Raw genomic sequence first — 121896 nt, forward strand, 5'->3', positions numbered from 1 at the left:
TTTAGGGCAGTCCTCCATAGTGATTACGCGCTTCGGTGGAAGGCCATGAATAGAACAATTTTCAAATTCAATAATAATTGGTGAGGGTTTTGTTACAGGTTTTATACATATCTGTCTTAAACGAAATTTAAAACAAAAGATCTAATGACATCGCATCATGTGGATTAAAGAAGCTGGTTATGGTCTAGGCGGGGTGATTTGTTGTTAATTCTAACATCACTTCCTCAAATAAAATTAAACAAGCAAGCAAAAAAATATAATCACTATTCAATGAAAGCTAGCCTTGGGGCCGTGCCTTTTTCTCTTAATTCTTCTCAGGATCATCTTCAAATGGAGTTTGATAAGGAGGAAGACTGAAGATTACAACACCAAGAAATAGAGGTTGAAATGTCTCTGTGAGTTTTCCTAGTCCCCGGAATGGATGGATAACCGTGACTTGCCACCAGTTGTCCCCATTTTTAAAGAAAAAGAAATAGAGGGAGAATGCATGCAAGCCCCATTTAATTAAATCTGAAGGAAAATTCAAAATTAAGAACAAAACATACAAGGCCAAACCATACTCTCATATTATAGCTGCCAATTACATAGCTTAATTATACAGTCTAATCCATAATCATCCTCATATTTATATTCAGCAATTAAATTTAAATAAAAAACAAATTCTCATTCTAATTATGCATTCAATTAATTAGGTTTTGTGGACGCGTTACTGGGCCAAAATTGTACCACGTATTTCGGCCCTAGTATCCCTAGTATCCCTAGGGTATGCCGAAATTTGTAAGGTTAGGATCCAAGTCCAACTTGGTTGGTGTCCATCTTAGCTCCCACTACTCAAAGAGAATTTACAACAATTAAAATTTTTAATTCGGCTAGGAAATAATATTTTAAATAGGATTTATAACTTTTAGTGTCATATCTTGGTCCATACCCCCACCACATCCCATGCTTGAATCCATCGTAGCACGATATTGTTCGTTTTAGATTCCGACCACGCTTTCACAGTTTTGTTTTTGGGAACTCACACGAGATAATGTATAAAATGTGAATAAATTAAAATCTAATAAGATTTCTAAGTACACGAGTGCGCGGTGAGCGAGTCTTAGTGGACATTCCAGGTCGGGGTATGTCATTTAGAATCTAATTTGGATATGAAAATAATTTTCCATCACAGTCCTAGTCATAATAGGATATTGATTTCCTATTACTTCTATTCAACAATTCAATAAAATTAGGAAACCTAATTCAATACGGAACTCTATTCCAAATAGAATCCCCTTTCCTATTAGATTCATAATCTAATTGAAATCATGAGAGCTGCTCCCAAAGGTCCTCATTGTGAGGACTTGGGAAGTTTTTTTTCTTATATGAACTCTCAGATTAATCTTGCCGTAGATTAAACTCTCAACTTAAATAATTTTAGTTACATGAAACAAAATATTAATTGATAAAACAAAAAAAAATAAGAAGAGAAAATAAGTAGATTAAACTCTCAACTTAAATATTTGGTTCCACCTTCAATATAATGTTCATTATTTTAAAAGTAATTATTAAGACTTCTTATCAAAATAAGGATAAAACTTAAAATTTTACCTTCTTTTAATTTAAAAAAGAGGAGTGTTGTTTGTCAAGTAAAATACAGATTAATGGTTTAGTTTTATGTAATTGGAGAAACTTGGCTTTATACCCAAGTAAACCCTACACACTGACACTGATTCTCTGTTAATTTTTTTTATTTATTGTTTCTCCCCACTTGTATATTTTATTGGATAAAGTACAAAAAACTACCTCAACTATTAGTGTCACGACACTTTCATATCTTATCTTTTAAAATTGACAATGTCATACCTCATCTTTAGAATTTGTGCCAATGTTATACCTTCCGTTAGCTTGGCCGTTTATTTCTCAGTTAAATGCTGACGTGGCTTGATCCGGACCCATTTTTTATTAAAAAATTAATAAAATAATATTAAAAACTAAAAAAAAATCATTTAATATTTTTAAATATTAAAATAATAAAGAAAAGTAAATAAAATAAAAAATAAAATAAAAACCTCAGGTGTCCCCCCCCCCTCTCTTCCCTATCTTTCTGCAACCCAAAAATAAGGAGGAAGAAGAAGAGAGAAAAAAACCCAAACCAAACCCACTTCGTCCCCCTTTCCCCCCCCCCTCCCACCACAAACCCAACCCCCTGCAACCCAGAAAGAAGGAGGCAGAAGAAGAAAAAACAAAGGAAAAAAAAAACCCCCCCAACCCAACCCAAAGGAGGAAGAAGAAGAAGAAGGAAAAAAAAGAAAAGAAAAGGGAAACCCAGTTCGTCCTCCCCCCAACCCAACCTGCAGAGGAAGAACAAGAAGAAGAAGAAGAAGAAGAAGAAGAGAGAGAAGAAAAAAAAAAAAAAACCAGTTCGTCCGTTCCTCCCCCCCCCCCGGACCCACCCTTCTTCCCTCCACACCCATTCCCCCTCCCCCCCATTTTCTTCGCCCCCAGGTTCTCAACCTTCGGAATTGGCCTGGCGAAGGTTTCCCGATTCCACCTCAGCGGGATCTGGTTTTTTTTTTTTTTTTTTTGGGGTTGCAGGTAGTGGGTGCAAGGTTAGGTGCAGAGGGTGGGTGCGAAGGTGGGGAGGTTGGGTGCGGGGAGAAGAGGGGGTGGGGAGCGGGGAAGACAAATTGGTTTTTTTTTTTTTTTTTTTTTTTTTTTTTTTCTCTTCTTTTTTTTGGGTTGCAGTTGTAGGAGGAGGGAAGAAGATGAAGATGAAGATGAAGATGGGGAGAAGAGAGAGAAGGGAAGGGGAAGGGGACGAACTAAATGTTGGTTTTTTTTTTTTTTTTTTTTTAACTTTTCTTTATTATTTTAATATTTAAAAAATATTAAATGATTTTTTTTAGTTTTTAATAATTTTTTAATAAAAAATAGATTCCGGATCAAGCCACATCAGCATTTAACTGAGAAATTCACGCCTAACTAACGTAAGGTATAACATTGACACAAATTCGTAAGATGAGGAATGACATCGTCAATTTTAAAAAATAAGGTATAAAAGTGTCGTGACACTAATAATTAAGGTAGTTTTTTGTACTTTACCCTATTTTATTTCAAACAAGAGCCACCTTACGTTTATTTGAGAGAGTTTCACAGTTTGCATTGAAACATGACGAATAAGACATCCGTCTGGCAGCAGGAGCGGGAGCAAGACCATCCCAATTGCATCTTCCTACCGCAAAACCTCAAATTCCGATCACTCACGCCTTCAAACTCGGTGCCGTTAAATCAGCGCCTGTCAATTTCAGGTACCTGAATTTCTGGCTTTGTTTTGTTTTCACCTCTTGAGTCTTGTGACTTGAGATTTCTTGTTTGCTTGATTAGTTGGCTGAATAACAAGTCGAAAATATGATTGTTGTTTTCGTAGACTGTATTAGCATGCATGTCAATCTTTTTTGTAAATTCTGAATGGTTCAAGTTAACGTCAAGATCAATAATAGATGATGTTAAGTATCCTTAAACTTTGAGAGTTTTTTTTTTTTTCCTTTCTTTCTTTCTTCTGATCAGGTTCAAGAAGAGCGTTTTGAGATTGCAAATAAGGGAAAGATGGCATGCTGTGTCTGCATCAAAAAACTCAAACCCTCCTCTGTCTGACTATGGAGATTCGATCAAAGATAAATCGGGCACGGTTGAAAAGGATGATGCTGCCCAAGGCCCTTCTCTGCCAACCATTTTGGCTGGACTTCTAAGGCTTATCGTTCTTTTTCTCGTGTTTGTTTTTGCATCAGTTCTATCTTGGTGCATTGGTTTATTGGGCACTATGCAATTTTTAGATTGGGCGTTGTCCTCGTCTCGTAAATAAATTCAGAACCTTGTCTGCTAACCATTTTGGCTGGATTTCTGAGATTTTTTCGGCCTTTTTCTCATGTTTGTTCTTATCAGTTCAGTTGTATTCTGGTACATTGGTATTTGGATTGATACTATGATGATTTTCCTCCTAAATAAATATTCCATTTCATAAGTTTAATAGAGAAGGATGCAGGGACATTTTGATGTTTCATATGATTGGAATTTGGAATTGAATTGATTTGAGTATTGCTGAGGATTGGTTTTATCATTACCAGTTTATCTGTAGAGGCCGTCTTGACTTCTATGAATTTCTTGCATCAAAGGGATACAATGAGCCGATACATTCTCTAACATACCAACCGGAATATATTTCACTTTATCTACATCTCTCAAATCATATTACACAAATCATATTACAAACAACTCGGGAGGGATAACCTATTTATTTTCATTTCTCATTCAGCTTTGGCCCGAAAAACGATCATCTGAATTTGCTTTCGTTTTTAAGCACCCGACAAAAAAGAGTAATGCTACAAGCACCAAAATAAATCCACGATTTTATGGGTTCTGTTGAATATAAGGAATATGTAGAACTGGCATCTCATCGTCGGCGTGGTGTTTACTTAAACGCTTATTAGGATGGGCTCAATACACAACAAAATCCTGCCACTGTTAACTGAAGAATCTGAAATTTAACAGGAACGACTAGACTAGAAAACAAACATGCACACCAGCTAGCTATTGATCTCTTGTGGTACTTTTCTTCTCAATGTTGAAAGGTGTCAACTGCTAACTGGAACTTCTCTCTTTTGCTTCTGGGTTATCATCTGCCACTGAAGTTGTAAAATTGCGTCGTTCATCAGCAGTGGCAGTAATAACTGGCATCCATACATCTGCAGTACCACTCAACAGTGACTTCACCTGGGGATCTGCAGCCATCGCTGAAGAAATCATCTCATCTACATCATCCAACTTTGCCGATAATTTATCCAACTCCTTGGCTATTTCCAGCTGATCAGATGGTATGCAGATATATACACCAACAGAGAAAAGACCTTAAATATTTATTTCATATGTAGAATTCATGATTGTTTTGTTTCTGAAAATGTAAAACATTGAGGAGAAATGAGGAAAACATGGAAAAGAGAATCTATTTTCAAACTACCTCGTCCAGATGCTGCGTTGACTGCGATGGAAGTTTTGTAACCTCCAATCCAAGGGCTTCGATTTTTGAACGCAATTCAACTTCTTCTTCATTGGTCAATGCTTCCACCTTCACAGTATAAGTTATAGAAAAGTTCCTTCTCAGGGGAAAATGAAAGGAAAACATTCATACAAGCATACAAAAGTAGTTCCAAAACCAGGACTACATACATCAGACCCTGAGTTGGCAAAGTGTAATTATTACTAGACAAAAGCATAGTTGTCATCCCATATATCCCACATTTACTTTCTTCTTCCAACAAATGTGAAAACCATTTTCAATTAGGTGGGATGCGAATGCTTTTAGTATTCGAGAAAAAAGATAAAAAGGTATAACGAATCACACGGCACATCAATACAAGGCTTTCATGCTACGACATTCACGTACACAAACTCAATCTCCTAACAGAGCTTTGAAAACATTCTCTGACTAAATTTTCCAGCTACTGCCCCAAAATTTGGTTACACAAGTGGTTCTTTTCAAATCCTTTATATTAACTGTAAAACTTTAAAATAGTCTCCATGACCCTCAGAGGAAGTTTGTAAGTGTCATAAAAGACCACACGAATTTATTTGCCAGTCATTCTTACTCCATCATCCTAAAGTTGGGCAGTCTTACTCTAACATATGCACCCTCTAGCAAACAAAACAGGTGTAACTGTCATAAAATAACTCAAAAGAATATGCTTACTAGTTTCAAAGGTTAACCAAGGGGATGAATCAATAATTTTCCCAAAAGAACAGATGGAAATTCATTGAAGCATTCAGTGATATTGCTACTAGTGTTAGCCATTCGTAGCAACTAGCAAGTATACGATGATTGGCATCCTCCCCTGGTATTTTACCCCATTAGATCATACTCACCTTTTGAAGATAAAGATAGGACAGTCTCTCCTACTAGGTTTTCAAATTCAAAAGAAAAGAAGAAGGATTTTGCATCATTACCAGAAAGAAAGAGGAACTGTGCCTCAATTTCAATCTCAAATGCATAATTATTTATTTATGTTTTGCAATTTTCTCTTCAGGATTTCAGTCACCTCTTTTGCAATCAGTTAAGTAGCAATACATTGTGTGTGAAAAAGATGAAGCGCTTGACATCATACAGAATCTCTTCCACCACTCACCGCTTTGATTGGACATCATGTTGAAATGAATCCTACATATGTTCATGACAAGAGTCCCTTTTTCTAAAACAAAAGAGATGTCTACCACATCACTCAAGAGACATTGTAATTTTCTTCCGGTCAATGGGGAAGGGGGAATTCGAACTCTGGCCTTAAGTGTGGGGTAAATGTTCACTGCTACTGGAACTATAAGCCCCCACATGGCGTTACGCCATCACATTACATAACATAGTGGATGGGCATGACTGTCTTCAATTTTACCTTTAGTATGACACAAAATGGTATTCGCAGGGATTGGAATCCAATTACTCAAGTATTCATGAATTATACACAACAAATGGCTAACAATGATATCTATCAAATTATCAAAGGTTCGTCAAGAGAATCCAAAAAAAGCCAAAACTAAAAGCCCCAAGTCACCTAGTAAAACACATTCTAAAAAAGAAATTTGAAATAAGAACACCTCAGAACACCATAAACTCAAACACCCAGATCATAAATTTATCAAGGCAAAAAGCGGTTTTCTGCCACACCCAGATGATTACAACCATGTTTCTATTCATAGTTTTGATAAATTAAAACCGTAAAAGAGAAGTTAGAAACAAGAAGCAAATCAAATCAGGCGAAATTGGAAGAAATAAATGTTGGATTTGCAAAGGAGAAGATAATAAAACCTGTTGGAGGAGACCAGAGAGGAGCTGAAACAGGTGGGCATCTGGCTTTCCTTCCTCTGCCATGGGAGAGATTCGTCACCCCTCACGTGTGTTCCTTCGGACAGTTTCGCTACCTGGCAAACGGGTGTGATTGTCATGGTCATGTCAGCCTAATTATATTAACCGATCGTGTTTGTGTTAAATTTGCTAGAGGATTCTCTATCCTCCTAATTTTTCTAATCTTTCATGCTTTTTTATTTAAACAATCACAGTTAAATCACGTCAATATCTTATATTGATTTTTTTATAAAAATAATAAGACAAAAAATAATATGTGAGAGGAGAGAATGAAATGAGATGTGAATAAGAAGGTAGAGAATCCCCTCCAAATTTATTATGTTAACAAATTTTATTGGTTTGACCAGATAAACGATCTAACCTGTTATACCTTTGACCTAGGACTCATTGGCAAAACTCTAGAGGCACAAGTAGGTGTGGCCGCGCTTTCGGTCAATCGACATTGAGTAAAAATCTGCCCCTTGATTCTTTGAACATGCACTAAATGTTGCTGTTGAGTTGTGCGCTGCACCCAGGCTAAAACGTCGTTTTTTATCTAAAAAAAGAGAAAGTTGAAGCAACATCATTTCGGTTTTTTAATATAATATATGTGTGTATATAATGTATACACATAATAAGGGACTACTCGTCCCCTATTACACATACAAGGCTGGAGTTTCGTGGTCCAAAGACAAACTTCAGACAAAAAGAAGGCATAAGCTTCTGCCATTGGAAGCAGCAGCCAGCAGGCCAACGCTGCCCAGCCACGCGTCGTCACCCTTCACGGCTCCACGCTGTCGTCAGCCACCAAACCCACCATTGCACAGTTAATTTTGAAGTAAATCTCTAAAATCATCTTCAAAAGAGATGTCAAAATTGTTACGTAAGCATATAACAGTAAAAAATGACAACAAACTCTCTCCAACCGAGCCTTCAATTTCTTAGGTGGCTCTAAATCATTTGAAGGCAAAGCCTTTTGTTGTCAAATTTGATAGCGAATGTCAAATTTATTAAATGATATTTTAATAGATTAATATAATATATAATAAATGTTGTTATGTTTTTTAAATATTTGATTGGTTACCTTAATTATTGGACTCCACAAAAAGATAAAAAGTTTATTAAATAACATTATTATTTAACATATCGGGTGGAGCAAAATATTGTACAAAATGTCAAATTGCCACATAAGCTATCCACTATCATTTTGATGTTTAAATTTTTGACATCTCCCTTAGAGATACTCTAATTTTTCAAATTTAAATCACTAATTAATAATTTAACATGAATTTTTTGTTTAATTGATATAATTTAATATGGTTATTGATTAATTGAATTGGTTTTTTTTTGTTAAACAAATGGGCTAATAGTCCGACAAAAGCAAAATCACAAAATAATGTTGCGGGGTGGAGAGATATCAGACAATAATAATTGTTTACAGAAGATGGAGCTTGCTCAAAATAGACTGGACCCAAAGGATGAGAGAGGATCAGGTTAACCAACTGATCAACAACAAAATTCATCTCACGATGGATATGCAAGTAACATCCTATGAGGGAGTTATTCGAATAATGATTATTCAAACTAGTTGACGAATTGGCTCACCAACAACATTGAATATGAAACGAGACAAGTTAACATATGAGTAAGACAAAGCTAGAGATGAAGTAAATGCGAAAGAAAGGGAGTTAAATAGGCAAGAAAGACGAGGAGAAGGATTGGAAGATCATGTCCCGACACCTTGACGATGAGCTCCTAATCCAAAATGTTTTTTTGGAGAATTGAAAAACAATCGCGTCATAAGATGAAGACCTACAAAAGATAAGGAAGTTTCATATACTTCAAGGGTAAAGTGAATAATACTATGATTGACTTTTTAATGTAAAATTGTGATTTTTCATTAAAATGAATAGTACTGGAAGCTCTTCGTTAAAATTCTCAAATAAATATTGTAAATAGTACTTGTCCTTTGTCTTTGTGCTTTTTAAACAAGCGTTAATTGTACAAAGGCAAGGATTTTACAAAGTAAATAGTAAAAGTAACTTGTTATTCCACTAACGGGTAACAATGCTATTAATAAATACAAAAATAATCCGTAAACGAACTCTTTCGAGTGTGAAATCGCGCCCGTGGTGTTTGGTGTGTGCTTTCGGGGCATGCAGGCAATTGCACTGCAAGTCGGTCACACATATCGCAAGTGCCTGCAAAGTTGCAATGCATAGTTCATTTGTAGTGCATACACGTGACCCACCTACCATTGGCAAACTTAATTGGACTTTCCATGTCAGATTGTCCGGTTCCCCAGATTTTCCCCCAACCCGCCAATAGTATCCGAATGAGAGGATCCTCATTAAGATCTTCCAATCACCTTACGTATCTTCATCTTACATTGTACGATTAATTTTTATTAAATACTGTTTGTATTTAATTTTAAATAAAAAATTTATAATAGATTTTGAATGCACAATGTACAAAAAAATGACATAATTGGAGAATTTTCTGAATTCTCACAAAGAGAATCAAGAGAAGATCCTCATTCATAGGAGAGATTTTTCAATGTAATCAATATACGGGATGATACATCACGTGTCATTATACAAATAATGCGATAAGTGTGTTAAAAAGTTAATAACTTAAAAAATAAAAATTTTCACCACTTCTATAAAAAGACGTGATGTACCATTCGTGTTCTAATCACAATGAAAAATTCATCCATTCATAATATCCCGCACATCGAGAAATTTTTAATTGTTACGGGAATAAGGGTGGTACACCCAGTGTTTTTATGTAAGTAGTGGAAAATTTCATTTTTTTAAGTTATTAATTTTTTGACACATATATCTCATAATTTATATAATAACATGTAATGTATCATCCCGTATGACGGTCACATTGAAAAATGTCTTCCGCACGCACATGAGAACGCAGGGAGAGGACAGAGAGAAACTAAAGTGATGACGTGGCACCCTTGACAAGTGAGATGTGGGACCCAGCCTTGACTTGGAGAGGAGAGAGATATTTTGCGTCTGCGATTATGCCAGCCTGCCTTGACTTGGAGAGGAGAGAGATATTTTGGGCATGCAATTCTGCCTTATCTTTGTAGCCCCTGTATTATTGATTATTGATTATTGGTAGCTAGCGCTTCCACTAATCAGGAAGAGTGTCAGTGTGTCTCTCAGTCTCTCAGTCTCTCTGTCAAGGGTGCATGTGTTTCCCTTAATTTTATTCTTTTTTGGAGACTGGAACGGATCTCCAGGAACTGGTAAAGCGTTTACTTGCTTTAAAAAAAATGCGCTTTTCTTTCTTCTTTCTTCGTCCTTCTTGTTCGCTATGGTCCTCTTCCTCCTGAAACTTCCCAGAAGTTACCCACTTCCTCCTCCCTCAGGACCCTCTCATCATATCATATGATCTTTTGCTTCTGTGGCTGCCCAGACAATCTCAGTTGCTTCTGAGTAGAAGTAGAAATTGGAACAAAGAACAAAGGTAAATCAAATCAAATCAAATCTTTGATTTCGCAACATACACGCACATACATATCGTTTTCTTGTTTGTTTTGGTCTAGCAAGCTTTCTTTTTTTCCCGCAAAGGCAAAGGCAAGGGCAAGGGCAAGGTGGTTCGTTTCCTTTTGTTATCTTTTGTATTTCGATTTCCCTTTGTTTTGCTGCTGCTAAAGAGTAAAAACACGACTTGGATTGCATATTTCATATTTTATTCAGCGTTTGGAGGTTTTTTATGGAAAGTTGGAAACTTTACAGAAAACAGAGAGTTACACTGTTCAATTACATTTAGACTCAACTTCATGGTTTCCATGGATGGCAATTTTTGAAATTGTTCTCTGCTTGCCTGAACCCATATTTGCTTGGCATCCCAGTTGGGATTTCAGTTCAGTCATACGGATCGTTATGCGATTAGGAAATTATGGGGCTTTCCTCTGCTCCTGATATATGCTTGTGTCATTGATATCAACATGTAGTCAGGGTCAGGTACACAAGTTAGTTTGATTGGTCTTCAGGGCTTAAAGTCTAGAGATGGCATATCGAAGAGGAGGGTTTGAAGGGCAGCCGCAGAGGCGGATTCTGCGCACCCAGACTGCTGGGAGTTTTGGAGAGCCCATGCTGGATAGTGAGGTGGTGCCTTCTTCCCTCGTTGACATTGCTCCTATTCTCCGTGTTGCAAACGAAGTTGAGTCCAGGAATCCAAGAGTTGCCTATCTATGTGAGTTGCACCTTTTTTTCTCAAGTTGTATGTTTGTATTCTATTATCCGTCTTAACAATCGTGCTTGTTTTGGCTTAGGTATCATTAATTCTGATCAATCAGAGCTCATGAAACCAGTTGGATATGTTGTAGTGTGGACTATATTCCCATAGTAACTGTCGATAATTACACACGATTCAAATGTTAGGTTTTGTCCAGCGTGAAAGGAATACATGATGAATTTGGTTGATACATGTACTACCTTGTTTTTGATTGATGAGGAATCCCTAACCCAGGCAAACCCCAGGTATGCCACCCATTTTGGGGGGTGGGGGGGGGGGGGGGGGGGCGGCATACCTCAGTTACATGGACTGTTAACTTGTTCACTAAGCCTTCTCCCTTGGAGTTTATAACCACCTCTTTTTTCTTTAACTTATTGTTTACAGTGCTCAAGGCTATTATTATTTATTGATGAAAAACTTTCAAAACAGGATCCAGTATTGTGTGATACTCAAGTGGTTTAAATGTTGTCTCACACGCCGCAATGCTGTATCCTGCTAGAGAAATTGATTCTGTGTGTCTGTGTGTGTGTGTTTAGGGTAATGTTCTCTTGCTGGATATCTGTCATATTACGTATTGTGTTGCCAAAGTGTCAATTTTAACTACACATTTAAATCACATTCCACCTAATTAGTAGTCTAAATTGACACTATTTATATACATATCTATACATATCTCTTGTTTTTCTAACTGGTGAACCCTCAGTCTGTTTTTGCTATTTCCCCCATAAATTTTGTTGATATGACGATGTTTTGATAAACCCAATGGATTTTTTATGTACTTTATTATATGTTTAGGAAACCAATCAATACTAACGTCTATGTTGGAATTAGGTCGGTTCTATGCCTTTGAGAAAGCTCACAGACTAGATCCCACATCTAGTGGACGTGGTGTTCGCCAGTTTAAAACTGCACTTCTTCAGCGTCTAGAAAGGGTAAGCTTTAATTTGCCTTGGTATTTCCAACAACTTCTTGTTTTCATACATGTGATGTGGTCTTTCAAGGGCATAAAAAACAAGTAGGGTTAAAAAAAGAAGAAGAAATATTGAATAAATCATAAATGACAGATTATCGTAAAAAAAAGAGTTTAAAACATAAGATGAGGACTGGAAAAAAAAAAAAAAGAATTTAAAACATAAGATGAGGACTGGAAGTTCAAAGTCCACATTGGACATGTTAAGGAATAAGTAGTCTTCTTCTGAAAGCAGTTATTAGTTTCTCGGAAAATATCTGTTTTCTAGTTTTTGCCAAGGATAGTTATTTGGAATTGAGCAGAGATATTACTCATGTCATTTCATTCTTTTCAGGAAAATGAAACAACACTGGCAGGAAGGGCAAAGAGTGATGCTCGGGAAATGCAGAGTTTTTATAGAGATTACTACAAAAAATACATTCAAGCTTTGCAGAATGCTGCTGATAAAGCAGATCGGTCTGTCTCTAGGAGTAAAGAATTGTTCTTTGTTTGATTGAAGAGTTGTTACTTGTTTTACTTTAGGTTCTTAAGCTTCTTTGTCCTTATATAGGGCACAACTTACAAAAGCATACCAAACTGCTGCTGTTTTATTTGAGGTTTTGAAGGCTGTCAATCAGACGGAGGCTGTTGAAGTAGCTGAGGAGGTGATACATAATCTTTTGACCTGTAACTTTTGCATAATACTAATGTTCACTTACACTTGTTTCTTTTGTTGTAAGAATATATCTGTAATTTTTGTAATGTAGATTTTGGAAGCTCATACCAAGGTTGAAGAAAAACAGCAGATATATGTACCTTACAATATTCTTCCTCTTGATCCTGATAGTCAAAATCAGGCGATCATGAGATATCCCGAGGTTTCAACCTGTTCATTTAGTGGAATTTATTTTATTTTATTCATTGGACTACAGGTGATACATTGCCTCTTGTTTTTTGTTGACAGATTCATGCTACTGTTTCTGCACTCCGTAACACCAGGGGTCTACCTTGGCCGAAGGGCCACAAAAAGAAAGTAGATGAAGACATTCTAGACTGGCTTCAGGCTATGTTTGGTTTTCAGGTGAGTGACTATTGACTAATCAAACTGAGTGTCATAAATTACTGAGTTTTTCATATTTCATCAGCATCCATGCTCTGCTCATTAATGTGCAGAAAGATAATGTGGCAAATCAAAGGGAACACTTGATTCTGCTGGTTGCTAATGTGCACATACGGCAATTACCGAAGCCTGATCAACAACCCAAGGTCTTTATCCTTCTCAGTTCTACCTTAGATTTTCACTTTCTGAACTAGTTTTCATCCCCTTCTTACCTTACTCTATATGCCAAATCTTTTTCTTTGTAGTTGGATGACCGCGCTTTAACGGATGTGATGAAGAAGCTTTTCAAAAATTACAAAAAGTGGTGTAAATACCTGGATCGGAAAAGTAGCCTTTGGTGAGGAATCCTATTTGAAAACAGAGTGATTTAGTATAACACTGATGTGTTGTTGTAAATGTTAAGTGGAATAGTGATAGTGTTCTTACAAGCAGCATTAGAATTGCTTTCTTTACTCGGTGCTTATAGTAATCCAATGCAATACTGGGATGTGCTTCTTTCCTTTTGTTTCCATTCTATTAACATACAAACATTGTTTTTAACTGGCAGGTTGCCAACTATTCAGCAGGAAGTACAGCAACGAAAATTGCTATACATGGGTTTATATCTTCTTATATGGGGAGAAGCTGCAAATTTGAGATTCATGCCAGAATGCCTTTGCTATATCTATCATCATGTACGCTTTAAGATGTCTTTGTTACCTTGCTTTATAACATACATATTCGTGCAACGCAATTTAAAAATCTTATACTTTACAACGTCTTGTAGGCTTGTAGCATTGTATTCTTACAAAGTATAACATTCTTTTCAATTGGAACGGTGATAAACCTCTAGAAGCTATGTAATCTGTATGTAGGTCATTGAATTATGCTATTTTCATGATATATGTAATTAGAGAGGAAAACTAGTAAGTTACTATAAGTTCTTACATTTTATGTTAGCTGCTTGGTTTTTCTGTTAAACAGTTTCATAAGATTCACTGGTTTGGTATTATAGATATGTCAAACCAAATGGCACCGTATGTTCTATAGACTAATGAGTTTCAAACAATATATTTTCAGATTCAAAGTTAATTTATGGGAGAAGTTTGATAATATCATGTTCTGTATTGAATTTATGGATATATTTTGTATAAGTTATATTATTCTTACCATGTAATCATTATTATTCCTGAGCCAAGCCCTAATAATTGGGATAAAGCCTATGTTATGTTTAGCAGTTGTACTTTACCCCTTGCAGATGGCATTTGAATTGTATGGAATGCTAGCTGGGAGTGTTAGTCCATTGACAGGTGAGCACATAAAACCAGCCTATGGTGGTGAAGATGAGGCCTTTTTGTTGAAAGTAGTCACTCCAATATATGATACAATAGCAAAGGTGTTGCTTCTGCTACCTTTACTTGGTTCACTAGAATTTCTGCATCATATCTTGCTAAATTTGTTGTTTGGTCCTTACAGGAGGCTAAAAGGAGCAAAGGAGGAAAATCAAAGCATTCTCAATGGAGAAATTATGACGACTTGAATGAATATTTTTGGTACATTCTTTTCTTTGTTTATGTTGCTTTGACCAATGAAATACTGTACATTACTAAAACATTTTGGTTTGAAATTGTAGGTCAGTTGATTGTTTTAAGTTAGGCTGGCCTATGCGTGCAGATGCTGATTTCTTTTGCCAGCCTATTGACGACATTCAAGGTGATAGAGATGAGGTAAGCTGTAATTGTGGATACAAAATATTCGTTTTCATTCTCTCCTCGTCGATCATCCCTGGTTTCAGTATATCACTAATCAAACCAGGAAAAACTCAGTTGTGAACTGTAGCAATTTAATCCTGGGTACCTTGTTATTAGAATACTTTGAAATTAGTCTATATAGGAAAACTCAAAAGTTAATAAATGTTTAAGTAGGAATCAGATTAACCAGGTCAAAACACTTTTCTTTTAAAATTACTAAAGCTATTTTCTTTCTCATCATACTCTTTGGTTTTAATGTTTTTCCTTTTTTTTTTTTGTAATTTATGATTTCAGAGAAAGAAACCATATACTGGGGACCGATGGATTGGCAAAGTAAACTTTGTTGAAATACGCTCATTTTGGCACATTTTCAGAAGTTTTGATAGGATGTGGAGCTTTTATATATTGAGTTTACAGGTAATTTTTATTCTACCATCACCTTCTTTCTCTCCTGTGTTTATGTCTATTTTTGTTACCAAACTATGTTTATGTCTGTTTAATCTTAGGACTTATGTGAACAATGTAATTTTCTTTAGGCAATGATCATTGTTGCTTGGAATGGGTCGGGTGACTTAGGTTCCATGTTTGAGGGTGACGTCTTTAAGAAAGTGCTGAGTATCTTCATAACTGCTGCGATATTGAAGCTTGCACAAGGTAAATAAAATCATGTGACTTTACTATTGCTATTGTTGGTTTATTATTTTTGTTTAGTTTATCAAACAATATTCATCCAAATAATTTGAAGCAATAACATAAAATAACTTTACGTGCAAAATCCAAGATGGAAAAACTATGTGACTAAGTAGAGCAGGAAAACCCACAAAAACGAAGAAAAGAAACAAATAAAACACCATACAAGACTTGATTTTAGAGTTTCATAAGACTCATTCAAGGACCTGCATTTTTTTATTAACGGTTTTTTCATCATTTCATTTTCTTTTACAGCTGTTCTTGATTTAATTTTGAGCTGGAAAGCTAGGCAAAGCATGTCAGTCTTTGTCAAGCTAAGATATGTCTTGAAGGCTGTTTCAGCTGCAGCATGGGTCATTGTTTTACCAGTGACTTACGCATTTAGTTGGAAAGATCCTACTGGATTTGCACGGACCATCAAAAGTTGGTTTGGCAATGGTCCAAGTTCAAATTCTTTGTTCATTTTGGCTGTTGTCATCTACTTATCTCCAAACATACTCTCTGGATTGTTGTTTATGTTCCCATTCATTCGCCGGTATCTTGAAAGGTCAAACTTAAGGCTTGTGATGCTCATGATGTGGTGGTCTCAGGTATGTGGATGGACCTTATAAGAAAAATTCTATATATCACTTTGTGGGGACTGAGGCAGTAACCACTTGCTTCTGGATATGATACCTCAAATAATTTATTTCCCAGCGATTTAGTTTTTGTTCTCTTATTTTTCCTCTGCATGTTGCCTCCTTATAATACATCATTTGATATCTTGCAGACCCGGCTTTATGTTGGAAGGGGAATGCATGAAAGCTCAATTTCTCTTTTCAAGTAAACATACAGATTTTGATTTGTCTGTTCTTTCTATGGGAACGGCTAATCTTTCATTGTTACTGACTGTTCTTTTTTTTCTTTTTTTTTTTTTTTAATTTTTTTTAATTTTTTAATTTTTATATAGGTATACCCTTTTTTGGGTTCTCCTGCTTGTGTCGAAATTAGCCTTCAGTTACTATGTAGAGGTATTTCTTTAGTCCATCTTCATCTTTTACAAGCATCCCCACTGCCGCTTTAAAAGAAGCATATGATATATGTTACCTTATGTCTTTGTATGTTTAACATTCACTCTGGTGAAATAACATTGACTCTTTCCAATAATTAATGACTTATTTGTTTATTTAGGTAATCGGGGGCACAAAAGTAACCTTTTCTTCATCCCTTGACCATAAATCATTGCCTCAACTTCCCACCATAAATTTTGCCTTTCCATCTTGTTTTTTATCCCATAATTTGTCGAGGAAGGATTTAAAGTCTATTTGGATATCAGAATACCAATGAACTTGAAAGACGCATAAGCATAAGAAATGAACTTAGCATATCATCGCTGATTTTATTATATGTGATCATTTGGCCAATTTGAGTTTTGTCTATGACGTTTGAATAATAGCAGCCTGTTTGAAAATGCTTCAATATTCTTGTCTTAGTCTTGGGTAAAAGATGAAGACTAGTGTCATATTGGTGGTGGGCAAGATGCAAGTGTTGGATTCTGGGAGGATTGTTGTTGGGAGAACAGCCTTTGAAGTCACTTTTCCTCTGGCTTTTTAAGGTTATCCAGGTTTCATAGTATAGTCAGTGCCAGGCTTGTATTTATTTCGTTTGCTTTGGGGAGTTAGGATTTTGGATTCAGAAGAAGTTTGAATGAAGTTGAGGTAGACCAATTATCAGCCTTGGCTGCCATTTTCCGTCTACCAGCCTTTAGTCCAGCTAGGGAGATTTAGGAAGCAAAAGGTTCCTACAACAACAGCAACAAAGCCTTTTCCCACTAAGTGGGGTCAGCTATATGAATCCTAGAACGCCATTGCGCTCGGTCCTATGTCATGTCTTCCGTTAGATCCAAGTACTAGTCTTTTCTTAGAGTCTCTTCCAAAGTCTTCCTAGGTCTTCCTCTACCCCTTCGGCCTATACCTCTGTCTTGTAGTCGCATCTTCTAACTGGAGCGTCAATAAGCCTTCGTTGCACATGTCCAAACCATCGTAACCGATTTTCTCTACTGAGGTGAAAATCTTGGGCTGGCTAGTTAGCTCACAAGTAGTGATTGTGCGATTTGGGTTAGGGTGCCCATTTGGTCTACATGGGTACCCATGAGTTGTTAGTTATGTTTTAATGTCTGAATGATGATGAGTGGTGATGAGTAGTGTTAATTGGGGTGGTGATGGTGATGATGGAGTATATCCATGGGTACCCTGCCATCCCTACTCACACTAGGGTTAATACATGTGAGTTGCTTCTAAAAAGGAGACCTAATTGTTGTCTCTCTCGTAGTTTGTGTAGCATATGAGAACATCTTTTTGTTCATTGTCCAGTAGCTCTTTGTTTGTGGTATTTATTCAGGGATGCTGAAGTGTGTTGGGTAATAATATCAAATGGGTGCCATTTTGGGTAGAGAGGAAAGAAGACGAGTTTATGGGGTTTATGCAGGATGACTATTTGTGGACGATTTGGATGGACAGGAACATGAGGAATTTTAACAATTATAAGGGGGTGGTGGTAGGGGTGGAAGAGCTTTGGGAGAGGGTGAGGTTTCTATCTTCAATTTGGGAAACCGTTTGTTCACAATTCAGGGATCATTTTCTTCCACTATTTTGCTAGATTGGAAGGCAGCTATAGGATAATTTCTTTGTTGAAACTTATGTAGATGCCTTTTCGTGTGGTCATTTTTTTTTTGGGTTCATGGTCGACTCCTTTTGAGTTTTTCTATTTTATTTTCTGTTGATAAATTTATTTCCCCTGATGAAAAATTGGTGCAAAATTGGTTGAATAATATCATTTCTTTTTCGTCGTTACAGATTAGGCCTCTTGTAAAACCAACTAAAGAGATAATGAGGTTTCACGTAAAGACCTACCAATGGCATGAGTTCTTCCCTCAAGGTAAATGCATGAGTGATATAAACTTCCTTGTACTATACAGATGGTTTATGATGACATTATTTGAACCTTTTCAGCCAAGAATAACATTGGTGTGGTGATTGCGCTATGGGCTCCCATTGTTCTTGTATGTTACTCTTCATCACATTTTCACATCAGTGTCTATCATTCCCTTGGTTGTGTTCATTTATTCTAATTTTCTCTGCAGGTCTACTTTATGGATACTCAAATTTGGTATGCCATATTTTCCACAATATTCGGAGGTATATATGGTGCATTTCGCCGTCTCGGAGAGGTTGGTGGAGAATTATATTTTATATAAATCCTATTCATTATATTAGATTACATATTGATGAAGCTCAATAAGTCCAGTGTTCTATAGCCCAACCATCTTTATCTATCACTTTAGGGGATTTCATTTGAAATGGAAAAAGAACCTGGATAGTTAGAATGACTTGCTTTCGAGTCATGGTGAATCTACAATGGACTCTCAATGCCTCCATTGGGGGTTTGTTTAAAAGTACTCCAGGTTTATGTACACTTTTTAACTTTTCCCAGTATGATTTCTTAGGATATAAATTGGAGATATATTAATTGTGTGAGGTTCTTGCCATTTGACAAGAAGAAAACTTCGCTTTCTGCAAAATAGGGAGTATGATCCGCAGTTAGTTTCAGTACCAGCATTTTCAATAGAATATCTTGTACATTGTAGTTCCATTTTCTCTTATTCTTTTTTATATTGTGGCGATAAATTAAATCTTCAGATTTTAGTTTTTTTTCTTTTTCAATTGAAGACTGGCTCTTTAATTGTTGTAGTCCCGCGTAAACCTATGCATCTGTGTTTATAGGTCTAAAGTAGATGATTCGGATTATGGAACTATTTTTTCCAAAAGAAAACTTGCGTTCCGTCCTTCTCTGGAACATGGTTAAAGCATGAAATACTTTCTTTTTCTTTAATAATTTATTTGCTAAATTGAATTTAGCATGAATTTGTCTATAAACTCTTGACTAAGAAGTACAATATGGTCATCTGCTTCATGCTTTTTTTGGGGGCGCTAATTGTAGGTTTTTGGGACTTAAAAAACCTTACCAGATGTTTCTCTTTCTTTCAGATTCGAACGCTGGGAATGTTGCGGTCTCGATTTGAATCACTGCCAGGTGCTTTTAATAATTTTTTGATTCCAGTGGAAAGGAATGAGCAGACTAAAAAGAAGGGAATACTAGCCACTTTCTCTCGCAAGTTTGATAAGGTTTGATCACTGTTCTGCATTAGAAGCCACCAATATTGATAATGATCTTCAATACAGAAATTGGTGCCTTTCTCTGTTGATCTCTGAAAGAACATTTGAGTCATTGTATCTTTTCTGGCTGCTTCAGACCACATCTAGTAAAGAAAAGGAAGCAGCAAAGTTTGCACAGATGTGGAACGAAATAATTAGCAGTTTCAGAGAAGAGGATCTGATTAGTGATAGGTAAATAATGTGCCACGTAAGGAACTGCGTTCTTTAATTTGGAATGAACGTTGAATTCCAATCTTTTACTCTTTGGATAAAACAGTTGGAGTTAGAATACTTATTTGTTTTGCAGGGAAATGAACTTGTTGCTCGTTCCATATGGGGCTGACCCAGATTTAGTAGACCTAATCCAGTGGCCTCCTTTTCTGCTTGCTAGCAAGGTCTATCTTATTATGAAATTTTTTTCCACTAGTCTTACCAAGACCAATAAATGTACTCACTTCGCAGTAATTCTATAGATCCCGATAGCACTGGACATGGCAAAAGACAGCAAAGATAAAGACCGTGAGCTGAAAAAGAGAATGAGTACTGACAATTATATGCGCTGTGCTATTCACGAATGCTATCTCTCGTTTAGAAGTATTATTAACTTTTTGGTCCTTGGAGATCGTGAAAAGAAGTGAGTAAAATATTAGTTGAATTAGAACTGAAATAGTAGAAAAGTTAACTTCATCTGCCAGATTTTGTTATCTTCCTGATGTTTCCTTTGTCCAGGGATATAAATGAGATCTTCGCCATAGTTGACGATCATATTGAAAAGGGAAACCTGACAACAGAGTTCAATATGAGTGCTCTTCCAAGTCTTCATGAACAATTTGTCAAGTTAATTGAATATCTGGTATTCTTCTTTGACAATAAACTCTCATATATCTGTTGATTAACCTAGGTAGTAGCTAGTCCCAACCATATCTTTCTGATGAATACAGATGGAAAACAAAAAGGAGGACAAGGACCAGGTTGTAATTGTCTTGCTTAACATGTTAGAGGTTGTGACAAGAGACATAATGGAGGATGAAAGTCCCAAGTAAATGAGTTCTATCCCAATATCTCGAATAATGTAAATATTTTGATATTCCCCTCAATCCTCCTTTATATTTCTTTTTCATGCAGCTTGCTAGATTCGAGTCATGGATCATATGGAAAAGATGAGGGAATGACACCCCTTGATCAACGGGATACATATTTTGGTGCACTGAGGTTCCCAGTCCCAGTGACCGCAAAAACAGGAGCTTGGAAAGAAAAGGTAATGTTTCCTTGAGAAAATTATGATTTCAGTGCTGTTTGTAGGATTAGCTGCAGACACCTTGTCGTGGCCCAGGATATTCATGCTATTTATGTATATAGGACGAGCCCTTCTAGTGCAGGCCTTTCCTATCTGGTTTCTCAGTCTGAAGTTTTTTTTGTTCATATCTTTCTTATTTTCATATCGTTTTCTCTCTCCTAATTGAGTCCATCATCTTCTGCAGATCAGAAGGCTACATCTATTACTTACAGAGAAAGAGTCTGCTATGGATGTCCCGTCCAACTTGGAAGCAAGAAGGCGCATTTCTTTCTTCTCCAACTCGTTGTTTATGGACATGCCTCCTGCACCCAAAGTTCGAAATATGCTTTCCTTCTCGTATGTTCTCTTCAATTTAGACTTTCTTTCATTATTATTTCATTTTTACTTTCACAGGTGACCAGTAGTGTCAATTATTGTCATGCCCTTGACATAGGATAATTTTTCTTTATTATTTTCTAAAGCTGAGGCTGTAATTATCAGCGAGGTGTTGACACAGGATATGAGAAGTGGATAACTTTTTGCACTAAACCAGTCCGAACAACTAAACCGTTTGCGGAAGCGTAGAAAACTCATAGATTTAGCATCTTCACTACACCATTGTGTGACTGTTCAGACAAGAATAGAAATTACCAAATTGAACTGCAATTGACTTATCTTCACAATACTTAGTTTCAAGTAAATTGTGAGGTGGAGTAACACTAAAGTTCTCCAATGACCATGTATGCACTAAGATATGCGTCATATAATGTGTATAAAATACTGTTGGCTAATCAGAATAAACACCGCTCAATCGATTTTCATCTTACACGATTGCATATAATCTTTCAAGTGCAATAATGTAATAAGTTTGGGAGATATCTTTTCTTTCAACCACTTCATAGTATTGATAAGTTGTAAAAAAATAGTATGGCAGATCACTTTATCCTTTTTGGGGAGTAAATTATTTTGGTAGCTATATATTGCCTGATGGTTTTGATTACTTCGTAGGGTTTTGACACCATACTATTCAGAAGAAGTTCTTTTCTCCAAAAAACATCTGGAATGGCAGAACGAAGATGGTGTCTCTATCCTTTTCTACTTGCAGAAGATCTTTCCAGGTTAGTTGTTTTCTGTTTATTGTTTTGCCTTTTGTCTCAATTTCTTCTTTTATATTTATCGATCCATGATTGGTTACAGATGAATGGACTAACTTTCTTGAGCGGGTCAAGTGTGAAAATGAAGAAGAACTCACAGAAAACGATGAATTGGAAGAGAAACTCCGTCTATGGGCATCCTATCGAGGCCAAACCTTGACCAAAACTGGTATAAGAAAAACGCAGATCTCTCTCCCTCTCTTTGAAACTTGATTGATGTGTTATTTTACATTTATACGATTTGAGTTGTCTTCAACTATTCTTTCAATTAAGTACGAGGTATGATGTATTACCGGAAAGCTTTGGAACTTCAGGCCTTCCTTGATATGGCAAAAGATGAAGGTAATCAACTTTAGTTTGTATTGTAAATTTGTAATTACCAATTACCATACCTCTTGTTCAGTTAAGTTTTGAAATGCTGATTTCAAAATTTCCTCATTATTAGAGCTAATGGAAGGCTATAAGGCTGCTGAATCAACTATTGAGGAACGCTCAAAAGCCGAAGGGTCACTTTTGGCACAATGTCAGGCAGTGGTTGATATGAAATTCTCATATGTTGTGTCCTGCCAACAATATGGAATTCACAAGCGATCTGGAGATGCTCGTTCCAAGGACATTTTGAAACTTATGGCAACGTATGTTCTTTAGTATCTAGTTAATTAGTTTTTTATGTCTGTGAAATGCATACTGAATTGCTAATAGTGTAGTCTAATAGATTAAGCAAACATCAAGTTTTTGTGCGAATTAGTTATATTATGCCAGGCCTTTTTACCCAAGGTCAAAGCTTTAAGTGGTTTACAAATTTAAAAAGAAGGTCCTAACTATTTTACAAGAAAAATATTATTTGAGGGTAAAATTGTTAGTGGACGCATAACTAATAGAACAAAAGAAAAAATGGAATATATTTGTATCCTGTTATTTGATAAAATTTGTTGGTTACTATGGTCGATAAAGTTTCAGCAGTTACTGTATGGTTAACGTCCTCAGGTCCTACTTTTGCTCCTCCTAATTGCTTGGAAAGAGAATGTTGTGTTTTAATTTTCAATGTGATGACATTCTAAGTTAAAACTTAAAATACACTTTTCTGTCACAAAAGCACAAGGTGGTGTTTGTAGAGTTTTGTTACTTATAGAAGCAGTCATGATTTATGTCGCTTAATTTTCCCTCTTGCAGTTATCCGTCTCTTCGAGTAGCTTACATTGATGAGGTAGAGAAAACTAGTGAAGATAAGTCCAAAAAGAATGTTTGGAAGGTCTACTATTCGGCTCTTGTAAAGGCGGCTCCTCCAACTAAGTCAGTTGATTCTTCTGATCCAGTTCAAAGGCTGGACCAGGTAAAATTTGAATAATATTCAATATTGGATAGTGGCAGTACTTAAATGAGACCTTTGTGGCAGAGCCTCATAGACCTTTAAGAGATTCATGGCGGTCTCCTTCTAGTAATTTTTGTTTTAAGCAAATTCAGCTTAGGGAACTCTAACACGGCAACACATTTTCTCTCATGAACAATGCTTTATAATGTATTACCTAATCTTCTTTTACAGGATATTTATCGGATAAAGCTTCCTGGACCTGCAATATTGGGAGGGGGAAAGCCAGAAAATCAAAACCACGCCATCATTTTCACACGTGGAGAAGGCTTGCAAACCATAGATATGAACCAGGTACACACATGCGCACACAAAAGATCATATGTACATGCTTTGTGTTGAAAATAGAGAATGAGAAGGGTTTAGTTAAACTATACTTCTCCAATATTGAGGGTAGCTGTAAAAGGGATCAGAAAATGTAAAGTACAAATTGCATCAAATCAGACTTTTCTAGAATATTATATCAATCCTGGTAACTTCCTATAATTGAGTTAATCTTGTTTAACTAAGCTAAAACTTCTTCCTCTTTTTGTGTGCGTGATAGAACGAATATACTATTTGTTAACATAAAGTAGAGTAAAAATGATGGCCTACTGGGGTCATAGAGAGGAAGGGGAAATGAAAGATGTGGATGAAATAGAGCCACAAGGTGTGGATGAATTTTGCTATTGCAGGGACTTGGACATTGTAAGTGGTTTCAAGATTCTTTTACCTGTTTCAATCCTCACGTTTATAGTAGCTAGAACTTCTTTGTGTGAAGTCACTAGGTTTTTTTCGGGAAAGAAAGTTTGATAACGAGATAGACAGTCACACTGAAATAGGGCATTGACCTTGTTTGCTGTATAGGTATGAACTCTGTCTGCTTGAACTTCTTGGAAACTCAGTGTCCTAACCTAATGACATTGTTGTATCTATCTAACAGGATAATTACTTGGAAGAAGCATTCAAAATGAGGAACTTACTGCAAGAATTTCTTGAGAAGCATGATGGTGTTAGATTTCCGACAATACTTGGACTTAGGGAGCATATTTTCACTGGCAGGTATATGCTGTGTTGTAGCTCTGGAGCAGGATTTCCAATGCAACAATAATTAAAAATCCATAGATTGTTTGATCTTTGGTGCGTGTGCGTGTGGCTTAGCATCCCTTCTGTTAATTTTGCAGTGTTTCATCTCTTGCATGGTTTATGTCAAATCAAGAGACTTGTTTTGTAACTATTGGGCAGAGATTGCTGGCTAACCCTCTGAGGTAAGAGTATTGAATTTGGATTAGTTTCTGTTTTCAAAATTTCTGGTATACTATTTGAAAATGTAAACTTTATTCCGCATCCAAATGAGATTTAGATGTCATAATGTGCTACCTGTTTGTTCGATATAAGTCTCATACCAACTGTGATTTTATGCACACTGCATGCTTTTCATATCCAACATGCATTCAAATTCTTATTAGTTAATTTGTATGAGGTCGCGGACTAGATTTGTTTACTTTTTTGGTTTAATAAGAATGGTTATATTTATTTTCAGTCAAAAGTACAACATGGATTTTTTTTCATGATTATTCCTGCTTTATTGTTTTTGTTGAATTTAGTCCACTCTCAGCAGGTTAAAATATGTGAGGGTGTGAAGAACATCCCACATCGGAAAGTTAAGAAACCTTGCATGGGTTTATAAGGAATTGGGATACTCCACCCATTGCCAATTGTTTTCGGGTGGAACCTCAACTTCCTTCTTGGTATCAATGCCAAGTTTTTTTTCGCTTGTGATGCTCAACTGCTGCATGTGCTCCATCTCACCTAATTAAATTTGATGTGTTAGGCTAGAAATTTCTCCACACATGATGGGGCATGTGAGGATGTGAAGGCCCATCGGAAAGCTAAGAAGCCTTGGGCAGCTTAGGAGTTGGCCTGCTAACCCCTCCCCACCACACACACACACACACACACACACACAAAACTGGGCCACATTACTGAATGTGTAAACCAAAGTTCACTTGTAACATTACTAGTTACCTTGTTTGAACAACCAAGTTATTAAAACATAAAGGAAACATGGAGAAACTTATGTTTAGTAATGATCAATTACTAATTCATGTTTTCTATTAAACTCATAACCTAATATTAGTTGGATTTTATTTTTTTTTTTGAGGTAAAATATTAGTTGGAATTAAGTGTACGCAAAAAATTGATATAGAGATTGATTTTGTGAACTACACAAGTTTATGATGTTAGATATTGTTTATTTTTGTTGTGCTTTTCTTGAAGTTTTTCCAGAAACACAATTCACACCTTTTCAGCTACCATATGTTTTCTTGTCTAGTTGAAGTCTGCTGACTCCATAATTGTTGTTGCTCGTTCAGAGTTAGATTCCACTATGGTCACCCAGATGTATTTGATCGACTGTTTCATCTGACTAGAGGAGGTGTCAGCAAAGCTTCCAAAGTCATCAACTTAAGCGAGGACATATTTGCAGGCATTCTTATTGCTTTGTTTAAGACTCCCCCGCCCCAAAGAATGACAGTGAACCAATTTAACATATTTGTTATCTGCAGGTTTCAATTCTACATTACGCGAAGGTAGTGTCACTCATCATGAATATATACAAGTAGGGAAAGGACGAGATGTTGGCCTCAACCAGATCTCAATTTTTGAGGCAAAAATAGCTAATGGGAATGGCGAACAGACACTGAGTCGTGACATCTATAGGCTTGGGCATCGATTTGATTTCTTTAGAATGTTATCCTGCTATGTCACCACAATTGGTTTCTATTTCAGCACTTTAGTACGTACCTGTCTACCTCTTTCTTCAATTAATAATGTAATCTCCCTTTCCCGTTATCTCAAATGTTTTATTTCTGGTTTGACAGTTGACTGTGCTTACGGTCTATGTGTTTCTCTACGGTCGCCTTTATCTTGTTGTCAGCGGACTTGAAAAACAGCTGAGTACTCAGCGAGGTATTCGAAACAATAAGCCTCTTCAAGTAGCTCTTGCTTCTCAGTCTCTTGTGCAAATTGGATTTTTGATGGCCTTGCCTATGGTTATGGAAATTGGTTTGGAAAAGGGGTTCCGCACTGCACTTAGCGATTTTGTATTGATGCAATTACAATTGGCCCCGGTGTTTTTCACATTTTCTCTTGGTACAAAGACCCACTATTATGGAAAGACTTTGCTTCATGGAGGTGCAGAATACAGAGGAACGGGTCGTAGCTTTGTAGTGTTCCATGCCAAATTTGCTGATAACTATAGACTCTACTCTAGAAGTCACTTTGTCAAGGGCATTGAGTTACTGATTCTGCTTGTTGTGTACCACCTATTTGGTCGTTCATATAAAAGTGGAGTTGTATATATCCTCATTACAATACAGATATGGTTCATGGTTGGAACATGGCTTTTTGCTCCTTTCCTCTTCAATCCATCAGGGTTTGAGTGGCAAAAGATCGTCGATGACTGGACAGATTGGAAAAAGTGGATAAACAATCATGGAGGGATCGGTGTATCACCTGAAAAAAGTTGGGAATCCTGGTGGGAAAAAGAACATGAGCATCTTCTTTACTCTGGGGTGCGTGGTATCGTTGTTGAGATATTATTAGCATTGCGCTTTTTCATTTACCAGTATGGGCTTGTTTATCACCTTAACATCACAGACAACAAAAGTTTCCTGGTATATCATTTCTTGACCTTTATATATGCATTCCCAATAACTGTTTTATTCATAATACGGGTATATTAATTTACTTTTCACTGCACGTGCAGGTATATGGTGTTTCGTGGCTTGTTATCATTCTGATTTTGTGTCTGATGAAGGTGTGTAGTAAAATTTCTGGACTCCTAACATATATCTTGAAGCGAAGCCATATTTCCTTGTTTATAGATTTATATTTATTGCAGCATTGTATGATGTCAGTCATGAGTTGTTTTAGGGGCAGAACTTACCATATAGAGAAGCTTTCTTCTTTATTGCGCTGAGAAGAAACTGAGGCTTTTTGCATTTGCTTTGGGTTTGAAAATTCAAAATCTGTCTTTTGAGAAGTTAAGGAAATATTTTCTGTCAATACCAACAGAAAAATGGTTCACATGTTTGCTTCCGTGTACTTTCAGAGAAAAAGTTCAGTTTGACTTTTTTTTGTACTTTCAAATACAGCATTAAACAACAGAACTTTTTTTAACCGAGTTCGTGGATTGGAGCATGAAGTTTTGCTGGAAAATTATTTCTTCTGCCTACCAGTGCACGTACTTTAGAGATTTTTATACGTGAAAAATTTAGACAAACGCTTATTTAAATAAAGATTCTTGGTGTTAACGTACTGTTCGTAGAAGCCAAATGCTTATACAGGGATTATGAGTGAATATAGTGGTGTACGTTATGTTAAAAATTGCATATTTGCATGAAGGAAAAATATGCTTGGGTTTTACTGACTGTTTTGTTTGGGCAGACTGATAATGAAAAGTAAATATGTTTGCCTCTTGGATTTTATTTTCAGGCTGTGTCTGCTGGAAGGCGACGATTAAGTGCAGATTATCAGCTTTTGTTTCGACTGGTTAAGGGATTTATATTTATTACATTTTTAGCTATATTCGTTACCTTAATAGTGCTCCCTCATATGACGCTTCGGGATGTCGTAGTGTGCATTCTTGCCTTCATGCCAACTGGTTGGGGATTGCTTTTGGTCAGTAAATTGTTTTCATCAGCTTCTGTCTACTCTTTTGCAAATTTATTCTTTCCTGTTTTCTTTAAATAATTCCATATTTTGTGGTTTTGTTTTTACAGATTGCGCAAGCTTGTAAGCCGGTAATTAAACGAGCAGGGTTTTGGGAATCAGTTCAAACACTTGCTCGTGGTTATGAAATAATCATGGGGTTGCTTCTTTTTACCCCGGTTGCTTTCTTGGCTTGGTTTCCGTTTGTTTCCGAATTCCAGACGCGAATGCTTTTCAACCAAGCATTCAGTAGAGGTTTACAGATCTCGCGTATTCTTGGAGGACAAAAGAAGGGCCCTCACTCCTCCAACAATAATGAATAGTCGATCCTGATTCCCAAGGGATGGCCTTATTTATCTCTCATTGTAATTAGCACCATTGCTTGCTTAAATAGATGACTTGCTCTTTATAATTTTGTTTTCTTGGAAACATTAGAATAAATACACAGGTGAATGTATAATTATTAAGGTTTGATGCTTGACAATGTTTATTTGTAATAGAAAAAGAAATCATTTAATAAAATATTTAGAGCTTTAGGTTAGGGGTTTTAGAAGGTAATGGCGATGGAACACTCGAGATGACTAGTATAGTCGCAATCTTTGCAGCAGTAGACCCAGCAGCCCTCTGGGAAAGACCCTCCACAGATATCGCAAATGTTTTGTTTGTCTTGATCATTTTCGTGATTCGGGGGCAATGAAGAATATAGGAGAGTGAGGGTGTGCTCATCATGATGATGATGATGATGATGATGATGCTGAAGGCTCAGAATTTCAGGCAACGCAGCGGACTGAAGATGGAGATCGTATTTGCAGTGGATGCAGTGGGAGGCGAAACAATTAGAGCCGAATCCAGAGCAGGCATCGCATTTGAACTCGCCATATTTTTAGGGAGGGGTGGAGATGATAATGAAAGGGTGTTGGGGGGGTGAGACTTGTGCTTTATTTGTCGGGGAAGCTTGAAGCACAAGTCGTGGAGGTAAAACTCGCACTTGGACTTGCTGCATTTGTAAGCTGAAGTACCCGAGTTCATCATCAACTCCAGGTCACACCCTGAGCAAATGATAATTTCATCATCTTCTTCTTGCACTTGAAATGCGCATGACTCATGGCAGTGGTTGAAATGCTTCACCATCACCATCTCGATCGATCTTTCTTTCGACTCTAAATTGATTTCTCCTTGTATTGGATGATCGACGTTCTAATTAAATTCTAACGGATTAATCAATAACTATAGATGAAGAAGAAGTTGGAGTAGTACGTACGAAGCTGGGTAGGTAGGTAGTTATGCTCACATCGTGCGGTCAACTAAAATATGACCATATAAAGTGGTCCGATAATACTTAGTACTGACTACTCAATGCCCATTTTATTCACCAACTTGTGTGGACCAATTATTTTAAAACACTCGTAAACAAAGTTTTTTCCAATACTTTTGCAATCTTTGTAACCAAACAGAATTTCTCCTTTTAAATCTGTAGACAAACATGGATCTTCTTCGCCACTGCATCTTCCTCCTCCACAACCTCAAGTCCGCAACCACGCTACCTCGTCAACTCTGCCATTGTCTGCATGATCCAAGTAATGGCTTTAGCAATCGCAGGATGAGACTACAGAACGATGACGTCCATCGCTGAATTTCGATAATCTGTTTATCAAGTATGCAGTAGTCAACTCACGGAATTTCCCTTGCGCTGCCTTCTTCATTCATTTATACATATCGCAGTTTAACAATATTGATTTCGGTTAGAGTAATGTATAAATAAATATGTGAGATCTTGGATCTTGCAATAATGTTTGAAAATTTCAGTATATATATACACCCGCACTAATTAAATGCAAGATTTCATTTGACTTTTGTTAGACAAATAAGGAATATGGTTGGAGTCCTTGTGTAATTGTATATAATATTATTATTGAAAGAATAAGCCGTCCTACAGCCGTCAAGCCGTCCTACAGCCGTCCTACCTTGTCCTACCTACACACTAGGACGGCTACCTTGTCCTACCTACACATTTGTATCATGTATATATATCCTTGTAATCTTGTAGAGAAAAATTAATGAGAAAAAAAGCATTCTCTTCCATATTTTCCACAAAGCATTCTCTTCCATATTTTCTACATGGTATACAGAGCAGGTTTATAACCCTAGCCCTAATTTTTTTTCGGCAGCTTTCTCTGCCGTTCCCATGGCTATTCGTGGCCCGTCCCGTCCCTCCTCTGCTCGTCCTCCCCTCCACTGCACCTACTGCAATTTTGATTATCATACCCAAGACACCTGCCATAAACTTCATGGCTATCCCGTTGGCCATCCCCTCCATGGCCAACCGTGGCGACCACCGCGCCGTGCCATTGCTTCCAGTTCTTCCCGCAGCCATGCACCTTCCAGTCCTTCCCGGCAGCCACGGTTTTCTGCTTCCCGGCCCCATAATTTCACCCAGGCCCATCACGTGCAAGACACCCAGGCCCCCGCCTCCTCTTCTACTCCAGCGACCCACCAAGTGCACGGGGCCCAGCCCACTTTGCATGACTTGTAGCTTGCCATGCCTGACCTCTCTGCCGAGCAGCACTCCCGTGTTCTAGCTGCTTTACGTGACACCACCACCCCTCCTCAGGCCAATGCCGTTCTCACTACTGATTTTGCCCAAGGTTTGTTACCTGTCACCTCTCGTCATGGTCAATGGATTCTTGACAGTGGTGCTACGGATCATATTACTTCTTCCGCTTCATGTTTGGTTAATCGTTCTCCTTCACATTTGCCGCCTGTTTCTTTGCCTAGTGGTGCTTCCTCTCCCATTACTTTTACCGGCACTCTTCCTTTAAATTCATCAGTTACTTTGAAGGATGTTTTATGTGTCCCTAATTTCCGAGTGGACCTTTTATCGGTTGGTAAACTTACAGATGGATTATCGTGTTCCATAACCTTCTTTCCTTCTTGGTATGTTTTGCAGGACTTGGTTTCGAAGGCGATGATTGGTGTGGGTAAGCGACGTGGCGATCTGTATTACCTTGTGGCCCTTACCTCTTCTCTCCCCACCCGTCAACCTCTCTGCAACATCATTACCATCCCCTCTTCCCTCTGGCATAGGAGTCTTGGTCACCCCTCCTCCACTCGTTTGCAAGCTTTAGCATCTAGCTCTCTTAATTGTACTTTTGATTCTAGTCATATTTGTGATGTTTGTCCGTTGGCAAAACAAACTCGTCAACCTTCTCTTTTGAGTTCAATTTCATCAACTTTCCCTTTTGCTTTAATTTATTGTGATATTTGGGGCCCGAATCGTCAATCTTCTCTTTCTGGTGCTCATTATTTCTTAACCATTGTGGATGATTTTTCTCGCTTTACGTGGGTCTTTCTCATGAAACATAAATCCGACACTCAACAATTAATTAAGGATTTTTTTGCTTATGTCACTACCCAATTCCGCACTACCATCCAATGCATTCGTACTGACAATGGTGTTGAATTTTTATCTCTTCGTAGTTTTTTCTCTGATCATGGGGTGCTTTTACAAACTTCTTGTGTTTATACCCCCCAACAAAATGGCATTGTTGAAAGAAAACATCGTCATCTTCTTGAAACCGCTCGCGCCCTTCGTTTTCAATCCCATCTTCCTATCAAGTTTTGGGGGGAATGTGTTCTTACCGCTACTTATCTCATCAATCGTCTCCCTACCCGTCTTCTCCATCATAAATCCCCATTTGAGGTTCTCTTTTCGAAAACCCCATCTTATGACCACTTCCGCGTCTTTGGTTGTCTGGCATATGCCACCTCTGTCACTCCCACCACCAAATTTTCCCCTCGGGCTCATCGTTGCATTTTTCTCGGTTATCCTCATGGACAAAAGGCCTATACCCTTTACGATCTCGACAATCACCGCATTTTCACTAGTCGAGACGTCATCTTTCACGAAACTACTTTCCCTTATGCCGTTTCTCACCCTCCTATCCCATCCTCTTCGCCTACCCTACCCATCCCACCCCCTCTGGACTTTACATATAACCCACCACCTTCCTCCCCTTCCACGCCTCCCACAGATTCCCTTGCTGCCCCATTACCCGTTCCTCCCCATGCCCCTGCCCTCTCGGCATCCCCTCCTTCCCCCCCCCTCCGCTACTTCCTTACCTTTCACCCTTTTACCCCCCCCCCCCCCCCGCGCTACTTCCTTACCTTTCACCCTTTTACCCACGGACATCCTACCCCCCCACTACCTACCAATCCTCCCCTTCCCCGCACCTCTTCCCGTGCCCATAAACCTCCATCCTATTTAAAAGACTACGTTTGCTCGCAGGTGATTCTGCCATCCCACCCATCTTCGACTTTGCAACCCGGTTCTACACAAGGTACGCGATATCCACTTTGTAATTTTCTCTCTTATCACCGTTACTCTCCCAGGCATTTTTCTTACATTAACTCTGTCAGTCGGACTGTGGAGCCTTCCTCCTTTGTCGAGGCTGCCACTGACCCCAATTGGCAACGTGCTATGACTGAGGAGCTTCAAGCTTTACATGCTAATGGTACTTGGACTTTAACTTCCTTGCCCCCTAGCAAAATTCCCATTGGTTGTAAGTGGGTATACAAACTCAAGCACAATTCTGACGGCTCTATTGACCGCTACAAAGCTCGTTTGGTTGCTAAAGGCTTCACTCAGGCTGAAGGTATTGATTATCATGACACTTTTTCTCCTACTGCTAAGATGATTACGGTGCGTTGTCTTCTTGCTCTTGCTGCTAGTCAGTCTTGGTCTCTTCATCAGCTTGATGTTAATAATGCTTTCTTACATGGTGACTTACATGAAGAAATCTATATGTCTCCTCCTCCTGGTCTTCGGCGACAGGGGGAGAATCTTGTGTGTCGCCTTCATAAGTCACTTTATGGTCTTAAGCAGGCTTCTCACCAATGGTTTGCCAAATTCACTAGTGCCATCATTTCTGCCGGTTTTCAACAATCCAAAGCTGACTATTCATTGTTCATTAAAAAGTCTGGTATTTCTTTCACAGCTTTGCTCATTTATGTGGATGATATTGTGATTACAGGCAATGATGCTAGTGCCATTAATTCTCTGAAGTCTTTTCTCCGTGATCATTTTCGGATAAAAGACCTTGGTGATTTAAAATATTTTTTGGGTATTGAGGTTTCTCGTTCCAAACAAGGGATTTATATTTCTCAACGCAAGTATGCATTAGAGATTCTCAAGGACTATGGTTTTTTGGGAGCACGACCCATTGCTTTTCCTATGGATGACACAAAATTATCTGATAAAGGAGAACTTCTCAAGGATCTTGAAAAGTATCGACGATTAGTAGGTCGGTTAATATATCTCACTATCACTCGGCCGGATATCACCTATTCTGTGCATGTTCTAAGCCGTTTTATGCACGAGCCAAGGATATCTCATATGGATGCTGCGCTTCGTATTGTTCGTTATTTGAAGGCTACTTCAGGTCAAGGTTTATTATTTCGTTCTGACAACCAGACCAAGTTAACTGCGTTTTGTGATTTTGATTGGGCAGGTTGCCCTATCACTCGCTGTTCGACTACTGGGTATTGTGTATTCTTGGGCGGTTCTTTGATTTCTTGGAGGACGAAACGACAGAAAACCGTTTCGCTCTCTTCAGTAGAGGCGGAATATAGGGCCATGGCAGGTGCTTGTTGCGAGATAGTTTGGCTTCGTTTTTTGTTGAAGGATTTGAACATTCCTTTGGATGGTCCTTCCATTTTATTTTGTGATAATCAAGCAAAGTTACATATAGCTGCCAATCCTGTTTTTCATGAACGAACTCGTCACATTGAGATGGATTGTCACTTTATACGAGATAAGATTGTAGATGGCACAATAGAGACCAAGCATGTGGGTACGGCACAACAGTTGGCAGACTTGTTTACCAAACCTCTTGGGAAAGAAAAGTTTTCGGGTATGTTACGCAAGTTGGGAGTTCTTGACATCCACTCTCCAACTTGAGGGGGAGTGTTAGACAAATAAGGAATATGGTTAGAGTTCTTGTGTAATTGTATATAATATTATTATTGGAAGAATAAGCCGTCCTACAGCCGTCAAGCTGTCCTACAGCCGTCCTACCTTGTCCTACCTACACACTAGCCGTCCTACAGCCGTCAAGCCGTCCTACAGCCGTCCTACCTTGTCCTACCTACACACTAGGACGGCTACCTTGTCCTACCTACACATTTGTATCATGTATATATATCCTTGTAATCTTGTAGAGAAAAATTAATGAGAAAAAAAGCATTCTCTTCCATATTTTCTACAACTTTTGCATCATTTCCCACTCTTCTTCTTAATTCCTTGAATATATCCATTGTGTAGCATCAAGTGGTTGAGAATGTATAGGAAGACAATGTCAACTTAACCGATTGGTTTTCCCAGTCCTTCAAGTTGCTAATTTTACTTAATGTTTTGCAACCTAGATACCATCGTGAAATTATGTGTTTATATAGGGTTACATTATATAACCACATATCTCTGTAACACCTTCATTTTCTCTAGAATCCTCATCTCTGGTCAATGAAATTATAGTTAATTAGGGTGAAATTAACCGTTGGACTCTAAAACTGTAAACATTAGTCATATAATATTGTATGGTGTTATAAGCATATATGTTAGCTCCTTAAGAGGTAGGCTCATTGACTTAAATTTCAAGATAAATGATCCAAGATAATTTCAGTGAGGATGCTTAATAATTTTGTAGTTGTAGCCTATTTCATTCTTTTCTTTGCCAATTGGGGAGATATATTAGAAAGAACTCTTGAGATCGATGATCGGACGATCCGGTACGACTACTTTAACAAGGCTTGCTGTTGAAGAGGTAGGCTCATCGACTTCAATGTGTGTAAAGTCACCCTACAATTTCCTTCCAACCAGTTCAGAATTAACTAACTAGTTTCAATAAAAGAATTGAATTCACCAGTCTCACACACACACACACATATTGTATTGTCCCCAGTAATATCTCTGATTATATAGTTAAGTCCAAGGATTGAAATATCGGCCGATACACTGATATATCGGCCGATATATTGATATTTTCAACTATCGATATCGATACTGGGGGGGGGGGGGTAAGGCCATATCTTCCCCTATATCGACGATGTATCCCCGATAAGTGCGATATCTCCGATATTTTGCTGATATTCTCGATATTTCCCGATACCTATAACAAAACCCAACAAAATTCAAAAGTTTTGAAGCAAATTGAAACCCAAAAGATTTTTTCGAGGTATGTGGGCAATGATTAGATATGTGTGAAGGCTTTTGGCAATATCCAATTCAAAAGATTTTTTGGAGTATCCATTAATCATTACTATAAAGAATCTATGCACAATGAATTGAGGGGACATACGTGTCTTATCTGAAGAGAAAGAAATACACAAATCCAAATATTAAATTTCTGGTCAAATATATCTTTAATACCCGCAAAAAATGATGCACATGTGTCTGAGCTTCTTGTGGAACTCTTTATCATTTAATATTTGTTTTGTTTTTTGGTTGTTTCTTTTTCACTTTTTGAAGTCAGGCAATTGGCAATATGCAATGCACTGCCCATATACCTCCAAAAAAATCTGACTACCTTTATTTCCATCAAAGTCAGAGAATCATCTAAATGGAATCCATAAAATAAAGTCTGCAAAGGCCATATAACATTGTCCCCCAACCCCCAAAACTTCCCATTGTTATAACGAGAGAAGCCCTCTTTAAATCAGAGGCTGTTTTACTTTTTTTGGGGCACCAAATCTTCACTTCTCTTCTTTCTCTGCGAGCTTTTCGATTTTTATTTAGTCTGTGAGCTTCTTTCCTTGTTTGCAAGTTCTCTTTGACTGCTGTTTCAGGTATGTGGCTCTCCCTCATGGTCTGTATTATTTTTGTGATAGATTTGATATTGTAGTTAATTTAATATATTTAAGTGTGATAGATTAAAAATGGCAAGTAGTAGTAAACCGAGTGGAACTAGTGTGCCTGGTGGTCTTGATGTGGCATGGAAATATGCTTGTCCAATAGAAGGCAATAAGCATGGCACAATATGCACATTTTGTGAATCCACATTTCAAAGTGGTGGAATTACACGGTTAAAGTATCATTTGGCCAGATTTGATCCACATAAGAGTGTAAAGAAGTGCAAAGAAGTACCACCAGATATTAAGGAGGTAATTGCATGGATAAAGGATAAAGAGTCTAGCAAACAACATAAGAAATCTGTTGAAGAAAACATAAGATCTACAGCAAGAGGGGGATACATGGGCAATAAAAGTAGCAATCAAGTTGATGATGATGATGATGAGGATGGATATGCATATCCTCCAGACATGCACCCTGCGGAGAAAGAAGATTACCTTGCTGCCATTAGAGCGTCGAATGAAGAAGAATGGTTTAGACAAGGAGGAGTTTACGGAATGGGAAGCAAACGATTTGCAAGGGGAGCAAGTGGTAATAGTTAATCGCAATATCGTCGCACTCAAAGCCTTCGAGACCCACTCCGATCTACTCTGGTACCAATGCCACATAAGAACACTAGAGCAAAACAGAGAACAATCAAATGCATGATTAGAAACTCAGAAGAGGTACTTGGAAGATGATGTAGCAAATTCTTCATACTTGAGATTGTGACTCCTCAAAAAGCAGGTTCCCCTCATTTCAAGAACATGATTGATGCAGCCCAACAAGCAGGTTTTGCTTTATTCCTTATGACTTTCCTTTCTTGAACTTAAATATTCTAAACACACCAATTGCTAATATGAGTTTGATTATATTAGGCCAGGGCATAGCCACACCATCGCCATATGAAATAAAGCATAAGTACTTAGATATGGAACACACAAACATGCAAGTCTATGTGGAAAAGGTAAGGGAAGATTGGGGCGTGTATGAATGCACCATCATGAGTGATGGATGGACTGGCCCGACGAGGTTGTTCATAATAAATTTCATGGTCTACTCAAACGGGAAAACAATTTTTTTGAAATCAATGGATGCTTCAAATAAAACCAAGAATGCAAAGTACATCGTCAAATTGTTAAAAGATGTCATAAAAGAGGTTGGGCCATCGAATGTTGTTCATATTGTCACTGACAATGGTTTAGCCTTTATTAAGGCTGGAGAGATAATGATGGAGCAGTATCCTATTTATTGGACTCCTTGTGCTGCACATTGCATTGATCTAATATTTGAAGATATTGGGAAGCAAGAGTCGGTGGCTAATGTCATAAATAAAGCTAGGAAATTAACCAACTACATTTACAATCATGGTTGACTATTGGGTCAGATGAGGATCTTCTGTCAAGGAGATTTGGTCCGACCCGGTGTAACTCGGTTTGCGACAAACTACATCACCATCAATAGCATCTTAAATAAGAAAGCTGGGCTGAGGCAACTTTTTACAAGTGAGGAATGGTATAATAGTCGATTCAGTGAATCAGAAGAAGGGAAGAGAATTGAAAGTCGAGTCCTTGATCATAGATTCTAGGATGCCATGGAAGAAGTGCAATCCATCTATGAGCCCTTGTATAGCATCCTGCGAATTGTTGACACAGAGGTAGTTTCTACAGTGCCTATCTTATATGATATGTTTCACATAATGAAAGAGAAGATTTCGAAGTTGAAGGGAAAAAAATGGATTCTCAAAATCATCAATCACAGATGGGATGTCACATTATCTCGTCCATTACATCAAGCTGGTATGTTTTAATCTCTTAGTAAAAACATGCATCAATTTTTAAATTTATACAACGGACATTAACTAATCTTCATATTTGTAGCTCACTACTTGAACCCTAGATATCAATATGAAACAGGGGTTGGCCACAATAAAGAGTTACTTTCAGGACTCCAACGCGTATTTGAAAGGTTGAATCCAACTGGGGATATAGGTTTGCAAGCATTTGGGGCCGAGGTAAGTGAACACAATGTCTTCCTCATTAAGTTTAGTTTTATGCATACTGAACACAAAACATTGTGAATCCAGGTGATAAATTTTAGAGACTGTAGAAAGACATTTCGCACTGAGATGGCCGTCAAATCAAAAAAATCGATCCCCCCAGCAGAATGGTGGAATCTTCATGGTGATTCTGCCCCGAACTTACAAAAAATTGCTATGCATATATTGTCACAGACAGTATCATCATCGGCATGTGAGTGAAATTGGAGTACATTTGCTTTTATTCACACGAAACAAAGGAACCGTCTCGCATATACTAGGCTGGAAAAGATTGTCTTTTGCTATTATAATATGAAACTTAAGCTACGTGATGAAGAGGCCGAAATGAACAAGGTTGCAGAAAATGACTATATAGACCTTCTTGACATTGCAGGCCAACCATTTGATGATGATAATAATCCAATTCAACAATGGATTATGAAAACTCACTTGGATGATGAACAAGGCAACCCTGATGCCGTTATAGCACAACATGCTGCCCAAGAAGGAGTTGATGTTAATAGAGTCATATCCGAAGATGTTAGGAGTGGAGATACTTCATCATTTGAAAGGGATATGCTTGGCACTCGGCAAGGTCAAAGACATCCCTTGAGAGACGATGCCAGTACTAGTAGAAAGGAAAGTTCATCAAATTCGTCAGATAATGATGGAGGAAGTAATGCTGGATCAGGAGGTAATGAAGAAGGAAGACAATATAGCCCATTTACTATCGAGGCTGATTTTACTCATGCCACCCATGATGAGGATCGTGGATGCAAAGAAGCTGGACCAGGCATTGGCGCAATTGGGAAGCAATACTCAAGGAAAAGAAGCCAACCCATCAATTTATCTGAAGATGACATGGCGATCAATTTTGGATCTATGAGCATAGGAACTAGACCTAGTACTAACTCAAATGAATCTTATGATGGCTATGGGTATGTCATGTCTGATTATAGTGGAACTTCTTATGGAGCTCAAGATGATGAAACAGACTATGGACCTACTAGTTGGGTTAATCCTAACTATCCCATGTATGGGAGGACAATAGAGAGCTCAAGAGAGACATATGTGCACCATGTTCAAACATGGCTTACAAACTGCTCGGGTTACATGACTTGGTATGACTATTGTATGAATCTAGATGGTTGTTCCTCATTGTTTGAACCTCATAAGAGCTCTTCATTTATGTAGTTGGACACTTATCTAAATTGTAATCTAATGTTTTAACAAACTATGATTTATGCATGGTTTATTCATTCTAATAAACATTTTAATAGAAAACTTTTTGTTAACGCGCATTACATACCACTTATATTTCATCATATATATATATATATATATATATATATATATATCTTATTATTAATAAATTTTGAGTTTTATTTGTTCAATACATTCATTGATAATGTACATAACATCTATGAAAGTTTAAGACCAAAATTATGTGTTTCAATGCGTATATCTGCCATTTTTGTTGATTTTTTTCCGATACCTAAAACGAGAATGATATATCCCCTGAAATATCAGTAAATTGGAGGCCCGATATTATCTGCACGGCCGATATTTTAATCCTTGGTTAAGTCCACTAGGCTTAATTCGATCGATATACATTGCACACAAAGGATGAAGGGGACGAAATTATCATAATTAAGAGCACCTATTGATTTAATTATCCAGTTGAGAGACAAGAAAGTTAGTTAGAGATCATCTGAAACATGAGTTCCTCCCTCTGTGCGTGTGTGAGAGAGTGAGGGAACGAGAGATCTGATCATGCAGGTAGTTGGTCAACCTCAACCTCGGGCCTTGCTTCAACATTTTAGCCACCCACATCCTTGATCCTTTCTAATCTTTATCACCCACAGACCCAACAAAAAATCTTAAACGGGCAGCGACTAGCGGCCTCATGTGCAGCCTGCAAACTAGATGCCTCTGGCGGATGGATATACAGTTGCACACCATGCATTTGCTTGCTTCCCGTCTCATGTTCACAAATGCCTCAGCAAATCACGCATCCGTTTGATGAAAAAGAACGTATCCTACGAACTTTGCTCCCAACCCCATTATATTCTGATGGGGTCTTCAATTGCCGTGCATGCATGAAGCACGTACATGGATTTTCCTACCACTGCGGAGATTGCAAGACCGATCTCCAAACAACTTGTGCTTCAAAGCCATTGGTTCATACTCACCACTCCCACCCTCACCAACTCCTTCTCTCCTTCTCACTTCCTCCGGGGCCTACCAGCAGCGAGACCTTCATGTGTCGTTAATGCAACCAAGTTGGGTGGGTACAAGAGTGGCTCTACTTATGCCATCCTTGCGGTTTTGCGGCTCATTTGTGCAAAAATTCTTAAAACAACTTTCTTTATCATTGCACATGTTTTTAATTATTAACGACATTTTTTAAATTATTAAGGCCATTTTCTTTTAATTTAAAACCCTCTTGAAGTGTGGTTCTTTTTTTAATTCTTTGTCCTTTAACATAAAGAACATCCTTAATAATAAGTAAAGTTGTTTAAGTGATATTCTATAAAAAAAAATAAAAAAAAATAAAAAAAATTTGTGAGGGACTTTTTATTAGTTCCCAAAAAACAATTGTTTAAAATTAATGAATGAGAAAATATCAAGATTCAAGAATAGCAGCCTGCAGCCTATATTGGGCTCCAAGTCAGGGTTTGAGGCAGGGCAATCGACGGGCCTAAGCGAGTCTGGGCCGTCTCCCAGCAGACCCGGAGGGAAACCTAACGGCACCAACAGCACGTAATGGTCATGAACTGGCTTGGCTCCAAGGCAGTATATTCCCAGTCGCTTATCTGCCATTGGCGCCTCTCTCTCTCATTCACAAAACACAGAGGAAAGAAGAAATAAACGAAGCAGCTGGCTCCTGGGTCCTTGGCCGATCCTATACCTATACATATACATACAGGTATAGCTTTATTCAATTATTTCTTCTTTCCTTTTTAATTTGTTCCTGTAGTTGTTCTCTCTGTTTAACGACGATATATCATATATAATGTTTAAAGGTACATAAATCTGATCATCTGCCAATTGGAAATCTTTCCTTGTTGATATTTCTTGATTCGTTGTTTGCCTGGACTTACGCAGGGCTTGTAATTTTCCTGAATCAAAGCATAATTAATTAGAAAATGGTGATGTACGTTTGAGTTTTCAATTTTCAAGGAATTTTTTTTACCAGGGTTATGTAATGTATGAGATAAAATGTTCAGTTTAATTTGTTTTGGTTGTATAGAAGTGATGAAGCATACCCCTTTAAATCCAATGACATTGTTTTTGCATGTTTGACAGGAAAGTAACCTTGTTTGTTGCTTATTTTCTGGTAGTGGGTGACTCAAATTGTTCTGGATTCAACTGGGTTCTTGTTCCGAAAGGAATAAGGTTGGTGGAAATATATGGAGACGGGGAGTAATATAAGGGAAGAAATCATGATTTTGGATTTAAACCAAGAGCCTTTAGACCAACTGCCTGATTCGGTGATCGGATTAGATAACATACTCGATGAGCTTGAAACTGCCCATGGACGCATTGAAGAACGTATCAGACAACTAGAAGCAGTCACTTCCAGGGCTAGGCAGCGTCAGAGGTGGCGACAAGCTCAAATTTCCCCTCAAATTGTGAATATCACTGCTGGTGTTGTTGCTTCTGATACACAAAACGAACACAGTCAGAATGAGGACGATGCTCCAGCTGCCCGAGAAACAGTGGAATCTGGCAAAACCAACAGAGGTGATAACATGCATTTGATAGCCAAGGCACTGGGGATGGATACAAATGTGAAAAAGGCAGAGCCTCATACTGGGAGCTTTTTTGATTGTAATATATGCTTGGATATGGCAAGAGATCCTATGTTGACATGTTGCGGTCATTTGTTTTGTTGGCCATGCTTCTATCAGTTGTCGTATGTGGATTCAAATGCAAAGGAATGCCCCGTGTGTAAAGGAGAAGTAACTGATTCAAGTCTGATTCCAATTTACGGGAATGGGGATGGTAAATGTTTTCACAAGTCAAACGAGTCTGTTTCAAAGGCCCCTCCTAGGCCCCCTGCACGCAGGATTGAGGGTTTGAGGCAGCAGCTTATTAGGCGGGGCCCATCTTCTGCATTGATTGAAGAAAGGATTCAGCAACTTAGCAACATAGTTGGTTCAATGGGGGAGAGAAGACGGTCACGGGATAGTTTCCGTGCACAAGTCATGTCTGAAAGAACTAGTTTCGTGCCCAGCCAGGACCAGACATCACAGGCATCACCTGCCACTGAGACAAGAAACCAACACCAGCATGATTCCCTTCAAGTTTCAAGATTATTACTACAAGGGGCCGCTTCAGTATCTTCCCTTTCGTCAGCGTTGAATACTGCATTGGATTCAGCAGAAAGATTAGTCGAGGACCTCGAGGAATATAGTAATGGTCACCATGTTAGAAGAAACCGTCATCAGTCTTTACATATTGATAATGGAGATACATCTGCAAGCATCGCTGCAGCTATACAACCAGAAACGCAGACTTCTGATACTGCTGCTGAAATCAACTCTGATGCGCTCCCCTCTGCTTCCTTTATAAGAACTGATACCATTATTGTGGATCAGCCAACAGGTTCAGAAACAACTTTTGCATTGCTTCCCTCATCTTCTAGGAGAACTAATTCAAGAGGTTCTGATTCAAACAACGGATATACATCTGAACCTAGAAGGAGAAGGTTGAGATAAACAAAAAGCTGTTTCCTGGAGATATAGATCAATATAATTCAAGTTTCCTCATCATTATCCTGCAAACATTTTTGTTTGCAGAAGGTTTCCGAATTTAGTTCATATGGCTGTGTTTGGCAACCATGTATGAAGTTCTGACTGCTGTTAAAAGCATTTTTGAATTCATTCAGTAAAAAGGTACTGCAATTTGATGTATGGCATCTGGGCTATCTATAAGAGCACATTTTTGTCCTCTTTCCAAGAATTGAACTTTCCATGGAAGAATCTTTCGGTGTTCTCTTTCAAAGGATATATTGAGGATAGTTACTGGTGTTATGCCATGGCACAGGGTCCTTTTTGTATGCCAAAGAGCAGTCTATATTTGTAAGTCTTATAGGTGCTAATTCTTGATTCTGTATGCTTGTACATGCTTTATATCTTGGTAAATATATATGTACTACTACTAGCTTTTGAAACTGTCAGCTGCTAGTTCTTTAAACTGATACTTTCTTGGATTTTATTATGACAAGTCCAAAACTAATGGTCGGTTGTGGCATTATTTTGCTGACCAACTCTACTTTCGTTGAGTTTACTTGATCCTTCGATTAATTCTGCATGAAGTTATCAGGCACCATTATTCATATTGTATATTTTGGTTGGATGATAAGTGTTAAGATAAGGTCATTTGAGTTCATACCATTTGCAACCCAATCCTCTAAGTTTGGAAGTAGAAATAAAGATAATACGATGGCATTTTTCAATGCTAAACATTGACTTCTTGAAATACCTTGGACATGCAAGTGGTAAGAAGAAGATTAGGATTGCCAATTTTTTCAATTGATTTGTGAGGGATGTTGACATTGAGCTCTAAAGAGAAAGATTTCAGTTAGGGCTATACTTTGTAATAAGAACCTATTTCTAATGTCTTTTAAGATGGCAGAAATGTGACAAGGTAGCAAAGCTTATCACTCAAAATGGAAAGAAAAAAAAAAAATTGGAAACAGCTGGTTGTCAGTCGCGTTCTTTTTGGTCTTCATAGGTTTTTAAGTTGAAAGTCTGTACATCAGCAGGCGTCTAATTTTTACCTTTGTAGGTTTAATTTTCAAAATATATATGAAAACTACTCGGTCAATGTTTGGTGCATGAGCTTGGGCTGCCAAACTCTGAAAGTTCGATCACTTTTTTGTTAAGTATCCTATGGAAGAAAAGGTCAATTTCCCATATTTAGACTCAAATGCTAATAGATCCTGAGTGGTTTTTAATCTTTGATGGGCTGGTATCCGGTTTGTAGATTTCTCACTCCGTTATTTTATGACCTTATCCTTGTTGATGCTGGAGTTAATTACTTTTGTTTGTTCCATATTTAGGGCATATATTGTCTATTTTGTTGTCTGACTCACCAGCTTCAGTTATGCATATTGGTGATATATAAGACGCCATAAATTACATTTATAGAACATCAAGTTTCTGTCTTTGTGCATGCCTGATACAGTGCATGAGTATTACATCGAGCAAATTGTTTTTTTCTGTGAACATGGTCAAGTATTTGTCCTTGGGTATGCTAGTGATCACCTCAACAAGTATCAGACATTCACCGCTAGAAACAGTCTATTTTTCTTGTTACCAAGGAAAAGTCATTACCGTATTCTAGAATGAGAAATAAATGTTTCTGGTTAGAAAATGATATCCTTCCACTTTGTTTTCTCTAGTAGCAGTTCTTTCATAGATCACTGAAAGTAGTTATACAATGAAGAAGTTACTCATTGGAAGCATCAATTTGATTATGTTAGGTTGAAAATGAAGAGGACCTAAGAGTGAGTCCCTATCAATATATAATGTGAGATTTTATGAAGGTGCACCTTCTTTCATTGAATTTTTCTAGCTTTTTGCTTATCTCTTGGTCATTCAGTGCTTCTTGTGGCATACTTCAGAGCCGTGTTGGTTTAGATGTTTGCCTCAATCGTGGCCATTGACTCGACCATAGTAAATCACCTCAGTTATATAGCTGAGTTATTGCCAGAAGGTTGTTTTGGGTTTCAGTTCAAAATTCAGATTGATTGACGTTGTTTGAAGGGACGTGGAAATGGAAGACAAGAAGCAACCAGATTTTAAAGAGGTATTCTTCATATTTAAGAGAGTATCAGGTATCAGGTATGTTTCTCATTGACCAAAGATATGGTAATTTGGAATCCGTTTTGGTTTTCGGATTCTCAGTTAAGTATATCTCAAGTTTCGTTTTCTTCTGATGTGTTTGCTATCATTTAAATTGCAGCTAGCTATAATCGTAAGGTTTAAATTTGCCACTGAAGATTTGTAGGTTTCTGGAGTGGAATGATTTTATTCATTTATCGAAGACTAGTGAAAAGATTGAAAATTTATAAAACACTAAAATGTTTCTACTGACAGAAATCTGCCACGGTCAGGTGCTTAGTTTTAAAATGCAAAGTACGTCAGTGTTTAAAACCATGGTTAATTTTTCTCTGGTAAATAGATTTTTTATTTTTTATTTTTGTAAACTTTATCTCTCTCTGAAGTCTCAACCCTGTCCCATGGATTCTTAAATGATATAGAATTGAACCCCTAACGGTTAGTATAATATAAGTATGCTCCATTAGCCTCATCTGCTTACTAGCTTGCTCTGTTACTCAAAGAATTGATTATTGCATAATGCCGAAAAAGCTTTGAATGTTTCTGTTTCAGGGAGAGTGATTGCTGCTGTTGAAATTGAAAGCGCGAGTTGCAGCTGACTGAGATTAAGGTGCGATTGCATTGCATGTGATTGTGGGGCTGTATTAGATTTTGCAAGTTGAATCAAGTTTATTCCTCTCAAAAGAGAAGTATACAAGGTTGGTAGACAAATGCATAAAAGGCACATATATAAGCTTAAATCTATCTGAGCCTAAACATATGTAACAGATTTGTTTGGGTATTGGTTGAGGGAGGTGGCTTTCGACACACGTTCAACGCTTTCTCCTCCAGTTTTGGTACGTGATTATTATCTATATAACTTTCTCAAGCATTCGCTGCCTTAATTAATGTTATTTACCTTTGGAAAGCAAATTTAGGGGATTCTTTTTTGCTTTTGATTGGGATTTTGTAGTTGAATAAGGGACATACTCTGCACTCTCTTCGTGTTATGTCTGGTTGATTGATGCTCAGCTTTATCTCCTGCCTAGTTTAACTCATTTAAAGGATTAACAAACTAATATAATATGTACGTGAATGCATGCATGCATGATGCACCACACTAAGAAGTAGGAATCATATCTATTTTTCTTAATATTTATCCTCTCTCTTGCTTATGAACTAATCATCTTCGGTTACATTACTCGTGCTCAGTTAATAATGCTAAATTAATCCAGTTTGTTGACTGTAAAGGGGCGTCAATGAGTACTTAAATGTTATTGGACAGTCATCCACGCGCGTCTTTGAGTGTACACTGTTAAATAAATAGGAAATTTATGGAATCCGCAGTTATTAACCGATGACACTTAGCCATCATCAAGCAGCATCAAAGGCATAAAACAATTGTCTTAGTGTGCCTGGCAACTCGGAAATTTTGGGGGCCTAGTGGGTAGTTGTAGGTCGTTCGGTCGGTCGGATTATGATGCATGCAATGATTCCGATGATTCCGATGGGGCTGACTGCCAGACAATATGACAAGGATTTTTTCACAAACCTTATCAACTGCCTCTGCTTTGCCCAAATGTCACCGTCCCCCGCCCCCACTCCCCTTGGGCTCCAATCCTTTTCCATTAATCATTCTTCCATCCTCTTCTTTTTCTTCTTCTTTAAGTATAAATCATGCATAAAAGTCCATAAATATGGAATCATTTTAGAGATATCTAAACCGACCAAATAAAACTATATTATTTATGTAATAGCAACACTCCAAGTTCTATCAATTCAATCTTGACAAGTGCCCAAGTTCTGCAAAGCATTTCGACCGATGGATTTTATCTGGCTCCTTGATTGCAAATAATTGTATTAACATCTCACTAAAACAATAAGTGTATGTTTGTTGCACTAAACTATTTCGTACTAAACTAACTTTAGGAATTAAGTTGGATTGGTTTGGCAAAATAACAATAACAAAACGTTTGGTGCAGTACCGAACTAAACGACAGACTAAGCCATCTTCTTTCTCCAAATGATCTCAGCAAATCACAACCCAGAGATCTCAAGAAATTCTCAATAAAAAACCAAAATTCCCAACAAACCACAACCCAAGATCACAAGAAATTCTATAATTTTTTTGTCAACCAAAAAATAAGAGAAATACAAAAGAAGGTATGAGAACTGGTTGATGATTAGCAATCCTCTACTTTCTAGGAGCTGGTCTCGTTAAGATTGGATAGCTAAGAATTTAGTCAAGGTGAGTCCCTTGTAATTTCATTAAAATTAGTCTCTGCGAATAATAATACGAGACTATACTATCATTAGTCCAGTCCATTGAATTCTAGTGGTATGGGAAACAAACGACTCTAGGAAAAAAAAAAAAAAAAGTCACCAATGTCAAGGTTTGGTAATTTGACACCTGCTGGAGGTCTTAAGTTCAAAACCCATTGCTGGTGTGGAAGTCAGACTTGTGGTCAGAGAAAGGTTAAAATGTTTCTATGAGTCTTTTCGATCCTCCAAAGAGGTAGATAACCACAACTTGCTACCAATTGACTTTTTCTTCTTCTTTTTTGGAGTCTGGTAATTTGTCAGGAAAACAAAATGTCGTCATGCATATAAGACACCTTCAATATGAACACGCTGGGAGATAATTGAGTTTCACTTTTTTCTATTCTTTCGTTATTTTTCTTCCTTTTTCATCTATCGGGTACTTGTCATTGTTTCCAATAGACTTGCACGTTTCTTTGAGAACATCCGATAATACTGTAACGATGCCCTAGACGAGGCAGCAAATAAAAGTTTGAATTGCAATAGTAAAGAAAAATGAAAGAGTCAAAATGTAATAGGTGGTACTGTTTACATGCGTACCCTTATTTTTACTTTTTATGTACTTTTGGTTATTTTATGTCATTTAATTAATTTTTTTTTTAAAATTTATTTGATTAGACAATAAAAAATTAAAAAGAACGTGAAGAATAAGAATAGTGCGCGGATAGCTTTACCCCAAACTAAAAAAACAGGAGAGTGAGGAATTGAACGAGTGGATGAGAAGTTGATGAGATGTGATGATGGAGGTTGAGTGACTATCATGAGTCATGCATGCACGCCTTGTGAAAGTTGATTATGACCATTGTTGGGTTTGACTGCCTTTCTCCATCTCAACTCTGAAAGTCGATCTTCAAGTCTCAACCCCACATCATCATCATCATATTTAAATTCAATTGGGTTCGGATGGCCATCCTTTCATTATTTTCTCTCTCTCCTGATTAACTTAAAAACATTTCTGTTGTAATAATGTTGGAACCAAATTAATCAATGTTATTATTACAACGAAGTTATTACTTTATAAAGGTGTAAGTTATAAAAATTATTTTTCAACTTAGTTATTCTTAATAAAATTGTGCAGATATAAAGGCATCAGGAAAATAGACATAGCCTTAAGCAGCTATTAGTGGTTAGCAAGATACATAAAGAGTTATGTTCTTATTGATAATTATTATTATGTGGAGGCAAATTTTTTAGGAAGAAATCTAAAAAATTATAATTTATAACAATATAGAAGTTACTACTATTTATAACTGGCTCGAGTTTAGGCCAAAAAATTTTCTTGACAAGATAAAAGTTGATGTAGATCATACGCCTAATAGACTAAAGATCAAGTCCAAAGGCGCAAATCGGGTAGTAAGAACAAAGCTTTGCAAATTTGGGCTTTGGTGTACGACTAGGGTTCATAATCTATTGTTTCGAAACTGCGATACACATCAAACTCACCGCTTGGTTCTAACAGAGGATTTTTCGGTCAAATTTCATTGTTTACAAAGTTTTATTAGGGTTTTAAGTTTCAACGACGTTTTCTTTATTTATTTATTTATTTATTTATTTTAGTTTTTTAATCATATGGAAATCGTAGAGTTTTTGGCTTTAAAGATTATAAATTAGACGTTTAGGCATTGCAAGTAGTGGATTGTCATGGTTGTTAGGGTCTTCCTCATCAACCCACTACGTTTCGGATTTCATCCTGTGGATGCAAATTTCCGCCTTCTTCTTCTTGGAGGAAAATGTACCTGCAAAACAATTAACACATAAGATCAAGGCCAAGAGCCTCACACGCCTACGATGAATGGAGGGGGGGCTTTGGCCGAAGAATCTCTGATGCCAAAGTTAGAATTTGAGAAAAAGTGCTTAGATAATTTTTGGAAGAGAATTGGACTTAGGTTTTTGGAGAAAATGAGAGGCTATATATAGGGGTGTGGCCGGTCCTATTTGGAGAAATAGGGACGGGCCACCTATGTTGGTATTTTGAATAGATATTATGTCAAATAATATCTTGCAATTAATTGGGTAATTAATCCCAATTTGAAAAGAATAAATGGGAGTTACCTTGTGGGTGAGGATTTGATGAAGAGTGATGAGAAGGTTTTGAATAAATACCATTTTGATCACCTTTGATCTTGATTGAGCGGTTATTATCCGTTACATACGCATGGGAATCCCGGTGTGCCTTAAGGGTAATTTTGTCCTTTTGACCCAAAAGTATACGTGTCGTCTCCATAATTTTCTTGATTATTTTTGGCTCCACACACCCCTCCCCTCCCTTAATGTAGATTAGTGTAAAATATCGCTTGTAATTAAAAAAGATGGATGTTTAGAACTTAGGTTTGTTATCTTATCAATTATCAATCAATAAAGTTTGATGTTTTATCATACAATGATGGATTCCATACCTGAAGACAAGGTTGCCTAGTTCACTATGAAGATCAAGATCTTCTGCACCAAGTTCGGCCACTTCGACTATAAACGTGAGAATATAGGTGCGCTCAATCGATACCAGGTTGTAAGGGCACATGTGCTCCAAGGTGATGAGAGTTTTAATGGTGAACGTGGTTTGGCTATCTGAATACCGAACTGCAAAATGCACTTGAGAGTAACGAATCGTAGAACACTTCACTTCGCTGGGAAGTTAATGAAGTGATGTCTTTAGGCAAATGAATTAAGAATTCTTTGCCTGTTGAAACTTGGATATGTAATCAACCACCTTAGAAATAGTCTAACTGAATGTGCTTCCATGTTGCATGCTTCTACGGCGCTAGAGCTGTTTACTTGTCTAAACTAAAGGTGTCGCCGGTTGTCAACACATTACTGTTTACTTATCCAAACTGAAAGTGTGTTGACGTGGGGGAGGTGGGTAAGGGTAGCTAGTATTTTTCTTAAAGGTGTGAGAAGGGTTTCACATAGAGCGAGGGTTTCGCAGAGCGTTTTGAGTTGTTTGTTGAGTTGAAGGGGTTCTCTACATTACAAAACCTCTTGTATTTATAGGGATAAATTTCGTGATGGCCAAGTCTACCGAATAGTATAATTATGATATGTTCAGCATATTCTTTAAATATACTCGGAATTATTCTCAGTCGAAACTCGATTGTCGCAGGATCTCGCCGCCTTCGACTAGGACTCTAAACCTAGATTGATTATGTACTTGATTCAACATTTGTCCGAAAATCAATTCATGATTCTTAATATTCCTCTTATCCAATAGCTTAGAGTACATGATGCAAAGTCAGATCCAAACAATTGTACAATATTTTAAAGAAAAACATATTGTATAATTCAATTTGATAGTTACTAAAAGTAAAGTTATGAAGACAAAAGGAAAAAGGATTATATTACATGATATTTTGAAGTTGCATTAGTATTTGATAATTTTGGGAAAATTTTCTAGCTTCTTAAACTGGTTGGTTTTTTTAATTGTTGCATGTTTGCTTAGAGCTTTATGTTTCACCCTAGCCAATTTGAATAAGCCCAAATTGAGTTGTGTCCTCAATATAATTTTGTTACAAGAAAAATGGAAGAGTAATAATAAATAGAGACTAATACAAATAGGGTAGTGCTATCCACACACATTTTTACACTCCACACACATTTTGTTAATTTTTATCGTTTGATCTTCTTTAATTTATTCGATCTGACAACCAGAAATTAAAAGAGTATGTGAGAAGTAAAAATAGGTATCAAATAGCACCACCCATACAAATAATATGATACTGAATCAACAATAAACGTATTTGATTTTACTGGGGCAGCAGTGCAATATTTAGCAGCCTCGTAGGATTCTTGGACAAGGAAAAAGGCATATATAAATGGTTGATTGGAAAATCTAATGGACTAGACTTGGCCAATTAATAGTCAAATCCTTTTTATCTTTTTCTCTCTATCTTTCTCGTGCTTAACCAAATCCAATCACCCCTTTTCCTGATCTTCTGCTGTTAAGTGGTAAATGAAATGTTAATTTTCCAAATAACTAACCAAATGAAATGGTTCAAACTTTTAAGCTTGTCGCGTGTAGTGCGTACCCTGCAGAGGAGGAAAGTGTGTTAGGTACTTGCTTGGAATTGGTATTTGGTAATAAGTCCAAATCTTCATTCTCCCTTCACATTATTCCTTCTCATCTCCACTAATTGCCGATCACACCAAAAAACCCTATCTTAAAATGAATCTTAATAATGTGTTTTTTTCCACTCAGGCTGGCAATTGAAATGTACGTGGATACATTTTTATTTTACAGTCGTCTTCTTACAATTTAAATAATTTCTGATTGTTATTGCCTATAGATTTTATATTTCATCAATAGCAAAAAATTCATTAAAAAAAAAGACACCGATCGCATGATGCATGCATGCATCTCACTATCACATGTAATTTATCGTCGTCTCAAGTCCACATCTTGTTTGGTAGGATGACACATGCATCTATGATTTTTATTTTATTTTATCAAAACACGAGCGAAGCAAACCACAGATTATTATTTTACAAGATAAATGAAATTAAAAAACATAATCATAAGATGAAAAAGTAGTTAACATGCATGAAAAGAAAAGTTATCTAATTAAATAATTAATCTTAAGGAATGGTATTTAAAGTTTGATCAAAGTCCATTGACTTTGTACACCTCCTTATATTACTATTAATATTTATATTTTTATAGTTTTGACATTAATTGTTTGATATTTTATGAGATTTATAATCCTATAAATTTAAAATCCCTCATTACAATACTATTAGAAACGGCTACAATAAAAAAATTCAAACATTTTGATTGAATAAATGGATAAAATCTATGTAAAGAATGTATCCATAGTGTTAAAAAAAAATTGGTATATTTTACAAAAAAATTTGGTACATTTCACATATAACAAAGTGGTACATTACTAAGGAAGAATGGGTACATTATAAATAAATTAGGGTACAAATAAAAGATAAAAAAATTATGAGTACAAATGAAATTTTAAAAAATTATGGGCGCAAAAAGAAATTAATACATGAGTACAAATTAAAACTAAAAAGAAAATACTATAAATTTTAAAAAGGGTTGCAAATTAAAAGTAGGTACAAACTAAAAATATAAATATATGATACAAAGTTTAGCCATAAAACATATATATACCATAATTAATTTTTCTATCATTGATTAATTATACAATGTCACGTGACGGTAAACACATGGGCACAAATACAAATAAAACTTTAAAAAATATGGGCACAAAAATAAATTAATATATGGGTACAAATTAAAACTGAAAAAAAAAATTGATACAAATTAAAAAAAGGTTTGCAAATTAAAAATGGGTACAAACTGAAAATAAAAATATATGATAAAAAAATTTAGCCATAAATATAAATATACTAATTATAACATTTTTAACACTAAAGGAATATATTTAAAAATAAAAAAAATATTTTATTATTAAAATAATTAATGATGTTATTAATACTCAAGAACCTTGATAAAAAATTGAAAAGGAATAAGACTTTAATTAATGGAGTAGCAAAATAAGAGATGAGAACCTAATTTCTCATTTCTAAATTGAATCAAACAAAAAACAAAAGGCGAGCTTTTAATTGAAGAAGAGTGAGCACATCGGATTGCTAGCAGGTTATCGTGATCATGAATGTTTTCACCCTAATTACATCCGAAATCAAACATTTAGGACGAGTGCTCTGCAATATCATTATTTTGCTAATCTTTCCAATCACTTTGCTTAAATTACGTGATGTGCATGAGGGACATCTTATGATTGCACATTTAGAAGCTTTAAAATGCAACTTTGTCATTTGGAATGCGTTTTGATTTTGATAATCAATTGCATTACATGATCATTCAAAGATTTACCATCATGAGCTCTATATAATTACGAGCAATATTCACAAACAAAAAACTTCTAATAAAAAATAGAATTATAAGACACCAAACAAACAATGCCATATAAAACCACAATTTAGTTTCCATTTGCTGATTTTTATACCCTCAAATCTTAGGTTGACCAAATTTAAGATAATGGTGCGAGTGATAGCGGTAGGGGTGATGTGATGGTGATGGTAAGGTAATGGTGTAAGAGTTTTGCTCTTAATGTGAGTGAGCTCAATCTATATTTAGTGTATATGTGTTTTTTTTTTTTTTTGGAGGCGAGTGTATATGTGTTTTGATATGTAAGTTATTGGACAGATATTAAATATATTTAATTCTCATTAAATATTACAGAGGAAAATTAAATGAACTTATTTTGGATTAAGAGGTGGTTAAAACCTCTTACAAAACTGGTTGTAACCAACTCGATGATAGGAGAGTGGTTACCAACACACATGCACGGCTTTGGCCTCTCTTTTCAGGTTAACGCGTCCAATATATGCTCGCCTATTGAGAGCACGAATTGTAAGGAATCGAGAGAAGAGAATATCGAAGCACGAACCTATTCATGATGAGTTCTTTTGTGGATACGAACTGATATTAATTAATTAGGGTTTACTTTTGATTAGAAGTTCTAACTATTAGAGCGTGGTTTAATGGCTTTATTGGTTTTGATAGTTGCTCACAGTGACGGTTTCAAGATTTTAAATTCGAAGAGTTCCAATAATAAAGGTCAAAAAATTAATAGACAAAAATAACATTGAAGTTTTATTCTCGGGTCTCTTTCAAGATTATTCAAATCAATGTAACACTCATTTTGTCTTGAACTTAAATTATCCGAACAAATAGAGGGTGCTATTGGCTTTGGTGAAAAATCTTTCCATGTTTCTTATTTCTACATTACACAATTGATAAAAAACACAAAACATATACCAATTAACCAAAAAACAAAAATTCCATCTAAATTCCAATAATCACATGAGTATACAAATATAAAACATATCAATAATCATATCAAATCATTGACTATAAACCTCCATCAGTATCTAATATAATTTAATTGAGATTAGATTAGAATACCAAAAACTTGCATGAATTTTGAACCAAATGATGATTGTGTGGAGCTTTAAAACAAATTGAGGTATGATATTGGAGTAAAGTTAGGATTTAGAATTTTAGGGTTTTGAAAATTAGGGAATTGGGGATTGGGTGAATTTGTGAAAATCAGGACAATGGGATGGGGGAAGGGATGGGGAAGAGTGGGACTTGGGGGACATGCTAGCTGGGAATTTAAAACAAAATATACACTAATGACTACGATTTGTATATTGTTTTAATTAAAAAAAAAATTAAAATAGTTGGCCAAAAAGAGCGTTTTGGGCCAAGCCTTAAAAAAGAAAACTTTTTCATGCGGCCGTCTTCTCCGAAGACACCGCCGCTCACCCATTACAACTTGCACACACAGGCCTTCCTCCTTGAGTGCGAGGGGTCTCTAGAAAATTTCAAACAACGATTCAGGGTTGCCAAGGGGTCCTGGAACCTCCCAAGTCCCTCTATGGGTCCGCCACTAGTTGCTCAGTGATGTGTGTGTGTGTGTATATATATATAACGATTTCAAATGGTGGCGACATGGTGGTGGTGACATAGTTATACATACAAGGCGGTGAAGTATATCGTCAGAAGTAAGAAAAATGAAATTTGTCAAAATCTTAAGAGACGAGACTAGATTTGCTATGACAATAATATAGTAAAAAAGCAATCACAGTCCATCGGAATCCGTGACTTCTAAAGACTATTTTAATTCAAAAATCAACTATTGATCCAGTTTATCTATTTTGCCTTGTTCGTTGAAAAGAACATGCTTGAGACACCACATTTTGTAGACCACTAAGCAAATAAATTAGGTCAAATACCACATCAAAAGTACACTCCAAAATAAAATGTACATATTTGCCTCAACAAATTTCCTAGTCCCTTGAAAATGTTATAAGGCACCAAGTCACCTGCTAAGCGACTGAGTGAAGAATGAGGATTGAGGTCGATCGAGGAAGATTGCAAAATCTTGAAATGAAGTCTCTTGTGTTTCTTCCTTCTTCTTCTCACGTGTGTTTGTCAACCAAACTGAGTAGTAAGGTTTGTCGGTCAAACTGGTTCCCACAAACAACCTCAATTATTATTATACAATAAAGAAAAAATCATAAATTGATTAATAAATCACAAAAAGGGAGAAATTGAAGAAAGAAAGAGTAGTGTTTGGTTGAGTCTGCGGTTGCATATAAAAACAGAATCTTTTTTCAAGAGACTAGAGCTTCAATTTTCTGGAAGATTATGGAGCTTTGTTTGAGCTTAGGAGGTCATGAGGAACCTGCAGAGCGATCAGATCAGAACACCACCACCACCACCAAACCGACAGAGTTTTGCATGAGCTTATCAATCGGTCCAAGCTGTGCTGCTGGTACTACTAGTACTCCTCATCCTCCTCCAAGACATGAAGCAGCTGCAGCAGATAAAAAACAAGATGATGATGATGGTGATCATATTCATGTAGATGATCGTGTACCACTTCAACTTGATCTTCTCCTTTGGCCTACTTCTCCTTGTAATCGGATTCAAAACGGTGAGATGGAGTTTATTAAATTCATTAATTACAATTTTAATTAATTTATCTTTTTTTATTTAGGGTTTAATCAATTATGTTTCTGGGTATTAATTAATGGCATAAATAGCTGGTGTGCTGTCCATGAACGTGATCAACAGAGTTGAGGAAGTGGTGGCTGCTGCGTCGTCAACGCACACGAACAGTGGTTCGTCGTCGTTTCAGATCATGGATATCGGCAGTAATAATCACAGCAAGGGCAGTGCAGGTGATGATCTGAATAATAATTACCACAACGTCTACAACTACAAGAGGAGGGCTCACTCTGCAGAAGCAGGAGATGATGAGGGAGAAAAGGCATCTAATTCCAGGGTGGGCAGCGATGAGGAGGAGGACGACATTATCAATGGTAACACTAACACCTCTAGAAAGAAGCTCAGGCTCTCCAAGGAACAATCTGCTTTTCTTGAAGAAAGTTTCAAAGAACACCATACTCTCAATCCTGTAAGTGTAAAGTTTTAATTATATATAATTAAGGACACAAAACACATGAAAATGTTCTCTTATTGGACTCTTTGTCTTTGTCTCGCACCATGAATGAGGACCATATATAAGCTAGGTATATTTTCGGTAGGAACATATTAATTACACATATATATAGAGATCTAATTTATTTATGATATTAATTAATGGTGCAGAAGCAAAAGCTGGCACTGGCGAAACAGCTTAGTCTTCGTCCAAGACAAGTTGAAGTTTGGTTTCAGAATAAAAGAGCAAGGTATCTATACATCTAATCTAGCTATATCATCTGCATCTGTCTTTGTATATGAACGTAGAAATCGTATTACCTAAAAGGGAGTTCTTGTTGACACTTCTTTTTGCAGTTCAGCTTTATGAAAACACAAACAAAATAAATTTATACAAGTGCACGATGACCTTTTTAGAGTGACTAAGAGTTTACCTAAAAGGGAGTTCTTGTTAACTCTTAGTAATAGCATAAGAGACTAAGAGTTTATCTTCTTTAATTTTGATCTTTTCGACAAAGACAATTAGTTTACGCAAAATATTGGGACTCGAATAATGGATGATGTGATGATGTGAATTAATTGAATGCAGGACAAAGTTGAAGCAAACGGAGGTTGACTGTGAGTTCCTGAAGAGATGTTGTGAGACACTGACGGAAGAGAACAGAAGGCTAAACAAAGAGCTACAAGAGTTGAGGGCTTTGAAGGCTACTCATCACTCAAACCCATTCTCCATGCAATCACCAGCCACCACCCTCACTATGTGTCCTTCCTGCGAGCGCACAGCCACCACCGCTAACCCCGCCAGCAAAACCACCAACAATACTAATAACAATAATAATAATAAAGTTGAGTCAAATAGTGCTACAAAAGTCCAAGCAGCTAAATTCCCTCTCAAAAGACCCAGCTTCTATCCATTTTTTCAACCCAAATCCCACCCCTCTTCCGCAGCTTCATGAATACTACCAAAGCTTCCTTCCAAATAGGATTACATTTATTTGGTGGGCATGTACATTACATATATACGTATAGAAAGAAAAAATAAGCATTAGGAAAGTAAACGGTTCATAGTTTTCTTTCTGGGGGTTTGTTCTGTTTCATTCAGGTTATGCCTTCATGGGATTTATAGAATTGGGTTTCTTTTTTTCCTTTATTTTCTCCCTCTTTTCCCCTTTCTGAAGCCCCAACAGTTTATTTGTTTTCCACTTTTCTATCGATAGAGAAATAGAATTAAGAAGGAAACATAGTTAAGAAATTCAAGAAATTAAGAAAAAGTCGGGGTGTGTATTATATAATAAACAAGAGTTGTTGGATTTTGATTTGTCAAGCATGCATGCTTTGAAAGGTTATCTTTTGGGATTTGATGATTTCATTTCATGAAATTGAAAATTCTAGAGGGCGGTGTTGCATCAATTAACATCGTATATCATAGCATAGGCATGCATATTACAACTTGATGGAAATTGGAAACTAGTAGTAGCTGGGAGTGTTCCCAGCCTAAAAAAGCAAAGCTGTCGTTGTGGATCGTGCAGCATATCGTACTCTAATTCATCCTTGGCTTTTGAATGAAGCAAAATAGAAATGGATCGTGCAGCATGCATGCTGATGCAGGGTGATCATTGGAGACCAGAAAACAAGTGTGAATCAATGATTGGATAGAAATATTGGTTTATGAATGCATGCATGCGTTGGCTCTCCTTGTCTAATGCACATCACACATGCAGGTGACATGCATGAAACAACAATACCATGTGAGATTCCGATTGGAAGTATGCATAATCATGCAAGTTTAAAGTATAAAAATATGAGACCGACCATGGACCCATCTCCGACGTCCTTATTGGCAAATAACGGGAATTAATCACCGATTCTTTTCAGTCTTCACTAATTTATTTCACAAAGCTTATAAGAAATTTACGCGCGTAAAACAAAACAGAAGTTTATTCTATGTTTTGTGATTGGAAAATTAGTGATTAAGATACCTACCACAACCTTTTTGACATTTCAAAAGATATGGATAAGAACAACATCCTACTATTTTATTTTATATGTGGTGTAGTAAATTCTTAGTCCTACACCTTTCCAAGTTTCAACCAATTTAAAGACCAGTTTCTAATTTTAGTTTCTTCGGATTCCTCTCCCCAATTTTTCCTCATTTAAACTCTTAATAGACAAACGATAACCACGTATCATCTTTATCTTCCCCACATTTCTCTATTATGACAAAACTAAATTGTGTAAGAAGAAAAAAATGAAGACGCGGTTATCATTTTCCTTTCATAATTCCTTTATAAGATCCTTCAGGTCTCATGAGGAGACGTCCAATAATTCTATTTTTAAGGAAGATTAGAAAAATAACCCAAATTTGAACCATGTATGAAATACGAATATTGAAAAAGTTAACCAAAAGTTGATGTGACAATATTACACTACTAGGGGAATAACATTTTGATGTGAAAAAAATAATTTAATAGTTGGACACGAGGATAGCATTTTGACTCTCAGAAGCTAATTGCAGTCGTCAGAGTATTATTCCCTTGTCCAAATATCTAGTTTATTATTCGAGGGCAAAAGCATATTGATGCGTGGTTTTATTTTATACATGGCACCGTCCATAGAAAAGATTGGTGTACGAAATATAATCCAGTTGATATGTTAACTAAAGCGGTTTGACCTGTTAAGTTTGAGCCTCTTTTGAACATAACTCAAATACTTTGTGCTTGAATATGTGTAAAGGTGAATCCCGTGGAGATTATTGACAATTGTTTGCGGTTGGTTCGTAGAAGACTGAAAGCCACATATTTAGGCATAAACGATGGCTTCCGAAAGTTGCTTTTTGTATGTAAATTTTGTAATAAAACTTGGTTATTTCTCTTTCTACTTTTTGTGACCTCGATCCGGATTGATAACAGAATAGCTTTTTAATTTTTAGTCATTAAAGGCAGGGTAATATTTTCACACCAACTTTGGGTTTAGAATTTTGAGAGCTTAAAAATGTTAGCTTATATTCGAGAGGGGCCAACTTGCAGCTACATGTCTAAAAGCTCATCTGTTAAAAGAAAATAAACGAAAATTGACCAGAGAAAGAATTATTACAATACAACTCAACTTTTTGGTGTCGTAACAACTCACAACGCTCAACTTACACTCAAACGCATGGAAAAACAAAAAATTCTAGCTCACTCAGTTCCCACAATTTTTTCCTATCATCTACCACGCCCACGTAACATTCCACCAATGATGTTGACTGTTACAGCAAAGTACAATTTGTACAGCGAACTTGCTTGAATACCGTACACATTTTTCATCATTCCAGAAGAATACTGATTTGGTATGAAAGTCCATTGTGCTCAATGTTAATTAGGTCCGATAGAGCAACATATGGGTCAGTTTCCTGAAGCTAGATCATTTCTGAACTGTTCTACCAAGGGAGGAAGGAGAAGCGCAAGCCTAGACTTGTACCTTGCAATTCGCTGTAAGCGTTCTTCTCTTAATCTACAAAATAAACACCAAATAACTAGTCAACCTCTGCAGTATGCTTTATCTGCAGAAAGCGTAATGCCAAAGCTTTTTGGAAAATAGAACATCCCATTTATAGTGTATGACTTATCTTTACCTAGAGAGCGAGAACGCTGTTAGAAAATATATAGTTTTATCAGTATAAGATATAAGGTTGTTAGCCCCTTGTTTTTGTTTTTTGTTACAACGGAGGGAATCGAACTCTTGACCTGGCCTAATCCTAATCCTAATCCATTTTCCCACCCTCCCACACCACTTGAGCTAACCCTAAGGACATTGGGTTAATGGTGAATTGGTACCTTCTTTCATGAATGGTTGATTAAGGCAGCATGCGTTATCAATATAGTATAATTAATACTCAGAAACTTAACAAACCAAATTGGGTGCATGTGGGATATAGAGTGAGAACTTGCAGGCACATGCTAAAACCTAAAATGTCTTTCTTCTATTTCTTTTATTTTTCATTTTTTTGGGGCAATTTAACATCTCAAATTAAGAGGTCCATTTTTCCTCCAGCTTTGGACTTCAAAAGGCAAACCTAGACGCCCATTGATTCAGTTTAGTGGCAACCGAAATCCACTTCTCTTTCGAGGTATTTTTCACAATCAAAGCTTCAACAGAAAAATAAAATGGATGAGATAAATCAACCGCAAATATACCCTAACTTAATCTTGCAAATGGTAATTATAATTCATATATGATATTCAATTAAACCCATTAACTTCAACTAAGGTGGAAATTTAAGGTTTGTAAATCAGCTTTCAAGGCTTAAAATGATTATCTGTGACAAAGGAAAGTCGACTCACTGTGTGTAAGGACCAGATTGTGAAAAACTTACCGTGCTCGAACCTTTCTGGCGCGTTTGACATGTCTTTTTAACAGATCATGTGTTGATAAACGCTCAATGTGTTCCTCAGCCTGGAAGCGAGAACAATGAAACTAAGTACATTTTTAATAAGCACTATACATCTAATCGTTAGATATAGGAATGGACAGATTCGAAAACATAGAAGCCTCACTTTTTAATTTTTGTGCCCTCTAAACTTAAAACTTACTTGTTTAAAGGTAAAAACTACAAGCAGATTCTTTTTTTTTTTTTTTTTTTTTTTTTCCTGAAAAACCAAAATGAAAACCTAAAGACCGGCTAGAGGTTGGGGGCAAGTGAAGAACCTATGATCCTCCAATTTGACAAACAAACTCTTGAAGTCATATATCTCAACTTTTTGTTTCCATTTATAACAATTCAAAATAATGATTACTGCTGCCAAATATAGTGGTTATCATAAAAACCCAACCTCGTCCTTGTTATCATCTCCTTTTTCTTCTGCTTCACCCCCCTCCTTCTTTGGAAGAGTAGCACTTGCCATAGGTATTGGTGAAGGTTTAGGAAGAGACCTTACAGCATCACCATATTGTGGCTGCCAGCAGAGTAAAAAATTTCCAAGATCATCAGGGCAAAATCATTATAAATGAAATAGGTAACAACAGTACTGCATCAAAAATCAAATTAGTACATTCCCACATTAATGTGCAGTTTGAACTGCTAAGGAAAACAATACATCGGTGCAGTATACTGATGACTCCTTTTGTTTGGCCAAAAAAACCTAGAAAATTCAGGTACGCATATGGGCTTTCAGTTTCCTGTCTTGTTTGGTCTAATTATAAACAATAGTGATGTCAACAAGTTGTATCTAAATTTTTCCCCGGGGCACAATAGCTAGCGACATTATAGTCCATAATCTTTTTCTATTGTAAGAGGACCATTTTCATGGTACTGATGTGAGACTACTAATATTATAGTAGGATTTATCCTAATGAATGTGTTAAGACATTAATTGTCTAGATGAACTAGCTGGTAAAGGTAGTAACAAGATGTGGTATCATATATCCACTGTTTCATATGACCAGATAATTCACTCGGGAGGCATTAGCACAGAGTTAGACTGGACGCATTCCAACCCGATATTTCAGGGGATGGGTGTCAGCACTCTTGAATTATTAACAAATGTTACATGAAGGCACATGTGGATCTAGGCTTTTCAAACAACAACTTGAGTACAAATTAGGCTTGCAAAAAGATCGAGTACTAGATTCTTATAGGATAAAAGCAAAGTATCAAACACTACACAAAACAAGATCTCAACCTATGATATGATGCCAACCTGAATTTCTTCAGGAAAACCGTTCCTCAACCATGACCGACAGTGCACGTATAGAGAAGCTCCATCTGTCACCCTGACCTGCATAAAAATAATTCCAAATAATTGACGCCAAAAAAAAAGTATGTGAACTAAAGACAACTTATAATTTGCATCCTGGTTATCCTACATACATCCAGAAGGTTTTGATGAAGGATCGATTCATTCATCTCAGAAAAGATAAAATCCAGGTTGTACTTGCGGCTTTTTTTTTTTAAATTTCTCTACTGTTTCTGCTGCCATTAGTATCGGATTAACTGCAGCATAAGTACTATATGTATGTGAAAATTTAGCTATATGGTTGATGGCGATGGGTTGGACTACATTGTAGGGTGTCCATGGGAAGAAGTAAATATCAAAATGATGGGTTGCAGTTTCTAACTAAATTGTGTCCTTCAACAGACATCCATCTGAGTCAACTGTGCCCAACAACAGGAGCAGATTATTACATTTTCACAAATGGAACATTCATGCGTCTAAAAGGTTATCCTTTGTCTAGGCATAAAGTATGTAGAGATGTGACGCATGCAGAGGCACACATGATATGGGTTTGTAGAATGGCACTCTCAACCCTTAGATGAATCTTAAATAGATGCCTGCATATTATTGTGCTCATTCTACACTGCCATCCTATTTTGTAGATATGAATATCAAGAAATACTCCAGGTATGCTACCATCAGAAAGGATGATTAAACAACTTCCCTGACGTGAAGGAAAGGGAGGAAGGAATTTAACTGATGAAAGAAAGAAAGAAAATATATCAGACAGATCCACTCCATCAATCATTCATATAAACTTAAACGAAAGAGAAACATCGAATGACATTTTTCCCTCAAAGCAAACAAAATATCCACACAATCACTAAATACCGTAAGGTTAATCATCAACTCATTCCAATCCCTCCTAGAAACGAGGGAAAATTATCTTCACAACACCTAAGGTCATCTCTCATTACAAATAATTCATGATATGTGTTTTATATGGGTGATGTACGTAACACACCGAGCACAGCTGCTGATTCACAACCACAATGCCCTTTACCTAAAAAACTGAGAATAAAAACTGAAAGACATAGAAACAAAGAAATCATAATAATAGAGGGCTGAATAACAAAGTAAATGACAGTACAGACTGTTTCTGACATTCTATCATATTCAATTCCACCATAAACTTGAAGAACAAAGCCTTCAACCAACTACTAAAAAAATATTGAAAAGCATGTATTCAATATAGAATGAGGTAGCCATTTCTGCCACTAATTATGTTCCATTTTTAGCCATCCGCTCCTCTTACTAGAGTGAACCTATCAAATGATCAAGGGACCTAAAATAGAAGTGAAATTAAGTGCTGTAAATGGATGTTATAAACCATGCAACATATCCAAATAAATTAGACAATGATTTAAGTACACGACCCCCACACCAAGGGATCTTTGACATCGACTAGAGCAAATTAATGGATATAACGAAAGTCTTAATAGCAAGATATTATAATGCATCTATAGATGCAGAGCCAATCGGAAAGCAAAGTGTTTTCTTACTTTTCGACCTCTAATGACAGCTAAGTTATCATCTTTGTTTTTATCCCTGCAGAAAGCACATCAAGAACAAGTTACATCAGTCCAAAACTTGAAAAAATAAAATAGTCTTATTGCAAAAAATATTAAAAGAAACAAATGTCGAGGCATTATATCCAACATTACCTCATGTCTTTAAAACCATTGCTGTCAGGAACTGAAGATGGAGCAACCTAAACCAGGAAGAAGACATACTGAATAAATCTCCAAATCTTGCATTCAGACTCAACAAGCAAAACCTTTTATGCAAACAAAATAACAATAAAGCCACAGAAAATAATAATAAGAATTGCAAAAAATAAAATAAAAAAACCTGTATTCGGTTTGGCATAGAATTTTCAATGGCCAAAAAGTTACTACGTTTCGATTGGCATAATATTCATGTCAAAACTAAATCCATTGTCTAGTTTACCCATTCTGACTGGCCAGTTTGCTCAAAACTCATATTGCCTACCAAATACTAGAGATATTAACTGCATTAATTTCTCTTGTCATCGACAATATTGAACCTAGTATTATTCAGAAGAGAATGAAACATAAGCAAGATGAATGCCTAACTTGACCTGTTCAAGATGTAGAACATTCTTTTAAGACAAGACTCATAGAAGCCTGCTCGCTGAGGAGTTTTTTTATTGACCATGGGCAAGCATTTGCAAAAGCAAAAATAAAGTCTACGTTACCACCAACACTTCTTTATTCTGATTACAAGTCGGAAACATCGCCAATCCATGTACAATACATACTTCAAAGTGCCAAAAATCAAAGCTTCTGATAAAGCATATTTTCCCTTATGGACTGAAATATACATAGGTAGAAAAAGAAGAACCTTGTACCCATCTTTTTGCTTATTCTAAATAACCTTTCTTATTTTCCCTAATAAATTCACCCCAATACAAGTTTTCAAGATGTTACGCAAAGAAAAAAAAAAGGCTTCTTTGAGTCAAAGAATACTACCAAACAGCAAAACTTTACTGTGTGTTTGTGTGTAGTTCGCCCTACGAATAAATACCTATGTCAAAAATGTAGGATCAAAAGCACACCATTGAAAGATCAATTAAACCAACGAAAAATAGGAGAAAAGTTGAGACCTCAGGAGCAGCAGAAGAAAGGGGAAGGCCCCTAATAGGAGGAGGAAGAGGAGAAGGTGCTAAGCTGTAGTTGGATCTCATCAAATGCACAGAAATAGGCTGCTGCGAAGGGAAATTCAGAAGGGGCCGAGATGGGTACGAAGCTCCTGCGTTGGCCACAGTGACTGGGGGTTCACCTCCGGCAGCGGCGGCGGGGCGAATGGGCCGGGGAATGAAGCCTCGGCCTGAGGAAGCCAGTGGGTACAGAACCCCCTGATGATTAGCAGCTGCTGATGCTAATGGTGAAGATGATGGCGATTGGGTCCGAATTTGGAGGGATTGGGCTGCGTAAAGATTAGGAGGAAGAGGAGATGATACGGCGGGTCTTACGGGCCTCGTCGTGGGTGTGTTGGGGGCGGCAGCTCCGGCCGTGGCCGTGACGGCGGCGGCTGAAGCGGTGGTGTGGCTGGGATCTATGGCCATGGTGGTGTCTGCGGGCAGTGGCGGGGAAATTTGGGAATTTTGGTACGCTTTGGTTTTTAATTTTTGAATGTTAAAGAAAGATCCCCACTGCTTTATACACACAATTTGTATATGATAACTCTTCAGTTATAAATAGGTAAAAGTGAGAGAAATAGCTTTTAATAGTGACAGAAGTAAAGTAGGTGTAAAATATCACACTATAACTATAAAATAAGAGGATGACAAATAAAAAAGAGAGGGATAGATACTGATGTTATTGATCTTTTCTTCCTCTCAGTATGTTTTGATAGTAATAAAGCAACTCTAAACAAATGTATTAATTACTTATTGAAATTTACAGCACACACTTTTTGAAAATACAATCCTCATTCATTTCCTATGTTCACATTACTATGTGGCCATTCATTAATCCATCAAAGTTTTCAACATCTTCACACTTCTCAAACATCCTTTTATCTAATCTTTAAGTAAATACAAACTTCCTTTTTATTTTCTCTCTATTTTTAGTAGGGTTTCCATGTTTTTTACAATGTTTTGACAATCGATAGCATTAGTTTGTCTAAATAGTTAGTTGTTAAAGAAAAAAATCAATAAAGATCAAACCACATTATAGTACATAAGCATAATTTCCTTTTACACTGCAGTAAAACTTTATTTGCTTTTTTTATAATGTTTTGGAGGACAACAAAATCTTAAATGCAACTAAACACCTGATTAACCAAAAATTTGATGTTCAATCTTATTTTTTATTTGTTGTCCTTCCTACTTAGGAAGATGCTCTTCGGCCAGCTCGCTCGCTCGCTCCACACGAGTTGTCGAATCAAGACTCATTGTCAGGTGAAGAGGTTGTGAACCATCAAATTCATGTAAAAACCTTCACTTGTGTTCTTTGTATCATATTTAAGACCATATCTTTTATTTTTACAAGCAATATTGATGAACATTTTCTAGTTTTGATGCCATTGTTGGCTTGGCTATAACAAATATTTTTTTTATTGAAGTAGGGTTTAGGGTTTAACGATGCCAAGTTCAAGTTTAAAATCTTGCTCCTTTCTCCCATATTACTGCATGTATCAAATACAAAATAGTTTGTTTTAAATCTAGAACTCGAGAGCATTGGCCCACACGGTTAAACCATAGGCCGGGTATGAGTTTGAAAGCCCAAGTCAGACGACTCCCAAACTGGCAACTTTCAAGTCCACACGCACCCACTCACTACCAAAATATATAAAATAAAAAAAGAGAGAGATCAAAGTTTCGAGCGATCCTTCTCACTGATTTGCTGAAGTTTCGAGTCTTGGTCGTCATCGTCGTCAGACTCCCAACTTTGTCCATCAGCAACTCTCTCCGTCTCTGAGTCTCTCTGTGTGTGTTTGTGTGAAATCATGATCTTTGTTGATGGGCTTCCCTTTTCTACAGACTCTTCTGCATCGCCTCAGGTACTCTCTCTCTCTCTCTCTATATATATAGATAGATACATAGGTATATAGGTATATATGTGTTTGGTTGATGAGAAAAAATGTGGTGGGAAAGAGTAAAGTAGAAACAATAAAGTTGCCCAACTGTTTGCCTTACTTGAGGCGATACTAACGGAAATTTTTAAATTTGTAAAAAGTAGATATTCCAAATTTGTGTCCAGCATTTCATCTGCGATTGTTGTCAAAAGCTTTTCTTTGTAGAAACAAAACAAATTATAAAGCTAAATTTGATGCTTATTGGATGCTTACGGTATGGGTTGTAGTTACTACCTTACCTAGCTGATGCGGTTCTAGTTACCACCTTACCCAGCTGATGCGGTTTGCAGTTACCACCTCACCTCGTTGTCTTCAATCATGGTTGTTAATCAATCATAGCCGTTGTAAGTTATGGGTTTTTATGTATGGGGATTGGGGAGTTGTTGACTCTCCTGCTTTCCTTCATGTATATGTACGTGTATCTTTGTAATTGTAAATCACAAAATCAATATACAATCTTTTTATCAAATTCCACAATGCTCTAAGTTTCTGATGCCATTACTTATGAAACAAATTTTAAAATAAAAAATTCTAGTTTATTTGTTGCAACACCTTAATCTGCAAGATGAGTACTAATGAAGTTTATGTTTATTAGATTTACATACATTATTTATACATACAATAATAAAGTATACCGAAACTTCAAATAACTACATTTTTTGAGAAACAGAATCTGGAATTGTCTTCTGACGGATAATTTGCTCGCTCAAATTCCTCTACTTTACATTTTCCATAAAATATTTCTGCACTCCTTGCAATACATTTATAAAACTTAAAGCTTGTGCTCGTGAACAGGGATGGGATACTCTGGTTGCTCTACTGGAACACCCTGCTTTGGTAGAAGCCTCAAATTCGTTCAAAGCTATCCCGGAGAGGAGATTCTCTGTACGTGAAGAGTCAGTTCTGGACACATCGCCACGTAGTAAATGGGTTTATTTGTTCCAGAGAGAATATGCAACTGTTGATCCAGCATTGGTGGATGTATGTTTCTTTCTCTATTCCTTGAGGCAAACACTCGTCAACATGTGGCATGAACTTTTTCTTGCATATATACAGCGGAGAGACATCAGTTTAACCTTTCTTTACTTAGTTCACGTATTAGTATATGATGCCAGTACAACCATTGAACCATTCTTCTAGTGTTAACATGCTATATTTCAAAGGCCTATTGAACTCAAAGAAAAGGGTTAGCATCTTGTCCATATTAACTTTGTAGTAACTACTGTTAGTGAAAACATGGTGGCCAAGACCCCTTATGCATGTTGAAGGCCTTCATTTGAGGAAAGTGGCATTTGATAGTCCTGCACGCTGAAAGCTGTCCTGGTACTCTTTTCAGCTTTAATATAGGCATCCTTGTGTTGCAATGTGCAACATAACATAGAGACTGCATGGTGAACTAAAATAAAAAGTACATGGGTTGATGGTAGTCTTCCTTATTATCTTGTGCAAAATGGAAGTCATCTCATGATTTATTCATGGCCATCCTGATGGTTCTTAAAGTTATCATATTTTCTGCCTTAAAGAGATGGATGTAAGTTAGTGTCATTGTATTGTTGATGGTTTTTCTGAAATGGTTGCTAGCTATTAACTGTTCACTTTCATGGTAATTGTAGTTTTAGTATCAAGAGTACTACTAATTATTCCTTTGCTAACTTCAATTTTCTTCTTCTTGGTCTTCCTCGTTAAAAGTTTGTTGGAACTGATGAAGCAACAACCTGTATCGGTGTGGCCATCCGGAATCCTAGAAATGGAATGTAAGAAACGGATTTATTGGGGATATAATTGTTTAAATCATACCAGTTTTCAAATAGTAATTTCATATTTGGTTCTACTTTTTTAACAAGAAATGCCATAGATGCCAAAACAAACACCAAAATTTGGACTCCAATTGAAGTGGTAAATATGACCGGTTCTAGATCTCTTATCATCGTAACAAGTAAGACATTTTCATGTCATCTACCATTCCACCAAAATTTGGACTCCAATTGAAGTGGTAAATATGACCGGTTCTAGATCTCTTATCATCGTAACAAGTAAGACATTTTCATGTCATCTACCATTCCATTTGGCGATTAAAGTTAGGAAATTTTTGGTGCTCTAGTACTGTCGTTTCTCATTCTGTTTTCAAACTGTAGGACCTCAGTTGCTCATATGGATTCTCCAAACATTGTGGACACGGGTTTATCCCAAATGCTGTCACTCCTTGTTGACCATAACACGGATATGGAGTTAGATGTACTATTCCTAACTGAAATGATTTTGTGACTTAAATGGTTGTATGCTTTTTATTGACTCATAGAATCTAGCACAAATAAAGGAATATTTCATGTTCACAAAATGCAGGTGCATCTAGTTGGTGGATTTGAAGATGTTTCAACTAATGTTTGCTCCAGGATCCTCTACTTTGTTATTGATTTTCCAGAGGTGTAGTTATCTACTCAGAAACAGGATACTTCAAGCTGAAAAATATTGAACTTTGTGTGCAGCAGGGTAACTACAACACTGGATCAGAAAGTCAGGAAAACTTGGATGGTTATTCCTTCCCTTTAGGTGCCAAAATTGTTGAAACTTTAAGGAAGAGACCGGAGAAATTCCATATACGTACTCTATGCATTCTTGGGCATAACACTAGAAGGGATCCCGAGGGAAACGCGTACCCAAGCTTCAACGGTTTCATGGTTAGCTTCAACTCCATGAATTAAATATCAATTTGTTGTATGGCTAATGTTCATTTAAGTCGGTTTAAAATGAGATAAACCATCACATTTTTTGTGTGCTCACCTGTGAAGTTTATAATGTTGTGTAATGTGTGTGAGTGAAACTTCTGTTAAATCCTTCATATTGTAGATATTTTTCACTATTTCAGATAGGAACTTCCACCGGATCTATTACCCCAGCTATCTTTGACAAAACCTCAAGATGCCCTGATGAAGTTGTCAGGAGAATTCGAGTTTCTGTATCATATGAGGACTCTAGTTGGAAAGGAAAGTTACTAGAAACATATGATACCCAAACTGATCATTTCAAGATAGCTCCATGTTGCTGGTAAGAGTTACTTCATCGATTATGCCTTCAACTTTTAATTACTTTGCAACATATCTCTGCTTCTCTTAAAGTTGTGTTCAACCATGCCAGCAACATTACCTCACATATCGTTTCTATTCATGCAGGACACTGCAGCAGTTACATTTTGCTTTGTCATTACAACACTACTCTGATTCAGAAATCCTTCTCATGTGTTCTACTTCACCTTCTGCTGAGAACCCAGATTTTGTGGAGAATATGAGAAGGTATGCACAATCGAAAGTAGACCCGTCTTAAAGTTCTTAGTGATCACACACACGCAGAAAAAGAATTTGAATATAAAGAAAGAAAAGAGGATATTTCCCCATGATAAAAGAAGAAAGAATAAAAGATTGACAGGAACTGCACAGCAAGTTGATCACAAGTAGATGCATTGAAGTTTTTCTTGTTTCTGGCTCGTGTAATCATAATCTATCAGTCAAGACTTGTATACGTTGCAATTCCTAGAAATAGGATGATGTTCATCCCATAGAATAATGTTAATTTCCGGATATTGCTTTAACTAAATTTGGTAATCTTGATTCAGGAAATGGGACTACCTAATTAAACACCCAGATTGGAGAGAAACCTTTCCCATGAAGGAGCCACGCATATTTGAGAGGACTGCTGAGGGTGGCTGGAGAAAGCCACAAGGTGCTGATACATTAATGAATAGGAGGTTCTAGTTATTTTGCAATCTTACCCATGTCTCTAAATTTAGATGATCATGCAACAAATTTGAACTATCATGTTCTCGGCCTTTAAAAGAAGGATGTAAGTTGGTAACTCATCGCAATCTTAGCTGTTTTTGTCAGCAATTGCTGCTTGTTAACTGAGTACTTATGTGGCAATTGAAGGGTCTGTTTGATAACTATTTAGTTTTTAGTTTTTAATTTTACTTTTTGCGCTTGAGATATGAGGAAAAGTAAGAAGGGTGGTGGAAGGAAGGGGAAGAAATAAAGAAGAGTGAATGAAAACAAAATATTGGAAGTGAAAACAACTTAAATAGTTACCATTTGATGACAATTTTGTTCAGTGTTAATTTTTTCAGATTTTTGCTTGAGATATAGGAAGTATATATATGAGAAAAGTGATGGATGAAGAACGGTGATGGGAGGGAGAGGAAGAAACAGAGAAGAATGAATTAAAACAAAATCTTCTTTTCCATGAAATGCTTTGTGTCGGTTATGTCCCAGGAAATGCTTGTTGGGACTGAAGAAGCAACAACCTTCGGAATGTTGGTGTTGCCATATGGAAAATGGAACGTGAGACATGCTTTTATTGGGGACTTACATTAACATCATTAAAATGTTTTTAAAGGGTTATTTCGTGTTTGGTTCATCCTTTCTCATTGAGGCATGCGCAACAAACTAAAATACTATTGAAAATACATGCGTATGGGTGTATAGTACACGTATACGCATGCGTATCATCGGCAAATTTATTAACAAAAGTACAAAAAACTATAACGAGGCAATGGAGAGGCCGAAGCAAAGAAAGGAGAGGCGGCAATAGAGACCTTTGAAAGCCCTAAAAAGCCACTTACTTGGACTCCTCGTGCTTTCAAGAGCCACCAGCCGAATTCCAAATCCAAGTCCAACACAAACACTCGCTCAATACTTACAAATAACGAGAAGAACTCAAACTCGCAGCAAAACAGAAACACTTGTTCTCTTTCTCTCTTTGGTTGTTGGAGTTTTGTCTCTCTGAAATTCTGAATCCTTGTCATTTCTTTTCTTCTTATGGCTCTTGTGAGTCGGATTCAGTCTCTCTCTGCCTTCTCTTCTTCCTCCACCCATTTCAGAAAACCCCACTCCTCCTCCTCCTTCAACCCCATTTCTTCATTACGCTTCAACTCCACTTCCTCCAATTCCTCCTCCTCACCTTTTACAGAGAAGGCTTCTATCGAGAGATACCAGCGAGACCACTGGCTCTACAAAAACCAACATTCAGAATCCGACCAACCCTTACCCACTCCCTGCTGCTCTCTCCCGCCCGATTTTGATTCCTTGAGGGAAAACGACATCGCTTTGCAGCTACCCGAGCTCAGGAACCTGCTTCAGGTGCTCAGAGAAAAGAGGCAGACTCAAGGTGATCGAGGCTTCTGCGGGCCCGGGAATGTCTTCTTGGTGGGGACGGGGCCTGGGGACCCCGAGCTTCTGACAATGAAGGCTTACAGAGTTATTCAGACTGCTGATTTGTTGCTCTATGATAGGTTGGTGTCCAATGATGTCTTAGATTTGGTTGGCTCTGGTGCTAGACTTCTCTATGTGGGCAAGACTGCTGGGTACCATAGCAGAACCCAGGTAATCAAGCACTCATCTTTCTTAATTTCCATTTCCGAAACCAAAATCCCTTCTTTTTTTTTTTTTTTTTTTTGTGAGTTTAAATTGTGTTTCGAATATATGGGTTCTGTGTCACAATAAATTTGAAAGCTTTGTGCAATTCGGTGAATTGGGTATTTGCGTTTGTGTTTGTTTGCATCTGGGTTTGTGGAATTCAAAGTTTTGGTTGTCAATTACGAAAACTTTACTTGATCTGATGCTATATAAAATTTGGTCTTTTCAATTTGGATTTCAGGAAATGAACTGAATTTGTTTTCCCTCTTTCAGGAGGAGATACATGAATTGTTACTGAGTTTTGCCGAAGCTGGAGCTAATGTTGTGAGGCTAAAAGGAGGGGATCCGCTGGTGAGTTTTTATAATGGTCTTTCATAAAATTGTGTCTGTTTTTGCCTGTGATATCATGTTCCATCTTGTAAAACATATCGATTTTCTTTAGGTGTTTGGAAGGGGTGGAGAGGAGATGGATTTTCTGCGGCAACAAGGAATTGAAGTTAACGTTATTCCAGGTACAATCACAAATCAATGGGGTAGCGCTGTTATTTAGTTGACATTTTTATAAGAATGGTGGAATGTCTCATGGACATGTCTACATTGTTTCCCCATTGCTTTTTGAAGAGAGAATGTTCAACATTGCCATCTCAAGATTCTCAACACATTGATAAAGTTTCAGTAATCTAATTTCAGAGAATTTAAGATGGTCCGCAGTCACAAAGATCTGCTAAAGCTGAACATTATTAGCTATGCTATCCCTGTAGAAATGTTCTATTTTGTCAGTTAGTTCCTTAAAATTATGACACTTCATTGGCATTTAAAATTTTTCCTCGTTGGAAATCATAGGTGAGAAGTCTTCCGTATGCAAAAGGGTGTCTGAAAATTGAGATTAGTACACTTTGCTTCTTAATTCCTGAAGAATTTTTGAACACATAGGCCATTAAGTATAAAGTTTCGGCTGGGAGCTCTTGTAACTTGTAAGATGGGTGAGTCTTCATCCATATGAATATGTTATATATTAGGAGTCTAGGAACAACTTTTTTCCTATCTAGGTTGTGGCCTAAAGAACTTATAGTTTGTGTCTGTTGGAAACAAATTTTCTCTTCCCTTATCCAAATTGTGCATCCTTTGTTTTCTTTGACATGATTATTCTCTCAAAAGGTCAAGCTATTTGATCAAAATCTTTTTACCTTTCAGGTATTACTGCTGCTTCAGGGATAGCAGCAAATCTAGGGATTCCGTTAACTCATCGAGGTGTCTCAAATAGTGTTAGATTTCTCACCGGCCACTCCAGGAAGGGAGGAACAGATCCTCTGTTTGTGGCAGAGAATGCAGCTGACCCTGATTCGACCTTGGTGGTTTACATGGGTTTGTCGACTCTCCCTTCTCTTGCTCAAAAGTTGGTGCATCATGGTCTACCGCCAAATACACCAGCTGTTGCAGTTGAGCGAGGGACCACACCTCAACAACGCATGGTAAGGATGGTCTCCTGTTGTGTATTGGTATATGCCCATGTTGGACTTCAGATGGTGTCTTTTCTTTGCCTGATTACCTTACATTTGTGTCATTTTAGGACCTTTCTTATACAGATAGGAATTCAGATCGTAAGAGTTTGCCCATTTCCATAATTCATGTATTTAATGGAATTGATCGTTGTTGCATGTGCATTCATACAGGTTTTTGCAGAACTGAAGGATGTTGCAGATGAAATTGTATCAGCAGAGTTAGTATCACCAACGTTGATCATCATTGGGAAAGTAGTGGCACTTTCACCGTTGTGGCCATATGCTTCAAAGGAAGTATCCTGTCTTGTAGAAGCACTATAGGCGCATCTGAGGCTTGACTACAAGTGTTTTGCCCATCCAATTAAACTTCAGACCTTAGGCTCGCGGCTTGTGAATTTCGGTAATTAGAGCTTTAGTTCCTAAGCCAGGATGATCTTCGATTTAGGCGGAAATTGTTTTTTAGCAGCATGAGAGCGTGATTAATTAATTAAAACAGTAGAGTTTTTGAATATTTTTGGAATGATTTGTACATGACAAGATTTTAATTAGGGGTGTTTGATCAAATTTGAAGCCTAAGGTAATGTAATGCGAGTTAGAATTTGAATAGTTTGGGTTGGATGGATGGGTCATCACATTGACAATTTGACGCATGAGGATAAATATCAACAACTCTAATGCAAACAGTGTAGCATGTGTTCATAGTTTCCTACACAACCCCACCCATTGACCCATTTGCATATCATAATTCATGAGGCAAAGAAAGGAAAACTAATGAAAAGAAAATTTTGAGTTTTAATGATAAGGATAAAATAAAGGGTAAAGTGAATAGTATCAGGATTAATTTTTTAGTGTAAAAATGTGGTTTTTTATTAAAGTGAACAATACCGTGGGCTTTTTGTTATAACTCCCGGCAAAGAAACCATTCCACTTTAAGAAACCAAAGAGAAAGAAACTGTTGCTGTTCACTATCCGCATGTGGGCAACCTGTCCTGTTTGGTAGGCCAGATGAGATAGGTTTGGCTAAATGAAATGGACTTGAGTCAAGTCAATTGTTTGTTTTGTCAAAACGCAAGATAGAATATAATGAGTTATGAATCCACAATATAGTGCTTTATTTAACATATCCATATATATAGGTTACAAGTCTCTAACAGTCTAATCTTATTCCTAAGGTTAAATCTTATTCAACCCACAAACTCATGTCCCACCCAAATATCTTTATTACTGTTATATAACGAGTGCCCTGATAATTTTATCTTTTCCTAAAATTAAAGAAAGTCACGTTAATTGTAAGAGAATCAAGATTATTTGATAACCATTTTGTTTTCAGATTTAACTTTAAAGTCAAACAAAATAGTCGTCGCTTACCTTTCGTTCTTAGTTATTTAATTTTTTTTGTTGTACTCTCTTTTATATTGTATAATTAAAATCAAACGATGAGTGACTGCGATTTTCTTAGACCCTAAAATCCTTAAGAATAAGACTCATGTTGTTAGTACCAACATTTATAAATGAAAGTTACGGTTTAATGTTTCAATGTTATATTTGTCTAAATTTTTTTTCTCAAACATTCATTATTATGACAACTCATTGCAAGGCTTAGTTCACTCATCTACCCTTTTAGTGTACATACAATAATAATAAAAAATAAATAAGAGGTTTCTAAGACTAATGGTGGAAAAAAATACCGAAAAATCCAAACTGAACCGAAAAAATCCGAAAACCGAACCGAAAAAATCCCAAACTGAAAATACCGTATGGTAATCAATCTCACATTTTCAGTTGTTCGGTAATCCCGAACCGAACCGAAATAATAATATATATTATTTAATTTTAAATATATTTTGGAATTGTAACAGTCGTCCGATTTGGTTGAGATTTAATCTCAACCGTTGAATCCAAATAATACCCTCACTCAGTCACACTCTCTCTCAACCTCACCTCACCCTCCTCGACCTCACCCTACTCAGACTCAGACTTTAGTCACTCTTTTTTCGACCTCACCTCACCCTACTCGACCTCACCCTCAGTCACTCTCTCTCTCTCTCGACCTCACCTCACCTCAACCTCCTCACTTATTTCTCTCGATCTCTCTCCTCCTCCTTATTTGCCGTCTTCGAATCCGGCCACACCCACATCACACAAGTGACCCACCTCTCTCTCGACTGACCTATCACCTCTCTGATCTCTCTCTCTCTCGACTTCTCATCCCTCACTGTGGAGTCTTCCTTCTCATCCCTCACTGTGCACCGATTCTCCCCCAAATCAGGTAAATATTGGAATTAATTTAGGGTTTGAAATTTAATTTAGGGTTCAAATTCTAGATTAGGGTTTGTGAAATTTGTTCGCGTTTTGGATTGGATGTTCATGATTCTAGCCTTAATTTAATTTCTATATTTATGTTTACCATTAGGTTAGGGTTTATGAAAAAAAAATTCGATTTAGTAATGAGACTATTACTGGAATTTGGTTGACCCCACAGTTTCATGATGATCTGCATAGGTTAATAATTAGCTTCCACTGATATGAATGTGACATACATGATAGAGAATGAGAATTGCTATCCCTTTCTCTGCATTTCTTCTCATGTCTAGAGAATGTTAATGTTGGTTGTCTTGAGTTAATTTTTAGGCATGAGGCAGAGGTGATGTTCGTGACATGCTTGCAGCTGGAAGCCTGGACATTAAATGACCAATATGTGGTTAGATAGACCAAAGAATCTTTGAATAATTAAATGACCAATTTTGTACCCGTGCATGGAATTATAAATATTCTGATGGTTTTTTATCATGTGTAAGGAATGGCTTCCAGAAAGATAGGTTTGCATAAAAATGATCTTGGGTAGTTTATAAAGATCTGGACTAAACATAGTTTTGCAAATGGACCTTCCTTATATGCTGTGAGCCTTTTCTAGTAGTGAAACATGCTTGAGTTATATTTTCCTTTTGGCGGTGATTAATGTTGTTATAATTGGTTTGTTATGTCACACTAATCAACGCTTGAGATATGTCAGAGATTTTTTTGGAACACAGAAAATGAGTTATTTTTTCCCTTCTTATCTGTGCATGGGTGTTCGTTATATGCTTTTAGATTCACTTATTTACTTTCATGTTCACTTATTTACTTTCATGTCATCCAGGTTATCAGCACTGCTAGGACATGCAATTGCATTTTAATTGTTCTTGATGCAATAAAGCCAATAACTCACAATCGTCTAATTGAAAAAGAGCTCGAGGGATTTGGCATAAGGTCAGCTGTAGCTTTGTTAGTGAAATTCCGTCCTCAGATTTCACCATTTAAAACTACGTATTTCGTATTCGTATTCTTAATTTTGACACTTTTATATTTACGGCGTATAGTTTTTTTTTTCGATAAATAAAAGGATGAAATTGCCCCTATTGTATTAAACAAGATTCTTCGCGGACGTATTTGATCCCTACATATTTTTCCATTTATCTTTACATATTTGGATAGTGCTCGTCGATACGAACACGTGAGCGCAAACAGAATGTAATTTGGAATTATAACGAAGAAGGTATAGACGAGCAAAGACAGGGGCGAAATTATCATTTGACCATTATCTAGAAGGCTCTAGATTTGCTGGAGCAGTGATATGGTGCCACATGTGTGGCCAAGATGGAGAGATGAGAGGAGAAATGAGGGATTGGACTAACAAATCAGAAATAAGGGAAAAGTAGTGAACCAATGGGAAGGGAGGAAAGGAGGGAAATGGGAGAGGGGGAGAAACAACCAACCTGGGTCGTTCCTTTGACCCCTTTCCCTGCTCGACCAGACCCAGTTTCCTCAACTCCTTCTCGTCACCTTTCCGACAGATTTTACCACAAATCACGTCGGGCCAGCACCTTCAAACGAGTCGCCGACCTTCCCTCTTCATTTCTCACTCTAGTTCGAGCCATCTTGGCTCTTGTTTCGTGAGAATCAAAGTCGTGGGCTTCATGGGTGTCACCGCGACGATCTGCCGTTCCTGCAGCTACCATCTTCGACTTCCACCATCAATTAACTTTCCTTAAACCCAGGAACCATGCCCAATCATTGGTTGAAGAGTTGGGGTTTGATTTGGCAGCGATTCAAAGAACACCCAATTCTAAGTTTCCGGTGAATCGAGGTGAATTCAAGCATCTTTTCGGCCGAATTGGACTTTGGCCCAAGTATGAAAGTTCTTCCCCTTGTTGTGTTCTACAATTCTGTAAAATTTGGTAATTTTTGGAGTTTGTCGGAAAATTGGGTTTTCTTTTCACTGGAAACTGCCACCATCAGCGATGCGTGGCCAATGGGCTAACTTTGTCTTTCTAGGCTAAATGTGACATCTGATTGACAAAATTTCGTTGTTTGAACATATTTTCGTTAAGGTCCGCCACTTGACCATTATAACAATCAACGATTTGATCGTTAGATCATTCTCAAACTTTAATATGTTATTATATGTAGTATTTGAGGACTTTAGGAACTTAAGGATTGGGAATCCGATGTACGGATCTTTCTGAATTGAATTTCTAAGTTTGTAAAACCAAACGTTACCGCTACTTAATTTTAGCAATTGGCGGAGATCCAACCGTTGAATCGTTCCGAAACTTTAGGATATTGTTCTAGAAGATAAATGAGACTCTTGAGAAATCATGGATTGTAAATCCGTGGGTGGATATTCTGGATCTAATTATGTAGGGTTGTGGACCCCACCATTAACTAAGAGTTGACTTTTGATCAACATGTTTCGAATCGTTCTTAAATACTAAAATTAGTACTACTATAGACTAAGTGAAGTCTAGTGGGCCTACATTGGTTAGTGAGTAACTTTAATACATATGATCTGGTTATTACCTTGAAATCTCTGTTCTAGTATTATTTGTGGATACGGCATGATTTTAGAACTATGTTTTATATTAAAATATTATTTTATATTGGATTGGGAATACTTGTGAAATGTGATTTGAAATGCAGGTTGAATTATTTGTGAAATGTGAGGCTTAGTAGTGGACCGTTAAGCCATTATGATGGGAATTTATTGCTTCGATATCGTTTCATTTCTTGCTTCATTGATCCGTTCTAAATTTAGTACTTGTGCTTGCTTCATATCTTGTTTCATTGTTTCATTTCTCGTTTCGTTGAGTTGTTATAAATTAAGTACTTTGATTCATGTTCTTTTGAGCCGTTGATATGTTTCTTGGACTTCCACTTAGTTTCGTTGAGTGGTCTGGAACTGGGTTCCACTAGGTTTCCGTTAAGTGATCCGGTTCCCTGCTCTGTCTAGATTTCGTTGAGTGGTTCGGAATCCCTCGTGCTCCACGATTCCGTTGAGTGGTCCGAAATTGTATCCTGCCTTGGATTTCGTTGAGTGGTCCGATATCCATTGTACTCCGCGATTCCGTTAAGTAGTCTAAAATTGTATCTACTTGGATTTCGTCAGAATCCCTTTACTTAGTGATTCCGTTAAGTGGTCCGGAATCTCGCTTGGTATTTTGGTTCCATTGAGTGGTCTGGAACCCGATGTTGTTGGATATCGTTGAGTGCTTCGAAATCACATTCTTCAGAGATGTAGGCTTTCGGCGGAACTGTGTTGCTATAGCCCTGCATTTTGGTGTATTGTATGTGTTATTGATTGATGTGATTCTGGAATGGTGTTGGAAAGCACATGTGTGTGTGAATGACATGATGACAACTCTCGTTTGGCTTATGGTTGATGTGTAGTGTGGTTCTCTTATGTTTTTTACTAGGAAGTGTTTTACGAACAGTTCAGAGTTTAACAAATGGTGAACTACGAATGACTTGATCTCATCTGAGGGTACGTAGGCAGCCTAACTAGAAGGTTAGATGCAGCCATAAAGTATATGAAAAATTACTACGCAATCAGAATCTTGAGTTGTGTTTTGTCCATATCCTGGAGGCAAGTATGTTAGATATACGGGTACTTGGTAACGTTACGTGTCGATCCTGGACGTATGTCGAGATCGAAGCGTGACATTGTTTCTAGTCTGTGTAGCTTTGTCATTTTGTTACTTCAGTTTAGCAGATCTTAAGTCAATTTATGCATTGGTCAGTATGCATGACTTTCAGAAGTTCTCCGTTTCGTTTACATAATTTGAATATGCTGGAATTTCAAATTTTGATTGTACCTATGCTCTACGTTTTGATTACATCATAGAAGCTCTTTTGGGATTCCCGGTTTGTCCCGAAATTTCAAAAATATTTTAGGATTTCCGAAAATTTGGTTTGAGATTGATCTTCAAATTACCATCCTGAAAAATTTCGATTTGAAATTCGGGATACTTGTTTCGGGTCGGTAACTTTACCAAAAAAAAAATAAAAAAATTATAGATTTGGAGCTTTAGTCAGGTCGTGGGCTGTACCGTAGCTGGGTTGAGGCCTCAGTTTTGATGAAGAATCCAAGTGAATAATTGAAGACCAAATCCAAGTCCAAGGGAAATACGTACAAGAGAAGAATCAGAATATCCGAGATCGTGTGAACAAGGACACGTTGGTCAATTACTGTTCATCCATTTCTCCTCCGCCTATTTTTAAGTTGCGTGCTCGAGAGCGACTCCCTGCTCTAACCTTATATCTATAAATTATACATATTTCACCTTCCTTTCTTAATATTCGATGTCGAAGAAATTGAGAAAGATTAAAAAACCATTAAATCAAATAAATTGCAGAAGATTTTTTTTTTTTTTGGGTACAAGGTTAAAAGATTAAAATCAAATAAATTGCAGAAGATTAAAATATGAAAATTAACAAAAAAAAAAAAAAAAAAAAAGGATGTACAAGAGATTCAAACCGGTGTTTGAATAGCGCCAGCATTACAAAATAATTATAAAGAAGGAAGGTGCGGTGGTAATATTTGAAAGAAGAAAATGGAGGGATGAGAATGGAATATTGAAATGAAATTAAACCAAACCAAAATAAAATATGGACGATATAAAAAGCACGGAAGCAGAAGCCTCCAATCCACAATCCAAACCCATAATCTTCACCATGAAAGGTGGCGCTGCGGCTGCCGCTGACACTCCTAGTTTCAACAACAACGACAACAATATTACTACTACTAGTGACCAAACGACGACCTCTACGTCCTCCTGGGGCACGTGGGAGGAGCTCCTGCTAGCATGCGCCGTCAAGCGTCACGGCGTCCACGACTGGGACACCGTCGCCATGGAACTCCAAGCCAAGACCTCTCTCCCTCCCCTCCTCACCACCGCCTCCAACTGCAACCTCAAGTACCTCGACCTCCGCCGTCGTTTCCACTCCCGCCAACAAAACGACGACGTCCCTCCAGACGTCGACGACGTCCACCACGATCCTCATAACAATAATACTACTAATATTCCCTGGCTCGACGACCTCCGGAAACTCCGCGTCGCCCAGCTCCGTCAAGAGCTCCATGGCTACGACGTCTCCATCATGTATTTCTTTTTATTTTTCATTTTAAATTTCACGTAAATTTTTAGATCTGAGTCCGAGCGAGTTATTTTGATTGAATTGGATTAATTTTGGCAGGTCGTTGCAGTTGAAGGTGAAGAGGTTGGAGGAGGAGAGAGAAGACAGCTTCAAAGACGACGACCCCAAACCAGATCTGGAGGAGCAGCAGCAGCAGGACTCCAATCGGCACAGATCAGAAAACGACAAAACAGTTCGAGGCAAACCGGACGGTTCGAAACCGGACCACGAGAACCAGTCGGTGAACGGCTCCAATTCGACCTGCTCCAAAAACCTGGACCATGATAACAAGCCAGGTCCAGGAGATCGCGCCCTCTCTGAACCGGGCCCGCTTTCCGCCGGTTCCGATGAACCGTCCAAAAAGACAGGGAGCGGGCAGTCGGATTCGGACTCGGACAAAGGAAGCTCCGAAACGGTGGCTAAGAAGCGGAGGGTACGGGGCCGGCAAGGGAAAGGTGGGGGCGACTCGGCGGGTGAGCTGAGGGAGAGCAGCGAGGCGCAGAGTTCGGTGAGCTTGACGAAGAAAAAGAACGGGAAACGCCATCGCAGAATGGAGGTCCCAGAGCAGCAGCAGCAGCACAATAACGAAGATGTATCGTTGGTGAAATCAGAGCCGTTGATTGAGGTCCTGCAGTTGATCCGCGCGCACGAGCATGGCTCGTTGTTCGAGCGACGGCTTTCTGCCCAGGTATTTTTGCTTATTTAAAATATCTTTATTTTTTATGTTTTTTATTTTACCGACTTTTATGAATCCACTTAGGAAAGTATGAAATAAACTTAAAGTCGGACGTGATAGGATGAATGAATTTGTAACATCACGTTAATATGTCGTGATTTCGTGACGAAAAACACCATGTCTGCCAGAACTACCAAACGTGTATGCACAAAAACGAAAACAAGATGGTATAAGCAAAAGAAAAAAAAAAAAAAAAAGGGGAGATATTATTATTAATCTGTTAAAAAACGACTATCCGTTTTAATCAAAAGCTAATTGAGTTTTGGTTTAAACTTTTGTGCATATAATTTGGTCATAACAAGGGTGTTATGGTTACTGTATAATGGGACTGTGTGTGGGCGAAACAAGCGGTCATGATGTTTCCAAAAATGGTTTATTGTTGTTGGTTTGAGAAAAGTACGCGTGCGGCTGAAATTCCTGCTCCGAGCCCTACGGGGGTCTAGGTTTAGGTTTTTGCATGAAAAACTCTCTGATACTATTGCTTACCTGCATTTTTGTTAACATATTTATTTACATTTATGGATTAAAACCTAGTATACGATAATTATAAAAAAAATAAAAAAAAATTTACTCTTCACAAAATAAATGATTTTTTTTCTTTTTATAAAATTCTTAAATGTATATGGTTAAATTCATCCGGTAACATTATAGTGTAAGGATGAATACTCTTAACCAATTAAACTATAAATCACTTGCTAATTTGGGTGTTAATGTGTAGAGTGTGGTGTGTTGTGTGTGTGTGTATTTCATAAAAGAGACATGGCTCCCTAAGATTGAGGAGGAGCTCCTCCTCAAGATACGTTGTGGTTAATTTACGGAATTTCATACTTATGATCAGAATCGTTCATATTATAAATCACACTGTGAAGACCATCTCTATAAAAAAATTAATTAAGTATAAGTTCGGTTAGTCAATTAATTGTAGCAAATAGGTAGACGTTTTGTAATTTTTCTATTGGCTCCATCAATCTGTTTTTATACAATTCGATGACTTAATATTAATTTTTTGCATATATGATCTTTACAAAGTATAATATAAACGATTTCGATTTTAAGTATGAATAAATTAGCCAAGTAATGAATTGAGAAGGAACTCCTCATTCATTGAGGAGCCAAGTTAGTTTCATTTCGTAATTCCTAAAACATAATGCTAGGGACTCCTAAATTATTTTATTTACTAAATGATGTAGGAAGCATTATAACATGTTTGTTTGTAGTTGGCAATTTAAAATTTGTCACATCAGTTGCCATTCAAATCAAAATTTAAATTTAATTTTCTTAGAAAAATTAGATTAAACTAGAATATTTTTCAAATAATACAAAAATATTGATTAATTATACTGCCTGCGCAAATGTGTTTGATAATTTTGCGGGAGTATTACTTTAATTTACTTATAAATATGAAATCAGAACATGCTAAATTAAAAAGTAAGACTCTAATTACTATTTACTAAAACAGTCTATTACGTATAGTATAAAATTCAAAAAAAAAAAAAAAAAAATTTAACAAATGCGGTGATTTTGCCCCCATCGGGGTCATGGACCCACATAGGTACCACCTTTTTTTAATAGAATTTTCTTTTCTCTTTTTTCCGTCTTCTTTCATTTTTTCTTCTCATGCTTTTATTTTTATTTTTTTCTCTTTATAAAAATTCAAAATAAGATATTGACGTGATTTGATTATTACTCTTCAAATAAGAAGAAAGGAAAAAAAAAGAGATTGGAAGGAAAGAAGATCCTACTCTCACCTCTTTTCGTCGAGATCTTTTTTTCTCCTTGAAAATTTGAACAAAAAAATATGGCACAAAAAAGCAAAAGAGACAAGTGCCTGGTTGAATTACTGTGTTGCCTTAATTTATGTTTATTTAACCAAAAAAAAAAGATTTATTTATATTCTTAGTGCAATGTGGGCCCACAATGTGTGATCAATGTACAGGAAAGCGACAAGTACAAGAGCATTGTCCAGCAGCATGTGGACCTGGAAACCATCCAAAGCAAGCTCCGCAAAGACTCATACTCCTCTTGCTCTCTCTCCTTCTACCGAGACCTGCTCCTCCTCTTCAACAACGCCGTCGTTTTCTTCCCCAAATCCTCCCTCCACTCAAAGACCGCTCACCAACTCCGCCGCCTCGTCTTAAACGAAATGAAGAAGAAGAATCTCATCACTCGGCCCAACCACGACCCTGCACCCGAACCATCAGATTCGGTAGTTCCTGCACCCGCCACAAGTCAACAACCCAAACGCCCTGATCAGCTTGAAATATCAGATTCCTTGCTTTCCAAGCAAAAGTCTACTGCCCCCATCATCGTCTGCCGCAAACGAAGCTCCATTTCGTCAAAGCCTTCCGCTGCTGCTCCTAGCTTTGGTCAAACTCTCAAAGGTGACGACAACAAGAAAGCAGCAGCTTTTGATCTTAAGTCGTCCATTAAGAATAGCAAGGCCTCTTCAGATAATCATGCAGCAGCTCAAAAGCATGGCGGTTCAGTAGTATTAAAGAGTGCTGCTGCTGCTAAAGCAAAAGACAACCCTGTGATCACTGGAACCAGAGGCTCAAGAAGAACGAGTACTAGTATTGCTCATCACGAGAACAATACCAGTGCTTCCAAGAAGAAACAAAGTGCGAGCCCGGCAAGTTTGAAAGCGGAAACTCCCAAAGCGGATAAGAATGGGAAAATGGAGGCAGCGGGGTCAGACAAAAAGCGAAGTGCAGCTGCTGATTTCTTAAAGAGAATAAAGCGGAATTCACCTGCGGACACATTGAAGAGGGGTGGTACTGGCACGGGCACTAGTTCTAGATCAGGTGGAGAGCAGAAGAGGAGGGGAGGTATTGGTAAGGCTGACAAAGTTAAAGAAAGGGTGTTAAGGCAAAGTGGCAATAAGAAGAAACAAGCCAAGGAAGAAAGCAGCAGTCCATCCAGGCGAAGCGTAGGCAGGCCGCCCAAGAAGGCGGCTGCTGAGGCCGCAAATGCAGTAGCTTCACCAAAGCGGGCACGGGAAAGTGGAGGAAAGCAAGAGGCTTCTAGGCGCCCTAAAAAACGGTCTAGGAGGTAAATTAGTCGTCTAGCTTCAATGCTTCATGCATGGCCAAGGAAATGAAGGTGTAACTTTATTCATTTATATTCTAGTGAGGGATAGGGAAACTAGAAATTAGCAGTAGGCAGATAGTATTCCCTAATCAGTAGTCCCTAGGGTTTTTGTTTTGGTCGATATATTTCTAGTGTATGCTTGAAGGATTTATTATTTTGTGTCAAAATATCTGTTACAAGCATATGCAATGTAATGTACAAAAAGCACTTATTTAGAATCAACCCCAGAATAATCGTGCATGGCATCAAGTAGAACGACTCTGTTCTTGATCAGTGATAGTTTCTTGCTTCTGTTAGAGAATTTAACATATTGTTGATGACGTCTTTCTCACGAAGTCATTGAAGTTTGTGATTCATTCTGCTGTTTGTATGATGGATCCTTTTCTCTCCCTTTGAGAGATAACCTGTGAGAAGAAGTGCGCATAGATCAAAATGAGGATGACTGGATGAAGGATGCTCATAGAATTGAAATGCGAAAAGGAATCGAAACAGGTTTCTATTGTGTTTATGTTCCCTTACCCATGCCCCGTTATTATCCAACTCATAAATTCTGGCATACAAAATTGCAGAAATGCACGAGCCATCGGAAATGCAGGGTGCATTATCTTCAGAGTTGATAGATGCTGCAACCGCAAGTACATTATTTTCTTCTTAAAAATAGAAAATTAGGACAAGCCTTATAAAAGGTTTAAGTGGGAAACTTGGTACAGAAAACTTACAGCCAGGGGACCGATTTTGAACTCTATGCAAGGTTGGTACATAGCAAGCATTTCCGGTGCCATTCGGGTGGCTGCATGCACTATACCAACACGCCTCATTCTTTTTGTTGCATATCTAATCACCATGAATCCAGAATGAAGCCAAAGTTAGTATGTCGGGTTAGAGAAAGTATACAGAAGCTTGTTCGTATTCTAATAAGTTACAGTGCTTCAAGATTTAAGCCTAAATCTTGGATCAAGAGATTTAACCCTAACCGTACCTTCTCAGGGCCAAGACAATTGCATCTGTCCTCTGAGCATTGGAGCCAGTACTGGAAACTTGATCAAGCTCATCTATAAGCTGGTAACTGTCCTGCACATAAAATCGTTGAAGTAATGAGTCCATGGGAGCTCAAAAGAGGGTATTCCGTCCAATTTTCTGATATGTGAAAGATAAAATCTATTTCTAAGACCCGATACCTCAATTGCCATGCATCCCCCTATTCCAAGATTTGGCTGCAATGGATGAGCAGCATCACCTAGCAGAGCAACACGCCCGGTTCCCCAGGAATATATCATGTCTCTATCGTAGATATCTCTTCGTAAAATCATGGACTCAGGTGTTTCTTGAATTAGAGCGACCACTTCCTGACACCATTTTCCAAATACCTCCAGGAGCCTCTTCTTTTTACCTGCAGCTTATAAGATTCAGATAACTGGTAAATGGTTAGGCATTACCACAAGTGAGAGAGAGAGAGAGAGAGAGAGAGAACCTTCAGGAGGATCAGTGCTCATTAGTGGCTGCTTATGGAAGGCCAACCATTGCATATTCCCATGCCCAACTTCTACTGCACCAAAGTACTGGTTCGTTCCCAAGAAGATCCGATACCTTCAAACCAAGAACATGTTGATTGCAAATGAAAATATTTGATCTACTAACTTTATTTAGGATTTTACGCCTTGACTTGTCGATGTTCAAACATTCAGCATGTAAATATGAAAGCATATGCATACCCAACACTATTAACATATGATGGGACAACTTTAGTGAGTCCACTGTAGCAGGTGTAATTTGAGTATTTTGCTTCCCGTGTGCCAAACAATTTCGAGCGCACCTAGTGAAGAAGAACCCAAAATGTATGAAGTTGAAAAGAGGATATGTTGGAGACATATGGTTCGAAGAAGAGACAACTTACCTTTGACCAGATTCCATCGGCTCCTACTAAAACGTCACCATCATATCGTTGTCCATCTTCAAGGATCACTGTAACCTAATTGTTAATAATACATACGGGAAGAGGTTGAGGAACTTGTACAGAATTCTGAAAAGTTACTAATCATAAGAAGTATCTAATGAATTATGATCTGGAAGTTGATCCGGGGAAAATGTGGAAAAAACCTTTATTTAGGAAGTGAAATATATAAAACATTATGAGACTCCCAGCAAAAGCATTAAGGCAGCAAAGACCAATGCACCAATATGTTAGGATTAGGTGAATCGAATGCCACTCAACCTTTTTAGGGTCTTGAAAGAAGTCCACCACTTTCGATTTGTTTCTCAGAATGTCAGATCCAACTGCATTGACTAAGATATCCAGAAGCTCCATCCTGCATATTACTTGAGTGATAGGAAGCCCCCTACTTACAGCACTCGATGACAGATCAAACTTGGTAAACCTGAAGCGAAAAGTAAAAAACCAAAGATCAAATACAAACATGAACTAAGAAATCAATTAAGTCTTTCTCAATTTAAACTCACTAAATGGAGAAATTAGCAACGATATATCCTCTTATACAACATCCAGAAGCTGCCCGTATACAGTATAATTGATTCATAAAAGAGTCTGATTCGGTGGTGTTGAGTTTCTATACTTCAACAATATTGGCCTGTTTTTAGCCATTCAAGCTTTTGGGGTCCAGTGATTGTCTAATATGGCATGAGAGCTCGGATTTAAGGAGTCATGGGCATAGTGATGAAGACCTCCAATCCCAATTCTCTACTTGTTTGTCGATTTTCAAGGTATATAAGTAAAAGGGGTATTGGTTTTTGTAACCGCGCGCTGACGCTTTTGCGGTCGAGTACTTGTGTAAGAGCAACAAACCTAAAACCCTTCAACTCAAAAGTCAGAAATAAATACCACTAGATGCCACTTACTACGGTGAGAATCAAATCTAAAACCCTCCAACTCAAAAGTTCGCCTTTGGTGAGAATTAAATACCACTAGATGCCACTTACTACGGTGAAATTCGTCTTTGGTGAGAATTAAACCTAAAGCCCTCCAACTCAAAAGTCAGAAATAAATACCACTAGATGCCACTTGTGAGTGAGAGGTCTTAAATTTGATTCTCACCAAAGGCGAATTTCAATGGTTAAAACCTAAAATTTTTTGCTCCAACCCTTCTGGGTTAAATTTTTAATTCGAGATTATTAAATAATGAATTTAGGATTCTTAAAGTAACTTTAAAAAAAAAATTATATAGACTATCTAAATTTAATTTTATGAACATTTTAACCTCAAATGTTTAGATACCGATAAATATTAAAAAATTACTAAACCGACACCATGAAACTCGTGGAACACTATGAAAAAATATGAAATAAATGAATATTTTTTAAATATTTTAGATTTAAATTTAGATCATTAGATATTTTTCTTTATTGTTATATTTGATCATATTAGGTCTTAACCGTTGAATTCAATAAATTTATAAATATAAAACTAAAAAAATACACATATTTGGTGGGTCAACCCACTAACTCGGTAAGAATTCTAGGCTATATTTGCCAGAAAAATGAGTTTTAGGTTAAAACTCATAGTTGGCCCAATAGTTGAAGCAAGTTGAGGTAGGTTTAAAATCTAAAATTTGAGTTTTATTTCAAGGTTTGACAATAATCTTAGTGTAAAAATATCGTTTTTCAAAAAAAAAAAAAAAAAGTGGAAAAAAAATTGGAGGCTTGTACCATTCGCCTGAGACTCCGTCAGCATAGCCATTGATTCTGTTGCCAGTTTCACAACCTGCTTCCATGATTTGTTTCACGACGTCCTCGTCAATGGCTTCCAGCACTGCCAATGCACTACTCACAAGTTGAATTGGTCCACGTCCTTTCCCCTCCCCTCTCACTGAACTCGAGTCTTTCTCAAACACCTGCACTTGGAACCCTCGATGTTTCGCTGCCAATGCCAAAACTAGCCCCCCAATGCCCCCACCGGCGATCAAAATTTTAAGCTTCCCTTTGCCACCCATCTCTCCGTTCGAAGTTTGATCTAATCTACTAGTTTTACATCTTATTACACTGTTGCCTCTAATGATCCTAGTCTTACTGTATTTTTTTGCTCTAAAACTAAGACTCTGGTGACATGAACTAGGATACAGAGAAGAGACCCCCATTGTTGACCAAAAACAGAAATACAAGGTTGCTTAGTGTCCAATACTTCGTATATGCATGTATATATACATAGCAGGTAACATAGTCATACTATATTAGACAATCACATCGTACAACATACACGCTATTGAATTCACGTATTTATTGAATTAAATACCCACCAACGGGAGAGATGGAGTTTGAAATTATCAACGCCTTAGACTATAAGGATGGTGAAATGTTTTTTTTTTTTTAATATTCTGAAATAAATAAAAATATGTCAATAATGTCAAATTTTTGGGCATATATTAATGTTGTAAAATCAATGGTAGGTGTAGTGGAATATAAAATAAACGAGACACAATATATTTACGAGGTTTGGCAACTGTTTACGTCCTTCGGGCAGCAGCAGTACTTTCTTTCATTATTTGAAATAATAGAAATATAAAATAAGTCTCACTATTTTCTTTAGCCTAGCTCACTGGTATTTTCTCCTTCATACCCTTTTTTTCTTTTTTCTTTTTTTTTTCCTCCTTCATACCTCTTCTTTCTTTTCTCTCTTCCTTTCCTTCGTATGTTTTTCTCTCATATCTTTCTTCTTTTCTCTCCTTTCCTCCGTATGTTTTTCTCTCTTCTCTTTCTTCTTTTCTCTCTTCTTCCTTACTCTGTATGCTCTCATTTTATAGGCAAAAGATTACTGTAATAACACTATTTGTTTTACAAACTTTCTTCAAGTAAATAGTGAAATTATTGTGCATAAATAGTAACTCATTTGTTTTTCTTCATATAAATAGTAATTCATCTAATTTTTCTTCAGATAAATAGTAACGAACTATTTATGTAGACCATCCATCCATATGTAATATTATAACACTTAAAAAATATATATATCGAAGTATTCTTTTCAAGGTGGACCAAATGTTTGGTAAATTGAAATAACAAGATAATGCCTCGTTTGGAAGTTCGGACTGTATTGACTATTTATTTCAATAGGATAGGATAAATAGCCACTGGATAGTACTGACTAAATTAGTCGGGCGTTCGGTGCAATATCAGACTAATGATCGTATTATTTATACAATGTTTGGCCTGAATTTGAAAATAATAATAATAATAAATAAATAAAAAGATAGGAAGCAATCGGATCTAGTATGATGTGGGGGTGACGCAATGAATTTTGTGCTTTCTGGGTTTGAGTTTGTGCAGTGGTTCAAGGTGGCAACAGTTCGCAACCATGGGATCTCATTTCAAGATACAATAGCAGTGGCAGACTCGCGTACAAGATGATGATGAGAGCAATTATAGAGAAGCAATGGGTCATGGGCAGCGATGATGCGGGTTCTCAGAATGAGTTGATTCAGGTGGCGAAGATGGCTCTGGAGCGGCACAGCTCTCCAGTTCTAGTTCTATCCGCCACCATGTATGTCTAAATAGGGACGGCATGGCCTGGGTTTAATATCCACCTCGGATTTTCTGTTTGTATGATGTTGATCAAAGGTGAGGACGGTGAAAAGAGAAGGAATACTTGGATGAGGTTTCGCGATGCGAGCAGAGAGATTGAATTTGTGACCCAACTAAATTATACGGGGGTTTTGGAGAGTATAACTTAGCAGGTGTGAGGGGTATTAAAATGGTGGGACCTATTTAATTTATCCGTGCTTAATTGGTACCTATGAGCACCAAACGCCTTCTGCCGTATTACTTATACTATCCGATCCTTTATATGGCATGCCAAACGAGGCCTAAGTGTCCTATTTATTTTGCAGTTTGCATTGGCTTGTTTTCCTTTTTGAGACCTGAGATATATAACCTGCAGGAAGAAGAGCAACATGAATGATATGTAAGTTTTGTATCTGTTTCCGGCTCCTCAAGTTTTGCAAAAAATTAGCTATCATTATTAATTTGCACCATTTTCACAATGAGTAAAACTGTCTCAGTGGAAGGTCCTTATTTATATATGTATACCATATATGTTTTGGAATGTTTTAAAAGATGAAGGCGAAGTCAAGGCGTTTCATGGATAGCCTGGCCTAGGCAATAGCCTCGAAGCATAAGGCGATAGCTCACAGTACCTAAAATTATTATAATACTTCACAGTACCTAAAGCTAGGAGTGTGAGAATGCTTTTTAAGAGATAGGGTTTTCCTGCAGCTGCGATTTACCTTCTTAGTGACAAGACAATTTCATCCGATAATTGAACATCTGAGTCAGTTTTGGAAGCTTGATCAAGCTCAAGTATAAGTTGGTTACAGTCCTGCACACACAATCACCCGAGTAATGAGCGCATGAAAATATGGTTGCTCACAACTCACATAGACTTTTAGTTTCTTTGATTCTAGCCATTAAGTCAAGTTCGAGAAATGTAAAAGCCGAAACGCATGAGGGGAGGAGGTGATTGCTCAACAACAAAATAACGAACGAGTGACGAGCAAAGCAACCAAGCTAAAGCACTCTTAGCAGAGAAAATGAAGACAAAATTTTGCTTCCAGAAAACATAGGGTTAAGTTGGATAACCCAGACCCCTTTCACGGTTCCCCTTATCGGTGCAGTGCAGAAGTAAATGTTCTTAACTACTTGAGATACAAACTCCTAACAATTTCCTTTAAAGGTCGGCATATTTTTTATTTTGTATTTGGCAAATTTGGATCGCAACGACCACAATATTCTTGTCTTTAGAACTTCTTTCCCCCATAAGATTTGATTTTGTTGCTCTGTTGGATCGTGACGACCACAGTGACTCTTTTGTTTTTAGAAATTTCCCCCGTAAGATTTGATTTTGTTGCTCTGTTGAATCGCGACAACCACAATAATTCTTCTGTCTTCAGAACAACTTTTTCCGATATTGTAACCAATGAACCTCAGCATGCTCGCACATCCGAAAAATAAAGGTATGAGATAACCAAGGTGAAATTTTTCATCGCGTATCCATCCCTTCTCATTTGTGCCAAGTAAACATGCCCTAACTTTGCATTGATGCACTTCTGACTGGAGTTTAAGACACTTGTATCTCCGAGGACAGCATGAGAGATTTGAACTTTGAAACCTCTTCCAATATCGAAAAGAGAAATGACACTAGGCCAAGAGAAAGAGAGAGTACATGTTCGAGAGTATACGTTCACACATCACATGTATGCAACAGCTGAAGGGCAGTAAAAAATAATTTACACAAGGCAGCACGCTAATCACTATCAAACAATGTTACAAAAGGCATCAGAGCTTTCCTAGGTTGACTTTGCCTGCCCACTCTTTATAACCAAATAATTGCCCGACTGCAGTAGCTCTCATTCTACAGTAAAGCCTATCCTGGAAAGACCCAAGCCCCAGTGTTTTACACATGCTGGGTTGGGGTGTGGAGTTATATCATTGTACAAAAAGGCGGCCGTCACTTACAACCCAGATCTGTTTCACTTCCACAGCCTAGTCTCCTATCTCATCGTTACCCCCCCTGCTTCCAGCCTTTTATGCGCTTTTTGACTGCTGCAGATTTTAAACCAGCCATCTATCATTCTCAATTCCATCGGTTGCCCGTGCAAGAACTGTGTCCGTGACCATCAGCTGTTTAAAGGCAAAGGTCCTACACGAGGCATCAAGAGAGGAAATAAAACTAAAATAATTGAGCACCGAACAGATGATACACACCAAAGTATTTGTTCTCATCCATAGCATTTGAGATATGTATATTCTATTTCCAGAAAATTACATATGAAGTGCCAGATTATTCATAAACATAAATTCTTCAAGAAAAATGAAATGCCAAATTAAGTTCTCACTTCTGTGTTTGATGCAACTTTCTATAAAATGACGAGGAATTTTTTTTGGGGGGGGGGGGGGGGGGGGGGGGGTGGGGTGGTGGGGGCGGGGGGCGCTCATATGAAATTGTGCAAGTAGACTTGGTGGACACTAACCAGTTACAAGCTTACATACAACAAGGTAAGCTTTGAACAACAAAACAAGATAAAGCAATGATTACCGCATTCACCGTCAGAAATGTCAGCAAGCTTTGCAATTGCATCAATAAGTGCTTGTTCATGATCCTGCTCAAAATCAATAGATCAGTTTTGCAAATAAGAACAAAAAACTTGTAATGAAACTTAAAAATGCAACAAAAGGAATAAAAAAAATTCTAAGGTTGCCCTTCTTACTTTCAACAGTTTCTTTGCTTTCTCAATTTCAACAGAGTCTGGATGGTTTTCACCAAAGACCCTTTCTACCTGTTCAAATTTAACAAAGTTTAGTATGCATCAATCGAATAAAAGTAAATTTATTGACTATATATGGATTAACTAGCTTTTACTGACCTCCTTAATTAAAGTATCTGTGTGAAGTAACTGGATATTGTCTGGAGCCTTCTTTCCAATGCCATTTTGTGAAGGCGGAAAATCTTTTCTTGTTTGAGCCTTTGGGATCCCTCTACCTCTTCCAGGAACTGGAACATTGTCACGGCCTACAAATCTATTCATTCCATGACCAGATCCACTATAACCCCCACGATGAGAGATTCCAGGATCTTCACCTACCCACTGAATATCCTCCGGAGATATCTGCACAAGAAGCAATAAGCCAACATAAGAAATTATGTAAAACATCTGAAATTAATATATCATTATTGAGTGAGAAAAATCCACTTGGTCATCATTCATAAACAGGACATGAAAACCAAATGAATTTCCGTTTCCTTCCTGTAATCCTGTTCATTCTCCCCATTAAGTGTGAACCAAACATAGTGTTAGTATTCAGTTGATTAAGTTGTCAGGCTTTTTCTTTTTTTCTTTTCTTTTTTCATAGTCATTATGAGCGTTAAAATATTCAAAACATACCTGATAAGGATTCCAATATGTGTGTGATGGATAAGGTGCTTAGTTATGCCCGTTTCTAATTTCATAATCTCTTTTAATGCTGGGATGTTAATACTATCACTATGTGGAGCTTGTTTGGTTAAGTGATCATTCAGGGACTAAGGGCCAGAATCACTTCCGGGGAGAAGCACCTCCTCCCCAGAATCACTCCCAACCTAATTGTGATTTCTTAACTATTAAGCTGTTTCTATAATATTGCAAGGGTTTACTTATTGAGTTTGGACCACCTAATTATATAAAGGCCCTTGAAACCCTAACCTCCTAATTGTTTGTCCTCTCTGTTTGTCCTATATGTTCACATCACTGTCCCTTGTCAGATACCTTTTATACTTCACATTTTGTACGCCAAAAAGATAACAAACTTTTTGAATCAAGTAATGGTGGCAACGGAATGAACAGAAGCTACTTAGTAGGTGCAAAAGGCAAATATTACTGGGAGGATGTTATGATTAATCAGCTAACAGCACCCTATTGGACAAATTGGACAATTCAGAAAACATTGGTTAACAAAGAGTAGAAAGCAAGAAGCAACAAATATTCATTAAAGAAAATTTGTAGGAAGTCTTGTCAGAATGTTTGAAGTACATACTACATACACAGAGAACATTAAGCACTAAGTACAGTATTATAACATTATTACATTTTTAAAATTTTTCAGGAAGAAACAAACTTCAAGTGGTCACTTATATTCAACAGTTGACAATTCAGCGTCTACCATAGCATCTTACTTCTTACCACTCAAATAAGCTTCTGGTATTTATAGCTTTACAATGCATAATTTTCAGAACACAATGTAAATGAAAACGACATGCTGCCAATATAACTTCAATGCATCAAGCATACCTCTGATAGATTAACCCATTCCCATGTTTCATTTGCCGAATTCATATCATAGACTAGATGGTGCCGTCCCTAAAATTCAGAAATGAAAAAAAGAACAAATGTCAGGTACATGACTTTACATTACTACAAACTCCTGTAACACATCTACAGGTAAAAGATACCTCTGCTTGATTGTAGTCTTTTATAACAGCTTCATAAAAAGTGTTGTCATCGGGCCACCTAGTCCTTACTTTCCTCCCAATCAAGGTATCATTTGTCTTTCCTTCAGCAGGTTCACTTACAACGGCACCAGTCGAAACTCTATTCGAAATTTGACCCCTTCCTGTTGGACCTGAGGAAGGGAACTGCTTCATTGAAGAAGCACCAGGCAAAATTTGACCCTGTTAACAGAATGTGACCGAAGGAAAACTAATAAATAAGTGAACAAATAACCTGCAGACTTGTTTTTTGTTTTACTCAATATTCAACTCACAGGTTTATGCTTCTTGCCCTTAGCTCCTGAGGCTGGGGCTGGGACAGATCCTCGTTTTACAGTGGACGAAGATGGCTGGTGGGATGTGGTAACTGCTGGTGGATGAAATGATGGTGTTGGCCCAGTAAAGGACTGTGTATGTACTGACTGCGCCATCTTCTGTTTCTTGCGTGATACAGAGACAGTAGGACTAGGTATTGGATCATGCACTGCTTGAACAGTACTCAGCATGCCTGGTTGAACCCCGCCAGCCTGTCTCCAGTCCCTGTTGGCATCGCCCAACACAGTACCCATTAAAAGACACAAAAAAAATTAAAAAAGTAAAATTTTAAAAAATTAAAAAAAAAAAATTTTTAAAAATTCTAATGAATAGGTCTCATTTCTCAACTAAACGAAAAGCCTGTATCTTGATTCTTCAATCTATCAGACCTTATCCTCTCTATGATATCATCTGCTGCATTAACCCGTCCTACAAGTTCTTTGTGCTCCTCATTCGATAACCTCAACTCCTTTCTAAGGTTTGTCAACAGAGCTTCCTTTTCCTGAAGAAAATACATTTCATGTAGCAGTCACTAAACCTGATCAAACAAATTAAAGATATTAGATCCATGAAAAAATAGATCACAAAAGTACCCAAGTAATGGCATCAGCTTGAGCTTTAAAGGCTCTCAGAACTGAACTGTATGCTTCTCGTTCAAGCTGGTGAATTTGTGCTTCCATGTCAGTTTCACCATACATCCTAGGATATGGGACAGAACCCCCACCAGATCTTCCATTCCCTGTAACGCGGCCCCCTCTGGGAACTCTATGCTGCTGGTGTGATGGAGGAAGATCGTCATCAGTTCCTGCAATTGTTTTTTGAGGTTCAGAATGGATGCAACAATAATCAATAATGAAAATGAAATGACACACGCTGTATGGCCAGAATTCACAGAAATATGGAACACTAGATTAGAAAGAGAATATCTTGCGGGTTGTCTATGCATGACAAGCAAAGAGGGATGCAATCATCTGATTTTAGATTCAGTGCATGGACACAGTTGTATAAGCTTCTAATTGATAGGTCCTTGAGTGAAAATGTATAGGAAAAAGTGAAATTGCAATAAAAATTCTCAAATCTCTAACTTCTAGTATAGGTGCAAACCCAAGAACTAAATAAGACGGCAATTTCAACTGGAAAAAGCTGAAGTTGCCAATTTCATAAAAAAAATAAAAAAAAAAAAGTGTCTGCAACTAAACCGGAGGTTCCCTTCTACACTTCAAGTTCAAACGGCTGATTAGCTGCACCAAGAGTTTTATTTGTAAAATGAACAACACATTCAATAAACTCATCTTTAGAGTACAACTTCCAGACTAATTAGATCCTTGAGATACATTAAACTACATTTCTCCTATCAAGTAGAACTTAAAATAAACAAACATCCGGTCCCCAAGAAGGTCATCTCCCCTGCTGTTCCTGAATGGCCTATGGCTTCTAATTTTAATTCTGAGAAAGCTTGAAAGTTTCAGGTTTAACTTGCTTGGGAGCCTCCTGTGACTGGTAAGTTTAAACTTAATGTTGATGGTTCTCAGAGGACCATGTCTAGTCAGATTGGGGCGGGAGTTGTTATAAGAGACTCTCATGGTGACTTGATGGGTGGGTTTGCTGTTAATTTGGGCAGGCGGAAAATTTTAGAAGTAGAGATATGGGGTTTATTTTTTGGCCTCAAACTTCTTGCTGATAGAGGTATATGCGATCTTATAATTGAGATGGACTCCGCCATTGCTGTTCAGCTTATCCAGATGTATGAGCTTGCAAGTTTTCACCCTCTTTCTGCATTGGTTACTAGCCGCTGTTTTTACTGAGATGGATCAATAATTGTGAAGTCGCCACGTCTACCAGGAGAAGGACTGTGGCAGACCATCTAGCTAATGGAGTTCTAATTTGGGTTTAGGCGTTTATTATTTTGCCTTGCTGGATTGGATCTAGTTTATTTGATGATGGTTTAGGGGCTTGCAGTACCCATTGATTTGTATGGATAACTTATTGTAGTTGGTTTTGGGGTTCATTCCCCCACCCCCCCCCCCCCCCCCCCAAAAAAAAAAGTTTACCAAGACAAATAAAGAAACACCAGAACCTCTCAAGTCATATTTATATTGAACCAGTTAAACTGCTAGTATATGCGAATACATAATGTACTGTATGATACAGGAAGCATGTTGTTAATAAATGGGAAAAGAAATGTGAGTAAATTGTAAACAGATACCGATGAAAGAGAAAAGAAAGTGTAATACATCACAAAGAAGGTTTTTTCACAAGTTATTGTAACTTAGGTATGGCATGGAATATGCTTACCATGACAGACTTTGTTTAATAACTGAAACTAAATATGTATCGGACTTCAAGCATATACACTAGTGCCTAACGACACTTGAAAGAAGTTCAAAAGGTGCACAGAATAATAACCCCGATACACAGTATAGGTGCTCTCCTTGAGGAATCAACGGCTCTTTTCTGCCAGCATGTACATGCTTAAAAGGATGATTTGTCTTTCTTATTAAAAAATTTCTTATGCATTCAAAAGAACTTGGAAAAACCAATGTCTCAAAATCCAAAAAGATTCCTTTTTTTCCCTCAAACTCTGGAATATGGTCAGCAGCGGTATTTGCAAAGAAACAACAGACAGTCTAGAGCTTTATTGATGTTAACTCTCAAGTGATCAATCATTTGTATTTAATTACTACTTCTTGTTGAATAAACCCGCACACTAGACCTTGTTCTTTGATGTAACCAATGGCAATAGACTAAACTAGCAAATATTAGAAAACTTAGAGACACACAAGAAGACTAAACTAGCAAATATTAGAAAACTTAGAGACACACAAGAATTATACTGGTTCAGCAGAACTTTTGCCTACGTCCAGTTGTGATTTCTCTACCGCTCCTTTGATTAATAATAGAGATTATAGAACTTTTGCAAACCCTAGAACTAATCTCTCTCTTGTCTTGGCTGTCACAGTTTTTCTCCTTAGAAGAATAAGCCTTGCCGCACCCTATTTATAGGCAGAGGGTAGGCTACATGTCCCAAGGCTGATTGAATTCCTATTTCTAAGTGGACTAGGAAATTACACTTATCCAAATCCAAACCTAAATTGAATAAGGAAAACTGAATTCTTTCCTAATCCCTCCGGGACAAGAATCGGTATACCTCTAATTTTCCTAAAACAATCCTACACCAATTAGGACATATTTGACGAACCAAAATCCTAACACTTCTTCGTTCTTTCACATTCTAGTATGAACTTCTCTGAAAAAATCAAAACCTCGCTGTGTGTCAACTAATGAATGGTCTGAATCATAAAAAAAATCAATTTCAAATCCTCCTTCAGTAACCTAATGACATATAAATCATCAATCCCAAAAGAACCCACGTTTTAAAAACCAAGAAGGGCTCATTAATGTATATGAATGTATATAGTAACGAAGTAAATTACACCAAAGAAACTTCATGCTCTTCAGGCAAAAAAAATCTAAAGTGGCCAAGAAAGTAAATTTAGGTTGCTAAACACCATAATTACGTCGGGGAAACCCTAATTCCTTCACTGCAACAATCCCCAAAACCCCCAATTACAGTTCCGAGTGCCATACACAGATTTTTTTTTTTTTATGAGAATTAAGAGAAGAACGTAACCTAAAACCCAAATTAAGCAGAGAAGTCACTTCATATACCCTAGTTACTGGGAAGAATCAATCTTTGAAAGGTAAGCTCACCGCTGCTATCGTAGGGCTCGTAGTCCATGGGCAGTTGATAAATCCTCAATCAAAACCAGAACCCAACAATCTCAAGCGCTGAACCTGGCAGCGATTCCAAATACGCTCCCAGAGACCTTGAGGTCCGAACAGCACCAAACGACACCGCAAGATGCCGCAGCAAAAGGTCGTCGTCGTGGAAGATTCAAGAGTGTTCCTCGTATGTTCTGCAGGAAACAGAATTGGGGGAGGAGAAGTGGGGTTTCGGAGAGTAGCGAGAGTGAAATTAGCGGCGGTCGGTTTCGGAGGAGGAATCACTGCCACTGCGAGTTTCTTCTCTTTTTTTCTTTTTAGCATTTTTTTTATTTTTTATTTCCGTAACATTTTTGGTCAACATGATTCTTTCTCCAGTTGTACTTTTTGTTAATTTAGCTAATTATTCGCTCAATTTTTTTTAAAAATTTTTATACAATACATTTACGCTAAATATGTGGAGAATAAATTAATTTCGATTTTTTTTTATTTTTAAAAAATATCATTGTGGCAGCTAATTTTCGTAATTTTGGAACTTAACAAAAATGTATTTACAAAACAATTAACATCTTTGATTCATGGTCTAAGCCTCACGAGAAAGAAGGTGAGGCCAATGAATTTTTGATGTCTAAGTTAGTTTATCTAAAAATAGTAAGTGTTATGACTTTTAGGGGTAGCCAAAAGCCCTTGATTGATGTTGCGAGATTTGAAGGGGTTTTTCAATGAATCTAAGAGTATCTCCAAATGATATATCAAATATAGTATATCAAAATTTTATTTGATGCTAATGTGGCAAATTGAATACAAATGTTAAATCTTCTTCTTTTCCAATAAATATGTCAAATATTTATTTTATTATTTTATTGGGCCTAGAGTTACATTAACTATTAAAAATAATTAAAAAAATTAAATTAAATATATTTGACTCCTTTGTTTGCTGTAAAAAAAAATAAATAAAAAAAAAAAAAAACTAAAAAGTAAGGAGTTAAATGACTCACATGCCACATCATATATGGCATGTCCATTGGAAAACACTTGAATGTCTTTTAATCGTATTTGGCATATTTAACATTTTCTTTGGATATGGTCTAAAAGGCTTCTCAATGGAGTGAGATTTGACAATCTTTATTGATGTTGTGAACCATGTTATATCCTTTCTTTGTATCTTCAAAACATAGTGTACAGTATTCAAAAGCTTGTTTGCAGATTCTAGAATCTCTTTCACCACATTTATCAGGAACACAACTTTATAGCACTGTTCTGAAAATTTTCACCTAGCGTTGCCTAAGTCCCGCATAAGCACTAGGTGGTTGGCCACCGTCTTAATTAATTTCTAAGCGTTTGAAGATTAAGAAAGTGTGCTTAGACATGCTTAGGTGCCTATCTAGCCCGCCTAAACCCCCACTTTGAACGCTACTCTCACTTAGATAGAAAATAGATAACTTTCATTTGTGCATTTATTTTTTTAATAAATTGTAAGAGACTTATTTAATACTTTGACGAACACTCATTATATTTTGTTTTCCCATGTTTTCAATATGTTATACCATCTAATCTATATGTCACTTTATTTTTTAATTTATGTATTTCAATACAATTATGTATTTTTTAAGTATGAATAGACACTTATTTATACGATATATAATAAGTTTATTTAAATCCTCTCAGTTCACCTAGGTCCTCGCTTAGCCACTTAGGTGCTAGGCCCTAATTCACTGCCCAACTAGTGCCTAGTGACACACCCCGATCGGAATCAAGGTGTGCTGGCCGTCACGTGAGAGTGACGTAACCATGTGCACAGTGTGGAAGCAAAATTAATAATAAAAGTACAAATAAATAAAACCAAACTACAAAACAATGTAGTTAACATACAAGTGCAAGTGTAAGTGTGATAAGCAATATTCAGAGCACAGAAAGCCTAAGTGCAGTCCAGAAGAACGAATACTAAATACACAACACCCAAAGATGATCCTACATTTGCGATGTTCTGTCAGAACCACCGTCAAGACCTCGTAAACCATCAAAGCTGCTTCTAACTAGAACCTGGAGGGACGTAAAATAGAAAGTGTGAGTGGGCAAAAACAAAGCTTTTCAAAATCATTTCATTAACAAAAGTTCTAACCTCTCGCCGTAAAACCTGTATAGTTTTCCAGAAAATAGAATATACACATATATCGAAAACATGTTCAGAAATATGTCATGTCGAATGCCTCCACATAAACTGTAAGTAACCCAGGTAATGTCAATCAATGCAAGTAACATGTCAGCCGGAGTCACCTAACGTGACCTGTATGGCTGAATCTAGAGCTCAAATCCCCAACTCACTAACTATACCTGCACACGAGTCGGAACCACCTAAAGTGGTATGTACGACAGGACTGGGTGTAAATAAATACGCTCAAGTGCTACAATCACGTTAAGACTGGGCGAATAATTGCAGGTCACCTACGAGTCGGAACCACCTATAGTGGTCTGTACGACAGGACTGTGCACCTAACTTGGATCCAAGATGAGCGTGTGGTGCAGAAGGTGAACATCACGTGAAGGATTGTGCCCTACTCTGGGTGGGAGCACTAACACCGGGGGTGCAGGTTATGAACTCTTTATGCATCTCACATAACCACTAATTCACAATCATAAACCATAAACTTACTTGGCACTTACCTGTGCGTCCGCAGCACTAAACATACATATATGCAACTACTAATGCATAAATAAATAGGCAAACGCTATGCATGGCATTTAAAACATATAAACATTTATTTTCATTTTCTGGGAAAAACCACAAGTATATAGGTATATACGGAAAACCAAAAGCCCACTCACTGATATGTGGAAGGGTCGTAACCCCCTTGCCTTGATTCCGCTCGTCCTCAGGATGGGTCTCACCTATATGCGAAACAACTATAAAAACGTCAATTTAAGCACATAACCAAAATTAGGTAATAACTTCTCATACAATGCTCAAATGGGGTGTGTGAATACACTAACGTGATCTACTCAACCTCACGAACATCCCCATATTTTAAAATGATTTTTCGAGGCTCCACGTGCCGTTGAGGGCACGACCCTACACGCCCCCACGCATGGCCATGTGCCAAGCACACTGACGGCGTTAGTTAACGCCGTCAAGAATATTCCGTTAAACCCTAACGGATTTCGTTAAATTTGACTGACTGTGTCAAAATATTCCATCCAAACTGACGGAATATTCCGTCATCTTCTCCGCGCAAGTCGTCGGTCACTGGAAACCTGGAAAAACTTCAAACCCTTCGTTCTCACTCGTTTCTTCACCAATTTCTATGAAATTTGCACCAATGGAAAGTTGGAGATGAGTAGAACAACGTTATACCTGTTTGAAACCTCAAAGATCACAGGATCTTGCCGGAAAAATTCAAGAAAAACCGGCCAACTTTAGAACTAGCTTTCCCAACGTCCAATTCCACTCAACGAACCACCCCGAGCTTCCTAAGGACCTTACTAAGCTTCCTATAAGCTTCAAATTCCTTAAAAGTAAAAAATTCATGTGTGCATGAACAGTGACCTAAATCGGAGATTCCTGGTTCGACGTGAAATCGAAGGATTTCTTACCTGAAATTGGTATGGTTGAACTCGTATGGTCCTCACGAACATAAAGGTATTAATTTCCACTTCGATCCGTGACGTTTGCAAGGGATTTAGGTCTCGTCCGTACAAGTGAGAAGGAGAGAGAAAGAGAGAGAGAGAGAGAGAGTGTGTGTTCGAGACAAAGAGGGATACGGGGAAAGATGATGAGGATCAGAGTGTGTGGTCCAGATGCAACCAACAAAATCACAAAACAATCACCCAAAATGACAAATAACCACCAGGGGCAAAATCGTCATTTCACACATACGGTACAATTAATTCGGGACGGGCTGTCACACCTAGTGTCTTTTAAAACCTTGCTTTATAGTGAATGTATTGACAAATGTGGGGTACTTATCTTCTAGTTTGCTTATTGGGATTGTTTTAGTAGGTAAGTTGGAGATACAAAGTTCTATCAAAAATAAAATGTTTATACTACTTTTTAATTTAACATTTATTTAATAGAATGATGAAAATGAGGATGAATTGAGACTAAAAGAGACGAAAATAGCAGAATTATAAACTAAAGTGAGACAAAAGTAATTTCAAAGGTGAAGTGAAACTAAATAACAATTTTATGGTGCAAATCAATTAATAAACCTTTTAACTAATTTTGAATATATATTTTTTTCTATTTCAACATATCTAGTTTTAATATTATATGATAATTTTCTTTATCAATAATATTGTATAATGCTTAAACTTTGGGATAAATTCTCTCATCCTTCACTAAAATTAGCTAGCCACATTATCCACAGTTTTAGTGTAACTGTAAACTTTTGGCTGTGCATCCTTCACCTAAAGTTATACTAAAACTGTGGCTTTTAGTATAACTATTACTTAAGGGTTATTTTTTTATGGTTGTGTTTAAAAAGGAAAAATACTCATGTTGTGTTACGAGAAAAATTAATTGTACTAAACAAGTATGACCATAAAAACGTCACAAATTAAATACTCATGTTTAAAAAAGAAAAATACTCTTGTTGTGTTTAAGGATGAGTAGATTCAATAAGTAAAACGTCACAAATTAAATCCGGTTGTTCATCAAACCAACAAGAATTCAAATTGAAAAACAAAGTCATACGAGCTAATCTATGTGTTACTAAATTGGAAGACTGTCAGACATGTGATCAGCCTGGATTAGTAAGTCGAAGACCTCCCTAAATGCCAAAAACTCCACATGATACGAACTGGAGATGTAAGAAAATCACTGGACAAAACCTCCCATAAATTCACCATTGTTATCACGAAAAACCACCCTTGTGTCCCCTATTTTGTTTGAGCCATGGAGAGCCCCATCAACATTAACTTTCAGCCATGACGAAGGGGGAGGAGACAAGGAAGACGGGAACGACAGCGATATAGATGTAGGGACTCGTTGAACCGCACAAAAGAAAAAAAAGAAAAAAAAAAACCTTCAACCATAAAGAACAATGTTACGTAAAACTTTTGTGAGTTGTGTATGATGTCCAAAATTGACGTAATAATGAAAGTTTATTTATTTAGGGTTGTTTCATTGGTAGTCTACATATTGTCCTACCAGAAGGAAATGTTTAAGTACGTAGGAAGAAAAATAAAAAATCTGGAAGGAAATGTTCATGTCGTCTTCAATCTTTGTGTGTTGATTTATCAGTACGCTGGTATGGCACAATATTGAATAGAAAATGACACAGAGGCATATTAGGAGATGGAATTTTGAAGAAATTTTTCATTGTGTCCGGAATATAAGATGGTACATCATGTGTTACTTTACAAGTTGTGACATATTTGTGTTAAAAAATTAACTTTAAAAAGTAAAAATTTCCTTCACTTATATAATAACATGAGGTGCAGCACATATATTCGGAAGGAAATAAAAACTTCTTTGGTTAAATTGTGCCAAAAAATCCAGCAACCATATATACCCAATATGATCCTTTCCCCGGATCTTTTTGGTAAAGATCTTGAAGATTCATAAATTGTGTTCGTTCATTGTACATTATGCGGTTAGTTTTGATCAAATACTTTTTATGTTTAATTTTAAATAAAAATATTTAAAATGATTTATAACCGTATAATTTACGATAAATGGACACAATTCACGAATATTCGAATCTTTACGAAGAAGATCCGGCGAAAATCCAGATTCTATATATCTCTACTTGCCGACTCCCTCTCCATGCGGGTGGGGTATATTAAGTCAGTCAATATCAAACGAAACGACGTCGTTGCGACGTTGTGAGGATCTACTTCATAAACCCTACTTTGCCGGTCCTTCCCCAAACCCCTTTGCGTCTGTCAGTGCGTGTGAAAGAAGACCCATGGAGGAAGGCGGAGGACAAGCAGGTACAGCAAAACCAAACCCCAAAGTATGCGAAGAGTGCAGAGAGAAAGCATCCAAGTACAAATGTCCAGGCTGCTCCGTACGCTCCTGCAGCCTTCCGTGCGTCAAAGTTCACAAGCTTCGCACTGGCTGTACGGGCAAGAGGCCCCAAACCAGCTTCGTCCCCCTCTCTCAGATCGACGACAATCAGCTCCTTTCAGGTACCTACTTTTTCTAATTTGTTCCCATCTTTGATATTTTTGGAATTTAAGTTCGACCCCCTTTTAAGTTTTTTTTTTATTAGATTTTCCAATTGTTTCTATCTGTGGGGAATGCATTTGGTTAAGCAAATTTGACTTCTTTTTGGTAAATTTCAGTGCTTTTTCTTTCACTGTGAATGTTTTCATGGGCATAGTGCAGTTTTTTCATGGTAGTTTTGCCAATTTTTTTGCATAATCTTTTGACTTTTGAGTACCTCGTTTGGGGGTTTTGAAGAAGATAAATAACTTATAGGATATAAATTCATATTTTTTTCTTTTCTGGATCGGGTTTGATGTCCGTTTGCGTATTTAACATGGGTTTTAGATTGCATTGTGAAAGTTGCTGATTGTACTCGCGTATTTTAACCATTGTATTTGTATTGACAATTCTGTTTTTAGATTACAATTTGCTTGAGGAAGTGAAGAGGGTTGCTGAGTCTGCTCAGAGATTGAGAAATAAGTTGTGCAGATATAATAATTTTAGGCTACCCTTTTACCTTAAAAGCCTTCGGAGTGCTGCTGCCAGTCGCAGGACAAAACTCTTATTTCTACCAAGTGGAATGTCAAAAAGGGAGAAAAATCAAACTCGATATGATCAAAGGTAAAATTTATCAAAGCTTTGGGGGACGGTTATTGCTTGGTCCTGTATATAATTTGAGATACGCTCTTCTAATGAAGATGATAGTGAGTGGTCCAACATGTTTGTGGAGGATTTGAATCAGTCATTAAGTTTCTTATATATTTGTTTCTGTTGGGTTGATCTCCTTCAGGAAGAAATGCATCTCCTGGACAATTGAATGGCGATTTCATTCAACGGATGTTGTTTTAATTGACCATGAGTAAGCTGCTACGCTTTTTGAGAAGTCTAGTAATGTTTAATTTCTTAGTCTAGGCTTGGGTCATGTGTTTTGATAACTGATGCATATTGATGCTCGTGCAGAGTTAATGAAAACATGAACCTCTGCTCTGTTATGGAGAACCATCTAAAACCTGGGCCATGGAATCATCACCTAAAGCTATTCTGTGAGGAACAGCTTGACTCTCTCAAGCTTTTTGTTCGTAAATATCCGAAGGTTTGTAATTTTGTTTCTTAGTCTAGGCCTTAATATATATTTTTTTCCTTTTAAATTAAAAAAAAAAAGGAAAATATTCTTAAGGTGCTCGAATCTTTGAAAAATCATGAAAATGAAAAGAATAATTGGAATTTTTATGGTAAACCAGATGTGGAAGCAGCTTTTGTGAAATCAAGAAGATAGTGAGAGTAGAAAATATGGAAATGGTGACAAGGAAAGTGAAAGAAAAAGTTATCGATAGAAAAGAAAAGCCCTAAAGAAGATAAAAGATAGTTTGAACTTTGAAGAAAAAGCTATCGATTATGTTCTTTGTACCTTTCATTGTGTTAGATGGATTGAGCATCACTTTTGCTGATGTTACTTCATTTTCTTACCACCTCTTAGTCTTCTGGGCTTACCTATGCTTTTTCCACCTGCTATGGGTGCTGAAGTTGCAACCTACAACTAGCTTGGTTTTTCTGGGCACACTTTTCTTGCAGTAAATGTAAATATCACAGAAGCGTGTACACACACACAGAATTTGTACATGGTATGGCGAAAAGTTTTGTTCATTGGGTCAAATTAGAATTCACTTTTAATCCTATTGTACCTGCTTTGGTGGTATTTTGATTATTTCTCTCAGAAATATAAAACTACTGCCTCATAATTGTTTCTGATTTTATCTTTTGGATGTTATTACAGGGGGCTAGGTCACCTTTCTGTGAGTTGGATATAAGAGTTCCGATAAGGCAGCAGTTAGCAAACTTAGTTATTTTGGAATACCCTGTCATTTATGTTTTTCTCCCTTCGCACAGTCTTGATTTTGAAGTAGTTAAAAATTCCCATCCTACTTTCGGCAAACCAGAGCTTAAGATTTATGGAAGAAATGATTTGAGCGCAGGAGGTGTTCCCTTTAAGGAGGAGGAAATAGAAGAAGACAATAGCTATCCTAAGGTCTTTGATCTCATGAAACATGTGACTTCAAGTTCCCCACCTATTATCTCTAATAAAAGGAGGTGCGAGAAACCACTCGATGATTCATTTGCTAGGCCCTTGTCTGTAACTGTGGAAACTGGCAACGATTCACATTCCAGCTCCGATGCTAAGAAGCAAGTGTTTCTTGAAGACATGGACTTTGATTTTGATCAAGGCTTAATAGATGAGTACTCAGATCTTATGGCAGAAATTAATCCTGATGATTTTCTTGATTTGGAAGGCGAATTTACCAAGGAAGGAGTAGCAGAAAGAAATCTTTCGAGTGTCAGGAAGTTCCTATTAGCAGATGACGACATAGAGGAGGGAGAAATTTTAGAATAATTGGACTTCATAGGATTCCCCAAAAAAGGAATTAGAAGAGGGAACTTTCGGGGGAGCATCACTAAGAGTTCTGCCGACTGCATTTTAGTTTCTCGGTGATATCCAACTCTGCGGTTCTAGTTATTCTTTTTCTTAAGTAGCTGGTCACAACTGGCTAGAGCCGTTTGATTGCTTGATTTGAGATCTTAAGAGGTTTTCGTGTGTACCTAGTTTTTTTCCATCTCCTACCGCATGCCAAGTCGATACTCTGGGGATGCTTCACTGGCAATACAATTACAATCACGGTCCAAATAGGACTGGAGTCCAGTTTCTTCAGCTTGGCGCAATTAAGAAGTTGGATATCCTTGCACCGGTTTATTCAGACAAATCCAATGATCCTGGCAATTTGTCAGTATGGCTCCGATATACACTGATTTGAGGACATTTGTTGCAATGTCCTTTCTTTCCCCAATTTACTTGAAGCAAAAGCTATTGTAAAATTATATTTTTTTTTGACAAAATATTATTGCCTTGTAGTAGTAGTAGTAGTGCTAGTACTGGATGGACTTCAGTTTGGCGTTGGCCTGTCATATCGTCGCTAATCCTGCCACATACCGAATTTTGTCCCCAACGATTGAATAAGTCTGTGAGGGGAATTATAAATTTATGAGTTTGCACAAGAGAAAATGGTTTCCAATTCTCCTAGAGGGCTTCATCGGGACTCTATCATCTGCTTATCAGGTGGCAATGGCATACCCAATTAATGGTATCGAAAAATAGAATTCTAGCTAGGTAGTAATCCACCAAGTATCCATGTTATGGATACAGGACGACTAACTCTTAACAAATTAATAGAAATATATAATTTGAGTTTTCATGCTTTTGGAGCAACTAAATTATTCTGGTAGCTACCCGTCTGTGATGATTTCCCAAGTTCTAGATCGAATGCCAAAATTTTCTAAAGAGCAATCGGTAATGGTTAAAGGATCTTTCGATTTCATCAACTTACCATCATTAAGCTCGTCCATTCCTGCACGAGGATACAAGGTCTAGTTAATCTATCAAAATGGACACAACAATGTTTGAGAGACCAAATTTCTAAACTAAATGACGTGGATGTTGATGATTGGATTATTACTCAATGATCATAAATGACTTAGTGATTTCTGGTTTTAACTTTGCCAAACAAGATGCTAAGTAAATCAGATGAGTGATTATTTTTTTAATAATTAGTATATACTCTTAAGTTCTTTAATACTGTCAATGGAGTTTAACTGTTGAAGTTATATCGAATTCAACCTATGTTTCGATGAGGGATCTTCGAAGGCACCGAGGAATTTTAGACTCAAAAGTTAGAAATGCACCACAAAGCATTACAAACCTCATGACTTAAATCTTGATTGATTGAAGATTTATTTTATAATTGTACCCTTGTTGGTGTTAAGGGAGGGGGATGTCCTCCGAATCCCTTCTTTCTAATCCACTAAGTCCAAGGATTCAGATTATTGAAATTTAATTCAATGGCTACAAATAGGAGCTCCCTTTAAAAGTTATAATAACTTTACCCGTTTGAACAAATTTCAATTGTCTTGATCCCCGGACTTTGTGGATTAGGTGGAGGACAAGGATTGTCTGCCCTCCACTTCCGGTGCCTTCTATGTGCCCTCCTGTTTTGTGTGGTCGCGGTTAAACTACGTTAACATTTTATATATTTTTTTTATAAAGATAATAAGATAAAAATAAATAATAATATAAAATATTAACGTGATTTAACCGTGATCACATAAACATGAGAGCATACAAGGACATCGAAAGTGAAAGGACAAACAATCCTTGTTTTTAGATGGAAGGGATCCCTTTGGATCCCTTTCCCTTGACAGGTGAAAGCTTTGAAGATAAATAAATAAAAAATTTGGGTTAAATTATGCTGCAATTTTCTTTTGTCTATTTTTGACAAGTAGTTTGTTCTAGAGAGATGGAGATGTGGAATTGGGCGGAGTAAAGGATAATGGCTTTAGAAGGAGGAAGTGGAAGATGATTCTAGAAAACAGAAAATGATAACTAATAATAAATATTAGTAGATTATATTAAATAATAACTAGCATATAAGCGTACACAAAATGCGTGAGAAAATTATTTTTGTTTTTGAAATAAAAGGATAAATGAACTGAGTGATAGAGAATGTGGGAGGGTACAGGTTTTTTTTTTTTTTAATTTTTTTTTAAATATGTTAGGATTATATGTAGATGAGGTTTTGAAAAAAAAAATAACAAAATTTGGTTGTATGAAATTACATTTATGCCCCATATTTCTTATTCATGTTCTGTTTTAAATAGAGACTTAAACTGGTAATTTCATAAGGTTTTGGTTGACAATGAGTATTTTATTAATTAATAGTAAAGATAAAATATTATAGATATAGATTAAATAATAAAGAGATTATATTTACACATCCCAAATTACTTCTCCCACACCTTTTTAAAAATTTTAATATTTTCTATACAACACTAACTCTTGATAGAAAAATATTTAAAAAATTAAAAGGTGTGAGAGAAATAATTTGAGATGTGTAAATATAATCTTCCTAAATAATGTAATATTAGAACCTTTCTTTTTAGTCTGACACTACACTAAATACTTCACTAAATTAGTCTAGCTTAGTTTATTCTAAGCTAATCCAACCTAATCCCTAAAGTTAGTCCAATTCGAAATAGGTCGATGTAACAAACGCACCCTTAAAAATAAAAGTTTTCATTCAACTAAAATTCATAGATCAATCCTCCGATTTTCTTGTGTTCATGGTGAATATTGTTGAGTGTCAATGTGTCATACAGTGTCCCGATAATGAAAATCTTGAGCCTCCTTTCCTATTCGTCGTGATGGTAATTAAGATGCCTAAAAGATCCATGGATCGGATACGATTGGTTGAGAGAAGATATCCCAAAGGCTCAGCCAAATAGATGGTTCAGGTTTAGCATGTTTGAAATGGTATTTATTGGGCTATATGTACACGCATCTTTATAATGAGGACTAATCAGTCATTGCAGTCTGTAAAAGTACGGTCCAATTGAGGAATTTGTCTTTTCATCGTACGTACCCAGCCAATAATATGAGTTGTCCGCTTCAGTGACAATTTAAATTACTTTTAACTTTTTAATAAGGACAAGAGTTGTTTGCCCTTCTAGTTTCGATGCTCTTCTGCTTTCTTGTGATCACGGTTAAATTACGTTAATATTTTATATTACTATTTATTTTTATTTTTATAAAAAAATAATATAAAATATTAAAATAGTTTAATCGTGACCACACAAAATAAAAAAGTACGAGAGAGCATCAAAAGTCCTTTTAATAATATGAGAAACATGCACGGCTTTTTATAACGTAGGAGTGTGACCTGTCTGCAGCTATCTTGGACTTTCTGGAAAATGATTATTTCCGATCATTTCTATCAAATCCTCTCAATTCATTAATTCAATTCTTATAATTTGATCAAACGATTAAAATTATTATAATTTTTAAAGAGTACAGAGATTTGAGAGGATCCTTTCCGGGCTCTCTCTCTATATAGTATATGATAAGACTTGAGAGGTTGAAGGTGGTATTCCAAAATGTTCAATGTATTTGAGCGGCCGAAGAGAACGAGTTGTAGAAACATGTTGGGTAGTAAAGGAGGACGTCTTCTTTTTTGCTTCATCCTCGTGCTTTTTGCTTTGTTAGCAAGTGCTACTGTGGAAGTTGAACCGAGTCATTATTCGATGCCATTTAATCGAACTAGCTTCCCACCTGGGTTCATCTTTGGAGCTGGTTTAGCTGCTTATCAGGTGAGAACATTTACTTTCAGACATATTGAGAGCAAAGCTAGCACTACATGTAATTATATATATATGATCTCTTTTAAATATTTTCTCCCATGCATAGTCTGAAGGAGCAGCTCTTGTTCACGGAAAGGGACCAAGTATATGGGATACCTTCACTAGGGAACATCCAGGTCTCTGTCTCTCTTTCTCTCTCCCTCTCTCGTAATTGGAAGTAGAAAGGGTGTTAATACTCTGAGCTTAATTCATATCATACATGCTTGGCTGTTTGTTAAGGAAACGACGAAAGGGCTATATGTATTTTATAACATATGCGGGGTAAACGGCAACCGGATCCAAAGAAATTGAGCCCAATGATCAAATAATCCACATCATTAAAATCTGATACAACAGCTACAATTATTATAATTTTAGAGGATCTCCTGTTTGTAGTCGTTGGGTCAAATTTTAATGATTTTTATCATTTAATAAGTGAGCTCAGTTCTTTTGAGTCCAGATAAGATCCGGTATCAGGTAAACGTGTACTTTTAACATTATTTAGTGGATTTTTATTGCAAATGATAAAAAATCAATGTCTTAATTATAAGAGAGAATTTTTCATGGCAGAAAAAATTTCGGGTGGTAGCAATGGGAATGTAGCCAATGATTTTTACAATCACTACAAGGTTTGCTCCATCACTCGCATATATTATATATTATATATGTTTGACTGTTAGTTATTCATCACTCGTATGTATTATATATGTTTGACTATTAGTCTCCGTTAGTTATACTTTACCTAATTGAAAAAGAAATTAATTATGTTTGGATTAATTGAATGCTACATCGTCACGCGCAGGAGGACATAAAATTGATAAAAAAGATCGGCTTGGACTCCTTCAGATTTTCTTTCTCATGGTCAAGAATACTACCTAGTAAGATTATAGATGCATCTATGAATTTCCATTATACTGCTCAAAATTTGACTAAATTATAAACTACATTGAAAAAGTTATGAAACTATGCATATTAATTACAGTGAAACAGAGAAGATTAAGATTAAGATTTAGAAAGGAATGAAACCTTGTATTGATATTTATGAGTTGAACAGACTATAGAAAATGAGAAGGAGAGCTTACAATTTATACTCACAAAACAGTGAACAACAAAGTTCTTAAGCCTACAAATTAAACTAACTGTATAACCTTCTACCATACTCTTCTAATAATTTTCATCAGCTAAACCAATCTCCGTCTTTCAATCAAAATCCAATCTCCACCATATATCTGATACTATGAAAGAGTATCGGTCATTCTTTTGAAAATAGAAAGTGCTGGTCAACATCGCAGCCAGTTCCCAATTATTCTACAATATATTTTTTTTTTACTGAGAGTCTGTAATTGGATAATGAATTTAAGTAAACTAGGTTCAAGGTTCATTTAACTTAACAACTGTAGTTGTTTTTTTTGTCACAGAGGGTACAATTAAAGGTGGAGTGAACCAAGAAGGAGTCAACTTCTACAACAATCTGATAGATGAGCTCTTATCCAATGGTATATATCCACTATTCTTCTTCAAAATTAATGCCTCCCTTTTATTTCTTCATTAATTCAGCGCTTTAAATCAGTCCTTCCAAGATCTTTGGCTTATCCCTGCTCTCCCATGTAAACAGGAATTGTGCCTTTTGTGACCCTTTTCCATTGGGATACACCACAAGCACTTGAAGATGAGTACGGTGGATTTTTAAGCCCTAAGATTGTGTAAGTATATTGAACTGAAGGATACAAATAATTAACCAAGTTTTAATCTACCCTGATGATAAAGTTGTAAATGAGAATATGGATCATTTGATCATTAACAGGAATGATTTTCAAGATTATGCCAATTTTTGTTTCAAAACATTTGGGGATCGTGTTAAGCATTGGGTGACATTGAACGAGCCTATTACATATTGTGTTAATGGATACAATGGCGGTACTAATGCACCCGGTCGATGTTCAAACTATGTCGGAAATTGCACTGCTGGTAACTCTGCCACTGAGCCTTACATTGTTGGTCATCATCTACTACTTGCTCATGCACATGCTGTGAAGATATACAGGCACAAGTATCAGGTTGGCTCCCATCATGTTTTCATTTGTTTTAAAATAGTGCATGGCTACATTATTTCACGGCTATTTCATATGAAATATTCCAGAGTTTTTATTTAAAAAGGGTCCGTCTACGGTACCTTAATAAAGTATTCGGTACCATTTAATTTGAACATTATACTATAATGCAATAACGTCCAATTATAATGTACTATCTTAAGTTCTTAACAGTGTAATCTAACATTCACACCATAAAGTGCAACCTTGGTATAGTAATACCAACGTCATTTGGTGTAATTAAATATAACGTGAATATAATTACGTAACCTAACTTGGAGTGTAAATTTGAAGTAACCTAATGTACACCGTAAAGGGAAACCTTGGTATAATAATACCAACGTCATTTTGTCTAATTAAATATAATGTTAAGATAAATTATGTAATCTTGGAATGTAAATTCGAACGATCATGGTGTATCCTTACCTTAATTGTAGGTTGACATCATGTTGTAAATCTTGTGTAAGTTCATAACATTAATCTCTAGTAATAATATATGTCTATATTGTAATAGTACGTCATTGGTATAATAATAAATGTTAATTTCGTAATTCAACCACGATAAAGTACAAAAACCTACCTTGACAATGTAATAAAATGTCCACAATGTATGCAACCTTATTATAGTAATAATCATGTCATTCTTTGTCATCAACTTAGACCAATGGCGTAGCCAGAATTTTCAAATAATAGAGTCATAATATCGATCAAAAAGGTTCATTGGGCATTTCATTGAGCACCTAGTAGACATCTGTTAATTCCTGTCAACATATGTTAAAAGTTTATGCCAACATATGTCGACAACTACAATTACTTGTAGAGGCTTCTCGGTGGTGGATGTAGGACACTGTGGAGTAATGTTGAAGACTGTCAAGCATTTTCAACTAAAGTATTTCATACAAGGAGATAAAAGGAAAACAAATATGATAGAAGAGAATGGAAGAAGTAGGAAGAAGAGGTTGTAATTTAGTTTGCCCTAACTGTTTATAAGGGTCAAATACAATATATAAACAAATATATATGGAGTTTTTAAATAAGGAACTGTAATCAAAAGGGTTTATCAAAATTTTTAATTAACCAAAAACCATCTACTAACTTTATTTAATAAAAATAGCTTAAACTTTAATAAAAATGATTCAAATTTTAATGAAAATGACAAAAGTTTTACATAACAACAAAACAGACAAAAAAAAAAAAAAAAAAAACATGTATTGACGCGTGCGACCCTGCATCACACTCACATCACATACACACACTCTTCCTCACTTAACCGTTCAACCTCTTTCTCTCTCTTCCTCTTTCATATATTCCTATCCATTTTTTTCTCTCAATTCACTTCACCCGTCCACATCAACTTTTTCTCTCTTTTTGTTTTTGTTTTTTTTCACATCTCCCCACTCTTCTCTCTCCTTTCACCTCACTCCATAAACATTTTATTTTTATTTTATTATTTGACTATTCTTTCAATTGTTTTTGAATAAATTAAGTAATAATATTACAAAATCAAAAATAAAGAAAATTTTCATTATTCAGTTTTATGAATATTAATACTGTGATTATTTCTTAAACAAAACATTAACTACTTCTTAAACTGAACACTATTTCTTAAATTGAACATTAACTACTTCTTAAACTGAACACTATTTCTTAAATTGAACATTGATTACTTCTTAAACCGAACACTATTTTTTTAAATCAACATTGACTACTTCTTAAACTGAACAGTATTTCTTAAACTAAACACTAACTATATCTTAAACGGAACACTAATACTATCATTACTTCTTGAACTAAACACTAACTATTTCGTAAATTGAACACTGACTATTTCTTAAATTGAACACTAGTACTACTACTATTTCGTAAACTAAACACTGACTATTTCTTAAACCGAACACAATAGACTATATATTAAACCAAGTAATTGTACTATCACCATTTCGTAAACTAAGCACTGACTATTTTTCAAACCAAACACTAGTATTATCACTGTTTCGTAAACTAGTACTATCACTATTTCGTAAACTAAGCATTGACTATTTTTTAACAAAAAACTAACTATTTCGTAAATTAAACATTGACTATTTCTTAAAATCGAATACTAGCACTATCACTATTTTTTAACTATTTCCTTACAAATTACTGGGTCAGCAATATTTTTTTTTATCTTAAATTTCTCTCTTTTTAACTTTTTTTGGAGTTTGTTGATGTCAGTTTAAAAGGATTTGGTTGGCACTACCCTCACACTCTCTTACTTACACACACACACACACACACACACACTCTCTCTCTCTCTCTCTCTCTCTCTCTCTCTCTCTCTCTCTCTCTCTCTCTCTCTCTCTCTCTCTCTCTCTCTCTCTCTCTCTCTCTCTCTCTCTCTCTCTCTCTCTCTCTCTCTCTCTCTCTCTCTCTCTCTGAACCTTTTCCTTCCCGATGAAATATTTAAAAAGTAATTTGGGTGCAACTTTTGCACTAACATTTTCTGTTGAAAATTACTAGTTTTCTTTTTTTTTCTTTCTATACGTAAACAGATTTCTCTCTCTCCCTCTCTAAAAGAAAAAAAAGCCATTGAAGCTTCACCCTCAAGTTTTCCTTCCCAATGAAATGTTTTAAAAATAATTTATTTCATCCATCCATTCCATCTCATCATTTTAAAAATAATTTATTTCATCCATCCATTTCATCTCATCATTTATTGTACTACTCCCACTACTTATTTTGCACTGCATGTGAGTCTTCTTATCAGTTCTATATGCTCACAGTCACAGCAGAGGCTTGATTTGATAATTGAATTGGTTGGCGCGTGCTTACACGCAATTTGGTTGGATTGTTTTTTATTTTTTATTTTTTATTATTTCTTGTCCTTATCATTAAATAAAGTTTGTATATGATTTTTTATTAAAATTTAAAATTTTAAAGTCATTTTGGTTAGTTTTTCTTTTTAAATATTGAGATAAAAAACAACCAACGACCCTATAATGGCGCCGTCACTAACTTAAACTTTATCATAATTATGTAGTCTTAAAATGTAATTGTGAGCTATCATAGTGTATCTTAAATGGAACCGAACGAAAAGCGAATTTTTAGAGAAAAGAGAAAGAAAAGGGTATGTGGCCCATTTAGTTTGATAGATAGGTGGTGTTTGTTCAGTTCGTCCTCTCGTCTCTCATCCGCATCTCTTTGTTTTTCTCATAGGTCACCATTTTCACTCTTGGATATTTCTCATTTTTGTCTCCAATATAAACTTGGGAATGATCTTATCTAGCAAAACACTTGGCTACTTAATTATACTTCCCAAAAAATATTTTCTTTTCATTTATAAGTGAGAGGTCTTAAGTTCGATTCTCTCTAAAAACGAATTTGAACCACATTATTACTAGCTTATTATGAGAATTAGCCTACTCCCTCACCTCTTAGTCTAGATAATATCGTTTGTTTTAAAAAAATAATGTCCAAAGAAAAAGTATTGACACTTTAAAGTTGCTTTAAACTTGAGTTATATTTAAGGAAAACTAATGAAAATGGTTTGAAAAATTTGAGTTTTAACGATAAAGACAAAATAAAGGGTAAAATGAATAATACTAGGATTGACTTTTTAGTGTAAAAATATGATTTTTCGTTAAAGTGAACAGTATCGCGGGCTTTTCGTTAAAACTCTCTTATATTTATTCAGGCCTCTCAGAAAGGACAAATTGGGATTACGGTTGTGACATTCTGGTATGTAGCAAAATCTGAAACAGCTGCAAGTAAGAGGGCGGCCTCCAAGTCTCTTGATTTTATTTTCGGCTGGTGAGCAATTAACCAAGTTTCTAAATCTCCAATCAAAATTAATTTAAATTAGTTAGGTAGCTAGGATCGTTGCATTTGAATTATTAAAAAAAAAAAAAAAGAATTTTTACGTAGGTTTGCTCGTCCTGTTACATTCGGTGAGTATCCCAAAACTATGAGGTCTGCGGTGGGAAATCGGTTGCCTAAATTCAGCAAAGCAGAATCAAAGCTTCTTAAAGGATCCCTGGATTTCCTTGGTGTCAATTATTACACGAGTACTTATGCAGATGCTTCCTCACTCTCCACTGTTACAACTGTTAACCAAAGTTTCTTTGGAGACATGAATACCGCTCTCTCTAGTAAGTAGTGCTAAAGCTATATGCATGCTCAACTCATATATATTAATATTAATCCATCCTCATTTACTAAATACAAAATTTGACATATATATATTTATACACACACACACACACATATATATATATATAGATATATGTATATATACATATTTATATACAACTCAAATGTGTGCGTGTCTCTTCTGCTAATTTGCTCTTCTGCCATGCACATGCAGCGGAGAAAAATGGGGTTCCTTTGGGCACACCGGTACTCTCTCTCTCTCTCTCTCTCTCTCTCTCTCTCTCACACACACACACACACACACACACACATTTGAGCCTGCTTTGGTTTTTGCAGACTGCTTTGAGGTGGCTGTACATCTACCCAAAGGGAATTCGAGAGCTTATGCTGCATATAAAGGAAAATTACAACAACCCGGAGATTTACATTACCGAAAATGGTATTGTATACAAATTAATTATTTCGCATAATTGATGCTATATATATTATGTGAATTTGAAATGTTAAACTTTGATTTTTTGTAGGTGTTGGCGAGGCAAATAATAGCTCCCTGCCTATTAAGACTGCCCTCAAGGATAGTACCAGGATTAGATACCATTATCAACATCTTCAATATCTTTCGAAAGCCATCAAGTCAGTACAAAGGATTTACGGATATGGTGTCAACTACATTTAACTAATCAAAAAGCAAAAAACACATATAATCTATACATTGCAAATCAATTCAAATTTTGATACGGAGTTGATGTTTAATTCAATACGTGTGCAGGGAGGGCGTTAAGGTGAAGGGATACTTTGCATGGGCACTTCTGGATGTGTATGAGTGGGACTCAGGCTACACTGTTCGATTTGGGCTCACTTATATTGACTACAAAAATAAAATGAAAAGGTACCTCAAGTACTCGGCATACTGGTTTAAGATGTTCCTCCTAAAATGATTGATGGTGCATGAGTGTGGAATAAGGTTATAAGAGTATTTCAATAACTCATTACTTGAAGACCAAACTCGCTCCATCTACGTGATAGAATATTATGTTTTTTCTCTTCTTGCATCAATAAGGTCTGGTCACATATAGCATCGAGACCCATCAGAAACTGTATCACTTGTTCTTGCGTCGTGTATTATTTAAGAAACTGATTGCTGCTCCTGTTTATATTCAACTTTTTTCTTCTTGGTTAGGAAAACATCGGCGTTACGAGGATATTTATTGATATGTTCAATAATTGATCACACGTTGAATATCAAATATTCGTCAACTATTACCTCGTGAAAACCAGTCCTTTAGATCAGCCCAAACTTCAACTAGTGTATAGCAATACAACAAGCTCCTGATTCAAGGAATTCAATAACCAAGAGGCAACCATATCGTTGTGTTGCCTTTATAGCAAATCATAGATGAAGGCCCATACTTACGCTAAAATTGGTCAAGCGTGCAGGATCTTTTGACCTGTCCAGGCTCCTTGCTTACTCGATAGGAACTCAACCAGTAGATAAAGGTCGACTAGCATTTGATGATAAAGCTGCTTCTTTGTTAGGTCTAGTACAGGCTGATTTCTAGTTAGTAGTGACGTTTGGGATTCCACCCCTACTATTACCAAAAATGGAAACCAATTCAATTGGCCATATTGCACGTCTAAGGTGCGAACAAATAAGGCCCAGCTAGGCTAATATGTGGAATCTCCTTTTTTCCCCTCTATCTTGTAGGAAATGCTACATCTATCTAAAACATTGATCCTTGCACTTACATTATTTAATAATTTTTTATACAATAATAGATTTACACTAAGGGGTGGAGAAATATGGATTTGGATCCGCTCCGGACCTTAGAGTCCGAAGCTTAGGAATCAATTCATTTGGGCCGCACAAATTCAATCCAACGGTCCCCATTAACTCATTTTCCTGGCTCACCACACAAAACCAACGACTCTGATTTCTTTTACACTCTAATCAGTGGCCCAAATGATTTGATCCCTAGGCTTCGGACACTAAGGTCCGAAGCGAATTCAATTCCAAGAAATATTAGTATCAAACTTGCACCACTAGATTCTTACTTAAAATCTCTCACTTACAAGTAAAGAAAAATATTATTCGACCGTAGGATTAAGGTCATCTCTAACCACGGAAGGCTAATAAAAGCTCTAGGCACAATTTTAGCCCCCAAAAATATAATTTTTTAAAGAATACAATTTTCCAAGAAAATAACAATCTTAGAAATTGAAAACAATGGGTATGATTAAAGCCAAAACCTAGGGAAAAAGTTGAGGGTCAATAGCATTGTCGTCCCCCAAATTCTAGAGCAAAAATTGAGGGGCGACAACGCTACCGACCTTCAAAACTCTAGAGTCGTAGCAACCAGATGGGGTTTCAGTCGTTTAGCTTATTCATTCGTAATATAGGCAAACTATTGATCCTTCATTAAGTTTTGAATTTGTAACTTTTTATGCTTAATTAAAATTTTACATTCTCATGCACCTATGAGTTACTTTTCTTAACCCCTTTGGTGTATTATAATTATCTTTAGGAGATCAAAGTCCCTTCCATGATGAAAGAGATGAGATGAATTTTCGTGGTGTATGGGTTCAGAAGTTAGTTAGAACTAAAAGTAGTACATCAAATAATTAAAAGTTGCTACATCTTTGAGGGACAAAAATTTATCATGCAACGAAAAAAGGGTCCAAGAGCCAAACAAAATGGGATGAGAAATTATAGCCACTAGAAGCGAACATGAAATAAATGAACATGGAGAGGGGGACAAGACTCACATGTAAGAAACATGGGTCGATCGATCAGCCTTTTGGCATTTGCCTTGTTTCCTCTAGCTACTCAATTCAAAGCAATCTCTGTTTGCTTTGGTTTGGTTCCTTGTTAGCACTCATTTACATCTGCATCTTATCCTCTTTAATTTGTCAAATCATTCTTCAAACACTTTGTTTTTATGTTATTTTATTTTATTTTATGTAATTACATATATAAGCATGAATTAAATCCTGAACTTATACTAAATCTAACTTACCTTATCCATCTCTCGTGATCATTTAGGCTAACTTCAAGGTTTGGCACACACTTTTGTATTGATAATTTGGTACAAACAAGAACACTGTCCCCCACTTCCCCTGCCTTGTCTGCTGAATATACACTTCAAAAAGTGTAATATATATTTGATGAGCAATGAAAGATTGGGATGGAGGATAACATGGTTAGTACACAAGCTTTGCACATGTATGAAAAAATGCCAAACTATTATTTTGAAATAACTTGATGCCACGTTTCATTGCAAGTTACGCGTCTGTCAAAACATATGAGAATTGATAACCACACATTCTTTTTCTCCTTGTACACAAATGTTGCTACCAAAATTATAATTTTTTTTTCTTTCTGTTTTTCTAATTAAAAGCCCGAAGGCTATCAATTATTCAAGAGGAGGCAAAAAATCACAAATTTTCTTTTCGGGAGGTTGGGGGAAAGCCTGGAAAGGAGGCGAGTTGGTTTGCCATTTGATAGTGGTGCATATGAGGAATTTGTGGACCCAATAATCAATACTATTGTTCCAGATTCGAGATGTCTAAGAAATATTTGAAGTCGAGCTTAAAGAAATTGAGGTTTCACCATAAAATTATTACCAATATGAAGATTAGCATGCCACCTTATAAGCACACGAAAAGTCACTTGCCTTGATCACCTTGTGTTGAACTTGAACCTGTGGATGTCTGAGGGACAATGTTACACTGGTGTAAAATTTATGGCCAGGTGCGATCCCAATAACGGTGGGGTGGGGGAAGGGCGACCTACGACTAATGCTTGATTTGCAACTGCCATTTAAGTCAACATTATGATACCTTCGTCTCCAAGAAAGTAAATGTCATATTTGTTCAGCGATGAAATCGTATGTAAATATTACAGTTGAATTTGTAGCGTTAATGGGTACAGATTTTTACCTTTTTTCCAATGGCAAGTTGGGGCAGCTCCACTTGCCAATTTCCTTAACTACTTCTAAGAAATGTAATTTTCAAGAACTAATAATAATAATAATAATTATGCACATCTTCTCTACTCTTATTTTACTTTTATTTAAAAGCCTGGTTGTTCAACTTCTCATTCGTATATGAGCTTAACCACTCAACAACCCCCATATATGGTTAATATAATAAAATTAATTTTGTTTTAATAATTAATTAGGTGAGTACTACTCCATTAGAAAGATAATGACGATTGGATTGCTAAACATTTGAAGAGCCATTGAAAGACCTTCACATGTATATTTTTCAAATTTATGAGATTACTTTGGTTTCAATGTGCATCCGCCATTGTGGATATTAGTTAGTCGCTTAAGTTATATTATTGTTGAACCAACAAGTAGTAGCGTGTTAAATCTTTGGCAAGATGCAGAAGGAAAGCCAGAGACACAAATTAATTAGCGCACGGAGACTACCAGCTAT

The 121896-nt window shown here is 36.8% G+C and overlaps 13 protein-coding genes, 1 long non-coding RNA gene and 1 pseudogene across 22 annotated transcripts; 10 read left to right on the forward strand and 5 right to left on the reverse strand.

Moving 5' to 3' along the window:
• Positions 1-2830: 2830 nt before the first annotated feature.
• LOC148695405 (uncharacterized) lies at positions 2831-4009 on the forward strand. Its single transcript, XR_015964874.1, has 2 exons — positions 2831-3290; positions 3550-4009. It is a non-coding gene; the product is annotated as an uncharacterized LOC148695405 (long non-coding RNA).
• Positions 4010-4372: 363 nt separating this feature from the next.
• Positions 4373-6989, reverse strand: LOC137734627 (ecotropic viral integration site protein). The gene is made up of 3 exons (XM_068473875.2): positions 6833-6989; positions 4997-5104; positions 4373-4842 (listed from the first exon to the last, which is right to left on the reverse strand). The coding sequence occupies exons 1-3, from the start codon at positions 6893-6895 to the stop codon at positions 4621-4623; spliced, it is 393 nt and encodes a 130-aa protein (XP_068329976.1). The 5' UTR covers positions 6896-6989; the 3' UTR covers positions 4373-4620.
• A 2928-nt stretch (positions 6990-9917) lies between these two features.
• Positions 9918-28820, forward strand: CALS1 (callose synthase 1). 3 transcript variants are annotated; one of them, XM_068472612.2, is made up of 43 exons: positions 9918-10351; positions 10842-11083; positions 11957-12057; positions 12430-12551; positions 12646-12739; positions 12842-12952; positions 13039-13155; positions 13248-13340; positions 13440-13531; positions 13742-13868; positions 14432-14569; positions 14650-14726; positions 14807-14900; positions 15219-15341; positions 15461-15578; positions 15870-16204; positions 16384-16436; positions 16564-16624; positions 18449-18530; positions 18605-18654; positions 18736-18822; positions 19640-19777; positions 19905-19999; positions 20115-20202; positions 20281-20441; positions 20537-20660; positions 20749-20846; positions 20933-21065; positions 21289-21440; positions 22092-22201; positions 22281-22406; positions 22511-22579; positions 22683-22872; positions 23411-23570; positions 23781-23900; positions 24529-24647; positions 24770-24853; positions 25961-26073; positions 26153-26382; positions 26468-27262; positions 27355-27405; positions 28083-28268; positions 28370-28820. In XM_068472612.2, the coding sequence occupies exons 2-43, from the start codon at positions 10897-10899 to the stop codon at positions 28619-28621; spliced, it is 5856 nt and encodes a 1951-aa protein (XP_068328713.2). In that variant the 5' UTR covers positions 9918-10351; positions 10842-10896; the 3' UTR covers positions 28622-28820. The 3 variants fall into 3 exon arrangements, with proteins under 3 accessions (XP_068328713.2, XP_088553363.1, XP_068328714.2); XM_088697237.1 differs by having other exon boundaries at positions 10093-10351; positions 10456-11083; XM_068472613.2 differs by having other exon boundaries at positions 10110-10351; positions 10881-11083.
• A 4-nt stretch (positions 28821-28824) lies between these two features.
• On the reverse strand, positions 28825-29466 carry LOC148695406 (protein VACUOLELESS GAMETOPHYTES-like; annotated as a pseudogene).
• A 6761-nt stretch (positions 29467-36227) lies between these two features.
• LOC148695407 (uncharacterized) lies at positions 36228-37555 on the forward strand. The gene is made up of 3 exons (XM_088697183.1): positions 36228-36732; positions 36928-36972; positions 37059-37555. Exons 1-3 carry the CDS (start codon positions 36228-36230, stop codon positions 37553-37555), a joined length of 1047 nt encoding a protein of 348 aa, XP_088553309.1.
• Positions 37556-41013: 3458 nt separating this feature from the next.
• LOC137735163 (uncharacterized) lies at positions 41014-43420 on the forward strand. Of its 2 annotated transcripts, none has more exons than XM_068474557.2 (2): positions 41014-41147; positions 41528-43420. In XM_068474557.2, the coding sequence occupies exon 2, from the start codon at positions 41632-41634 to the stop codon at positions 42940-42942; it is 1311 nt and encodes a 436-aa protein (XP_068330658.2). In that variant the 5' UTR covers positions 41014-41147; positions 41528-41631; the 3' UTR covers positions 42943-43420. The 2 variants fall into 2 exon arrangements, with proteins under 2 accessions (XP_068330658.2, XP_088554138.1); XM_088698012.1 differs by having other exon boundaries at positions 41022-41147; positions 41563-43420.
• Positions 43421-55248: 11828 nt separating this feature from the next.
• LOC137735748 (uncharacterized) lies at positions 55249-57687 on the forward strand. The gene is made up of 4 exons (XM_068475189.2): positions 55249-55835; positions 55945-56318; positions 56513-56592; positions 56931-57687. Exons 1-4 carry the CDS (start codon positions 55547-55549, stop codon positions 57295-57297), a joined length of 1110 nt encoding a protein of 369 aa, XP_068331290.2. The 5' UTR covers positions 55249-55546; the 3' UTR covers positions 57298-57687.
• Positions 57688-59411: 1724 nt separating this feature from the next.
• LOC137735063 (proline-rich family protein) lies at positions 59412-65278 on the reverse strand. Its single transcript, XM_068474432.2, has 7 exons — positions 64721-65278; positions 63759-63805; positions 63597-63642; positions 62020-62097; positions 61153-61275; positions 60696-60775; positions 59412-59833 (listed from the first exon to the last, which is right to left on the reverse strand). Exons 1-7 carry the CDS (start codon positions 65180-65182, stop codon positions 59725-59727), a joined length of 945 nt encoding a protein of 314 aa, XP_068330533.2. The 5' UTR covers positions 65183-65278; the 3' UTR covers positions 59412-59724.
• Positions 65279-66404: 1126 nt separating this feature from the next.
• On the forward strand, positions 66405-70630 carry LOC137734135 (protein N-terminal asparagine amidohydrolase family protein). Of its 2 annotated transcripts, none has more exons than XM_068473429.2 (9): positions 66405-66621; positions 67492-67677; positions 68386-68450; positions 68832-68931; positions 69040-69078; positions 69183-69374; positions 69563-69741; positions 69867-69986; positions 70307-70630. In XM_068473429.2, exons 1-9 carry the CDS (start codon positions 66568-66570, stop codon positions 70443-70445), a joined length of 1074 nt encoding a protein of 357 aa, XP_068329530.2. In that variant the 5' UTR covers positions 66405-66567; the 3' UTR covers positions 70446-70630. The 2 variants fall into 2 exon arrangements, with proteins under 2 accessions (XP_068329530.2, XP_088553364.1); XM_088697238.1 differs by having other exon boundaries at positions 66411-66621; positions 69186-69374.
• Positions 70631-71229: 599 nt separating this feature from the next.
• On the forward strand, positions 71230-74204 carry LOC137734133 (S-adenosyl-L-methionine-dependent uroporphyrinogen III methyltransferase, chloroplastic). Its single transcript, XM_068473427.2, has 5 exons — positions 71230-72065; positions 72372-72449; positions 72541-72610; positions 73293-73570; positions 73772-74204. The coding sequence occupies exons 1-5, from the start codon at positions 71502-71504 to the stop codon at positions 73919-73921; spliced, it is 1140 nt and encodes a 379-aa protein (XP_068329528.2). The 5' UTR covers positions 71230-71501; the 3' UTR covers positions 73922-74204.
• A 6010-nt stretch (positions 74205-80214) lies between these two features.
• Positions 80215-85097, forward strand: LOC137735234 (DNA-binding bromodomain-containing protein). Its single transcript, XM_068474642.2, has 3 exons — positions 80215-81018; positions 81113-81740; positions 83725-85097. Exons 1-3 carry the CDS (start codon positions 80525-80527, stop codon positions 84838-84840), a joined length of 2238 nt encoding a protein of 745 aa, XP_068330743.2. The 5' UTR covers positions 80215-80524; the 3' UTR covers positions 84841-85097.
• On the reverse strand, positions 83731-89571 carry LOC137733483 (zeaxanthin epoxidase, chloroplastic-like). The gene is made up of 10 exons (XM_088697239.1): positions 88536-89571; positions 87088-87250; positions 86770-86844; positions 86588-86688; positions 86347-86462; positions 86054-86265; positions 85855-85946; positions 85595-85709; positions 85395-85498; positions 83731-85279 (listed from the first exon to the last, which is right to left on the reverse strand). The coding sequence occupies exons 1-10, from the start codon at positions 88961-88963 to the stop codon at positions 85204-85206; spliced, it is 1482 nt and encodes a 493-aa protein (XP_088553365.1). The 5' UTR covers positions 88964-89571; the 3' UTR covers positions 83731-85203.
• A 2395-nt stretch (positions 89572-91966) lies between these two features.
• On the reverse strand, positions 91967-99238 carry LOC137734098 (protein EMSY-LIKE 3). 4 transcript variants are annotated; one of them, XM_068473377.2, is made up of 10 exons: positions 98863-99238; positions 95745-95956; positions 95541-95653; positions 95112-95376; positions 94801-95019; positions 94640-94708; positions 93239-93481; positions 93083-93151; positions 92911-92974; positions 91967-92514 (listed from the first exon to the last, which is right to left on the reverse strand). In XM_068473377.2, the coding sequence occupies exons 1-10, from the start codon at positions 98888-98890 to the stop codon at positions 92492-92494; spliced, it is 1305 nt and encodes a 434-aa protein (XP_068329478.1). In that variant the 5' UTR covers positions 98891-99238; the 3' UTR covers positions 91967-92491. The 4 variants fall into 4 exon arrangements, with proteins under 4 accessions (XP_068329478.1, XP_068329479.1, XP_088553366.1 ...); XM_068473378.2 differs by having other exon boundaries at positions 94801-94983; positions 98863-99223; XM_088697240.1 differs by having other exon boundaries at positions 98821-99166.
• A 5447-nt stretch (positions 99239-104685) lies between these two features.
• Positions 104686-107903, forward strand: LOC137734801 (uncharacterized). Its single transcript, XM_068474083.2, has 5 exons — positions 104686-105003; positions 105442-105643; positions 105813-105881; positions 105983-106115; positions 106797-107903. Exons 1-5 carry the CDS (start codon positions 104781-104783, stop codon positions 107409-107411), a joined length of 1242 nt encoding a protein of 413 aa, XP_068330184.2. The 5' UTR covers positions 104686-104780; the 3' UTR covers positions 107412-107903.
• A 2792-nt stretch (positions 107904-110695) lies between these two features.
• On the forward strand, positions 110696-118644 carry LOC137734752 (vicianin hydrolase). 2 transcript variants are annotated; one of them, XM_068474030.2, is made up of 13 exons: positions 110696-111211; positions 111309-111378; positions 111812-111870; positions 112044-112119; positions 112660-112737; positions 112857-112944; positions 113046-113298; positions 117005-117120; positions 117235-117458; positions 117674-117705; positions 117796-117898; positions 117984-118092; positions 118229-118644. In XM_068474030.2, the coding sequence occupies exons 1-13, from the start codon at positions 110999-111001 to the stop codon at positions 118395-118397; spliced, it is 1590 nt and encodes a 529-aa protein (XP_068330131.2). In that variant the 5' UTR covers positions 110696-110998; the 3' UTR covers positions 118398-118644. The 2 variants fall into 2 exon arrangements, with proteins under 2 accessions (XP_068330131.2, XP_088553368.1); XM_088697242.1 differs by having other exon boundaries at positions 110767-111211; positions 112642-112737.
• The last annotated feature ends 3252 nt before the right edge of the window (positions 118645-121896 follow it).

This window comes from Pyrus communis, chromosome 7 (genome assembly GCF_041283825.1).
Source record: "Pyrus communis isolate YQ-2024b chromosome 7, ASM4128382v1, whole genome shotgun sequence".
Lineage (NCBI taxonomy): Eukaryota > Viridiplantae > Streptophyta > Magnoliopsida > Rosales > Rosaceae > Pyrus > Pyrus communis.

What these genes read in the sequence shown, in the direction of transcription:
- LOC148695407 (XM_088697183.1), top strand. Translation starts at nt 36,228, where the DNA reads ATGGCAAGTAGTAGTAAACCGAGTGGAACTAGTGTGCCTGGTGGTCTT. An exon ending in ATTTGCAAGGGGAGCAAGTG is followed by an intron (nt 36,733 to 36,927) that starts GTAATAGTTAAT and finishes CTCAAAAAGCAG; the next exon opens with GTTCCCCTCATTTCAAGAAC. An exon ending in TGATGCAGCCCAACAAGCAG is followed by an intron (nt 36,973 to 37,058) that starts GTTTTGCTTTAT and finishes TGATTATATTAG; the next exon opens with GCCAGGGCATAGCCACACCA.
- LOC137735234 (XM_068474642.2), top strand. Translation starts at nt 80,525, where the DNA reads ATGGACGATATAAAAAGCACGGAAGCAGAAGCCTCCAATCCACAATCC. An exon ending in GGCTACGACGTCTCCATCAT is followed by an intron (nt 81,019 to 81,112) that starts GTATTTCTTTTT and finishes TAATTTTGGCAG; the next exon opens with GTCGTTGCAGTTGAAGGTGA. An exon ending in AGCGACGGCTTTCTGCCCAG is followed by an intron (nt 81,741 to 83,724) that starts GTATTTTTGCTT and finishes ATCAATGTACAG; the next exon opens with GAAAGCGACAAGTACAAGAG.
- LOC137734752 (XM_088697242.1), top strand. Translation starts at nt 110,999, where the DNA reads ATGTTCAATGTATTTGAGCGGCCGAAGAGAACGAGTTGTAGAAACATG. An exon ending in CTTCACTAGGGAACATCCAG is followed by an intron (nt 111,379 to 111,811) that starts GTCTCTGTCTCT and finishes TTTTCATGGCAG; the next exon opens with AAAAAATTTCGGGTGGTAGC. An exon ending in AGATGAGCTCTTATCCAATG is followed by an intron (nt 112,738 to 112,856) that starts GTATATATCCAC and finishes CCATGTAAACAG; the next exon opens with GAATTGTGCCTTTTGTGACC.
- CALS1 (XM_068472612.2), top strand. Translation starts at nt 10,897, where the DNA reads ATGGCATATCGAAGAGGAGGGTTTGAAGGGCAGCCGCAGAGGCGGATT. An exon ending in AGGCTATGTTTGGTTTTCAG is followed by an intron (nt 13,156 to 13,247) that starts GTGAGTGACTAT and finishes ATTAATGTGCAG; the next exon opens with AAAGATAATGTGGCAAATCA. An exon ending in CAGGAGCTTGGAAAGAAAAG is followed by an intron (nt 21,066 to 21,288) that starts GTAATGTTTCCT and finishes CATCTTCTGCAG; the next exon opens with ATCAGAAGGCTACATCTATT.
- LOC137734133 (XM_068473427.2), top strand. Translation starts at nt 71,502, where the DNA reads ATGGCTCTTGTGAGTCGGATTCAGTCTCTCTCTGCCTTCTCTTCTTCC. An exon ending in GGTACCATAGCAGAACCCAG is followed by an intron (nt 72,066 to 72,371) that starts GTAATCAAGCAC and finishes TCCCTCTTTCAG; the next exon opens with GAGGAGATACATGAATTGTT. An exon ending in TGAAGTTAACGTTATTCCAG is followed by an intron (nt 72,611 to 73,292) that starts GTACAATCACAA and finishes TTTACCTTTCAG; the next exon opens with GTATTACTGCTGCTTCAGGG.
- LOC137735063 (XM_068474432.2), bottom strand. Translation starts at nt 65,182, where the DNA reads ATGGCCATAGATCCCAGCCACACCACCGCTTCAGCCGCCGCCGTCACG. An exon ending in TTTCTTCTGCTGCTCCTGAG is followed by an intron (nt 63,806 to 64,720) that starts GTCTCAACTTTT and finishes TTCCTGGTTTAG; the next exon opens with GTTGCTCCATCTTCAGTTCC. An exon ending in CTGTCATTAGAGGTCGAAAA is followed by an intron (nt 62,098 to 63,596) that starts GTAAGAAAACAC and finishes ATTTTTATGCAG; the next exon opens with GTCAGGGTGACAGATGGAGC.
- LOC137734801 (XM_068474083.2), top strand. Translation starts at nt 104,781, where the DNA reads ATGGAGGAAGGCGGAGGACAAGCAGGTACAGCAAAACCAAACCCCAAA. An exon ending in CGACAATCAGCTCCTTTCAG is followed by an intron (nt 105,004 to 105,441) that starts GTACCTACTTTT and finishes TTCTGTTTTTAG; the next exon opens with ATTACAATTTGCTTGAGGAA. An exon ending in GTTGTTTTAATTGACCATGA is followed by an intron (nt 105,882 to 105,982) that starts GTAAGCTGCTAC and finishes ATGCTCGTGCAG; the next exon opens with AGTTAATGAAAACATGAACC.
- LOC137733483 (XM_088697239.1), bottom strand. Translation starts at nt 88,963, where the DNA reads ATGGGGGTCTCTTCTCTGTATCCTAGTTCATGTCACCAGAGTCTTAGT. An exon ending in TCTTTCAAGACCCTAAAAAG is followed by an intron (nt 86,845 to 87,087) that starts GTTGAGTGGCAT and finishes ATTAACAATTAG; the next exon opens with GTTACAGTGATCCTTGAAGA. An exon ending in TCAAAATCGGTCCCCTGGCT is followed by an intron (nt 85,499 to 85,594) that starts GTAAGTTTTCTG and finishes TTGCGGTTGCAG; the next exon opens with CATCTATCAACTCTGAAGAT.
- LOC137735748 (XM_068475189.2), top strand. Translation starts at nt 55,547, where the DNA reads ATGGAGCTTTGTTTGAGCTTAGGAGGTCATGAGGAACCTGCAGAGCGA. An exon ending in AACACCATACTCTCAATCCT is followed by an intron (nt 56,319 to 56,512) that starts GTAAGTGTAAAG and finishes TTAATGGTGCAG; the next exon opens with AAGCAAAAGCTGGCACTGGC. An exon ending in TTTCAGAATAAAAGAGCAAG is followed by an intron (nt 56,593 to 56,930) that starts GTATCTATACAT and finishes AATTGAATGCAG; the next exon opens with GACAAAGTTGAAGCAAACGG.
- LOC137734098 (XM_068473377.2), bottom strand. Translation starts at nt 98,890, where the DNA reads ATGGACTACGAGCCCTACGATAGCAGCG. An exon ending in CGAGCCCTACGATAGCAGCG is followed by an intron (nt 95,957 to 98,862) that starts GTGAGCTTACCT and finishes AAACAATTGCAG; the next exon opens with GAACTGATGACGATCTTCCT. An exon ending in AAGCAAAGAAACTGTTGAAA is followed by an intron (nt 92,975 to 93,082) that starts GTAAGAAGGGCA and finishes GATTTTGAGCAG; the next exon opens with GATCATGAACAAGCACTTAT.
- LOC137735163 (XM_068474557.2), top strand. Translation starts at nt 41,632, where the DNA reads ATGGAGACGGGGAGTAATATAAGGGAAGAAATCATGATTTTGGATTTA.
- LOC137734627 (XM_068473875.2), bottom strand. Translation starts at nt 6,895, where the DNA reads ATGGCAGAGGAAGGAAAGCCAGATGCCCACCTGTTTCAGCTCCTCTCT. An exon ending in TCTCTGGTCTCCTCCAACAG is followed by an intron (nt 5,105 to 6,832) that starts GTTTTATTATCT and finishes TATACTGTGAAG; the next exon opens with GTGGAAGCATTGACCAATGA. An exon ending in CAACGCAGCATCTGGACGAG is followed by an intron (nt 4,843 to 4,996) that starts GTAGTTTGAAAA and finishes CCATCTGATCAG; the next exon opens with CTGGAAATAGCCAAGGAGTT.
- LOC137734135 (XM_068473429.2), top strand. Translation starts at nt 66,568, where the DNA reads ATGATCTTTGTTGATGGGCTTCCCTTTTCTACAGACTCTTCTGCATCG. An exon ending in ACACGGATATGGAGTTAGAT is followed by an intron (nt 68,932 to 69,039) that starts GTACTATTCCTA and finishes CACAAAATGCAG; the next exon opens with GTGCATCTAGTTGGTGGATT. An exon ending in AAGATAGCTCCATGTTGCTG is followed by an intron (nt 69,742 to 69,866) that starts GTAAGAGTTACT and finishes CTATTCATGCAG; the next exon opens with GACACTGCAGCAGTTACATT.